Source organism: Prionailurus bengalensis, chromosome X, assembly GCF_016509475.1.
Source record: "Prionailurus bengalensis isolate Pbe53 chromosome X, Fcat_Pben_1.1_paternal_pri, whole genome shotgun sequence".
NCBI classification, from domain to species: domain Eukaryota; kingdom Metazoa; phylum Chordata; class Mammalia; order Carnivora; family Felidae; genus Prionailurus; species Prionailurus bengalensis.
This window is the reverse complement of record NC_057361.1, coordinates 53204245-53329907: the sequence shown is the minus strand read 5'-3', so window position 1 is coordinate 53329907 and position 125663 is coordinate 53204245. Positions and strand designations below refer to the sequence as shown.

Genomic DNA, 125663 nt, shown 5'->3' with positions numbered 1-125663 from the left:
TGTTGGTATGTTTTGCATCTGATAATCTACTGCTGATTCCTTCTAGTGTATTTTTCATTTCAGTTATTGTATTCTTCAACTCTCATTAATTGTGTTTTTTTTTATATTTTATATCTCTTGGTTGAAGGTCTCAGTGAATACTTCAACTCTTCTCTCCATCCTGATGAGTGTCTTTGTGATCATTACTTTAAATTCCTTATCAGGGATATTGCTTACCTTTATTTTATCTAGTCCTTTTTCTGAGGTTTTGTATTTTTCTTTCTTTTTGAACATATTCCTGTCTCCACACTTGCTTGACTTTCTGTGTTTGCTTCTATAGATTAGGCAGAAATGCTCTTTCTTCTAAATAAATGGTCTTATTTACAGTTGACCCCTATGTAGACTGTGTGTGTTGGTGACTTTTACTGTCTTACCGGAACTGTGGCTGGTGTGGGCTGGAAGTTGTACAGCAATCTAGGTTAGGCTGTCCCAGTGTAATGGCTAGAGCTGATGTGGGCCTGGGCCAGTGTGGTCCTAAGTCTCTACTCTCAGAAGGTGCCTTGGCAGGATTCCTGAACCTTAGTGGGTGCAAGCTGAGGAGTCCCGGTGCTCTCCACATAGTAGGTGCTCTGGAATGAAAAGATAAAACTACAGGGTATGCAAGCCAGTATGTTCAGAGGCTCTACATGCTCAGGGGATCTTCACAAAATACCTGAAGCTGAAGTGGGTGTAATCCAGGGTTTTTCTGGGCTCTGCATAGAGAGTGCCCTGGCAGGGCAGCAGAAGATCAGGCACATTGTGGGCCAGGATGGCCTGAGTTTCTTTACACAGAGGGTACTCTGGGAGACAACTGAAGCTGAAGTAGGTGCAATCTAGGGGGATCCCGGGGCTGTCCACACAGTAAGCACCCAGGCAGAGTCGCAAAAGCTGAAGTGGCTACAAGTCAGATAGTCCTGGGGTTCTATACACAGAGGGCACCCTAGCAGGAGAGTTGAAGCTGAAGTGGTTGCAATTCAGGGATCCCAGGACTATCCATGCAGCAGACACCCTGGTAGGTCAGCTAACATTTATATACGTGCAGATCAGGGGTTTTCTGGGGTTCTATGTGCTGAGGGCACCCTGGAAAGACCGCTGAAACTGATGCAAGTTCAAGTCAGGTGTCCATGGTGCTCTGCAGAGGGGGTGCCCTAGTGGATCAGGACCTGGGGAATTGGGTAAGCTGGGTGGTCCTGGTATTTTCCATGCAGAGAGTGCTCTGAAAGGATAGCTGAAGCTGAAATGGTTGCAAGCTAGGGAGGTTCCGAGGCTTTACACACAGAAAGCTCCTTGGCAAGATAGTTGAAGTTATAGAGGGTGTAAACCAGTGTGTTCCAGGACTCACGGCAGAGGATGGCCTGGAGGGGCAGTTGGAACAAAAGCAAGATTATGCTAAGTGTTCTTGGGTCAATCTACACAGGGGGATCCTTAGCAGGATAGTCAAAACTTCACTGGGCAAGAGTCAGTGTGGTCCCTGGGCTATATGCAAAGTGTCCCCTGTCAGGACATCTCAAGCTAAAGTGGAAGCAAGCTAGGGTGTCTCAGGACACTCCACACTAAGGGTGCCCTGGCAGAATACCTGAAACTGAAGTGGGTGCAAGATGGGATTTCCCAGGGCACATAGTACAGGAGATGCCTTGGCTGCATGATTAGAGCTTAGGCCTGCACAGGCAAGGGTGTTTTAAGGCATTATGTGCATGGGGTAACTTGGAAGTGTGGCTGGAACTGAGGTAGGCATGGGCTGGAGGTTCCTGTGGGGCTTTTCACAGGGAACACCCTCGTGGTGCAGCTAGATCCAAAGCAAAGGTCAGCTTGGAGGTCCTAGAGGTTTCTGCACCAGGGGTGCCCTAGCAAACTATCTGAAGCCAAGGTGGTGTGGACCTAGAGTGTTCTGGGATACTTTCTTCCTGTGTCAGGCCAGACTGGGGAGATAAGAGGATTTGCTTTTATCTGTTAAATATATTGGATGCAATATCAGGATGCATCACCTTAGCCCTCAGATATTCCTACGATCTCTCTCTCTCTCTCTCTCTCTCTCTCTCTCTTTAATGTTTATTTGTTTGAGAGAGTGAGAGAAAGAGAGAGAGAGAGAGAGAGAGAGAGAGAGAATCCAACAGAGCCCGACACAGGGCTCTAGCTAACGAACTGTGAGATCATGACTGCAGCCAAGGTTGGATGCTTACCTGACTGAGCCACCCAGGTGCCTCTCAGAAAACATTGAATCACTGGAGTACAGGGTACAAGGAGGTAAAGTACAAGAGGTAGATCAGTAATGGCAGTTTAGAGTCTAGTAAATGATTTTAGACTATCCTGTAGACAAAGGGGAGCCATCGAGTGCTTTTGAGCTGGAGAGTGACATGATCAGAACTGAAGATTAGACAGAAGATGAAAACACATCTAAAACTGTCAGCAATGTGGTCTGCAAGTGAGGTTCTCTGCAGTGTTTGTCTCACCAGTTCATGACTTTACAGATTTTTCCTCTCCTACTTCACCCCTCCTAGGACAAACTCTGGGAGGCTGGTTAGCCAGGTCTCTGGTGGGAGCTCTCCATGGGCCCAACTCCACCTTCCTCATGGAAAATGAGGCTCAAACTTAGCAATGGAACACAGATCCAGTTATGACACCTTATTTTCTACAATGATACTCTCATTGCCAAGCCTAAGTAGGACATCTCCACCCCTCAGTATGATGGGAATGGACAGGGATGGGGGAGACTGGAGCGGTTCCTTCTGCAAGAGGCTTTTGGAATAAGGCAAAGCTGCCTATACAAGTCTTGCTAAGGTTCATTATATATACAATTCCCTCTCTTTAATATGCCTAGAATAGAGACACCATTCTGTTTTATTTTAGGTAGGGAAGATACAGAAAGAAAGCTTAAAACTTTAGGCAAAAGAAGCACAGATTCCAGGCATTCATCAGAATTGGAGAGGGAAGTTATCCAGCAGAAAACCATCCTTTAGCTTGAGCACCCAAGGCCTGCCCCAGGCTTGGTCAGTAATGAAAAGCAAATTCTTTTGGGCAGACCCAAGTCTGAAACGCCATGGACATAAATCCTAGGCTTGTCAACAGCCTGAAACTTAAGAAGCATGTATGTCTGAGTAAGGTGTAAGTTACCTGCTGCCTGAACAAAATGACAATGAAGGAAACTTCTGCCACACTTCCTTCATGATTGATTGGGCTATGGCCAACACTATTGTCACTTTCTTGGAAGGCAGCTATGTGGGTGTCCCCTTTTCCTCTCTGTCACCCACACCTTCTTCATTCTTTATTTTTAAATTCTTAAAAAATATTTTTATTTACACAATTATGAAATATTACCTTATACAAAAATGTATAAATCATGTGTAATTTAATGAATAATTATAAAGTGAAAACCTATGGAACATTCTGACCCACCATGTCTAGCTTTTAGGAATTCCATGCATCAGAAAAGACAGGCTATTTGCAACGTCGTGGATGGAACTAGAGTGTATTATTCTAAGCAAAATAAGGCAGGCAGAGAAAGACAAATATGATTTCACACATATGTGGAACTTAAGTAACAAAACAGATGAACATAAGGGAAAGGAAGGAAAAAAGATAAAAACAGAGACAGAGGCAAACCATGAGACTCTTAAATACTGAGGGTTGCTGAAGGGGAAGTGGGTGGGAGATGGATTAAATAGGTGATGGGCATTAAGGAGGACACTTGTAGGGATGAGTACTGGGTGTTATATGTAAGTGATGAATCACTGGGTTCTATTCCTGAAACCAAGACTACACTGTATGTTAACTAACTTAAATTTAAATAATGTTTTTTTTAAAGAAAAGACAGGCTAAATAAGGAAAAGGAGAAAAAAATATGCACTAATAGTAGGTTTTTAAGGGCTACACAGATCTCCCCCCTCTCACACACCCACATTTGATTACTGAGTGCCCACCAAGGCAGTTTACATAGTGAATATTCAATGAATGCTTTTAGAAGGTTAAAAACCAAAACAGAGTCAAAGATAAAGTCTCAGACATGCATCTCACACAGGAACACAAAGACCTACTCTATATGCTGCTGCTTAACAATCTCATATAGCACAACCACTCCAATGCCTTCTCACACACATTTTCATGGCACATATATATATCTTTACATATGCTCTCACATGTACACATTTATGGATGTGCATACCTCTGTTCCTACACTTTTATCATTATATACTCACTTTCACTTATGCTTCTCCTTTATTCCCACAACATACCATTCTCACAACACACCACACACATGTGTGTGCATCAATATCCACATACATTTCCACCAACATGCACATGCAATCACACATAAAACCCTTATGCTCATATACACACCACACACCCCTCTACTTAAGCTCTCACACAGTCACATTTCATGCCCATATACAAGCTCAGGCACACACATATGTTCTCTCTCTCCCTCTCCCCCCCCCCTCTCTCTCTCTCTCTCTCTCTCTTTCTCTCACATACAAACACACACACTTCTATTCATAAGCACAGCTACATTCTAGCCCTTAGCTATATCCATGTACATGCACTCATATATGCCTCTTATCACATCACCTAAACCTAAACCTAAACCTAAACCTAAACCTACCTATGCTTATATACACACTCACATATGAGTTCTCTATCACATACATATTTCCATGAACATATGCACTCACACAGTTACTTCAACACACACACACACACACACACACACACACACACACTGCTTCCCAAATATTCCCTCCATGTCCTTGCTCATAAAGAAAGAATGAGCTCAAAAGAAATGAGTTACTCAAGACTATTTCCATTACCCCTTCCAAATAATCATTCTGGGTTATTGTTTCTTTGTTGTTTATTGTTTGTTTGTTTACTTGTTTGTTTGTTTTTGTTGATGTTATTTATTTTCCAGAAACCAAAGAGTACTGTTTTCTACTTCTGAGTTGGTAAGATGTTCCTTGTTCTCACTCTTCCCACCTCAGTTCCTCCCTCAAGTAGATCTTAGACTGAGATTGACCAGGCCAGTTGTCCTCTCATGAAGGCCTCTGAGTGGCACATTAATTATTTGAAATGGAATACTACTTGGCAATGATAAAGAATGAAGTCATGCCATTTGCAGCAACATGCATGGAACTGGAAGGTACTATTCTGAATGAAATAAGTCAGTCAGAGAATCACAGATATCATATATTTTCACTCATATGTGGATCTTGAGAAACTTAACAGAAGACTATGGGGGAAAGGAAGGGGAAATAATAGTAACAGAGAGGGAGGGAAGCAAACCATAAGAGACCTTAAATATATAGAACAAACTGAGGGTTGATGGGGTTTGGAGAGATGGTGAAATGGGTGATGGGCATTGAGGAGGGCACTTGGGATGAGTACTGGGTGTTGTATGTAAGCTATGAACCATGGGAATCTACCCCAAAAACCAAGATAACACATTACACACTGTATGTTAGCCAATTTGACAATAAATTATATTAAAAAATAAAAACTAAAATAAGTAAGTAAGTAAGTAAGTAAATAAATAGTTTCATAAGATCTTCAACTACAAAGCCAGAAAAGTCATTGCAATTTCTTACTCTGCTCGTTAGCCCTGGATACACTAAGAGAAGAGAAATGGATGATGGCCTTTTAGGGTCTCTGGAAAAGATGACGTCACAGCTTCCTGCAGAGTTTAGTATTCTTCACGTTCAGGATGTTTACCCTCAAGTCTGACTCAATGTATCATACTCTAGTCGAAGTTCATTTATTTTCCCTTTTTAAACATTTATTTATTTACTTTTATTTAAATTTTTATTTTTTGTGGGGGGAGAGAGAGATACAGAGTGCAAGCAGAGTAGGAGCAGAAAGAGAGGAAGACACAGAACCTGAAGCAGGCTCCAGTTTCTGAACTGTCACCACAGAGCCCAATGCAGGGCTAGAACCCATGAATCATGAGATTATGACCTGAGCTAAAGTCATACACTTAACTGACTGCGCCACTTAAGAGCCCCAAAAGTTTATTTATTTTTAGGAGGGGTGTAGGGACTGAGAGAGAGGAAGAGAGAGAATCCCAAGTAGGCTCTGCGCTGTCAGTGCAGTCCAACGTGGGGCTCCAACTTAGGATCTGTGAGATCATGACCTGAGCTGAAACCAAGAATCCAATGCTTAACCAACTGAACCACCCAGGTGACTCAAAGTTCATTTCTTTTCTAACAGTGTCTGTAGAAAAGAAAACTAGCTGCCACCCTCCTCTATGTAAAAAGAGTAGGTTAAAATAATGTTAATCTTTTAGAACTGGACTTCATTGAGTCAAAATTTGAAATATCAGATTCCAGGTGATTTATGGGATAAGATGCAAAGAGACCTCCCAGCCAGAGAACAGCCTCAATCCCATACCTTACATTCCTCTAGCTCTCAGCACCAACATGCATCCATTGTCTTTTGTGATAGAGATTTTGAAACATTTACTCTAAGTTTGAGAGATAAACCCTTTCTGTACATTTCCTCTAAAGATTTGCATTTTCTGAGAGGAGTCCACAGAGATTAGGGCATAAACCAATAACTAATATTCTGATGTGATGTGGATCACACATGTGATCAGATGTGGATCACATCTGATGTGATGTGAATTTGAGAGGCAACAAGTCTTTCTTGTCCTCCACAAAACCCCTTTGACCAGGCAGCCACATGTGACAATTGATCAGCATTGCTGGCTAAGTCCCTACTTTTTTATTGAAGTATAATTGTCATACAACTTGTATTAGCTTCAGGTTTACAAAATATTAACATGAAAATTCTATATATTACTCAATGCTCACCATAATAGTGCAGTCACCATACAACATTATTAAAATATTATTGACTATATTCTCTATGCTGTAATTTTCATCTCTGACTTATTTATAACTGTAAGTGTGTACCTGTTAATCCCCTTTTACTATTTCACCCATCTCTCCATCCACCTCCTCTCTGGAATCTACCAGTTCTCTATATTTGACTCTGCTTGTTTGTTTATTTGTTTTGATTTATATATTCCACATATAAGTGAAATTATATAGTATTTGTATTTCTTTGACTTATTTCACTTAGCATAATAACCTCTAGGTCCATCCATGCTGTTGCAAATAGCAAGATTTCATTCCTTTTGATGGCTGAATAATATTCCATTGTATATATATATGCCACATCTTCTTAGTCTTTTACATATGACACCCAGTGCTCATCTCAAAAGTGCCCTCAGTAACACCCATTAACCATTTAACACATCCCCCACACAGCTCCCCTCCAGCAACCCTGAGTTTGTTCTTTGTATTTAAGAGTTTCTTATGGTTTGCCTCCCTCTCTGTTTTTATCTTATTTTTCCTTCCATTCTCCTATGTTCTTCTGTTTTGTTTCTTAAATTCCACACATTAGTGAAATCATATTATATTTTATTTCTCTAGACTGACTTATTTCACTTAGCATAAATAATACCCTCTAGTTCCATCCACGTTGTTGCAGATGGCAATATTTCTTTCATTTTGATTGCCAAGTATTATATATATATATATGTGGTATATATATATATATATATATACCACATCTTCTTTATCTGTTCATCAGTTGATAGACATATAGACATTTTGGCTCTTTGCACTTTGGCTATTGTTGATAGTGCTGCTATAAACATTGGGGTGCATATGTCCCTTTGAATCAGCATTTTTGCATCCTTTGGATAAATGCTTAGTAGTGAAATTGCTGGGTCATAGGGTAGTTCTATTTTTATCTTTTTTATGAACCTCCATAATGTTTTCCATTTTGCATTCCCACCAATAGTGCAAAAAAGTTCCCCTTTCTCTGCATTCTCAGCAACAACTGGTTATTCCAGAGTTGTTAATTTTTTTGAGAAACCTCCATACTGTTTTCCAGAGTGGCTGTACCAATTTAAATTTTCACAAACAGTACAGGAGTGTTCCCTTTTTCTACACATCCTCACCAACACTTGTTAGTTCTTCTATTTTCAATAATAGTCATTCCAACACGTGTGAGGAGATATCTCATTGTGGTTTTGATTTGCATTCCCTGATGATTGATGCTGAGCATCTTTTCATGTATCAGTTGGCCATCTATATGTCTTTGGAAAAATATCTATTAAGGTCCTTTGCCCATTTTTAACTTCCAATTCTTTGGGGGTGTTTTGGTGTTGAGTTGTATAAGATCTTAATACATTTTGGATATTAATCTCTTATTAGATATGTCATTTGAAAATATCTTCTCCCATTCAGTAGGTTGCCATTTTGTTTTGTTGATGGTTTCTTTTGCTGTTCAAAAGCTTTTTATTTTGACATAGTCCATAGTTCCAATAGTTTATTTTTGCTTTCATTGTCCTTACCTGAGAAGATAAATGTAAAAACATATTTCTATGGCTGATGTCAAAGAAATTACTGCTTATGTTATCTTGTAGGATTGTTATGGTTTCAGGTATCACATTTATGTTGTTAATGAATTTTGAGTTTTATTTTGTGTACAATTTGAGAAAGTGCTCTGGTTTCATTCTTTTGAATGTAGCTATCCAGTTTTCCCAATACTATTTATTGAAGAGACTGTCTTTTCTCCATTGTATATCCCTTTTTCATAGATTAATTGACCATATAAATGTGGGTTTCTTTCTGGGCTCTCTATCCATTCCATGGGTCTAGGAGTCTATTTTTATACCAGTATAATACTGTTTTGATGTCTATATCTTTGTGTTATAACTCAAAATCTGGGATTTTGATACCACCTTTCTTCTTTCTTCTCAGGATTGCTTTAGCTATTTGAGGTCCTTTGTGGTTCCATATAAATTTTAGGATTGTGTGTTCTGCTTCTGTGAAAATTGCTATTGATATTTTGATACTCACTGCATTGAATCTGTATATCGCTCTCGGTTGTATGGACATTTTAGCAATATTAATTCTTCCAATCCATGGGCATAATATATTTATCCATTTGTTAGTGTCATCTTCAATTCCTTTCATCAATGCCTTATAGTTTCCAGAGGATAAGTCTTTCACCTCCTTGGTTAAATTTATTCTCAGGTATTTTACTCTGTTTTGTATAATTCTAAATGAAATTTTTTATTCTTAATTTATCTTTACGCTACTTTATTAGTACATAGAAACACAACAGACTTCTGTATATTAGTTTTATTTCTTTAAAATTTAATTAATTCATTTATTACTTCTAATACTTTTTTTTGGTGGAGTCTTTAAGGTTTTCTACATATAATATCATGTCTGCAAATAATGATAGTTTTACTTCTTTTCTAATTTGCATGTCTTTTATTTCTTTTTCTTGTCTGATTACTGCAGCTAGGATGGGTAGTACTATGTCGAATAAAAGTGGTGATGGTAGACATCCTAGTCTTGTTCCTGATCTTAGAAGAGAAGCTTTAAGTTTTTCACCATTGAGTATATTAGCTGTGGATGTTCCATACACGGCCTTTATTATGTTGAGGTATATTCCCTCTAAACCCACTTTGCTGAGAGTTTTTATCATGAATGGATATTGTATTTAGTCAATTGCTTTTTCTGCATCTGTTTATATGATTATATGATTTTTAATCTTCTTTTATTAATGTGATATATCACATTGATTCATTTCCAAATATTGAAGTATGCTTGAATCTTGAAATAAATTCAATTTGATTATGAATAAGGATCCTTTTATTGTACTATTGAATTATGTTTGCTAATATTTTGTTGTGAAATTTGCATTGATTTTCATCAGGGATATTGGCTTGTTTTGTTGTTGTTTGTTTATTTTTGGCAGTGTCTTTGTCTGATTTTGGTATCAGGGTATTTCTGATCTTGTAAAATAAATTTGGAAGTTTTTCTTCTCTTCTTTGGAATAGTATGAGAAGAATAGTGTATGGAGAAGCAATGTGCACAAAAGCCAGCTCCTCTGAACATACAGGTAGTTTCCTTGACAGCTTTTTCAGGCTTTCTACACCTTAGGGATATCTGTGTGTGTCTTGCAACCCCAAAAGGCAGCCACCCTTTCCCTTTTACCAGATCTCACTTGATCTTGGGGCAAATCTCATTAGACCTGAAGCCATATCTCACAAGACCATGAGAAAAATTTGCAGGAATTCTGCAGGAGAATGACCTCCCTAGCCTAATCTTCTTTGTGCAGTGTAAGTAGGTAGGGCTGGGAAATTCCTGGATTGGAGACACCTGGGAGTACCTGAACCCACAGACTCCCTGGGAGTTTTTTCGGGCTTTGGACACATCAGAGAAGTCTATATATCTCCTGTCCCCAAAGAAGCAGCCACATCTTTCCTACTGCCAAATCTCATGTGCTCCAGGGGCAAATCTCAAAACATCTAAGGCCAAATCTCATTGGAACTCAGCTCTAGCAGGAGCTGCCTCGCCTAGTCTCCTTTGTGCAAGGAAAGTAGGAAGGGCTGGGGAATTCCTGGATTGGGAACACCTAGGAATACCTGCTGCTCCACAAATGACAGCAGTCACCATGAACACAAAGACACAAAGGGTCTCGCTCATACTTCCTGCCTCTCTCATAATCCTGGGTAAAGTAGGAGTAACAACACACCACTGAAATATTGATGGATGGGCTGGGTAGCCTGTTATTCATCCTAATCTAGATGTGATAGAAACAGTAGGGCATGAAGTGTGGGAAGAAGCAAAATGTACAGATTCAGACTCCTTCAAACACACAGACTGACTCCCATTGATTCTTACAGCCCATGGAACCTTTAGGGCAGTCTATGTCCTGCCCCAAAAGAAAACATCAATTTCCTCCCTGTTGACAGACCTCGGGTGACATAAAGGCAAATCATTAGAGATCTAAGCCAAGTCTCATGAGAATGTGAGTCAAATCTCATGGGAACTTGGCAGGAATGGGAAATTCCTGGCCTAGTCTCTTTTTGGCAGGGTAAGTAGGTAGGGCTGTGATATTTCTGGATTGGAGACATCTTGGAAAATCTGTGATCCCACAGTAGCACCTTCCATGTCACCAGCACAAAGACACAAAGTGTCTCCTTTATACTTCCCATCTTTCTCAACATCCTGGGTGCAGTTTTTGAAACACCAGGCCACAGAGAGAGACTGATGGGCCAGACTGGCCTGTTGTTCACAGTAAACTATAGGTGCAAGAAACAGAAGGGCAGAAGGTGTGGAGATAAGCAATGTGCACAGGAATTGGCTCCTGTGAATACACAAGGAGACTCCCAGAGAGCTTTTCCAGATGTGGGACACTTCAGGGAAGTCTGTGTTTGTCCTGACCCCCTAAAATGGAGCCACATCTTCCCTGTTGACAAATCTCATGAGATCTAAGGCCATGTCTCATAACTCAGGTGGAATTTTACAGGAACTTGGCAGGTGCAGGAAGTCCTTAGCCTAGCCGCCTTTGTGAAGGGTAATTAGGCAGTGCTGGTACTATCCTGGATAGGGGACGGTGGGATAACTTAGGGTCCCACGAACTCCCACAGATGCTAACAACACTGAAAAATTGCATGTTCCTGTCATAATTTCTGCCTCCCTCAGCATCCTGGGTTCAGTGGGGTTAACAATGGAGAACTACAATAGGGACAAATGAACCTAGTGGCCAGTTATTCACCCTAACTGAGAGGTGATAGAAACAAGAGGTCATAAGGTGTGGCAAAAAGTCAAATTCACAGGAGCCAGATCCTCTGAACATACAGGCAGGCTCCCAATGATCCTTTCAGGCTTTGGGACCTCAGGGCAGTCTGTCTGACCTGCCCCTGAGGAAAACAGCCACCTCTACCCTGTTGACAGACCTTGCATGAAATGGGCCAAATCTGGAGATATCTAAAGCCAAATCTCATTGGAACTTGGCAGCAGTGGTAACTTCCTAGCTTAGACTCTTCTGTGCAGGGTAAATAGGCAGGCTGTGATATTTCTGGGCTGGAGACAACTGAAAAAAACGTGGGGTCCCACAAATGGTCCCAGATGCCACCATGAAAATGACACAAGTTGTCTCCCTCATACTTCCAGCCTTCTAGGCACAGTGAAGGTAAAAATGGACCACTGAAATAGGGATGAATTGGCTGGATGGTCCATCATGCATGGTTGAGTAGAGGTGACAGTAATCAGTGGTCAGGAGGTTTGGGGAGAAGAAATGTATACAAAATCCAGCTCCTCTGAACACACACACAGGCTCAAATTGATCCTTCCATGCTTTGGAACCTTCAGAACATTCTGTGTCTGTCCTGACCCCAAAGAAAACAGCAAACCTTTCCCTGATGACAGAACTCCAGTGATCTAGGAGCAAATATCCTGAGATCTAAGGTCAAATCTCCTGAGATCTCAGACCAAATTTCATGAGGACTCACAAGAGCAGGAACTCCCTAACCTAGCCTATTTTGTGTATGGCAAGTACATAGTGTGATATTTCTGGATTGAGGACACCAGGGAAAACCTACAGACCCGCGATAGCTCACTCTATATCACCAACGGAAAGACACAAGGCATCTCCTTCATACTTTCTGTCTCTCTCAACATCATAGGTGCAGTGGATATAACACCAAGTCATAGAAAGAGGGGCTGATGGGCCAGATTGGCCAGTTACTCACAGTAAACTAGAGGTGCAAGAAACAGGAGAACATGAGGTGTCACCAGAAGCAAAGTACAGAGGAACTGACTCCTGTAAACACACAAACGGTATAATTTACCTCTGAAACCATCTGATACTGAACTTTTGTTTTATGGGAATTTTTTGACTAGCAATTCAATTTTATTACTATGATTTATCTGTTCAAATGTTCTATTTTTTCCTTATTCAGTTTTAGAATATTGTATGTTTCTAGAAATTTCATTATCTCTTATAGGTCATCCAAATAACTGGAATACAGCTTTTCAAATTATTCTCTTAAAATATTTTGAATTTCTGTGCCATCAGTTGTTATTTTTCCTCTTTCATTTCTTATTTACTTAAACTCTCCTTTTTTAACTGAGTCTGTAAGAGGCTTTTCAATTTTGTTTACCTTTTCAAAGAATCAGCTCTTGGTTTCATTGATCTTTTCTATTTTTTTTTAACCTTTATTTAATTTATTTTCACCCTAATTTTATTATTGCCTTCTTCCTGCTAGGTTTGGGCCTTTTTTTGTTCTACTTTTCTAACATCCTTTCGGTGTAAGATTGGGCTGTTTCTTTGATGTTTTATTGTTTTTTTTAAAAGGTAGGCCTCTATATAAACTTCCCTCTTAGAACTGCTTTTGCTCAATCCCAAAGATTTTAGACCATTATACTTTTATTCCTATTTGTCTCCATGTATTTCTTTATTTTTTTCTTTGATTTCTTCATTAATCAATAGTTACTTAGGAGCTTGTTATTTAGCCTCCATGTGTTTTTTCAGTTTTTTTTTGTAATTGATTTCATATAGTTGTAACCAGAAAAATGCTTGATATGATTTCAGTCTTAAATTTATTGAGACATATTTTGTCACCTAATGTGTAATCTAGTCTAGAGAATGTTCCATGTGTGCTTGAAAGGAATGTGTATTCTGCTGGTTTTGGATAGAATTTTCTGTATATACCGATTAAGTGCATCTGATATAATGTAGCATCCAATTCCACTGTTTCCTTGTTGATTTTCTGTCTAGATGATCTACCCATTACTGTAATTTGGGTCTTAAAAGTCTTCATATTACCAGTGTATTACTGTCAATTTCTACTTTTATGCCTGTTAATATTTGCTTTTTTTAATATGAAATTTATTGTCAAATTGGTTTCCATACAACACCCAGTGCTCATCCCAACAGGTGCCCCCCTCAATGCCCATCACCCACTTTCTCCTCCCTCCCATCCCCCATCAACCCTCAGTTTATTCTCAGTTTTTAACAGTCTCTTATCATTTCCCTCTGTCTCCTTCTAACTTTTTTTCCCTTCCCCTCCCCCATGGTCTTCTGCTTAGTTTCTCAGGATCCACATAAGAGTGAAAACATATGGTATCTGTCTTTTTCTATATGACTTATTTCACTTAGCATAACACTCTCCGGTTCCATCCACGTTGTTAAAAAGGCCATATTTTATTCTTTCTCATTGCCAAGTAGTATTCCATTGTGTATATAAACCACAACTTCTTTACCCATTCATCAGTTGATGGACATTTAGGCTCTTTCCATAATTTGATTATTGTTGAAAGTGCTGCTATAAACATTGGGGTACAAGTGCCCCTATGCATCAGCACTCCTGTATCCTTTGGGTAAATTCCTAGCAGTGCTATTGTTGGGACATAGGGTATATTTATTTTTAATTATTTGAAGAACCTCCTCACTGTTTTCCAGAGTGGATGCACCAGTTTGCATTCTTACCAACAGTGCAAGAGGGTTCCTATTTCTCCACATCTTTGCCAGCATCTATAGTCTCCTGATTTGTTCATTTTACCACTCTGACTGGCATGAGGTGGTATCTGAATGTGGTTTTGATTTGTATTTCCCTGATGAGGAGCGACGTTGAGCATCTTTTCATGTGCCTGTTGACTATCTGGATGTCTTCTTTAGAGAAGTGTCTATTCATGTTTTCTGCCCATTTCTTCCCTGGATTATTTATTTTTCAGGTGTGGAGTTTGGTGAGTTCTTTATAGATTTTGGATACTAGCCCTTTGTCTGATATGTCATTTGCAAATATCTTTTCCCATTCCATCGGTTGCCTTCTATTTTTGTTAATTGTTTCCTTTATAATGCAGAAGCTTTTAATCTGCATGAGGTCCCAATAGTTCCTTTTTGCTTTTAATTCCATTGTCTTTGGAGATGTGTCAGGTAAGAAATTGCTGCGGCTGAGGTCTGAGAGGTTTTTTTTTTTCTGATTTACCCTCTGGGGTTTTGATGGTTTCCTGTCTCACATTCAGGTCCTTCATCCATCTTGAGTTTATTTTTGTGAATGGTGTAAGAAAGTGGTCTAGTTTCATCCTTCTGCATGTTGCTGTCCAGTTCTCCCAGAGCCACTTGTTAAAGAGACTGTCTTTTTTCCATTGGATATTCTTTCCTGCTTTTTCAAAGATTAGTTGGCCATACTTTTGTGGGTCCAATTATGGAGTTTCTATTTTATTCCATGCGTCTGTTTTTGTGCCAGTACCATGCTGTCTTGATGATTACAGCTTTGTAGTAGAGGCTAAAGTCTGGGATTGTGATGCCTCCCGCTTTAGTCTTCTTCTTCAAAATTACTTTGGCTATTCGGGGTCTTTTGTGGTTCCATACAAATTTTAGGATTGTTCTAGCGTTGAGAAGAATGCTGGTGCCATTTTCATTGGGACTGCATTGAATGTGTAGATGGCTTTGAGCAGTATTGACATTTTAACAATTTTTATTCTTCCAATCCATGAGCACGGAATGTTTTTCCATTTCTTTATATCTTCTTCAATTTCCTTCATAAGCTTTCTATAGTCTGCAGCATACAGATCTTTTACATCTTTGGTTAGGTTTATTCCTAGGTGTTTTATGCTCCTTGGTGCAATTGTGAATGGGATCAGTTTTTTTATTCGTCTTTCTGTTGCTTCATTATTAGTGTATAAGAATGCAACTGATTTCTGTACATTGATTTTGTACCCTGCGACTTTGCTGAATTCATGTATCAGTTCTAGCAGACTTTTGGTGGAGTCTGTCAGGTTTTCCATGTATAATATCATGTCATCTGCAAAAAGTGAAAGCTTGACTTCATCATTGCCAATTTTGATACCTTTGATTTCCTTTTGTTGTCTGATTGCTGATGCTACAACTTCCAAAACTATGGTAAACAACAGCGGTGGGAGTGGACATCCGTGTCGTGTTCCTCATCTCAGGGGGAAAGCTCTCAGTTTTTCCCCATTGAGGATGATGTTAGCTGTGGGCTTTTCATAAATGGCTGTTATGATGTTTAAGTATGTTCCTTCTATCCTGACTTTCTTGAGGGTTTTTATTAAGAAATATGCTGAATTTTTTTCAAATGCTTTTTCTACATCGATTGACAGGATCATATGGTTCTTATCTTTTCTCTTATTAATGTGATGTGTCACATTGGTTTGCGAATGTTGAACCAGCCCTGCAGCCCAGGAGTGAATCCCACTTGATCATGGTGAATAATTCTTTTTTTTTTATGCTGTTATGTATTTAGTTGCTCTTTGTTGGATAGATAGATATTTAAAATAGTTATATCCTCTTGATTGATTCATTTTTAATTATGTAGTGCCCTTATTTTTCTCTTGCTACAAGCTGTGTTTTATTTATTCTTTAAATTTGAGTATAGTTGGCACGCAATGTTACATTAGCTTCAAGTGTAAAACATATGGATTCAATTTCTCCATACGTTAAGCTATGCTCACCAGAAGTGTATTTACAATTTGTCATCATACAACACTATTACAGCATCATTTACTATATTCCTTACATTGTGCCTTTTATTCCTGTGTCTTACTCACTCAATAACTGGAAGCCTGTATCCACCACTCCCCTTTATGCATTTTGCCTATCCCCAAAATCCCCTTTTCTCTCAAAACCATAAGTTTCTTCTCTGTATTTATAGACTTCTGGCTCTCCCTTTTGTTCTTCTTCTTCTTGTTGTTGTTATAGTTTATTTATTTTTTAATATTTCACTTATATGTGAAATCATGTGGTATTTGCCTTTCTCTGGTGACTTATTTAACTTAGTATAATAAGTATAATATATATATTATATATATATATATATATATGTATATATATATATATATACCATGTCTTCCTTATCCATTCACCTACTGATGGGCACTTAGGTTGCTTTTCATATTCTGACTCTTGTAAATAGTGCTGCAAGAAGCAGAGGTGCATTTGTGTTTTCAAATTAGTATTTTCTCTTCTTTTGGTAAATACACAGTATTGGAATTATTGGATTATGTGGCATTTCTATTGTAAAATTTCTGAGTAACCTCCATGCTGTTTCCACAATTGCTGAAACAATTTCTATCCCCACCAACAATGCACAGGAGTTCCTTTTTCTGCACATCCTCTCCATCACTTGTTATTTGTCTTTTTTATTATAGTCATTCAGAAAGGTATAAAGTGATATCTCATTATTGTTTTGATTTGTATTTCCCTGATGATTAGTAATCTTGAACATGTTTTCATATGTCTGTTTCCCCCCAAACCTTGGGGCGGTGGATGGCAGATTACTCCAGATTCCTGAATCAGAGAAAGGAGAGGGCAAGGGTCCAACTGCTCTAGTGGTGATGGCCCAGAGCAAAGCTCTTCCACAGTTTTTATTGAGAATCTTATTAGTACATTTCAAGGGGATGCAGAGGAAAAGAGTGTGTGGTTTCAAAAGCAGGAACAAAGCATACTCATAGATTATGGGAGGAACAGTACAATCAGGGTAGTGATGTGCAGGCATATGTCACAGGGATAGTGTATACGTCACAGGAATGAGGTTATTTTACTACTTTTAGCTTAAGCGTTTACAGAGTGGGAATACATGTTGATCCACAATCAAGGTAAGGTTGTCTTCTGCCTTGACATTTAAAAGGAGACGTGGTTTTCCTGGTCTGCTTTGCTGCTTCTCAACCAGCTGTTTCCCAGGCTGCATTCTTTACTTAAATCTTAGCCAGCCAAGCTCTATGAACCTCCACATCTGTTGACTGTCTGTATGTCTTCTTCTAAAAAAAAAAAAAGTCTATTCAAAGCACCTGGATGTCTCAGTCAGTTAAGCATCGGACTCTTGATTTCAGCTCAGTTCATGTTCTCATGGTTTGTGAGTTCAAGCCCATGTTGGGCTCCGTGTTGACAGCACAGAGCCTGCCTGGGATTTTCTTTCTCTCCCTCTCTTAATGCACTTCCCCTGCTTGTGTTCTCTCTCTTTCTCGAAAATAAATAAACTTAAAAAATAATAAAGTAAAATTTAAAAAAAATGTCTATTCAAGTTATCCACCCATCATTTAATTGGGTTGTTTGATTATTTTGGTGTTGAGTTGTATAGATTATTTATATACTTTGGATATTAACCCCTTATTGGATGTATCACTTACAAATATTTTCTCCCATTCAGTAGGTTGTCTTTTTATTTTGTTCATGGTTTCTTTAGCTGTGCAAAGTGTTTTAATTGATGTAGTCTCAGTAGTTTATTTTTGTGCTTTGTTTCCCATATGTAGGAGACATATCTAGAAAAATGTTGCTATGGTTGATGTCAGAGATATTACTGCCTGTTCTCCTCTAGGATTTTTATGGTTTCAGGTTTCACATTTAGGTCTTTAATTTATTTTGAGTTTATTTTTGTTTATGGTGTTATAAAGTGATCTAGTCTCATTCTTTCATTTTAGCTATTCAGCTTTCCCAACATCAATTATTAGACAGTCTTTTGGCAACCATTGTATATTCTTACCTTCTTTGTCATAAATTGAGTATATAAGGATGGGTTTGTTTCTGGGCTATCTATTCTGTTCCATTGATCTGTGTGTCTACTTTTGTGCCAGTACCATACTATTTTGATTACTAGCTTTGTAGTATATCCTGAAATCTGGAGTTGTGATACTTCCAGGTTTGTTCTTCTTTCTCAACCTAAGACTTCTTTGGCTATTCGGGGTCTTTTATTGTTCAATACACACTTCAGTATTATTTGTTCTAGTTCTGTAAAAAAAATGCTGTTGACATTATGATAGGGATTACATTAAATCTGTAGATTGCTTTGGGTAGTATGGACATTTTAACAATATTAATTTTTCCAAACCATTACTATAGAATATCTTTCCATTTGTTTGGGTCATCTTCAATTTCTTTCAACAGCTTCTTATACTTTTAAGAGTTCAGAGGACTTTCACTTCCTCAAATACGTTTATTCCTAGGTATTTTATTCTTTTGGTGCAAGAGTGATTGTAATTGTTTTCTTAATTTCTCTTTCTGCTACTTCATTATTAGTGTGCAAAAATGCTACTGATTTTTGAGCATTAATTTTGTGCCCTAAAACTTTACTGAATTCATTTATTACTTCTAGTAGTTTTTTTTTGGGGGGGGGGCGGGTAAAGTGTTTAGAATTTTCCAAGGATAGTGTCATGTAATCTGCAAATAATGGCTATTTAACATTTTTACCAATATGGATGCCTCATTTTCCCCATGATTTCTGTGGCTAAAACTTCCACTAATATGTCTAATAAAAGGAGTACGAGTGGACATTCTTGTCTTGTTCTTGGTTTTAGAGGAAACAAATTTCATTTTTCACCATTGATTGTGATGTTAACTGTGTGTTTTCATATATGGTCTTTATTTTGTTGAGGTATGTTCCTTACAAGCCCACTTTGTTGAGAAGTTTTATCATGAATGAATGTCGGAATTTTATAAAATACTTTTTCTGCATCTGTTGAAGTGATCATATGATTTTTTCATTTTATTATAGTGTATCACATTAATCAATTTGTGAATATTAAACCACCCTTGCAGTTCCAGAATTAATTCCACTGGATGATGGTGAATAATCCTTTTAATGTATTGTTGAATTCTGTTTGCTAATATTCTATTAAGAATTTTTGCATCTATGGTTATTAGGGATATGAGCCTATAGTTTTGTTTTTTTTTCTTTGTAGTGTCATTGTCTGGCTTGGGTGGTATAATGTTGACCTAATAGAATGTATTCGGAAGCTTTTATTTCTCTTCTATATTTTGGAAAAGTTTGAGGAGAACAGTTACTAACTCTTCTCTAAGTGTTTGGAAGAATCCACCTGTGAATCCATCTAGTCCTGGATTTTTTTTTTTTTGGTAGTTTTTTTGATTGCAGATTCAATTTCATTACTAGTAATTGCTTCGTTTAGATTTTCTATTTTTTCTTAATTCACTTTTGTAAGATTGTTTCTAGGAATTTTTTGGTTTCTTCAAGGTTGTTTGATTTGTTGCCATAAAAAAATCATTCACAGCTATCTTTTATAATCCTCTGTATTTCTGTGGTTTCGGTTGTTACTTCTCCCCTGTTGTTTGTGATTATACTTATTTGGGTTCTATGTCTCTGCCTGTCTCTCCTCTCTCTGTCTCTGTCTCTTTGTCTCTCTCATAGTTAAGGGTTTATGAATTTTATTTATCTTTTCAAAGAACCAGCTCTTATTTACATTATTTTTTAAAATATTATTTAGTCTTTATTTCTGTTCTGATCTTTATTATTTCTTTACTTCTATTCACCTTGGGCTTCTTCTTTTTCTATTTTGTTTAAGAGTAAGGTTAGATTGTTTACTTGATTGTTTTTCTTATTTCTTGAAGTAGACCTGTATCCCTCCTTGAGCTGCTTTTGTTGTGTCCTAAAGATTTTATACTGTTGGATTCTCACTTTCATTTGTTTACATGTATTTTTAAAAACTTCTTATTTGATTACTTTACTGACCCATTGGTTGTTTAGTATCATGTTGTTTAGCCTCCATGTGTTTGTGTTGTTTCCAGTTTTTTTCTTCTGATTGATTTCTAGTTTCATACTCTTGTGGTAGGAAAGAAGCATGTTATTATTTCAATATTCCTAAATTTATTGCAGGTTGTTTTTTTTTTTACTAACATGTCATCTATTCTGGATAATATTCCATGTGCACTTGAAAACAATGTATATTCTGCTGGTATAGGATGGAATGTTCTGTATATATGTGCTTTGTCAATCTTCTCTAAGGTGTCATCATAAAACACTGGTTTTTTTAATTGATTTTCTGCCTGGATGATCATCCATACATGTAAGGTGTTAAAGCCCCCCAAATATTATTGTGTTATCATCTACTTTTCTTTGTATCTCCTTTATTATTTGCTTTATGTGTATGAGTGTACTGCTGCTGGGTGCTGTATCCTCTTGTTTGATTGATTGATCCTTTTATCATTATGGAATGTATTTCTTTATCTCTTGTTATAGTCTCTTTTCTTAAAGTCTGTTTTGTCTGGTATAAATATTATTACCTTGGCTGCTGTTTTTCACTTCTATTTGCATGGTAAATGTTTTTCTGTCCCTTCACTTTAAGTCTGGATGTGTCTTTAGGTCTGAGATGAGTCTCTTGTAGTTAGAACATAAATAAGTCTTGGTTTTTATCCATTCTACCACCGTATGTCTTTTAAATGCAGTACTCAGGCCATTTACATTTAAACTAATTATTGATATGTATGTACTTATTAATATTTTGTTATTTATATTGTTTCTTTTTATAGTTTTTCCTTGTTCTTTTCTTCTCCTTTTTTGTTATTGATGAGTTTATGCAGTATTATTTTTGGCTTTCTTTCCTTTTATTATTTGTGTATCTATCATGGGTTTTGGGTTTATGGTTACCATGAGGTTCATATATGATATCCAAATTATATACCTGTTTATATTAACTTGCTGGTCAATGAAGTTCAAACACATTCTAAACAAAAATCATTTCTTCTTCTTTACTCCCTCATCAACATTTTATTCATATGTTGTCATATTTGACATAGTTTTATTTATAATTTTCTTATATCTAAGTATGGCCATGGTTTTCTACCTAAAAAAAGTCCCTTTAACATTTCTTGTAAGGCTTGGTTGGTGGTAATTTCATTTAACTGTTGTTTGTTTGGGAAACTCTTCATCTCTCCTTCTATATAAATGATATCCTTGACAGCTAGAGTATTTGTTGTTGTTGTTGTTGTTGTTGTTGTTTTCCTTTCAGAACCTTGAGTATATCATGTCTCTCCCTTCTGCCATGCAAAGTTTCTTCTGAAGAATCAGCTGATTGTCTTATAGGGTTTTCCTTGTAGTTAACCTTTTGTAGTTAAATTTTCCCTCTTACTGCTTTTAATACATTCTCTTTAACCTTTGGCATTTTAATTATTTTGTGTCATGCTGTGGATATCTTTGTATTTATCTTATTTGGAACTCTCTGTGCTTCTTGAACCTGGATATATGTTTCCTTCCCTAGGTTTGGGAGGCTTCAGCTAATATTTCCTTAAATAACTTTTCTGCCCCTTTGTCTGCCTCTTCTTTTTTTTTTTTTTCTGGTACATCTACAATGTGAATGTTTGACTGATGCTTTCCAAGTGATCCCTTAATTTATCCTTTTTTGAAGCTTTTTTTTTCTCTTTTGGTCATTCAGCTTGGGTGCTTTCCATTACCTTGTCTTCTTGATTTCTGATACATTCTTTGCCATCTGCTAATATTGTTGATATTCTCTAGTGCTTTTTTTTTAATTTTAATTATTGTATTCTTCAGCTCCGATTAGTTCTTTTTCATGTTTGCTATCTCTTTATTGAAGGTCTTATTGAGTTTTTTCACTCTTCTCTCCAACCTGGTGAATATTTTTATGATCACTACTTTAAATCCTCTCTCAAGCATATTGTTTATCTGTTTCATTTAGTCCCTTTTCTGAGTTTTTTTTCTTATTCTTACTTTTTGAGCATATACCTCTGTCTCCACATTTTGCTTGACTTTCTGTGCTTGTTTCTAAGGATTAGGTGAAACAACTTCACTTAGGTGAGAAAACTTCACTTTTTTTTTAAACAGCTACTCCTTTTAAGCTTGAAGTAGTGGTCTTGTGTATTACCACCCTCTATATAGACTGTGTTCTTGCTTACTTTTGTTGTCTGATAATAGCAGTGGCTGGCATGAGCTGTGGGTTCTGGGGCCCTCCACACAGTGTCCCTGTAAGGACAGCTAAAGCTTAAGTGGGTGAATATCCATGTGGTTTCTGGGTTCTTCACACAGCTGATGCCCTGGCAGGACAACCAAGGATAAAATGGTGGCAAGTCAGGATGTCCCAAGACTCTACACAGAGAAGATACCTTGCCAAGGTAGCTGAAGCTGAAGGGTATTATCCAGGGTGTCCCCACAGAGGATACCCTGTGCTCTCCACAGAGAAGGTGCCCTGGGACAGCTTCTGGGCTTGAGGTGTAATGCAAGCTGAGAGGTTATGGGGCTTTTTTAAAGTTTTATATAAATTCCAGTTAGTTCATATAGTGTAATATTAGTTTCAGGTGTATAATATAATGATTCAACACTTCCATAAATCAACTGGTGCTCATCACAAGTGCACTCCTTAAACCAATCACCTAATTAACTGGTTCTCCCACCCATTCCCCTCTGGTAATCATCAGTTTGTTCTCCACAGTTAATACTCTGTTTCCTGGTCCCCCCCACCCCGCTTCTTTTCATGTTGTGATTTTTTTGTTTTGTTCCTAAATTCCACATATTAAGTGAAATTATATGGTTTTTGTCTTGCTCTGACTGACTTATTTCACTTAGCATAATATTCTCTAGCTCCATCCACATCATTGCAAATGACAAGATTTCATTCTTTTTTTGTGGCTGAGGAATACTCTGTGTGTGTGTGTGTGTGTGTGTGTGTACCAACTTTCTTTATCCATTCATAAGTCGATGGACACTTGGACTGCTTCCATAATTTGACTATTATTGATAATGCTGCTATAAACATTGAGGTGCATGTATCCCTTCAAATCAGCATTTTTATTCTTTGGTAAATACCTAGTAATACAGTTGCTGGATCGGAGGACAGTTTTATTTTTAAATTTTAGAGAACTCTCCATACTGTTTTCCAGAGTGGCTGCACCAGTCTGCATTCCCAGCAACAATGTAAAAGGGTTCCCCTTCCCCACATTCTCGACAAGACCTGTTCTTTCTTATGTGGTTTATTTTAGCCATTCTGACGATTGTGAGGTGGTAGCTCATTGTAGTTTTGATGTGTATATCCTTGATGATCAATGATGTTGATAATCTTTTTGTGTGCCTGTTGCCCACGTTTATGTCTTCTTGAAAAATATTTATTCATGTCTACTGTCCATTTATTAATTGGATTATTAAATATTGGGGTGTTGAGTTTTTTAAGTTCTTTATATATTTTAGATACTAACCCTTTATCAGATATGTTATTGCAAATATCTTCTCACATTTCAAAAGCTGCCTTTTAGTTTTGTTGATTATTTCCTTTGTTGTGCAAAAGGTTTTGATTTTGATGAAGTCCCAATACTTTGCATTTGCTTTTATTTCCCTTGCCTCAAGAGACATATGTAGAAAAAAGTCTATGACTAATGTCAAAGAGGTTATGGCCTTTGTTCTCTGCTAGGATTTTATGGTTTCCTGTCTCACATTTAGGTATTTAACCTATTTTGAATTTATTTTTGAGTATGGTGTAAGCAAGTGGTCCAGTTTCAGTCTTTTGCATGTTGCTGCCCAGTTTTCCCAATAACATTTGTTGAAGACACTGTTATTTTTCTATCGGATATTGTTTCCTTCTTTGTCAAAGATTAATTGACCATACAGTTGTTGGTTAACTTCTGGGTTTTCTATTCTGTTCAATTTACTTATGTGTCTATGTTTGTGCCAGTACCATAATGTTTTGATGACTACAGATTTGTACTATAACATGAAGTCTGGAACTGTGATGCCTGCAGGTTTTTTTTTCTTTTTCAATGATGCTTTGGCTATATGTTGTAATTTGTGGTGCCATACAAATTTAAGGATTGTTCTAGTTCTGTGAAAAATGCTATTGCTATTTTGATAAGGATTGCATTAGATGTGAAGATTGTTTGGTTAGTATACACGTATTAACAATATTTGTTATATTTGTTCTTCCAATTCATGAGCATGGAATGTTTTTCCATTTCATTGCATCATCTTCAATTTCTGTAATCAGTGTTTTACAGTTTTCAGAATCCAGGTCTTTCACCTCTTTGGGTAGGTTTTTTCCTAGGTATATTATTGTTCTTAATGTAATTGTAATGAGATTGAATCCTATATTTCCCTTTGTGCTGCTTCATTGTTGGTGTACAGAAACGCAACAGGTTTCTGTACGTTGATTTTGTATCCTGCGACTTTACTGAATTTATGTATCAGGTCTACCATGTTTTTGGTGGAGCCTTTCAGGATTTCTATATAGAGTATCATGTCAACTGCAAATAGTGAAGTTTGACTTCTTTGCTGATTTGGATGCCTTTTGTTTATTTTTGTTGTCTGGTTGCTGAGGGTAGGCCTTCCGGTACTATGTTAAATAAAAAATGGCAAGGGTGGTCATCCCTGTCTTATTCCTGAGGATGATATTAGCTGGTTTTTTTTTGTATATTAGTTTTATTATGTTGAAGTATGTTCCCTCTATCTCTACTTTGTGGAGGGTTTTTATAATGAATAGATGTTGTATTTTGTCAAAGGCTCTTTCTGCATCCCATTGAGAGGATCATGTGGTTCTTATATGTTATTTTATTAATATGTATCACATTAATTGATCTGTGAATATTGAACCACTTGCATCCCAGGAATAAATCTTCTACTTGATCATGGTGAATTATTCCTTTAATTTACTTTGGGGTTTCGTTTGCTAATATTTTGTTGAGATTTTTTGCATCCATGTTCATCAGGAATATTAGGCTGTGATTTCTTTTTTAGTGGACTTTTTTCTCTGGTTTTGGAATCAGTGCAATGCTGGCCTCATAAAAAGAATTTGGGAGTTTTCCCTACATTTTTTTATTTTTTGGAATAGTTTGGGAAGAATAGGTGTTAACTCTTCTTTAAATGTTTGGTAGAATTTGGCTGTGAAACCATCTGTCCCTGGAATTTTGTTTGTTGGAAGACTTTTTATTACTTATTCTATTTCTTTACTCATGCTCAGTCTGTTCATGTTTTATATTTCTTCCTGTTTCAGTTTTGGTAGTTTATATATTTCTAAGAATTTATCCATTTCTTCCAGGTTGTCCAATTTGTTGGCATATGGTTTTTCATAAAATTCTCTTTTTTTAATTTTTAAATGTGTATTTACCTTTGAGAGAGAGAGAGAGAGATAGAGGAGAGAGAGAGAGAGTGGAGGGGGGCAGAGAGAAAGGGAGACAGAATCCAAAGCAGGCTTCAGGCTCTGAGCTGTCAACACAGATCCCAATGGGGCTGGAACTTGTGGACCATGAGATCATGACCTGAGCCAAAGTCAGATGCCCAGTCAACTGAGCCACCCAGGTCCTCTCCCCTCCCCCCTGTTTTCTCTCTTCTTCCAATGGGAGTCCTGTAATACAAATGCTATGTTTGATGGAGTCGCTGAGTTCCCTAAGTCTATTCTTATGTTGCCTAATTCTTCTATCTCTCTTTTGTTCAGCTTCATTTTTTTTCCCATTATTTTGTCTTCTAGGTCACTAAGTCATCTTTATGCTTCTTCTAGCCTATTACTGATTGCATTGAGTCTGTTTCTAAACTCATTTATTGTGTTCTTCATTTCCAATTGATTCTTTTTTAGCTCTTTTATCACTGTGGTAAAAGTCTACCTGATGTGTTCTTTTCTTTTCTCAAGCCTAGTGATTATTTTATGATTTTTATTATTTTTCCTTTATATTCTTCCTTGAGTATGTTATTTATAACTATTCCCCTTAGATCTCTCACTGTAGCCTCATCTTGTTCTTTAATTTGGAATAAATTTCTCCATATTGGCATTTTGTTTAAGTCTCAGCTTTCTTCTCTGCATTATAAAGTCCAGTTATGTGTCCTGGTTCTGAACATAATGGCTTTATGAAGAAAAGGTCGTGTAGTGTCCAGTGCCTGGTGCTTCAGGGAGTGTCTCTGGTGTGTGCTGTTTGTACTCACACGTTGTATTGTGGCTGCTCTATCCTTCAGACCAGTCGTCTGCAGTTGTCTCCTTGCCTGTTGTGGGCAATGTGTGGTTCATGGCCTTAATGTGGTATGTTTTAACTAAGTGTACTCTTATCTGCTTGTGAAATGAGACCTGACATCAACTCCAACAGAACTGAGGCTTTGTGGAACACTCTGTTCTGGAGATGTGGTGTGGGGAAAAGTTTGTGCTAGTCTTCTGAGGCAAGGGCCTAATGTGCTGTGACTGAGGCAAGCTTGACTGAGAAGGGTAGTCCCACAGAACACAGGGCTATGTGGTTTCATGTAAGCAAGTTAGGCAGCCTATGTCTGCACTGAGCTGCTTCTCCCAGGTGACTCTGTGTTTATCTTAGGGATGGGGGAGGGAAATGTTGCTAGCCAGTTCCTTTGTTCCTAGAGAGGTGTCTTTTGAAGGCTGTCTTTCAGGGAAGTGTTTCTGGAATAAAGAATAGTCTCCTGCGGTCCCCAGGTGTTCTTCAAATTGCAGTTTGCACCCTATCTGTCTCAGGGCTTTTTGCCTGCCTTCTCTCCAGGAACAGTGCAGTGCTTTCCTGGCTCTATCCCAGTCAAGCTTGTTGACCTTTACAACTCCAGGATTTAGAGAGGTGGTGTAGGATGCGGTTTGTGCTGGTCTTCTGGGGGAAGAGCCTGCCATGCTGGGACTAAGGCAACTTTGACTGAGAAAGGCAGTTTCATCAGAGCCACAGGGACATGCGGTTTTGTGTAAGCAAGTTAGTCAGCCAGTGTCAACAAGTCAAGTGACTGTGTTTATGCTGATGGGTGTGGGAGGTAAATGGCTCCAGCCAACTCCTTTGTTCCCAGTGAGGTATCCCTGTGAATGCTGTCTCTCAGGGATTTTCTCCAAGAAGAGTGAATAATCTCCCCACTCTGCCCCAAGCATTTTTTCAGATCACTGTTTCCATGCTGTCTGCTCCCCCTTTCCTGCTTGTTTGCCTGCCTTCTATCTAGTATTGCAGTGCTTTTCAGGTGGCATCCCAGCCAAGCTCACTGACTTTAAAACTGTCTTCAAGCCCTGCTGGTTGTAAGAACTTATGAAATTCAGCCCTTCTCATTTTCCAAGCCAATGGCTTTGGGGAAATATTCTCCTTGTGCATTCTCCTATATACTCCTCCCTCTCTCCATCCCTTCTCCATCACCATAGCTCCCTCCCCTCCACAGCACCCGTGATCCATTTCTTCCCTAAACCATGTCTCCACACTTCCTACCTTCTTGAATGTGGCCTCTTCTTTCCCTTTAGTTGTGGAGTTTGTTCTGTCAGTCTTCATGTCAATTTCTATGGTATTTAGGATGATTTGATAGTTATTGAGTTGTGTTCGTGAGACAAGATGGGCCTAGGGTCCTCCTACTCTGTCACCATCTTCCCTAGACATCCCTGGTCATGGGCCTTTCTGTGTAGCAGGCATTCTATCAGGACAACTAAAGCTGAAGTGGGTGTAGGCCGAGGTGTCCTTACTGTCCAGAACTTGGAGGAGAGTTAAAGCTCTAATGGGTGAAAGCCTGTGTGTCCTAGGATGCTCTGTGCAGGGGTTGCTTTGGCAGGGTGGCTGGAGCTAAGGCAGTGTGTAGGACTGGACTCATTTTGCAGAAGGTGCCCCCAATGTAGGTACAAGCCAGGGTTTTCTAAGATTCTTCATGCAGGGTGAAGTATGGCTGGAGGGGTGACAGAAGCTGAGGTGGGATACAAGTTACAGGGTTCTGGGGCATTCCATGAATGGGGTGCCTAAAGTTAATATGGAATGCACTGGTGTTGTTCCCTGGGTTCTCCATGCAAAACGTGTTCTAGCAGGACAATGGATGCTAAAGTGGTTGCAAGCTGTCTTGTTCTGGGACTCTCCACATTGAGGGTGACAGGGAAGGAAAGCTGAAGCTGAACTGTATGCAAGCCTCGGTGTCCCGGGATCCTCAGCACTTAGGTTGCCCTGGTCAGGTGACTGGAGCAAGTGTTGGTGCAGACAAGGATGTCTGGGGTGCTCCATGCAAGGTGTGCCTTTTTAGGGTTATTGGATATGAGGCAGATATCACCTGGAAGGTTCTGGAATACTACATACTAGGTATATACTAGGGGTGCCCCAGCAAAACACCTGAAGCAAAAGTGGTGTGAGCCTGGCATGTTCAAGGGTGCTTCATGCTGGTGTCACCTTAGTGCAAAGGCTGGAGCTGTAGTGGGCACTAAACAGTGGTGTCTCATTGTGCACCACTTTGTGGCCATTTTGGTAAGATGGATGGAGATAGTATAGGCTATGGGCCCAGGGCTCACTGAGGCTAGTTAGGCACTCAAAATATGCACTGGTCTGTGTTTTTTTTAAGTAGAGGAGGAGTATAGACTGTGTTTCTCAGTTTCTTCCATCAGGAGAGATTTCTAGCAGCCTCCTGGTAATTTGGTGGAGTTGTGGTACTGACTTTTTTATATGCTAGTTTTTCTTTTTTTAAATATAATTTATTGTCAAATTGGCTTACATACAATACCCAGTGCTCATCCCAAATGCCCTCCTCAAAAAATTAAAAATAGAACTACCCTATGACCCAGCAATAGCACTACTAGGAATTTACCCAAGGGATACAGGAGTGCTGATGCATAGTTTTTCTTTTAATCCATGCTTTTTTTTTTTTATGTGACAGGGTGTCCAAGACTGGTGTGGGTTAAGGGACCATGTGTTTGCTGAGGTGGCATGCAATTTTGGAATCTGGACCCTGTTCTGGTCTGCACTTCTGAGGTGGAGGGGAGGATATAAACCATGTCATTCTCTGGTCTCTGTGACCAAAAGAGAGTTCCAGCAGCCCTCCCACTGTTTCGCAGAATTCTAGGGCTGGCTCCTTTATATGCTGGTTGCTTTTAAATTGCCACCTTTTTCTGTGCCCAAGGACAGAGGAATCTGCTCCTGGTCCTTCAGTATTATCCCTCCCCACTGAAGATTGTAGCATCAGGGATAGGAACTTCCTTCATTACTGTGTCTTTGTCTCACTTAACTGTTTTCTTTCACCATTCTTTCCTACCTTTTCTTGTGAATAAGCAGTTCAGTCAGCCCTCAGATCTTCTTCAGGAGGAATTGCTTTATAAATAGGTGTAATTTGATGTGCTCCATGGAAGAAGAGTTCAGGGTCTTTCTACATCACCATTTTACTTCATAATCTTCAATCTTTGTTTTAAAGTCTATTTTGTCTAATGAGTATTGCTATCTTGACTGTTTTTTTTTTCACTTTTATTTGCATGGTACATCTTTTTCTGTCCCTCCACTTACAGTCTAAATGTGTCTTTAGGTCTGAGGCAACACTTGTAGGTAGTATATGGATAGATCTCATTTGTTATTGCTGTTGGTGGTGGTGTTTATCCATTCAGTTATCCTTTCTCTTTTGATTGCAGCATTTAGTTCATTTACATTTAAAGCAATTATTGATAGGAATGCATTTATTGTCGTTCTGTTAATTGCTTTCTTATTGTTTTTTTAAAGTTTTTATGTTATTTCCAGTTAGTTAACATATAGTGTTACTTTAGTGCCAGGTGTACAATATACTGATTCAACAATTCCGTGCATCACCCAGTGCTCAACATGGCCAAGTGTCCTCCTTAATCCCACCACCTATTTAACCCATTTTTCCCACCCGGCTCCCCTCTGGTAACCCTTAGTTTTTTCTCTACAGTTAAGAATTTTTTTTCTTGGTTTGACTCTCCCTCTTTTTTTCCCATTTGCTTATTTTGTTTCTTAAATTGCCAGATGAGTGAAAGAAATCATATGGTATTTGTTCTCTGACTTATTTCACTTAGCATTATAGTCCCTATCTCCATTCACGTCATTGTAAATGGTAATATTTCATTGTTTTTGATGGCTGAACAATATTCTTTTGTGTGTGTGTGTGTGTGTGTGTACCAGTTCTTTATCTACTCATCTAATTCATCTATTGATGGACACTTGGACTGCTTCCATAGTTCGGCTATTGTGATTAATGCTGTTGTAAACATAGACGTGCTAATATCCCTTTGAATTAGTGTTTTGTATTTGTTGGGTATATACCCAATAGTGCAATTCCTGGATCATAGGGTAGTTCTATTTTTAATTTCTTGAGGAACTTCCTTACTGCTTTCCACGGTGACTGTACCGGTTTACATTCCCATCAACAATGCACGAATGTTCCTTTTTCTCCACATCCTTGCCAACACCCACGGTTTCTTGTATTTTTGATTTTAGTCATTTTGACAAGTATGAGGTGATATCTCATTGTAATTGTGATCATAAGAGATAATGAACATCTTTTCATGTGTCTGTGAGCCATCTGGATGTCTTTGGAGAAATGTCTGTTCATGTCCTTTGCCCATTTTTTTAAAATTTTTTTTCAACATTTATTTATTTTTGGGACAGAGAGAGACAGAGCATGAACGGGGGAGGGGCAGAGAGAGAGGGAGACACAGAATCGGAAACAGGCTCCAGACTCTGAGCCATCAGCCCAGAGCCTGACGCGGGGCTCAAACTCACGGGCCGCGAGATCCTGACCTGGCTGAAGTCGGACGCTTAACCAACTGCGCCACCCAGGCGCCCCCCTTTGCCCATTTTTTAATTGGACTGTTTGTCTTTTGGATGTTGATTTGTATATGTTATTTAATATTTTGGATACTAACCCTTTATCAGATATGTCATTTGCAAATATCTTCTCACATTCTGAAGATTGATTTTTAGTTTGTTGATTGTTTCCTTTGTTGTGCAGAAGCTTTTTATTTTGATGTAGTCTCAATACTTTATTTTTGCTTTTGTTTTCCTTGCCTTAGGAGACATATATAGAAAAAAGTTGCTACATACAATCAATGTCAAAGAAGTTACTGCCTTTGTTCTTTTTTTTTTTAGTACATGAAATTTATTGTCAAATTGGTTTCCATACAACACCCAGTGCTCATCCCAAAAGGTGCCCTCCTCAATACCCATCACCCACCCTCTCCTCCCTCCCACCCCCCATCAACCCTCAGTTTGTTCTCAGTTTTTAACAGTCTCTTATGCTTTGGCTCTCTCCCACTCTAACCTCTTTTTTTTTTCCTTCCCCTCCCCCATGGGTTCTTGTTAAGTTTCTCAGGATCCACATAAGAGTGAAACCATATGGTATCTTTCTCTGTATGGCTTATTTCACTTAGCATCACACTCTCCAGTTCCATCCACGTGGCTACAAAAGGCCATATTTCATTTTTTCTCATTGCCACGTAGTACTCCATTGTGTATATAAACCACAATTTCTTTATCCATTCATCAGTTGATGGACATTTAGGCTCTTTCCATAATTTGGCTATTGTTGAGAGTGCTGCTATGAACATTGGGGTACAAGTGGCCCTATGCATCAGTACTCCTGTATCCCTTGGGCAAATTCCTAGCAGTGCTACTGCTGGGTCATAGGGTAGGTCTATTTTTAATTTTCTGAGGAACCTCCACACTGCTTTCCAGAGCGGCTGCACCAGTTTGCATTCCCACCAACAGTGCAAGAGGGTTCCCGTTTCTCCACATCCTCGCCAGCATCTATAGTCTCCTGATTTGTTCATTTTGGCCACTCTGACTGGCGTGAGGTGATACCTGAGTGTGGTTTTCATTTGTATTTCCCTGATAAGGAGCGACGCTGAACATCTTTTCATGTGCCTGTTGGCCATCCGGATGTCTTCTTTAGAGAAGTGTCTATTCATGTTTTCTGCCCATTTCTTCACTGGGTTATTTGTTTTTCGGGTGTGGAGTTTGGTGAGCTCTTTATAGATTTTGGATACTAGCCTTTTGTCTCATATGTCATTTGCAAATATCTTTTCCCATTCCGTTGGTTGCCTTTTAGTTTTGTTGGTTGTTTCCTTTGCTGTGCAGAAGCTTTTGATCTTCATAAGGTCCCAGTAATTCACTTTTGCTTTTAATTCCCTTGCCTTTGGGGATGTGTCGAGTAAGAGATTGCTACGGCTGAGGTCAGAGAGGTCTTTTCCTGCTTTCTCCTCTAAGGTTTTGATGGTTTCCTGTCTCACATTTAGGTCCTTTATCCATTTTGAGTTTATTTTTGTGAATGGTGTGAGAAAGTGGTCTAGTTTCAACCTTCTGCATGTTGCTGTCCAGTTCTCCCAGCACCATTTGTTAAAGAGGCTGTCTTTTTTCCATTGGATGTTCTTTCCTGCTTTGTCAAAGATGAGTTGGCCATACGTTTGTGGGTCTAGTTCTGGGGTTTCTATTCTATTCCATTGGTCTATGTGTCTGTTTTTGTGCCAATACCATGCTGTCTTGATGATGACAGCTTTGTAGTAGAGGCTAAAGTCTGGGATTGTGATGCCTCCTGCTTTGGTCTTCTTCTTCAAAATTCCTTTGGCTATTCAGGGCCTTTTGTGGTTCCATATGAATTTTAGGATTGCTTGTTCTAGTTTCGAGAAGAATGCTGGTGCAATTTTGATTGGGATTGCATTGAATGTGTAGATAGCTTTGGGTAGTATTGACATTTTGACAATATTTATTCTACCAAACCATGAGCAGGGAATGTCTTTCCATTTCTTTAAATCTTCTTCAATTACCTTCATAAGCTTTCTATAGTTTTCAGCATACAGATCCTTTACATCTTTGGTTAGATTTATTCCTAGGTATTTTATGCTTCTTGGTGCAATTGTGAATGGGATCAGTTTCTTTATTTGTCTTTCTGTTGCTTCATTGTTAGTGTATAAGAATGCAACTGATTTCTGTACATTGATTTTGTATCCTGCAACTTTGCTGAATTCATGTATCAGTTCTAGCAGACTTTTGGTGGAGTCTATCGGGTTTTCCATGTATAATATCATGTCATCTGCAAAAAGCGAAAGCTTGACTTCATCTTTGCCAATTTTGATGCCTTTGATTTCCTTTTGTTGTCTGATTGCTGATGCTAGAACTTCCAGCACTATGTTAAACAGCAGCGGTGAGAGTGGGCATCCTTGTCGTGTTCCTGATCTCAGGGAAAAAGCTCTCAGTTTTTCCCCGTTGAGGATGATGTTAGCTGTGGGCTTTTCATAAATGGCTTTGATGATCTTTAAGTATGTTCCTTCTATCCCGACTTTCTCAAGGGTTTTTATTAAGAAACGGTGCTGGATTTTGTCGAAGGCCTTTTCTGCATCGATTGACAGGATCATATGGTTCTTCTCTCTTTTTTTGTTAATGTGATGTATCACGTTGATTGATTTGCGAATGTTGAACCAGCCCTGCATCCCAGGAATGAATCCCACTTGATCATGGTGAATAATTCTTTTTATATGCCGTTGAATTCGATTTGCTAGTATCTTATTGAGAATTTTTGCATCCATATTCATCAGGGATATTGGCCTGTAGTTCTCTTTTTTTACTGGGTCTCTGTCTGGTTTAGGAATCAAAGTAATACTGGCTTCATAGAATGAGTCTGGAAGTTTTCTTTCCCTTTCTATTTCTTGGAATAGCTTGAGAAGGATAGGTATTATCTCTGCTTTAAACGTCTGGTAGAACTCCCCTGGGAAGCCATCTGGTCCTGGACTCTTATTTTTTGGGAGATTTTTGATAACCGATTCAATTTCTTCGCTGGTTATGGGTCTGTTCAAGCTTTCTATTTCCTCCTGATTGAGTTTTGGAAGAGTGTGGGTGTTCAGGAATTTGTCCATTTCTTCCAGGTTTTCCAGTTTGTTGGCATATAATTTTTCATAGTATTCCCTGATAATTGTTTGTATCTCTGAGGGATTGGTTGTAATAATTCCATTTTCATTCATGATTTTATCTGTTTGGGTCATCTCCCTCTTCTTTTGGAGAAGCCTGGCTAGAGGTTTGTCAATTTTGTTTATTTTTTCAAAAAACCAACTCTTGGTTTCGTTGATCTGCTCTACAGTTTTTTTAGATTCTATATTGTTTATTTCTGCTCTGATCTTTATTATTTCTCTTCTTCTGCTGGGCTTAGGCTGCCTTTGCTGTTCTGCTTCTATTTCCTTTAGGTGTGCTGTTAGATTTTGTATTTGGGATTTTTCTTGTTTCTTGAGATAGGCCTGGATTGCAATGTATTTTCCTCTCAGGACTGCCTTTGCTGCGTCCCAAAGTGTTTGGATTGTTGTATTTTCATTTTCGTTTGTTTCCATATATTTTTTAATTTCTTCTCTAATTGCCTGGTTGACCCACTCATTCGTTAGTAGGGTGTTCTTTAACCTCCATGCTTTTGGAGGTTTTCCAGACTTTTTCCTGTGGTTGATTTCAAGCTTCATAGCATTGTGGTCTGAAAGTAAGCATGGTATAATTTCAATTCTTGTAAACTTATGAAGGGCTGTTTTGTGACCCAGTATATGATCTATCTTGGAGAATGTTCCATGTGCACTCGAGAAGAAAGTATATTCTGTTGCTTTGGGATGCAGAGTTCTAAATAGATCTGTCAAGTCCATCTGATCCAATGTCTCATTCAGGGCCCTTGTTTCTTTATTGACCATGTGTCTAGATGATCTATCCATTTCTGTAAGTGGGGTGTTAAAGTCCCCTGCAATTACCACATTCTTATCAATAAGGTTGCTTATGTTTATGAGTAATTGTTTTATATATTTGGGGGCTCCGGTATTCGGCACATAGACATTTATAATTGTTAGCTCTTCCTGATGGATAGACCCTGTAACTATTATATAATGTCCTTCTTCATCTCTTGTTACAGCCTTTAATTTAAAGTCTAGTTTGTCTGATATAAGTATGGCTACTCCAGCTTTCTTTTGGCTTCCAGTCGCATGATAAATAGTTCTCCATCCCCTCACTCTCAATCTAAAGGTGTCCTCAGGTCTAAAATGAGTCTCTTGTAGACAGCAAATAGATGGGTCTTGTTTTTTTATCCATTCTGATACCCTATGTCTTTTGGTTGGCACATTTAATCCATTTACATTCAGTGTTATTATAGAAAGATATGGGTTTAGAGTCATTGTGATGTCTGTATGTTTTATGCTTGTAGTGATGTCTCTGGTACTTTGTCTCACAGGATTCCCCTTAGGATCTCTTGTAGGGCTGGTTTAGTGGTGACAAATTCCTTCAGTTTTTGTTTGTTTGGGAAGACCTTTATCTCTCCTTCTATTCTAAATGACAGACTTGCTGGATAAAGGATTCTTGGCTGCATATTTTTTCTGTCTAGCACCCTGAAAATCTCGTGCCAATTCTTTCTGGCCTGCCAAGTTTCAAAAGAGAGATCAGTCACGAGTCTTATAGGTCTCCCTTTATGTGTGAGGGCACGTTTACTCCTTGCTGCTTTCAGAATTTTCTCTTTATCCTTGTATTTTGCCAGTTTCACTATGATATGTCGTGCAGAAGATCGATTCAAGTTACGTCTGAAGGGAGTTCTCTGTGCCTCTTGGATTTCAATGCCTTTTTCCTTCCCCAGTTCAGGGAAGTTCTCAGCTATGATTTATTCAAGTACCCCTTCAGCACCTTTCCCTCTCTCTTCCTCCTCTGGGATACCAATTATGCGTATATTATTTATTTTTAGTGTATCACTTAGTTCTCTAATTTTCCCCTCATACTCCTGGATTTTTTTATCTCTCTTTTTCTCAGCTTCCTTTTTTCCATAACTTTATCTTCTAGTTCACCTATTCTCTCCTCTGCCTCTTCAGTCCGAGCCGTGGTGGTTTCCATTTTGTTATGCATTTCATTTAAAGCGTTTTTCAGCTCCTCGTGACTGTTCCTTAGTCCCTTGATCTCTGTAGCAAGAGATTCTCTGCTGTCCTCTATACTGTTTTCAAGCCCAGCGATTAATTTTATGACTATTATTCTAAATTCACTTTCTGTTATATTATTTAAATCCTTTTTGATCAGCTCATTAGCTGTTGTTATTTCCTGGAGATTCTTCTGAGGGGAATTCTTCCGCTTGGTCATTTTGGATAGTCCCTGGCATGGTGAGGACCTGCAGGGCACTTCTCCTGTGCTGTGGTGTATACCTGGACTTGGTGGGCGGGGCTGCAGTCAGACATGATGTCTGCCCCCAGCCCACCGCTGGGGCCACAGTCAGACTGGTGTGTGCCTTCTCTTCCCCTCTCCTAGGGGCGGGATTCACTGTGGGGTGGCGTGGCCTGTCTGGGCTACTTGCACACTGCCAGGCTTGTGATGCTGGGGATCTGGCGTATTAGCTGGGGTGGTTAGGCAAGGTGCACAGGGGCAGGAGGGGTAGGCTTAGCTTGCTTCTCCTTAGGTGATCCACTTCAGGAGGTGCCCTGTGGCAGCGGGAGGGAGTCAGATCCCCTGCCGGAGGTTTGGCTCTGTAGAAGCGAAGAGTTGGGTGTTTGCGTGGAGTGAGCAAGTTCCCTAGCAGGAACTGGTTCTCTTTGGGATTTTGGCTGGGGGATGGGCGGGGGAGATGGCGCTGGCGAGCGCCTTTGTTCCCCACCAAACTGAGCTCTGTTGTCCAGGGGCTCAGCAGCTCTCCCTCCCTTTGTCCTCCAGCTTTCCCTCTTTCAAAGCACAGCTGTTAACTTATGACCTCCCAGAGGCTAAGTCGCGCTTGCTGTCGGAACACAGTCCGTCAGGCCCCTCCTCTTTTGCAAGCCAGACTCGGGGGCTCTGCTTGGCCGGTGAGCCGCCCCTCTGCCCCGGCTCCCTCCCGCCAGTCCGTGGAGGGCGCACAGCTGCCCTTCCTACCCTCTTCTGTGGGCCTCTCGTCTGAGCTTGGCTCCGGCGACTCCATTCTGCTAATCCTCTGGCGGTTTTCTGGTTTATTTAGGCAGATGTAGGTGGAATCTAAGTGATCAGCAGGACGCGCGGTGAGCCCAGCGTCCTCCTATGCCGCCATCTTTCTCTTCTCCTAAATTTTCGCCTTTGTTCTTTTCTAAGATTTTTATGGTTTTATGTATTACTTTAAGTCTTGAGTCCACTTAGAGTTTATTTTTGTGTATGGTGTAAGTTTATTTCATTCTTTTGCATGTTGCTGTCCAGTTTTCCCAACCCCATTTATTGAAAAGACTGTTTTTTTCCTATTGGATATTCTTTCCTGTTTTGTTGAAGATTAATTGACCATATACTTGTGAGTTTATTTCTGGGTTTTCTATTCTGTTCCTTTGGATCTATGTGTCTATTTTTGTGCCAGTACCAAAGCGTTTTGATCACTAGAGCTTTGCAATATAACTTGAAGTTGGAATTGGATTATGTCCATCATTTTTTTTCTTTTTCAAGATTGCTTAGTCTACTCAGGTTCTTTTGTGGTTGATTACAAATTTAGAATTTTTCTAGCTCTGTGAAAAATACTGTTAGTATTTTGATAAAAATTGCATTAAATGTGTATATTGTTTTGGATAGTATAGACATTTTAACAATATTTGTTCTTCCAATCCATAAGCAAGAAGTATGCTTCAATCTTTGTGTCATTTTTAATATCCTTCATCAGTGTTTTATACTTTTAAGAGTACACGTCTTCCACTTATTTGGTTAGGTTTATTCCTAGGTATTTTACCACTTTTGGTGCAATTTTAAATGTGATTGCTTCCCTAATTTCTCTTCCTGTGCTTCATTGTTGGCGAATAGAAATGTAACAGATTACTGTGCATTGATTTTGTATCCTGAAATATTACTGAATTTGCTTATCAGTTCTAGTAGTGTTTTGGTGGAGTCTTTTGCGTTTTCTATAAAGAGTATCAAGTCATCTGCAATAGTAACAGTTTTACTTCTTCCTTACCAATTTGGATGCCTTTATTTCTTTTTGTTTCTGACTGCTGTGGCTGGGACTTCCAGTACTATGTTCACTAAAGGTGGTGAGAGTGGATATCCATGTCTTTTTTCTGAAATTAGGGAAAAATCTCACAGCTTTTCTACACTAAGAATGATGTTAACTGTGTTTTTAATATATGGACTTTATTATATTGAGGTGAATTCCCTCTAAACCTACTTTGTTGAAGGTTTTCATTATGAATGTATGTTGTGCTTTGTCAAATGCTTTTATTGTGTCTATTGAAATGATCATATGTTTTTTAATCCTTTCTGATTCTTGATGTGCTGTATCATGTTGATTAATTTGTGAATACTGAACAACACTTGCAACCCAGGAGTAAATATCATTTGCTCGTGATTCATGATTTTTTAATATGTATTGTTGGAATTGGTTTGCTAGTAATTTGTTGAGGATTTTTGCATCAATGTTCATCAAGAATATTGGTCTATAGTTCTTGTTTTTAGTGGTGCTTTGATTTGCTTTTGTATCAGGGTAATGCCGGCCTCATAGAATGAATTTGGAAGTTTTTCTTCCCTTTCCAGTTTCTGGAATAATTTGAGCAGAATAGGTATCAACTCTTCTTTAAAGGTTTGCTAGATTCTGCCTGTGAAGCCATCTGGCACTGGGCTTTTGTTTGTTGGGCGTTTTTTTTTTTTTTATTACTGATTCAGTTTATTTGCTGGCTATTGGCCTGTTCACATTTTTAATTTCCTCCTGTTTCAGTTTTTGTAATTTATTTGTTTCTAGGAATTTATCCATTTTTACCTGGTTGTCCAATTTGTTGGCATACAGTTTTTCATCATATTCTCTAATAATTTGTTGTGTTTCCTTGGTGTTGGTTTTTATTTCTCCTCTCTCATTTATGATTTTCTTTATTTGAGTCTTTTCTCTTTTATCTTGATGTCTGGTGAGAGGTTTATCAATTTTACTGATTTGGGGGGAACTTGGGTTGTTCAATTGGTTAATCATCCAACTTCATCTCAGGTCATGATCTCATAGTTCGTGAGCTCAGATACCCACATTGGGTTCTCTGTTGTCAGCCTGCTTCAGATCCTCTGTATCCCTCTCTCTCTGCCCATACCCCACTCACACACAAACTCTCTCAAAAATAACATTTTCAAAAAATTTTATTGATGTTTTCAAAGAACCACCTCCTGGTTTCATTGATCCCATCTATTGTATTTTTACTTTCTATATCACTTATTTATGTTTCAAAATTTATTATTTCCTTAATTCTACTGTTTATACCTTTTGTTTGTTGTTCTTTCTCTAGCTCCTTTAGGTCTAAGTTTAGGTAAGTTATTTGAGATTTTTCTTTCTTCTTGAGGTTTGCCTGTATTACTATAAACTTCCATATTAGACCACACTTGCTGCATTCCAATAGTTTTGGATGATTTTGTTTTAATTTTCATTTGTTTCTATGTAATTTTTATATCATTTCCTGGTTAACCCATTCATTGTTTAGCAGCGTGTTATTTAACCTCCATGTATTTGTGGGATTTCCTGATGTTTTCTTGTGGTTGACTTTTAGTTTCGTAGTGTTTTGATCAGAAAAGGTGTATGGTATGACTACAATTTTCTTGAGTTTGTTGAAGCTTGTTTTGTGGCCTAATATGTGATCTAGTCTGGAAAATGTTCTGTGTGCACTTGAAAAGAATGTGTATTCTGCTGTTTTCAGATGAACTGTTTTGGATATATGTTAAGTCCACCTGGTCCAGTGAGTCATTCAAATCCACTGTTTTCTTGTTTATATTCTGTTTAGAGGCTCTATTGATGTAATTGGGATGTTAAAGTCCCCTACTATTATGGTGTCATTATCAATTCATTCTTTTATGTTTGTTATTAACTGTTTTATGTATTTGGGTGCCTCCATGTTGGGTGCATAAGTATTTACATTTGTTATATCTGCTTGATCAATTGTCCTAATAATTATGACATAGTGCCCTTCTTTATCTGTTACTTTGTTTTAAAATCTACTATGTTCAGGGGCACCTGGGTGGCTCAGTCGGTTAAGCGTCTGACTTCAGCTCAGGTCATGATCTCACAGTTTGTGGGTTTGAGCCCCATGTCAGGCTCTGTGCTGATAGCTCAGAGCCTGGAGCCTGTTTCAGATTCTGTGTTTCCCTCTCTGTCTGCCCCTCTCTTGTTCACAGTCTCAAAAACAAATAAACGTTAATTTTTTTTTAATCTAAGTTCAATATAAGTATTGTTACTCCAGCTTTTATTCACCTCCGTTAGCAAGATGTTTCTCAACCCCCTCACTTTGAATCTTCAGGTGTTTTTTGATGTAAAATGAGTCTTTTCTGGGTGGCATATAGATAGAGCTTGTTTTATATATATATATATATATTCTGTCATCCTATATCTTTTTATTGGAGCATTTAGTCCACTTGCTTTCAACATTATTGATACATATGTATTTATTATTATATTATTTCTTTTGTGGTTGAAGATTTTCTCTGATTATTTCTTGTCTTTCTCTTCAGTCTCCTGGTTTTCTTTGGTAATATATTTGGATTTCATTCTCTTTATTCTTTCCATTTTTGATATATGGTTACCGTTAGGTTTGTGTGTAAACTCTTCTGCATATAGCAGTCTATATTAAGTTGATGGTTGTTTAAGTTTGAACCCATTCTTTATTCCTCTCCTCCTTACATTTTGGGTATATACTGTCATATTTTATATTCTTTTATTTTGTGAGATCATTGATTTTTTGGATAAATATTCATTTTTGCTGCTTTTGTGTTTCCTACCATATAATTGAATATTATTCAGCAATAAAAAGGAATGAAATTTTTCCATTTGCAATAACATTGCAAAGGGGAGATGGGTGAAATTGGTGATGTTGATAAAGAGTGCACTTGCTGTGATGACTACTGGGTTATGTATGGAATTGTTGAATCACTGTATGGTACACCTGAAACTAATATAACTGTATGTTAACTACACTGGAATTAAAATAAAATTTAAAAATAAAAAAAAGTTAAAAAATAGTATGCCCTCAGAGCAGTGGTTCCCAAGTCTGGCTACTCATTGGAATCATCAAATATACTGATGGCTGTATCCCACTACTAGAGATTGTAATTTGATCTGAGGATGAGGTCTGGTCTTTTAAAACAACTTTTACAATTCCAATGTGCAGACCAATTTAGGCACCACTGGCTGAAAGTTTTCTTGTGAAGGATTTAAAGCTCACATAATACATGGTTTACTTTTCTGTGCAAGTGTGGTTCACCAAGAAGGAGACTGGTAAATGAGACAATGTGCTAGGTTCAAGGCAGCCTGGAAGTCTTACCTGGGTCTGTTTCCTCATCTGTAAAACTAGCATAAGTATATTTAGGTTATAAAATTGACATGTTTCATAAGCAACAAAGTACTTCCCAACAGCTTTTGTACGTATATACACTCCATCTTCACTTCACACTCCACTCCTCACTGCCTTTTGCAACAGGGTTCAAGGTTATTTCTCTGACCTTTATTGGAACTGCAATAAGTAGTAGGAAATTGGCAAGCCTGGAGTACTTCCCAATAAGGAAGCAGGACAGGGCCTGACTATCCCAGGAGGAGTCTAGAGACCCTTCACAAAAAATTCTAAAGCCCCAAGTCCAAGTGAGCCCAGGAGCATCCCATGATCAATTCAGGGCCCACCTACACTGGAAAAGTTGACCTGTAGTCCTGGAAACTGTGTAGGCAATTAAGTCAGACAGTCTTGTCCCTTGGGTAGTGTTTTCTCAAGTCCATTGCGTCCCTCCTAAAATGAGGATGGTAATATCCACTCTCCATAGGACTGAAATGAGTATGAAATAAGACCAGGATTGGAAGGTGGTCTACAGAATGTAAATTACAGTGAAGTAACTTACAACCACCCACTCATACATACTACAACAAAATATCAAGTCACAGAGAAGTCTTCCTTTAATTGGCACTGAAACAGAACATGAGTTGAGCATAAACCCCTCCAAAAAATTTTTTAAAACCCCCCAAAATACACATGCACACAAAAACCTAAATACAAAATCTAACCTTTCTTCCCAGCCTCCCTGTGAATGGGTTATTGCCCTTAAGGCAGCTAAACTGCCCTACAATTTCAGGTTTGAATTTAGCGAGTATAGGGCATATCACCAAGAGAGTGTCAATATAATTCACAGCAATGCACATGACTCCCCAAAGTCAGAATGAAGTCAGGGAGGGATCAAAGCCAAGGGCTCTGGGCTAGGGGCATTGCATGGAAGGACAGTATAACCCCTTGGGAACTAAACTCTTGGGAGAAGGCAAAATAAAAACAATGAAACAAATACCAAGTATTTTAAGAAGGGGCTGTAGGACCTATAGTGACAGGTGACATCACTAATACTGAAAGCTTCTTGCAATAATGTTTCTGGCAAAATATTCTTTAATAATATAGTATATGCTTCCCAGGTGTGGGGATGGTAAGGGAATGAGGCCAAAATGATCCTGCCTCAAGACTAATATCTTCTAAGAGTGCATTAGCAAGAAACACAGAAATCAATATTGAATTAGATGCCACTAGAATATATAATACTTGTAAAAAAAAAAAGAGCACACATGAAATAGAGGAAGGGGAGGTTAATCCTGGATTGAAAGAAAGAGGTTGGAGTGTAGAAGGGACCAGACCAGAGCCCCCAACATCTCTCTGGTTTACAACTTCAAGGGGCAGCACAGCTGGGGCAAGACTTGGGTAGAGGTTTGTTAAACAGAAGCAGGGCCCATTCATCACCTTGGAGGGGGTGAGGGAAAGGAGCTATTAAGGATCTCAGGGGGTCAAGTAAACAGTGGGATCCAGGCTGAAGGCTTTTCTCACCACACTCAGCATCTTCTACCACTCACCAATTGAACCAACTGGCATCAAGCTCCAGAGCTCACCATACTAAGGCAGGGATGTCCCTGAAGCAGGAATGGTGGCACACATAGCTCTGATGGAAGCTCTGATGAAAGAAGTGACCTTAGAACCCTGGCAGAAAAAATACTGAAGCCCAGTGTGAACATTTCCTCCCTTTGGCAAGAGTGCTGGATGGGACTGGCTAGTTTTTTGGGTAACCATCCCTACCATTCTAGCTGGAGGGAATTTGGGGGTTGGAGTGGGGAGGGGCAGATCCCACGAAGGAAGGAACTCAGAATAATACATTTTCCGCCCATAAAGCTCACTTGAAACAAGCCTAGTCTCCTATAAAACATTAGGGTAGGCTCTCCTATCCAGCCTTGCCTGAAGTGAATGGCCAACAGCCTTCTAAGACGTTGGTGAAGTCTCTTGAAGGTACTGTCTCCTGCCATCTCACCATGGGGAGAAACTGAATTCCTAAACTCAGGGATAAAACTTATTAGAACTGAGTTTGTAGCAGGCCCCATCTGGGAGGTATAGAGAAGAACGACTGAACATCTTTTTAGCTTCCAATCATTATAAAGCCTAAATAACTCTAGAAGAAATGGGAATTGGAAGGGCTAATCCTAGGTCATTTGACATCCTAAAGCATATACTCAGGGCCGTGCCTCCTTTCCTAAACCATGTGATTTTCTGCAAATCACAGGACCCTGAAAAGGAAGGCAGTCTGTGGCAGGGGTGTGGGGGTTATTTTTCAACCAATACCACACTTCACCCCTACAGAACAACAGTAAATGAGGGGGTATTTCCCAAATCAAGTGCGAAGTGCCTCTAAGCTAGGGAAGTGGTCTTTTCCTGTAAGCTATATTAAATGGGACAGAGGGAAAGAGGGTCCAATTGGCACCATTGTGGGCCATGTACTTGTCCAAGGTAGTGAGTGGGAGCTGAGGGGCTAAGTTTGGTCCCATGGCTACACTGAATGCTTGGCATGACTCCAGGGCTGTTCTAGTTAGTGGCTTCAGCACAGTGTGAGTTAGGCAGGAGTAAAAGAGTGTGGGGGCAAGGAAGAAGGGAGGAGGGGTCCCTACAGTTGGGGTGACCATTACATCGACTCAAATTCATCGATGCGCTGCTTGGTATTGCCCTGCCGGATCTGACGCAAGGTCTTGTATTTGTCTCGGCCAAGTCGCATGTTCTCAGCATGTATCATGTCATTGGCAGTCTTCTTGGACTCATCACGGGCATTGGCCAGTTCTGAAGTGAGGGCCTGTGCAGGTGTAAGGGGATGAGGGGTTAATGGCTTGATCTAACTTTACCTTCCCTTAAGCAGATTCTCTCTCTCTACCCCCTCCACACATATTCACCCCTCTTTTTCTATATACACTAACACATACACACACACACACACACACACATTTGTTGAGGACCATTTTCAGCCCTGTTGGGACTGCAGTGGAGCAAAAATAAAACAAACCCCCCACAAACTTAGGGGACCAATTGATTGATGGCAGGTATTCTCTAAGAGTAGAATAATGGTAGAAATCAGGTCAGGGTATTTTCTGAATACAAAAGTTAAATGGAGTATGGGGCAAAAAGAAAAAAACAAGGAATAGGGGGCCAGGTCTGATGAGTAAGTGATGGGTGCCTACCCTTAAAGCTCTTGTCATAGAAAGGCTCAGCCTCCCACACTCCACTGAGACAGGCTCCTCTACCTAACTCCCATGATGATCTAGAGAATGTACATGGTATCTTTGACCCTTTGGCCCTGCCTAGATACCTTCAGATGCTTCTGCACACGCTCATTCTTCTCTGCCTCAGTGGTACGTTCCTCCTCACTGCGGTCCTTGGCCATGGCATCAGCCCGCAGGTCAGCACTGGCCTCTGCCCCATTCTCATCCTGCTCATCCTGCTCATTCTCAGCAGGCTCGGCTACATGAGGTGTACTCATAGCAGTCTTCAACTCAGCACGGGTCTTCTCCAAATCTTCTTGTACCATCTGAGCCTGTCCAGTAACAGAGGGAAAGAAAGACCAGCAGTCAGACGAGGCTAACTTGTGGCATCCTACATGTGCATAGAATAGCCCAGAACGAGGCAGGCATCAGGTAGTCCAAGTCACTTTGTCTGTCTTTAGTTTCTGCAGCTGTATAATAGGAGTATTTGAGAAAGCCTCGAGCTTTCTCTCATGATGCCTGCTGTCAAGGAGGGATGGAAGGGGTAAGGAGCCCAAATCTGAGGAATCTAAGGAACTGAAACTTATTCATATAGTACTCTTTCCCATAATGCTTTGCTCTGGGCACTGTGTCTCACCTTCTGCTGCCATTCCACAGCTTCACTTTCCTTCTTCTGTCGGGCCATCTCCAGCTGGGAGATTCGAGCTGTCAACTCTGCCATTTCCAAGGCCTATGGATAAATTGGAAGGTTGTGAGAGCTGAGCCTTCTGGTCCTCAGGCCCCAGGTATCTTCAACACCAGTTCCCCTGGGGAACAAATAGGGAACCTGCTGTTCCACTTGCTTGCTGTTCTGGAGACTCTTTTTACCACACCTCCTCCAGGAAGCCTGGAAGACCACTCCTATTCTCAGATCTACTATTCTTTAACTCCAAATCATTTCCATATAAGTCAGAGATCCCCATCTAGACTATAGACCTCCTAAAGACAAACATGTCATTTCTCTCTTCCTCATCTATCTCTTTCTCTCTCTCTTTCCTCTCTCCCCCTCTCCCTCCTTCCCTTTATCCTTCTCCCTCTCAATTTCTCTTACATACACTACTGCCCACTGCATAGTTAGGGCCTCCATAAAGCTTTGGAGATCACTGTGTCACTACCTAAAGTACCAGAACCTTTCCTGTTTTCCTAGAATGCTCAGGGTTTCCACTAAGACTCCTCCCAGGACAAGTATAGGAAAGACACTGTAGTGTCACAAGACGATCTGAACAAGGGAAAAAGCTTATGCACACCCTCATACCTTGGACAGGTATCCTAGAGGAAACTTCCCTCTGCTAACTAGGTCTTAGTTCCTGCACTCTCACTCCAAACAGTACAAGGGAAAAACATATATCAAGGAATTTGGGCCACAGGTTCTTAATTTCTGAGTCACAGAACCCTTGGAAACATGATAAAAGTAAGGATGCTAACCCTCCTCCCTGATAAATGCATAGACACATAGTCTTACATATGATTTAGAGAGCAAACCCTTCAAAGAGAGGCAAAAATGGGTTCTCATCCTTATTCAGTGACATTGTGTGACCTTTGACAAGTCTCTTAAACCTCCTTGAGCCCTAATTTCCTTATCTGGGCATAGTATCCGTATGGGTTAACCTCATAGGGTTATTGGAGAGGAAATAAGAAAATAAGGGGAAAGGAAAAGTCACGAGCATAGCTTGTAACACACAGGCAGTCAATTAAGTGTAAATCCCTTTGCTTCTTTCCTCCCTCCCTTTCCTTTGTCAGGTCATCAGCTCAGATACCCAAGGGCTAAGAAGAAAGTAGAATAAAAGTAAGGGTTACGGAAGATAGTTTGCAAAGATTTCTGGGCCACACCAATGACTTTGCATCTTGCTTCTGAATAAGCCATCTGCTGGGGGCCCATAGACTGGCACCCTGCTGGAAGAAGCCAGCCCTGCAGGCAAGGGTAACTGTGAATAGGTAGGCAGACAGAGAAGAAAATTCAGGTACCACAATCCTAGCCCATTTGGTAGCTTTACCAGCTGTTCCTGGGTCTTCTTCTGATCCTGAGAGGCCTGCAACAGGGCTTCCTTGGCTTCTTCAGCTTCTTGACGCTCTTTGGCTAGTTTTTCAGCCTCACTCTGGGCACGCTTCCGCTCCTGCTCAAGCTCCAGAGCCCTGCGGGTCTGTTCTTCCAGTTCTGGAAAGAGAAGAAGGGGGAAAAGTGGTGAAGAGTGCAGATATGAAGAAGAAATACCTAGTTTCCCTTCTGGAGATGCTTCACCCTAGAGCACAGCTGGCAGAAAGTTCTAGGCACTCTTCCTCTTGCCCAATCTTTCATCTATCTGTAGCCATATATGGATGATACAGCCTGAGTCTGCAGCTCAGGCAGAAGGGTATCCAGCTCATAAAGTCAGGCTCTAGGAAAACCCAGTCTCAAAAATGACTCTAAGCCTCACCATGCTGAGCCTTCTTAGTCTGTTCCTCAATCTGCTTCAGTCTCTCCATCAGTTCCTCCTTTTCCCGTTCGATCTTCTCCTTCTCCTTTTCTGCCATCTCACGCTTCTTCTTCTCATTTTCCAGCAGAGCACTAAGAACAGAGAAAGGATGGAATAGTATATCAAGGTTACATGGAAAGGCCCGAAGTCTCCCTTGCTCTTGACCCTCAGCCCCTACCACACTTAGAGCTTGTGAGTTGGGAACACATTGCCTTATCTCCACATTTTTGTCTTCACATCATAGCCCCATGTGGGCCAGTATACTCAGTACCCTGTCAGTTTGTCCCTGAGTCAGGAGATCCAACCTGGACTCCCAGCTCTACTAGTAACCAATGGGTAACCAGTGGGTAACCTTAGCTATGTCACTTCTTTTTTCTTGTTCTCAGTATCCCATCTGTAAAATGGCCTATTTGTCCTTCCTTGTCTACCTCATAGTTATAGGGAGTCAAGTTTTGACTCTGCTAGGATACTGTGCTTCAAGTCCAATAATCTCTATGGCTAGGGTATCAGTCCTTAGGCCTAATTCTGCTTGCCCTCTGAAGCCCAGTTTTAGGCTCTTTTTTTCCCCAGAATGTGTTGCAAATCTAGAACAAGTATTCACTTTTTCTTGTCCCAATACCTCTTTAAAGAGGTTGCCTTCTCACTCTAGCCTAGATGTCTTTTCTTTTTCTGGGCCTCAGAATACTTGTCCTATCCTTCTCCCCATCTTTCCCCTTTATTATTTTTCTCCACAGCACTTCTTACCATCTCACATACTGTTTAATTTGCTTATTTGTTCTGCCTCTTGCCACTAGAATATCAGCTTCCTGAGAGCAGAGATTTTTGGTTTTTTTCACTGCTTAATAATTATTGAGTGAAAAGATGACCCAGCCTTTGTACCTTCAACAGTTATGTACATACTGTTTTTTTTTTTCTCTTTATCCTACAAGACTATATATAAGGTCCTTGAGGGAAGGTTACTGTCAGATCCAGCTCTGTGAACTGCTCCCAACCTCAGTAAAATTTTTTGAATAAGAACCATGGTGTCTAACGTCTCAGACATGAACTCATTTATATTAGAAGCTTCTTGAGGATCCAAACTCTTTATGACAGAGTACCTACTAGAGCAGTGCTCTCAAACCTTGAAATGTATAGCAATCACCTGGGATCTCATTTTTTAAATAAACCTATTGAGGTGAAATTCATATAATAGTAACCATTATAAAGCAAACAATTTGGTGGCATTTAGTACATTCACAATGTTGTATATTTGCCACTTATATCTAGTTCAAAAACATTTTCATCACTCCAAAACAAAAGCCTATATCCATTAAGCAAGTCTCTTCCTATCTCTCCTCCCCATAGCCCCTAATAACCACCAACTTGCATTCTGCCTCTACAGATTTATCTATTCTAGATATTTCATATAAATGGGATCATACAGTATGTGAACTTTGTGTCTGGTTTCTTTCACTTAGCATAATGTTACAGAGGTTCATAAACATTGCAATATGTATCAGTACTTCATTCCTTTTTACAGCTGAATAATATTCCATTGTATAGTTGTATGATTTGTGTATCCATTCATCGGTTGGGCATTTGGACTGTTTCTACCTGTTGGATATGAACACTTGTGTACATGTACTCTTTAAGTTTATTTACTTTTGAGGGAGAGAGAGAGAAAGTGTGAGTAGGGGAGGGGCAGAGAGAGAGGGAGAGAGGGAGAGAGGGAGAATCCCAAGGAGGCTCCACACTCTTAGTGTAGAGTCAGATGCTTACCTGACTGAGCCACCCTGGCAACCCACATGTACTCTTTTCAACACTTTTGAGTATATACCTAGTAGTGGAGTTGTGGGATCATATGATAATTCTGCTTATTTTTTAATTTTTTAAAATATTTATTTTTGAGAGGGAGAGAGACATATTGTTAGCATGGGAGGGGTAGAGAGAGAGAGAGGGAGATACAGAATCTGAGGCAGGATCCAGGCTCTGAACTGTCAGCACAGAGTCCAATGCAGGGCTTGAAACCATGAACCGCAAGATCATGACCTGAGCAGAGGTCAGAGAGTCAACCGACTGAGCGACCCAGGTGCCCCTCATGTGGTAATTCTATGTTACACTTTTTGAGAAATCACCAAACTATTTTCCACAGTAGCTGAAACATTTTACGTTTCTACCAGTAATTTACATGAGTTTCAATTTCTCCACATGCTTGACAATGCTATTATTTTCTGTATTGATTTATTTACTTATTCTATATTAGTGAGTTATCAAGTGCTACCTCATTGTAGTTTTGATTTGCATTTCCCTAATAGACTAAGGATGTTTTCATGTGCCTGGTGGCTTCTTTGGAGAACTGATCACCTAGGATCTTAAGATGCAGATTCTGAGTCAGTAGATCTGGGGTAGGGTCTCAGATTCTGACTTTCTAATAAGTTCCCAAGTAGATGTTGATGTTGCTGAGCTTTGCTACACTTTCAATAACAAAGGGGTTACAGAGAGAGTACAGGGGCTTCATAAGGAAAATTCTGGTGGCTCTTCCTAATTCCACTCAAAAATCCCTACAGAATCCATGTTTAAATGTGCATGAAAGTTTCTGCTAATGCCACCACATTGGTCAGATAATCTGGAGCAACCCAGAGTCTGCATAGAAGAGCAACGACATTAAGGTCAAAGACAATGTGGAACTATGTCTTCATGAGCCTCTGAAATCCTAGGCTTCTAATGCCTGCTTCCTGGGTAAAGGGATGCCTGAGACTTGAGAAAGTGTCAGCCCTGTACAGCTCCCTCTCTACCTATCCAAGGATGGCTTCATATCTTTGTTTTTTGTTTTTGTTTTTATTTTTTATAATTTGACACCTTTGAGAAGTTTCTTTTCCCCAGCCCCAGCCTCCACTCCACTCCAGTTCCACAGAACCTACCGTTCCATCTGTTTCTGGTGCTTTTCCTCCCGGGCCTGTGCCTTCATCTGCTGCACCTCAATGGTGTCAGGCTTGCGGCGGCGCATGTATAGTTCATGGTTCCCCATGCACAGGGCCAAGATACGCTTGTTAATCCGCAGCCGGGGAGCATAAAAGACAAAGTCCTGATGGGAAACCAATAATAAAAATGAATTTTAAGGGACAGATGAAGGTAAGCTTTTGCTTTTTGAAAAGCTAAGTCCAAAAGCATAAGAAAGGTTTTTTAGCCCAATTTTCTCATGTTATAAATAGGAAAATTAATTATCAGAGTGGTGAAGTGACATAGCAAGCTAGCAACAGACCCAGGACTAGAACCCAGGTTTTTTGTCTCTGAAAACTACCAAACTACAATTTCTTGCAACTTGTGCTTATGAAAGCATCCTAAAATACCCTCAGTCTAACTGAAAGATAGGAACTGACTACATCTGCTAATCAGGGATCCTGCTGAATCTCAGGGGCCTCTTTTAGAGACCCAATAACCCCCACATAACACACTGGTGAGTACAGTATGGGTGGCTGGACTGTTTCTGTAATCTCCTAAAAGCACATCCCAGACACAGCCCCTTAAATTATTTTTGGAATAAGGCAAGTTGTAAATACATACATGAATACCTAAATCTCCTTAACATTGAGTGTCCTAGCTGTTCTTTTTTTAAAAGAAGCCCTTGATCTCAGCTGGCTTTATTACTTACCTTTTTCTTATGAAAGTTGAACACAGCAGCGGTTTCAATAAACACACACACACACACACACACACAAATTGTGTGAGTCTGTTATTACAGATACCACTGGACCAAGATTATCAGATAATGGATTAACTACTAGCTCCTCTGCCACTGAACCCAAACTACTACTGTATAAGGTACTATATAGCTTAGTGTGCAGTGGAAGGAGCACAGGCTCTAGAAGTCAAATAACTTAGGTATAAATCCCAGATTTACCATTTTTAGTTGTGTGATCTTGGGCAAATCACTCCATCTCTCTGAAACTCAGTTTAATCAGTTATAAAATTGGTATGCTACTACCTGACAATGCTGTTGAGGGTTAAATGAGATTATATATATATATATATATATACACATATATATATACACTATATACACTATATATACTATATATACTATATATACATATACACATACGTATATACATATACATATATAGTATATATATATAGTATATATATACATGTATATATATATATATATACACACATGTGTGTATATATATATATATATATATATAGTGCCTAGCAGCAGAAGTTCAGAGACCTCAAGGCTGGAGAAGAATGATTGAGGCCTCATGAGAATGGTCTGGCTGGGCATGGCCATTGACCCTTGTTGCACATGAAGTACACCAAAAGAGGAGACTCTTTTTGTTTTTTTTTGTTTTCTATCTTACTCCCAATCACCAGCTTTCCAGTCTTATTAGCCACAGGCAACTGAAAGGGTGAAAAGTATAATGAGGATATTAAAGGAATGAATGGACCCAAAGCCCTTTCTTGTTCTTGGGTTATTGTGGAGATAAGTCTTGAGAGGACAGCAGCAAAGTAACACCAAAAAACAAGTTTGGAGGATCATCTTTGGATCTGAACTTCCGACTCTATTCTTTCTTTAAAATTAAAAATAGGCCAGGGGCACCTGGGTGGCTTGGTTGGTTAAGCGTCCGACTTCGGCTCAGGTCATGATCTCACGGTCCATGGGTTTGGGCCCTGCGTCGGGCTCTGTGCTGACAGCTCGGAGCCTGGAGCCTGTTTCAGATTCTGTGTTTCCCTCTTTCTGTGACCCTCCCCCATTAATGCTCTCTCTCTGTCTCAAAAATAAATAAATGTTAAAAAAATTTAAAAAAATTAAAAAAAAATAAAATTAAAAATAGGCCAAAGTACATGAACAGTTTAACTTTCTGGAGCCTAGATGCTTTAAAAAACAGATACACTCTCTGTTTCCACCACTAGAGCATTAAGGCAGCAGAAGACAGTGGCTAAGAGGCAGCATTTAGACTGTCTATGGCTCTCCCTCATCCATGCTTCTCCTGAGACACAGGTAGCAGGGCGGCACCAGCTACAGGATGCCTGTTAGCCATGTCTTGGCATCAAAATCCCCTTCCAGTGCCAATCTCCTTTTGTGCCTCCTCCCCCCTACAAAAAAAAAAAAAAAGCCAGAAAAATGAGAGCAAGATGGTATGATTGCTCCTAGCATTATCAAGGTCTTAGTAAGTACCTGTCTTGGCCAGTAGGAGGAATCACTTACCGGGGCTTTTTTGTCAATGGGCTTGATGACAAATTTCTTGTCATTGAAAGAAATGTTTCTGATTTCACTCCAGGGAAAGCCTATCTTGGGAGTCAGTCTGTAGAGAACAAGAACATCAGGACAAGGGAAAGATAAGAAGGACATAGAGGGTTGGTGGTTTGCCCTCCACGCCTCCAACTTCTTCCTTAAGGAGGTAGATCCAGTGTTATCCTATGCCATGAGGACAGATGCCAGTATTGAGGGTGCACAAAAGACCTCCTGATACTACAACCAACATATTATTCCTTGTCCCAATCTTTGAGGTTTTTTTTTTTTTTTTTGTATTTTTTGTTGAGGCATGGACCTTATAAAAATCTCTCACAAGAATCTCCAGCCCTATTTTATTGGGACTCTTCCTCTCGAGGTTGTAACAGCTGGGATAATGTAAACAATGAGCTCTAAGATTCAGAAATTACATGGAACAATAATTTATTATATCCATCCTCACCAAGGGCAGACAAAAGGGAAAAAATAAGCAAGTGAGATATGTCAGTAGCAAGAGGGATTATAGGCCAAAAGGTATTTAATCATCATATGGGAATGGGATTAATTATAAACCCTCACAAGGTAGGTTCTACGTTAGTGCTGTCCAATGGAAATATAATGAGAACCACACATGTAATTTTAAATTTTCTAATAGCTATATGAAAATAAGTAAAAAGAAATATGGTGGAATTAAATATAATAACAGTTCATTTAACCCAGTATATCCAAAATACTATCATTTGAACATGTAGATTAATATTAAAAAATATTGAGACATTCTACATTCTGTATTTCACACTAAGTCTCTAAAGTCTGGTGTATAGTTTATACTTATAACATATCTTAATTCAAGAGTAGCCACATTTCAAAGTGCTTAATAGCCACATGTGGCCAGTGACTACTGTAGTAGACACTGCAAATCTAGTCAATGCAAGATCTAGAGGCCTGGGAGGTTGTGCAAACATTTGGGCTGATCTAAACTAGGTAGAAAAAGGTGGGACCCAGGTGGGACCCAGGAAGTACAGTCCTACTTCATCATGAGCCCTAGGTGTCAGAATGGCCCAAATAAACTAAGAGACATCTGAGCTATACCTGTCATTCTGCTCATAGATGTTGAGACCTAGAGCATCCACCCCCAGCCACAGCTCTGAGCCTTTCTTGTTCTTGATGCTGAAGTAGTTCACACCATACATCTCCAGGTCCTGGGCAATCTTCAGATACTCTAGGACAGCATCTTCCCTAAATGACAGATATGGAGGTGTTACAGAGGGGAGCCTATGAATTAGACCCAGGAAGACAGCATCCCTGTTCTGCACTTATGACAAGAATGTTCTTAGCAGAGCCCAGATAGTGTGGTGATGGTAAAATGAGAAGATTTATTCCTGAACTAGACAACACCTAAATGATTTACTATGTTTAGAGAGCTCCTTCCCCATTTCTTTGTTGGGAAGAAGCCCTTGGTACCCCAGAAGTTCTCTAGGGATACTGAGGTCCCTTTCATTTCTTTACAGTCAAAACTGTTTTGGCTAACAGTTGCCATCATTCACAAAAATAATCCTGATTTGCCTTCTATCTCTACTTTCCCCTATAAATTGCATTCCTGTCCCTTTATCTCCAACATCTCCAGTGTCTTTAGTCTTTTGTCTCTTTTCCCCCACAACCTACTCTCATTCTCCCTAAAAAAAAGCAGTAGAACCCATAGTTTCCAGGGCAGGCTTACCTAAGCATGCCCCGGTGCTCCTCATGCCACACCTGGATCCGCTCCTCCCACTGGTCCTTGTTGAGTTTATGCTGCTCCAGGACCCTGGAAACACAACAGATAGTAGTTTCAAGCACAAAACACAAATGAAGGAGTAAAAGGGAGCTCACTTAGCTCTCTGAAGGGTTGATGCAAAGAAAATATGGAAGTCAGCCCACTGAAGTCATATTGGAAGTAGATGGAAATTACAGCAGGAGGTATTAATTAGACATAGGGAACTGCCTGAGATGTAGGAGGGTTACAATAATGGGTGGAAAAGAAAGACAATGGAAACACCTTCTTTTGTAGTTTTAACCAAAAAATCCAATACCTGGGTGGCTCAGTTGGTTAAGTGTCCAACTCTTGATTTCGGCTCAGGCCATAAACTCACATTGTGAGATTGAGGCCTGTGTCAGGCTCCATGCTGGGAGTGGAGCCTGCTTAAGATCCTCTCTCTCCATCCCCCTCTGCCTGCTTCTCTCTATCTCCCTCCCTCTCCCTCTCTCTCTCTCTCTCTCTCTAACACACACACACACACACACACACACACACACACACACACAATAATATGTTGTGGTCTCCAAGTAGGGCAGTAATGTATCAAGAGTCTGTGCTGAATTGAGAGGCTAAGAGTCAGGACACTCTCTCCTAGATCCCTGTGGGACCAATAGTTTGTGTTGATGAGAAAATTGCTCAGGGATGAGATCACAGCCCGTGTGATCAGAGAACTGAGCCCAAATAGCTTTGGAAGAAACTAACAGGCTCAACCTCCCAGATGTACTACATCATAAACAAGACTTGTATTAACTTTTTTATGTTTATTTATTTGAGAGAGAGAGAGAGAGGCAGAGAGAGAGGGAGACACACAGAATCAGAAGCAGGCTCCAGGTTCTGAGCTGTCAGCACAGAGCCTGATGCAACAACAAACCAACAAACTGCAAGATCATAACCTGAGCTGAAGTCAGATGCTTAAACCGACTGAGCCACCCCGGTCCCCCAAGACTTGTTTTAAATATGCCATCTCAGACATCAAAGCAGTGATCAGGTAGAGTTCCAGGGAACAACCACTATCCCTAACACTTTCAGGTAAGTTGTGCACATGCCACAGCTCCAATGGGACTGAGGATCCCAGAATCAAGAACTTTCCCTTCTATCCGAAAGCTTATGAAAATGGCCATTGGATGCAGTAGAGAAAAAAACAGGGTTAAAAATTCAAAAGACTAGGGCTCCAGGTCTGATTCTGTTTCAAATGAGCTGTGAGAGATCTGGCAATTCATAGTGAGTGCCCCTGCTCTATTTCCTTAGCCAGGAAATAAGTATAATGCCTGCCTTATTCATTTTATGTGTTGTCGCGATGCTAAAACAAAAATAATGAATGTTTGAGAGCATTCAGCTTTGACGTTTATAAAATCAGAAATCTCTATACACTGGCTGTCAATATTAAAAGACTGTTGGAACTCCCCCACATCCTGGCTTGGGTATTTCTCTCTCTCCTCTGTGAACCTCTGATACAAGAGGTCTAAATCAGTGAAAAGGATTGAGAAAATGGAACCAGGATAGGATATGTCAAGCCGTCTCTGGTAATCCATACAAGCACCTGTTTCCAGAGTAAATAAGTTCTGTAACCAGGCAGAGAGGGAAAAAAAAAAACTTTTTATTTTGAGAGTCAGAGAGACAATAGGGTATGGCGCCATATGCAAATATGTCTCTCTGAGCAGCATAAGATGGTCCTCAGACAGACCCTAGTGGAAAGGAACAGATCTGGCAGTCCCTGTGTAATAGAGATTGGTCAGCCATGGACTGCAGCCTCCTCCCGCCAAAGGCACCACCTTACCTCTGTGGCAGCAACTTGTCCCCAGCCAAGTAGCCAGACTTGTGGACTTCCTTATTGAAGTCACCATATTTAGACTGGACAGCATAGGAGGCCAGCAGCACAGCAGTCTCAGGTGGGCAGTAAATATCATCATTGAGAATGCCCTCCTTCACTTGCAGGAAGAACAGGCGCTGGGTGATGTCCTGGATCAATTCCTCAGATACATCCTCAGGGTAGAACTTAGCTCGGAACTTGAAGAGTAGAGGGCTTTCCTTCCGCACATCCTGGGCAATCACCTGGGAATAAGAGGTTATGGGCTCTCAAAAAAATATTTTGGCTGTAGGATGGGTAGAAACACTGAAAGGTCATCAATTTGGGTAATCCCAAAGAGCCAGGGGACAATTGTTTTGGTAATTCAGAAAGGAGACACATTGCTTTCACTTGGGGACCCAATCCCATGTCCGTAATTGCTTCCCTTCAGAGATTCCTTCCTGAAATGACCTAAGACCCACTAATGATCATAAGCCTTTAAGATCCCACCATCTGACAATATATCCAACTGCCCCCAAATTTTGAGGTTAGGCTTAAGAAAGCTCCTCTTTTAAGTCTCCCACAACACTGTAAGTTAACAAAGTAAAAACCAGTATGTATCATTGAGCCCTAGGAATTGGCTAGGGAAGATAACAAACTAGAATGCTTTTTAAAACCTGAAGTTGGTTCTTGAGAGCTCCACATTTGCCCAGAAAATGTCTCCACTCCTCTGGAAAAGAAGACTTTGCCAGCAGAGGGTGGGGCACCTATCCCCTAGACACAATCAGAAACACAAGCCACAGGACATTGGAAATCCCCAAGGACAAAGTTGGGAAGTTTGAGGATACTGAGATGGAGGACTACCATGTTCCTGCAGAGATACTGCATGGAGGTGATGAGCTTGAATGGACATATACTCAAATCATCTCATTTGGAGTTCGACTGAGATAGAAAATGAAGAAATAATGGGTTAAATAGATGATGGGTATTATGGAGGGTACTTGTTATGAGCACCAGGTGTTGTATGTAAATAATGAATCACTAAATTCTTCACCTGAAAATAATATTACACTGTATGTTAACTAGCTGCAATTTATGAACTTGGAGGAAAAAATATGTGCTAATAAACTTATGTGTAGATGCCTATAGAGGAAAAATAGAAAATCAAGAAAGAGGGAAGCATCTGTATGGAAGTTAGGTATGAGTCGACAGGTGGAGCAGGGACAAAATAAGATTAGGAGACCCTCAAGATTCTTTCCAGTTCAAGAGTCAGTGATTCTCTTTTAAACAATCCTCCTAGAGCCCTTGAGTTTGGCAAGAAAAAATAGGATGCTAATCCCCTCTTGAAAAGGCATTAGTGGCTGTGGTCTAAAACAAGTCAAAGTTTAAGACAGAGCTCCCAGGAAAAAAGAAAGGGTCTCTCCATCCTTGGACGTTGGCCATTCTCACTGTTAGAAGTCTAAGTGGAGACAGAGCAAGAGCTCTGCCTTGGCTGAGGTCCTCTGCCTTTATTCTAATCTAGTGGTCAATGGACCACCCAGTGAAAAACACAGCCCAGAATTTTCCAGCTAGCACATATTACCTCATGAATAAGATGTAATGGAGAAATGAATTCCAAACCCAACAATGGGGTAAACAGTTACCTTTTTATTGAGTTTCAGCCAAGTAGAGAAACTTTTAGTGTCCTGGTACTGCAGACCAAAGAACCAAACTTCCCTCAGGCCAATAGTTTTTACCACCTAGAAAAGAAAATAAAAAGCAACAACTGATTGAATACATACTTTGTGCCAGGGACAGAGGATACAAAAGTCCAACATGGTCCCTGAATTTATTTTTTTTCCAAGTTTTTATTTAAATTCAAGTTAGTTAACATACAGTGTAATATTGGTTTCAGGAGTAGAGTTTAGTGATTTATCACTTACACAGTAACACCCAGGGCTCATCACAAGTGCCTCCTAATGCCCATCACGCATTTAACCCATCCCCCCACCCACCTCCCCCCTAGAAACCCTCAGTTTGTTCTCTATAGTTAAGAGTCTCTTATGGTTTGCCTCTCTCTCTGTTTTTCTCTTATTTTATTTTTCCTTCCCTTCCCGCATGTTCATCTGTTTGTTTCTTAAATTCCACATATGAGTGAAATCATATGGTATTTGTCTTTTTGTGACTGACTTATTTCGCTTAGCATAATACATTCTAGTTCCATCCACATCACTGCAAATGGCAAGATTTCATTTTTCATGGCTGAGTAATATTCCACTACATATATAAATATATATATATTTTTATATATATTTATATATATATTTATATATATATTTATGTTCCACTATATATATTTATATATATATTTATGTTCCACTATATATGATATATATATATACATATATATATATATATATATATATATATATCTTCTTTATCCATTCATCAGTTGATTGGTCCCTGACTTTATTTTTTTAATTAAAAAAAATGTTTATTTATTTGAGAGAGACAGTACAAGTGGGGGAGGGGCAGAAAGAGAGCAAGACAGAGAATCACAAGCAGGCTCTGCACTGTCAACACAGAGCCCGACATGGGGCTCGAACTCATGAATCCGTGAGATCATGTCCTGAGCAGAAACAAAGTGTCAGACACTTAACCAACTGAGCCACCCAGGCGCCCCTGGTCCCTGATTTTAAAGTACATAAGGTGTCCAGGGTCTGGCAAGGAAATACACTTGGGCAGCAGTCAAGAAATGATGTCAGCATCTCTTTTGCACAAGATACTTCCGCTGAGGTAGGGAACAGGTTTATTACTTATAACCACTACCACACATCAAAAACGTTATATCCATTATCTTCTTTGATTTTCACAAGCCCTGTGATATATTTATAATTAGCCTAATTTTATAGTGAAAATAAGGTTGCAAGAAGTGAAAGTTCAGTTAGTGAGTAGCAGAATCAGGTCTGTTTGACTCCAAACACATTCAAATCCAGTGCTTTCTGCCACTTCTTCCCTCTATGATGTCATGTGCCTTTCCACTCCCAGAATGAATTAAAGGCTGGAAGTAGAAATTGTTGGTTTAACTCCTATATCTTGTTCTTCTGGATTGTTCCTTTATCTTTAGCAAGTAGGAATATTCCCACACTCTTTTAACTGAGTCCCATTTACAGTGCCCAAGAAATAATGTTTGGGGAGACATAACAGGCATTGTGGTATCTATATATTCCAAAGATGTGCTGTGTCTGGGTGCTGAGATGCTTCTTTCCAGCCCTGATTTGAGGCTATTCATGATTCCCCTTACCACTCACACAGGTTGAGAGTGGGAAAGAGGGTAGAAACATGGTGAGTACCTCAGTATGTGTAGTGGCTAAGGGGCCCCTTGTGTCGTGGGCCTTGTGGCTGAGAAATGGGTAGGAAAGGGAGAGCAGCCAGGAGATGGGGTTTGTTTTCCAGTCCCTGACATTAGCATATTAATGGTTCTAGCTGGCAGCTGAACCCAGAATGCCCATCACTGGAGATGGAGGCAATAAAGTTGAGCCACACCCTAATTGGTTATGCTGACTACCTTGAGGCATGGGCAGGGGAGATAGGAGAGTGAGGTGAAGAAATGTACCTGGAGATAGAAACAGGGAAGAAAAAACCAATATTTCTAATATCCTTCCTTGTGAACAAATCATATATTCCCTCAAAACACACACACACACACACACACACACACGTACACACCTCCACTATATCCACAAAGTTTCTACTAGGCACCCAAAGCCAGGCCCCATAGTCACTCCCAAAGCTTATAATCTAGAACTTCAGAGGCCCCAAGGAAAAAGGATCTCATATCTATTAAGTAACTATTATGTACCAGGCACTGAACACTGAAAAACCCTGAGATAGCTATTATCTCCATTTTATAAATGAAGAAACAAAAGCTTACGGGGCAACCTGCCTACAACCATAAAGCCTAGACTAGAATCCTGATGTGCATGACTCTAAAACCCTTTCTTTTCTAGCATGCTCTCTTTTAATTACAAGAAATAATAGGGGCTTAGGAGCCCTGGGGTTCCCAAACGACTAACTGCCTTGTCTCTCTTTTGCCCACATATCCAAGCAAGGTAATGAGCTTTGACCATCTCTGCAGCTAGATATGGTTCCTGGCTTTCCCACTAGGTTCAGTCAGCAACCACTTTGGAGAGAAGCCATATATATCCCCCCAGTCATCAAACTTCATTGCTCACTGAGGCATGCATGGTGATCAACCTTCCCTTTCACAGCTTGAATAAGGCATGAATAAACCTGAGTGAAAGTCTCACCTGTCTCTGATTTGGTGTGTGATCTTTATGCAGCACATTTTCCTCTCTGGGACTTAGCTTCTTCATCTATCAAGCTTTTCCATCTACTACAACTCATATGGCTTGACTAGTCTCTTTCTTACCTCAATTTCAGTCTACTAATTAGGTTTATTTTTAAATGACTAAGAAATACTGTCCCATTTCCCACCTACCTCTTGCTGACTTGGGCAACTAGGAACATGTTTAGAAAAGATAAGTTGTGGGGGGCATGGGATGAGAAAAGATCAAAAGACTTCCAGGATTCAAAGGCAAGGTGAGTCCCTGAGTCTAAGTTAACAATCAAAAGGAATTGCCTATAGGTTTTAGATGTAGAATATAAAATGCTCATGTTGAAATGTGATATTGGCATCTTTTGTGGAGGATAGAGGCAGGGCATGGACAGAAAAGATTATTTAAAGCACTATTATCTAATCCTAGTTCTAAGATAGAGCCCAATTAACAGTTCTGATGATTTTCACGGGGTTGCAGAATGATAGTGGGTCCAGATGCAATTGGTGGGAAGAAGTAGGTCAGCCCCAGGAGAGAGAGAGACACACTGAAGATGCAGAAGATTAGGGCCAGGATGCTAGGTCATGGAGTGGCAGACTGGGACAGAATTGGTAGGGCAGCAAGTTGCATCTACCAACTGTAGAGGTTCAGAGACACCAGAATTAAAAGGGAATAAGGCAGGTACAGAAAACATAGCCAGTTGTAGAGGTCCCAGAAGTGAACTCCCTAGCCTTGTTTTGTACCACATTGTTCGTTTTACTAGAAGGATGGGTAGGAGTGTAATAAAAGGAAGACCACAGGACTCAAAATAGTTCTAGGATCTGGGATATCTCTGAGGAGAAGTTGGACAAATAACAGCTAAGGTGATGTCAAAAAACAAAAACAAAAACAAAAAATATTTCAGGATCAGTAAGGAATTTTAATCTCTCTGAGCTCTGCTTTTTCCTTTTCAAACACAGAGAAATCAGATGCATATAAATTTTCCATTTCCTTAGGCTCCAAGGCTTTGGAGAAATAAGCAATATCTCTCGGCTTCCAATGAAGTCCAAAGTGAGGAAATGAGGGTGTGGAGGGAAGGAAATGTGATCTAAGGTCAGAATTGAGACTGAAAAAGAACAAAGGATAAAACAGATGACCCCTAGACTACAGGCTATAAGGAAGTCTCCAGTTAAGGTCCACAGGGTACTGGGAATCATTTGTTCAGGCAACTCTTGTCTCCAAATGAGGCCAAGCTTCCCTTGCTTCCAGCTTTGCTTCCAGCTGATACTTCCAGTCCAGACAAAATGGAAACCCCATCTTCTAGTGGGAAAGAGTATCTAGGTTATGGTTCCAGGAACAACATCTGCTGCTGCAGTGACTAGGGTTCTTACCATTCCACTCTGAGAAATGGTTCCATTTCTGATAAAAAGATTCTTTCTTGGTTCCCTTTGACCCAGACTGCCAACTTACCTGGCCTGAGCTAACATTTCTCAAATCTGCCATGTAATAAATCCATAAACAGCAGAAAATAATAAATACATATACTCAGAGGACACAAAAGGGTAGTATATCCCAGGGGATGTAAGTGATGGCTTCAAGCCAGAATTTCTTTGTAGCCTCAGGTTTAATCTTAATCACATGTGCACATTTTACATCTACTCCTTAAATGTTTTAATAATGATATAGATAACATCTACAAGTAAAATTGATGCTCCAAGATACTAAATCAAATTCATCCCACAGCTCTGTGTACCTCCTAAGACCAGTTATATACACTTATATATACACTGACTGTGAATTCTATTGAGCCACACAACACAAACTCCCACAACAGACTGTGCAGCATTATAGAGTCCAAGCATCATAAACTAGAAAACTGAGGTCCAGTGAGGAGAAGAGATTTGCCTCTGAGAAAATCCTCACTAATTTCTAGGAGCATCTGAATGTAAGAAAGAACCTTCTTTTGTCACTCCTCTGCATGTGAATGCTGCTTACATCTGAGATCTATGGATGGAAGGGGAGATCAGGTAAATTCTGGAGCCCAGAACCCTCTTTTCCATAACCCCCATGCATCTATCTGAGAAAACCAACAAGTGATGTAATCAGCCACTTCAGAATCCCAGATCAGGATTGGGAAGCAAGACTGGAGCTTCAAAAGGAAAACTGCATGAAAAATGATGTGCGAAATTCTGTCAATGCCCAAACACCTGAGGCCCACTGAGATCCCATTATAGGCTTGGCAGAAGCTCTATCAACCACCCATCTGAAAGCAAATCAACACACAAACGGAAAAGTTCTAGTAGGGGTTGCTACCAATGCTGTTTCTGCTGCCCTACACTGCCTGTGTTCAAGAGGTAGTTCAAGTAGATAGACCACACTCAGCTAGGATTCTAAGTTTAGGGACAAATTTCCTCCACTTAGAATAGGAACAGGTAAAGAAAGGGGAGGTCTCAGAGGATATAGCTGACAAAAGGCACTGGGAAAACTGGAAAAGATATATGCCTTGATTCAAGCCACTATATCACTTCCTAGCTATCTGACCTTAAATAGGTCTTCCCCCCTGCTCTAAGCCTCTGCCCCTCATCTATAAGTTGGAGATATTAGTATTATAATAATAAATGTTAGTTATTTTATAAAATAAAAATGGAAGGAAGAGAAGAAAATGTTGTTGACTTCAATGCAGAGTCCACAAACCCTAAGGAATTTACTGAGCCAGAAAATCTTCCTGATTTAATGGCTCTTTATTTGAACTCCCAGGGCAATTTCTACTACTTATTTAGCCTTTAATAAGAACAACCAACACTCAAATGTCTGCTGTATGCCAGACACTTTACTTATTTGAGGATTAAATCAGACCACAAAATTTGTGAAATTAGTTTGATTACAACTTTACTGAAAAGAGTAAAGTCCTAAGAGGCTAAATGAGCCATTCAAGCAGGACAGAATTTGAACCCAAGGCTGACACCAAATCCCATGCTTTATACACTGTGCACCACCTCTATACACAACCTTAACCTCAAGGGTGTTTTGTTTTATCTGGGAAGAAAGTTGCATTTACTTTTCTCTGTTTCTATAGGCAAAGAACTCCAAGTTCCTTAAAGACAGAGATGGTGTTTGATAGGTTTAGAGATTTTTCTTGAGATACAGTAGACTTTCAGTCAATAGTAAATCAGTCAATTAAAAATTAATGCTCTGAGATTTCACCTTTATTGTAGAGGTCAAAATCTTAAAGAGAAAGGGCTGGTTAAGCTAGAGGCCCTGGCTGGGGTGGAGCCGGCAAAGGGTTCTCAAAGTGGAACTCATGGTCGCAACACTGCCCCTTAGTGGCACCTACATAATCAAGAGCCTTTTTGGATGTGCACCAGGATGGATCAGTCAGTTGAGCATCCATCTCTTGATCTTGGCTCAGGTCATGATCTCATAGTTCATGGTTTTGAGCCCCACATCTGTGCTGACAGTGCGAAGCCTGCTTGAGATTCTCTCTCCCTCTCTCTCTGCCTCTCCCCTGCTCATGCTCCCTCTCTCTGCCTTTCTCTGTCTCTCTAAACAAACAAACAAACAAACAAACAAACAAACTTTAAAAAAGAACCCTTGGAAGAATCTCAGGCTTTAGAAGTGGTGGTAGGTGACAGAATTGCTCACACTCTTGTGCACACTCACAAGAAGAAACAAAAGTAAACGGAGGAACTAGGGGCTACACTTCCCTTTCCAATCAGGTCTTCTGTCTCCTCAAGCTATGACTTCCCATTGTTGCATGTTATGTATTACTGGTGCCAAAGAGGGTGCTTCCTCTCTAATTAGCTTCCTCTCTAGTCACTGGCCAGACAACTTCTGGGTTCCAAGATGGCCCCAGAGCTTTGGTAAATTCCTCCCAAGAAATTCCTCCCAGCTCCTTCCTCTTAGGCCCCAATTCCACCAGGAGGGCATCCTTGAATAATGGGTCTCAAAGCCCAGATGGAATGGACTCCTTCCCTTATGACTCATCAAGTTAGAAGGAAAAGATCATATCCCCCAATAGCCTGTGGAAACATACCTCTGTGGATCCCCATCCAGACCTGCACTAACCCCAAGAGTTCCAGATGTTCAACTTCTTGTCTGAGTTCAAATATTTTTCCCCTTTTCACCCATGGGGCCCCAGCTCTTCCCCATCTGACCTCACAGAACATTACTGTTTCCTCCTTCCTATGACAGTCCTTCAGAGATCTCAAAGCAGAAAACACATCTTCTCTTGAGTCTTCTCAACCCAAACAGCCTCACTCACCCTGCAGAATATTGCAGTGGGAAAACTATAGTTTTTTAGTCAGATTTGTATTTGAAACTCCATGTTATAACTTACTAAACTGCATAATCTAGAGTATATTATATCTCTCATAGGCAGGATCATTGTAAGGATTAAAGCACCTAGCCAAGGCTAGTCCATAGTAAGTGCTCAATAAATGATATTTCTCAAAACAACACTGATTTTCCCAATGAGAAGTCATGAACTTCCTGGTTTTCTCCCTTTACTCTCCCCAGCCAGTATGAAAGATTAAAGTCTGTCAAAGGTTTTGTTTGGGAAGTAGTAGCTTTCACAACTATCATACCATCTGGCTAGGGTTCCCCACCATCTGGGCTTCCTACAGAACAACACCCACAGTACACAAATCAAACCAACACTAACAAAGAATTACCATGCCTTTTGGCTTTCTGAAGTTAATAAGTTAATAAGTTAATTCTTTGTTCAAGAATTTTTTCTGCCTTAGGGTCTAAATTATGCCTTCTTCACCCTCCCTCTACAGTTATACCCCTCCAAAGCAAATGAACAAAGCCCCCAATGTTGACATCAGGAGATGGCATCATTTGGCTTGAAAAGGGTGATGAGTAGATCCAGGGATCTGGGAAGAAGTCTGAGAAAAGGCCAAAGGAGACTTTCTTCCTTTCCCTCCCCAGCTCTGGGGAAGTTCTTAGACAATAGAGGAACTCAGAGGGAAAAAGAGAAATGGAAGCAAGAGGGCCTAGAAAATCCATCAAGGATGTGGTGCCAACATCCTGGACAATATCAGACCCCACCTCACCAGAAAGTGGAGGAGAAATGGGGTAATGGCCCATCTAAAGGGATCTCAGCCTCTGGAAATGGGAATACAATTTCACTCCTGGAAGTCTGGTCACAGATGGCACATTCCTTGGCCCTTGGAGAGTCTTTGAATGCTGAAAGATTCTATGGTCCCCACCTGGCTTTTACATTATATAGCACATCCCTTTATGATAATAGTGAAGGGACACCCCTTGAGTTAGAGACGGGAATGAGACTTCAACATTAACTCCAAGGCATGACTGCAGGTTATGAAGTACCCTCATAATGTATTCATCACTCCCAGTGGTATCCTAAGTTCAAATATTCTTTTGAGGGCATACTACCTCAGGGAGAATAACTTGGTTCCTTCTACTAGGAAGCAAAACAAAAACAAAAACATGTGACAGGGGCCATGGGGTGCAGTGACTAGAATGTAGCATTCAAATCCCAGCCAAATACCAGCTAGATACAAAAAGCTACTTAATTTCTGAGTCTTGTCATTAAAATGGGGGAAGAGATCACTTATATCTTTCCAACTTGAGAGGAAGGCTCCATGTGTTAACATTTTTAGAGCATCTAGCAGAGTCAGACCCTGCTTGCTTCTCTTTTCTTCCATGTTCAGGACCAAGGATAGGATTAATCGTGGACATCCAAGGAGCAGGCTGCTGAAGTTAAACTTTGCCTTTATTATTAAGTCATGGGTCAGCCTTTCTTTTGACCTAGCTTGGAGGAGCATGTAGGAGAAGAGATTCCCAAGAAGTGGGCATTGTGGTGGGAATTATTAGGAGAAGTGGAAAAGGGTAAGAAACAAATAGCCCCTTTCTTACTTGATCAAACAGCTGTTTCCCAGTGGTGTTGGGCTGGATAGCAAACTCCAGCTCTGCATCCATGGTGGTCACACGCACATTGATCTAGAATGAGATCAAAGGAGGCAAGTTAGTTGTCTGGGTCTGTGCTTAGCAGAGCCTGGGACAAGTGTATCTGTTCAACAAGAGAAGAGGGAACTAGTAGTATGCTAAGAATCTGAGCAACTTAGATATTGGTGGGAAGGAAAGGAGAATATTTAGACAAACAAACAATAACTCAGCCTTGGCTCCCAACCAGCTTACTGAAGACAAAAAACATAGCCACAGAGCAATGCTTAACAAGGGGCAAACAGATAAATGCAAATCAGCCTACTATCAAGAGGAAGCAACTGTTGATTGTACTTCTTCCAGGAAGCCTTCCCCACCTATATCAGCCAGCTGTAAACCCACACCATTCTCCTCCCACCTCTGATCCACAGCCTGAATTATCTATAGCACTGGTCTTTGCAGACGCAAGTTAAGGGCAAGATAAAGAACACTGGGTTCCAAGCCTAGCACTGTACCTGGCTCAATATACTGGCTTATTTCCTTCCTGGGCCTTATTTCACCTCATCTGTACAACAGTAGTAATGCAAGGAAAGAAGTCAATTACACTAGGTGATGACCATTTCAGTTCTACTGTCTATGGTTCTATATACTGACTTGCATTGTTAGTACCTCCTGAATTATTGGTCTCCCTAAGAACAAAAGTGGAAAGGGGCCTCAGCAAAGGTAGTTGTTCATTGCACAGAAGTGTTACCAAAGCCAAGTCAGCAGAGGGATAAGGGACAGGAACAGGCACTGATGAAAACAACAGGTAGTTACATACATGATTTTATAGGCACTGGAATAAAGTACCTTCCACTTTTATGAGTAGATCCCCCATCTCAGGTCAATGATAGCTGAAGTTTCATCAGTAGAGATTTTTTACTTTGGCTGAAAATTTGGTAGTAATGGTAATATTAGTAGCAATATGCAATAGTTTTCATGTATGGAAACTTGGTACTCACAAGGCGATTCGTGGCACTAGCCCATTTAATATAAACAATCACTTTGTGAAGTAGATAATGTTATCTCCATATTGAATAAATAATGAAGATAAAGAAATAAATGTTATCTAAAGTCATATCACTAGGATGTAGGGAAGACAGGGTTTGAATTCTGATCTAAATCCAAACCTCATAATTTAAACTGATACACTAAGCCCTTCATACATCAAAGTACAAAATATCTCCCATGAAAATAAATGATGGATTAATTCTTTAAATTATAGGACATTTTGCTTAAGTAATCTATATGGTACAGCCACAAGATGGTTTGTTATAAGGTCATATAAAATATTCTGAAAACTATTTCATTCCCAAGTAAAATAGTTCAGTAATATTAAGTAAGGAAGGGAAAGCAACAAGAGTGCATGAGCTCAATGCCATAAAAAGTATGCACAGAGAGATAATAATTGGAATCATGCCTAAGTGTTAGTCAGGCTTGGTTTTAGGGTGGTGATGAGTGTGTTCCCTCTTCTTTAAATTAAAAATAAAAAGACCCACTAATCCACATTTTCTAAGATGCTTACATACTACTTGTACTATTGGGTGGGAGACTAAAAATAGAATTATCAAAAATGCAAATCCCCATGGAGTGGGTAAGACATTAAGTCTTATCAGTCTTTGACACCTCTGGGTCTTTCCTGACCATAGGGGTCAGTTAGCGGGGAAGAGGGGGTCAAACAGCCATTTTGCCAGCTAAACAATTCTGATGAGGACCAGGCCTGGGGAAGTCAGGGAGTCAGGGAGGAAATCTATTTCAAGATTGACAATGGGACAGGAAAGGCCCTGAAGGCAGGAACAAGTAAGGCAAGTTACCCCAGTAGAAGACAACAGGCAAGATTAGCCACCTTGACTTGGTGTTATCCTAGGCTTCCTGCCAATCCAGTGACCTCTGTAGAATGGGCCCTCATAAGATAGGGATAATGAAGCCCAATGGGCTAGAATATGGCTTCAACATCTAGCCTCAAATCACCCTTGAAGTGGGTCAAGGGAGACTTCAAATCACCAATGACTTGAGGAGATAGGACAGGATGAAAAAGAGACAGTGGGCCTTTTAGTAAACTGGACTTCATTATCACCTCAAGGTTTCTGTCTTACTTAGATTTACTTCCCAATACCAAAGACTCAGTAGGTACTCAAAGGATGTTGGTTAAATGAGCACTTCTAAGCATGGGGATATAAGGTCACCTTTTTACTGTGCCATGGACCCTTCTGGCAGTCTGGTAAAGTCTATGGACCCCTTTTTGGAATTTTTATAAATACGTGAAATAAAGTGATATAAGTAAACCAATTATATTGAAATAGTTATAAAAATATGTGCTTTTTATGATATTAAGTAAATGTCTAGCACTGTATCTTATTAGTTATTTCTACTGTAATTTCAACATTGTGTTGAGCATAGTGATACTTTGAGAAATCTACAATAACTAGAGAATTGAGTAATGTATAGAGCTGTCAATTTTCAGTACACCTGAAACTAACATAACATTGTATATCAACTATACTTCAATAATAAATTTTTAAATAAATAAAATAAAAAGTAAACATCACCAAAAAATTGTGATATAAAACATTAGTAGATTTCTACTAGTGACAAAGTCACAGGTACTGCCATTATTACCACTTCTTTTTTTTTTTTTTTTTGGCCTATATTCATAATTGAAGGAGGAGCTAAATCTCAATGAGAGATCAGTAAAAACAAATATATAATTTTTCCCAATCCAAGTTCATGGATCGTTCTCACTTCAGATTATATCCATGGACCCTCATGGAAGCCTAAGGATTCCGGGTCAAAGAGCTTCCTATAATTTATTTCAATTCACCCAATATCAATGGAACACAATATTTAAGGAACTATAGTTAGAGTAGAGCTATCGGACCAGTCCCTGATCCCAAGGCACTTATTGAATAATAAGAAAACTATAATATACAAGGAATACAAAGAAGACCATGAGAAATGCCATAGCAGAACAAAAGAAACCTTTTGTGGAAATAAGGAACCACAGTTCAAAGTTATATCTGCACTGGTCCCTGAGAATAAACTTCATTTTAAAAGAAGGGATACTGCAGGAGTTGGGGGTAAGAACACCCAAATGTCTCAGGTATAGAAATCAATATGTGCAATGGCCCAGAATGAGGGAGGGATGGAGATGGTTCATTAAGACCTCCAAACATGCAGGTCTACTCCAGTGTGAATGAGGCCTGCATAGTGAAAAACAGGCAGGGAGGCCTAAAAGGTAGGTGGAGGGCCTTGAAGGCTATGCTAGAAAGCTGGGCCTTATCCTGTTAGCAGTAGCCAGAGAGCCTTGAAATTCTGAGCAGAGTGGGGCAGAATCAGAATAGGGCTTTTTGGAAGAAAGTGCCCAGGGAGGAAACTGACAAAAGAGGTGGGACTCCAGGGAAACATTCCACAGCCTAAGATTTCCCTTTAATTTCCACTATTGGGAAGGACTTCAGAAGAAATAAGCCAGTGGCAATCACAGATCATGTCAATCACAGGCCATGTCAATGTAGTATCTTCAGGGCCTAGCTCATAGGCCCAAATATTTAAGTCAAATATTTGTTAAATAAATGTTTCTTGAATAAAATCAACTAGTAGATGGTAATGCAAGCTGGTGCAGCCACTCTGGAAAACAGTATGGAGGTTCGTCAAAAAAGTAAAAATAGAACTACCCTACGACCCAGCAATTGCACTACTAGGCATTTATCCATGGGATACAGGTGTGCTGTTTCAAAGGGACACATGCACTCCCATGTTTATAGCATCACTATCAACAATAGCCAAAGTATGGAAAGAGCCCAAATGTCCATCGATGGATGAATGGATAAAGAAGAAGTGGTATATATATATATATATATATATATATATATATATATATGATGAAGTATTAGTTGGCAATCAAAAAGAATGAAATCTTGCCATTTGCAATTATGTGGATGGAACTGGAGGGTATTATGCTAAGTGAAATTAGTCAGTCAGAGAAAGACAAAAATCATATGACTTCACTCATATGAGGACTTTAAGAGACAAAACAGATGAACATAAGGGAAGGGAAACAAAAATAACATAAAAACAAGGAGGGGGACAAAACTTCTGTTTTGAGACTCATAAATATGGAGAACAAACTGAGGGTTACTGGAAGGGTTGTGGAAGGGGGGCGGGGCTAAATGGGTAAGGGGCATTAAGGAATCTACCCCTGAAATCATTGTTGCACTATATGCTAACTAATTTGGATGTAAATTTTAAAAAATTAAAATTAAAATAAAAAAAAAAGAAGTAAGGCAAGCTAAAAAAAATCAACTAGTAGAAAAGGCTGGGTTAAGAATACGCATGTCACACAGACTAGTGTTGTCCATGCTTCCTTCCTCCTAAATAGACCATCACCCCAGAACAAGGGCTCTCCTAAAATACAAAGATGTCCAGCTGAAACCAAACTGGAACCTACTTCTCCAGAAACCCTGCTCATAGTTTCTGCCATTTCCACAGTGGCTGTTTCTTCAGGGAATATAGCCTGATGTCTCTTGAACTTCACTGTGAAGACAAATACTCTTAGGTTTAAAATAATTAGAAAGGAAAGCAAACAAAAGGGAACTTCTATTCTTGCCACCACTTAACTCAGAAGAAAATGTGAGTCATGATGACAAGGGTCATAGGTCTGGTACTCTCCTATTTTCTGCATGTTGGAGTTAGGGGCAAATAAGGATAAAAATATAGCTGAGGCCTTAAGGTTATAGGTAGAGTAGGATTCTTGATCAAAGAAGATCCCTTGTTCTCTGGAACCCTAGGGTGTAAGATGAACTGCAGGATCAGACCCACTTCCACACAGTGGATGCTCACAGGGCCCACTGGATGCTCACCCTAGCTTCACTGAAGGCTCACCCACTGCCTTCCTTTTAGGCATGACATCTGCAATTTCAATGACAAGAGGGTGGTCTAGTTTGGGAGGCAAGAACCTGAAAATAAAACCTCCAAAGTCAGCAGAAAGTTCCCAGGAAGCCCCTCAGCTTGGCAAGAGTGGAGGAACTGGCCTATGTAGGGTAGCATTTCATACTTAGAGAATTAAATCCCTTCCAAACCCTGTCCCTGCAGATCTAGGCACAGGCTGAGGTCAAAGATTGGGTCTCTAGAGACCACTAAGGCTTTAGGGAACAAAAAAAGTCTGAGTGTGGTAGGAATGGTATCACCCTCTCATATACACTAACCCTCCCACCTCTAGCCCAAGAACAATAAATACACTGTTATTTATTGAACAACAACTGAACACGGACACTTCCCACACCAATGCTCTTCATTGGACACTAACAAACTTATCTCAGTGGTCTGCCAACCAAAGTCCTCAACAAACTGGGATCTCCAGTTGGCTGGCCTAGAAAACAAAAATAACCAGGCCAGATGCTACCTTGGCTGTAGCAGCTGGGGTACTTTGGACTCTGGGACTGGTCAGCTTCAAAGAAGGGACTGGCCCTCTCTTTTCCTAGAGCTAAGAACATACAGGTGAGCAATAGCCAGACCACAGCAAGGAGATCAGGACAATGTTTCCCATCACTTGCCCCATATCACTGAGCTACAAGATGGCCCTTCCTGGAGAGAAGTTTGGAGGAGACAGGGGAGAAAGCAGAGAAAGAGTCATATAACAACAAATAATTTCCCTGAAGCATGGACATGTAAGCCAGAAAGAATTAAAATTACTGGTCCTACTTCATGGATGACAAAACTGAAGTACATAGAAGCACATGACAGACAGATGGAAATGAATGCTTACTGAATACCAAATATGTGCCAAGCCATTTCACCCATAGTCTCACTTAACATCACTGAAACCAAATTTAGTCAGCTCTAAGTGGGGGGAGACTGGTCTTCTAGACATTCCCGGAGCTCCTATCATGACTCCACCTACCTCTCTGGTCATGCTGATTTAACTGTTGCCTTCAGACACTGCCTTGACAACTATTTTGGCCAAGGCCCAAACACTCTGGCATTGAAATCCTGAGCACATCTGGGAAACAGTCCTTGGGAAGTACCCCTTGCAGGGGCAGAGCTTGCAAGTCAGCCCAGTTGGGTCTGAGCTCAATGACCTCACCCCCACCTGCCACCTCCCCATTCTCCTCAAAAGTCCACATGCTCCATCCTTCCAGTGGAACTGCTGGTATGAAGAAGACAAAGGCAAGTCAGGGAGGGGGACAAAGGCAGGACAAGCCTTACCAGGGCAACTCCAAAACTTTAGTCTCTCCCCTAGACAAAGAACAGTCACCAGAGTGTTACTTAAACTACCTAATCTCCATTATTTAGGCTCCAGCACCCACCATTTCCTGCTGCCAGAACTGAGGCAAGGGCAGGGCAGGGCAGGGCAGGGCAAAGCCTGGTCTGTCTTGCCTCTTGGGATGACAGCACTGCCTCAAGCAGCTGTTTTCCATAAGGGGAAAAACAAGGGTTGCTTTGAATCTCCAGCCTAGGAGGCATTCTCCATCTCCCCCTCCTCCTCCTCCACTGACTCACTCACTTCCCAGCAACTCAGCCATTTCCCTATTGACTTAGACATTGTACCTGGAACAGTTAGTTATCTGTTCTGACCTCTTCCTCCCCATCTCCATACCCTTAACACATCCAGAAAGACCTGCCTGGGGTTAACCCTTCCTATGCCTGTGTCTTTTTTTCCAGTAGTTTCTAGAAGGGAGAGCCACGTCCAACCCCACGGACACCCATATCTTAATGGGTCAGCAGTAGTTCTTCAATAACTCCAATTGCTTCAAATGCCATGGGAGACAAGGCTCCCCTTTTACTTGCTTTGGCCCAGTCCTGCCCTCCAAAAGTTCCCCAAGAAGCATTGGGAGACAAGGGCATGTTGGAAATGGGGTGTTATTCCCCCAGTCACCATATATTTGGAGAAGTAACCTCCACATGTAACTAATCTCTCTTAGCAATGAGAACATAGCTAACTTGTCACTATGGGAATGAGAGTTCAGAGCAGAGGCTAAAGCTGAAAAGGTCAGGAACTGTAAGACTACCTTACCAAGCTGTAGCTTCCCCATTAACCCAGACTTAATTACATCAACCTCAGGCTGAGGCAGGGTCCCCCCCCGACCCAACACATGAAAGTCAGGAAGGAAACTAGCTCCTCCCTATTTGCACTTATCTCCAGGAGTTACTCGCAAATTCAGCTCAGCCAAACCATATTCCAGAATAAAACAACACATACTTCTCTACCCCCACCCCAGTTCATCTCTCCTTAGCTACAGGGGCTGCCCACTAGCTCCTTACCATAGCCTCTTTACAATTCCTCAAGATTTCAATCCTAGAATCTCATCTGGCTCCTCCAGAATAACATCCTTATGAACTTCTCATCCCTCTTCTTCAAGAGAATAAACAGTTCAGAATCCTAAACTGTCAGAGCTGAAAGGAACCTTAGAGACAATTTGATTCAAATTCTGCAACATACAGCTGGGGAAGCTGAGGTCCAGGAAAGGAGAGACACTGTCCCGGAGTCATGCAGCTGTTAGGCAGAATGAGATCAGGGATTGAAAACCTGGCTCTTGATCCACTGGCTATTTAATAAACTATAGAACCACCCTGACTCTTAGAAACAGTAGACACCTCAAGTGAACCACTGCTGAAAGACTATGTAGAGGAGGCTGGACCACCTTGCCTCCGTGAAAAACTCCAAGCTGGCATGGCTTGGAAGTCTAGGTTTCAACAGAAGGCAGGCCTAACTTTCAGGCTCTGAGACATTCATTAACACTCATTCTAGGGAGACTAAACCTTTCATAACACATCATACAAGAAAATTCAAAGATCCCTTGTTTCTAAGATAGCTTCTTTTGCACAAACTTGGATAGCAATTCATTGGGAAGTTCCATGATAAAAGACACAGGCAAGAACCAAGCTGGAGGTTGGTGGGGAGAGGGTGAGATACAGTAGGGAAAGAGGCAGGGAATTTGAGGAACAGATTTATATCTAAGTAGCCAAGAAGAACAGATTCTTTAATTCTCATAAAACTTTGATGCTACTGAAACAAAAGGGGACAGGATCCATCATTAATAAAGTAAGTCTCATAAATGGGCAAAGCCCCTCTCTGGGGCTACACCCAGCTGGACTTCATTCTCTCACATCAGTTTCCTGCTTCACCCAGTTTCCTGCCTACAAGTTTCACAAGAATGTAGACTGGAAACACAGACCAAAATTTGCAGCTGCCTGGAGATGCCAGGCACCAGAGCACCAGATAAGGGCTTTACTTTCTCTGCTCAGAAACACACCCCAGCAACCTCCAGCATCACAGCTCTGAAGCACACTGGAGATGATCCAAGCCTCAGCTTGAGTTCTATCCAATGCTCATGGGATTTCTGTCCTGTCTTGTACTTCTGGGTGTTAAAAATTGCTGAAGCTAGGATCAGTTAACTCTGCAGCTGCAGGAGGGGGCTTCCATGCCAAGTCAAAAAGTTGTTTTTAACCCCAGAGCTAGGCTAGGGTCAGCTTCCTGCCTGCCAACCTTACTGGTAAGTCAACAGCTAAACCCATATCTAGGTAACCCACAAAATTGGAGTCCTCATCCCAGAAATAATTATCTCAGCTTTAGAGGAGTGGAGCATGGTATAATAGAAAAAAGCTCTGGAGCTTTTTTGACCTTCCTTTTTGTGAAACTCACTTTCCTAATCTAAAAAAAATAGGTCTAATAATATCAACTTCACAACAGGGTTATTGGGAGCTTTAAGTTAAAATAATAGACATGGAAATACATAGCACATCATAAGTAGAATGTGAGGACTCCTAACCCCCCCTTTTTTAGTCATAGTATTACAAATACCCTACCTCTCAGGAATGATTTAAAATGAAAATGTGTTCAACTGTAGAGATCTTGGGGCTACCCAAGAAGATCTCTAGAGAGCCCTTCTAGCATAAAGGACTATCACTTTGGGAACAAACTCTAAAATGTGATTAGATTTCTAGTTGGTTATACAATATGAAGCCATGTACATCAGGTAGACATACACATATCCTTACATGCATTATTATAAATGCTTTCTCTCTTGGAAGGATGGGGATTTTCCCCAAGAGACAGTGCTCTGAAGGGAGGTAGAACACAACAGAGCACGTATGCTACTTTGTCCTTTTCAGAGACTGCCTGATCTTTCCTAATCTTGGCTCTGCCTTGCCATTTTCTCCAATCATATTTCACCATAATACACAAACCTCCACCCCATAAACAAAACTTGCTGGGACCTCCAAATCACAAACTGGGCTGAAAACTGGCTCATCAGAATCACCTGGGGAAACATTTTTTTTTTAAATACAGAGTCCCTAAACCCACTCACAGATTTACTATATAAGAGGAAGAACCTGGATATCTGAAGTTAGGAGCTTAGATAATTCTAAGGCCCAGCCATATTTGGGAACTTCTGGCATGGAATACGGTTCCCTGAACCAACCAGCCTCTCATGGGCTGGTGTATTATGGCTAGAGTGATGCTTGAAGGAAGGGAAACACAACAAGTAAAAAAAAAAACAAAAAACAAAAAACAAACAAAAAACTATGGAGACATTTAGGCTGGGCCTGGTGAACGGCTCTCCAGAGTTGAATGCAGCCCACCTACACTAAAGATGAGAGATGCAATCAGTCCTGCCACTGCCTCCAAACCCCTCTGCAACCTGGTCTCCCTATTTGTAAAATAGAGCAGGGATTATCCTTGGCCCTCGCTACCTAGTATCATCACTCCCCACCACCACAAACATTATTGTGCACTAAAACAATGTCTCTGTTGTAGAAAGAACATAACTTTGTATTCTGAAAACCTAAGTGCAAGATCCAACTCTACCAATAATCCACGAGCTCTTGATCTTTCCACCTGTAAAATGGGCATAATTATGCCAACCTGGCAGAATGTTATGCAGTACTAATGTGGTGTTTCTCAAACTTAATTGATCATAAGAATCATTTGAAGCACTAATTTAAAAACTCAGATTTCTAGACCCCACTCCAAACTTACTGAAATAGACTCTCCAGAGGAGGATCTTGGGAATTAGTCGTTTTGGCCCCAGCTGATTCTTTTCCCTAGGAAATTTAAAGAACCATCACCTGGCACAGACACTGTTGAGAGGAGATTGAGGATTAGATCAGAGAGGTCTGGTCTTCCAAACTGCTGTCTGGCTCAAATATCCTCATGACAGGGACCTTGAGGTTAGGACCCAGCAGAGCAGGCTCTGCAGGCAGTAGAGGGAGGAGACTTTGGAATTCCAAACAGAAAGCTAAATGCTTTCTGGAATGAACAAATATTCAGGTCATTGTCCAGAGCTTTCCACCATCCTACCATCTAGTTAAGAATCAGACAGTGGGAGGAAACAGTCAATGCAGATACCTCACCAGCCAAAACACATGGATCAAAATGTTCTAACTACAGTCCTAATCAAAGCCTTCTTGAGTTCTCTGTCCCTTAAACACTCTATATTCACTCTTCCCCAGGAGAGCTTTCAGGCAAGGAGCAGACCTTAAATAATATTTTCCCGTTCTTAGATAATTCTGAGAACTTGTAAGAACAGAAGAGATATGGTGAGGGGGTCCTACATTTGCATAGAGATGTGAGAAGGTGGGGGACATGAGAATGAGAGTCTAAGATAGATGCCATTAATAATGGTGCACTGGAACCAGCTTACACTAGACCTGATCATGTGCATCTCTTTACAATTCCTCCCTCAAGGACCTCATATTGGTACCTTGGAATCAGCCATGGTGAGAGTATTTACACCACAGGGATCACTAAACAGTATAAATCTTGACTTCACCAGGAAATTTGATTTTAAATATTTACCAGTACATTATACACATGTGAAGTAAGCATATTTAGCCCCATTTTACAAATGAAGAAACAAAGTCCCAATGAAGGGAAACAACTACTGTCTTCAAGCTGCATCACCATAGCCAAGAACTAGTCTGTCTGACTAGCAACAAATTCCTGGCTCTACCTACCAGCACCCTAAGGAAGCAGGAAAGCCTTCTTGTCAGCAAAAAGGTGGCTGACCCAAAAGGCTCCTCCATCATCTAAAGGCCAAACAAGGACACCTAAATATGCCTGGTGCCAAGGAAAGCTGTGGGTAAAGACCCAAGACTGAGATGTGAAAGCAACAAGAAACAGTCCCATCACTACCAGAGGAGAGAGACTGGAATAAGGCAGGAAATGGGTTAGAAAGCCCCAGTGGAAACTGCAGCACATTCTAAGAGTCTCTTCACAAATATCCAACAGCGTGGTCTCTGGCAGGGGGCCCTGGGACACTGCAACTTTCTAGACTTCTTGAATCCTCAGTTTCCCTACAAGTAAAATGGGAATAATAATGCCTACTTCACAGGATTGTTGTGAGGACAACCATCATCTCCTTTACTTATAGGAAAGAACCTGGCTTGACATTTAGCATGTATTAAATGTATGTATTAAATTAAATTTGATAAATTTTAATTCTTTTTCTCCTGCAACCTCATTACTCAATCCAGATTCTTCCAGGGTGCCTGGTTCACCTTAACAATAATCATCCCATCCCACATACACAGTGACTTACAGCTTAAAAGATACTTGTTCATATGCATTCTTTCACTGAATTCAACTCTAAATGAAAGGCAGGGCATAGACAAGCCCCATTTTACAGCAGGGAGAAATGGAAGCTCAGTGAAGTAAACAGCAATTTGCTCAAGTGTGAAGGAGAGAGGACTAGAACCCAGGTGTCCCCAGCTACTAGTACACTGTTCTTTACCCTTATAAGTTTATCTTATTCAAGGTTACAAGAGAGTCCAATGGCTTACTTATTGCCATTTAATTCATCCAAGAAATCTAGTGGCCTCTGGCCTCTGGCCTCTGGCCTCTGGCTCTGTCTCAGATTGCTACAAGAGGAACTGTCCATGAGATGGGAGAAAATCAAGACAGCAATGGAGTAGGAACAGTCTTCTTGTGGTAAAGGATACTACACCATTATCTAGGAGAAACCAGCTAAGAACAGTGGGCCAGAAATTGGTTCTGGGTCTGTCCCAGTAACCTTGGGATAATCCCTTACCCCTCTAGGTAGAGTGTCCCAAACTGTACTGCATAAGTCTTGCTCAGTGGTTTTCAATTTTATTTTATTTTTAGCAGCTTCTTGCCTCTTCACACTTCCAGATAGAAAACCACATGAGACTTCAAAATTTGAAGTACATAAAAGTAGAACTTTTCTAGCTAAAGGGGGACTGCAGCTTCCCAGGCAGTTCAACCAAATACAAACCACTGGACTACCACCTTAGGGAAAGTGAGAGAGCTCCAGGTATAACTTTCTAGAATTTTACTCAACTCTGCCACTATTCTTTATAGGACTTCAAAGACTCTTTTGGCCTCAGTTTCCCCATCTAAGGTAGCTGGACCAATTGGCCTCTAAAGGCCCTTTCAGCATTCGGATTCAGGAAAAGAAAGCCCATCAATCCCCATGGTGACGAACTGTGAAGAGAGACCAACAAAAGCAAAGCCCCATCCCTTTGCCCTGGAAAGCCCCTCAGCCTCTGGTGACTGTGAACTCTTCAATTAGTTCCTCAAGCACTGGGTAAATGGCAACAGGGCGGGTGGACAGACAGGCAGGAAGGCATGCACCCCACCCTCCCTTGCACAGGAAGCTAGCTACATCCTCTTTTCCCCACCCCAGGCAGCACATCTCCAAAGGTCCCCAAAAGAAGTAGTGGGGGCAGGGAGAAGAAGAGGATGAGGTTTGAAAGGAAACTGAACATGCAAATCCCCACAGTGTGCTAGGGAGCCATCTGGGGGTAGAGGAGTGACTAGGGCCCCGGGAAAGAGCAACAAAGCAGGCCCATTCTCTACTGGGGCCCAGCTTCCCCAACAAAACTATGCCAAAATGGTATATGGCTGCAAGAGTTACAAGGCAAGCGTAGGCCCACCCACTCCTTACCAACTGAGTTTCTCCAGCCTGAAGAGTTGGGCCTCATTCATAGGCTATTACAGTTATTTCTTATAGTAAGAACACAGATGTGTATGCATAACTATACACATAAGTACACATAAGTGAACCCTTAAGAATACAGGGGCTCTTCCTGCCTCTCAGAGCCAAGGAGGCAGGTACCAACCCGCATGGCCACACCACCAGCCCACTTTCCTGTGCCCTCCCCAAACCCTGTAACTGGGGCCCAGCCTTCCCCACATCCTGTTCTCAGAGAACACGTGGCTGCCTGGGGAAAGATAATGTCATTACCACACTTCCCCTCCCTGGAGGAGGCTTTGGTTGACTGGGGAGGGAACTGGAGTTCTTTGCCTGATCAGGCTGAGTAATCTGCAGTAAATCTCCCAGTTTTACAGACAGGGACTGGAAGGGTGACAAGTTAACACTGAAAGCACCTTCCACATTACAGGATCCATGCTAGAGACAGATGGTGATGATCCAAAGTACTTCTGGAAAAATGAATTTTCTGGAAAAACACAAATTGGCAACTTTTCCTACATTTGGAAACTAGAATACAACATGCTAATGCTATTCCTTGATTAATGAACTAGGAGATGCAAAAATACAATAAACTTATTTTTCAAAAAGTCTCCCAAACATTACTCAAGTCACTATACCTGGGTTTTAGATGTATCAACATTTCTGCTAAAGCAGCTTGATCTGCTGGCAGTCTTAATGGGCCTAGAGTGGCTTTGGCCACTAGGAAAAAGAAAATGACTGCAGACCCATAAGAAAGAGCTCCCCAAACACACTCAAAGGAAGGGATGGAAAGAGGGTACCAGAGCCCGAACCCACTAATTGTTCAATTTTCCTTCACTCCTCTCTGATCAGCTGACTCCCTGGCTCGCCCTTGTCTTCACTTCCCAGACTATAAGTAGCAAAGAATGTGGCTGAACATTCCATCTGAATATTCAGGGAGAACCTCCTTATTCATCAGCATGAAGTCAGGAGGCTTCACCATTAACAGAACTGCCTTAGTAAGTGCAGACCTTCAGTGCAACATGATCCTTGTCCAGGCTTGTATGAGGGACCTTGGCTGACCGCCCCTAAGCAGGATGTCCTCAGTCCCACCCAGCCTGCTACTTACCCACACCTAATCTCACAGCCCAATCTGACTCTTGTCCCTATCAAGGAACAAGGTTTATCACAGACCTTAAGAAAATACCGACTTCTCAGAACCTGCCTCCAGTGGATGTGCTGAAGGCTGAAGAGTAGTGTCATACCTGCCCTAGGTATCTCTGTTTGTTGCCATAGCTTATAGTCTTCATTTTTGTCATGGTCATCTTCCTGGAAGCAGAGATATAAAGAGCCCAAATAATGCCCTTAAGCTCTATGGATCTGATTGTTTTGGAAAAGTTGCAGAGCAGGGTGGTCAGTAAGAGAACAGGGACGTGACATCCATCTTATTAGTTTTGGTCCCTATGTAGATTGATATAACTTCTCTAAAAGCTGGGTTTGTATTTTTTTTCAGTTAATAAAGCCACATCTTGCCTTTCGAACTACAAGCTCAGCTATCAAATTACTGAGACTGGTAAAAACTGTTTAACCTATTTGGCCAACACTAGGGTTTTTAGCACCCCTTCCACCACAAACATGCAACCTTTGTAGCCCCTAATGCTGAAGTGAGCGGGCACGAAACCACTCACCCTACACAGACACACACACACACACACACACACACACACACACGAGTTCTTTGGGTAGAGTAAGAAGTCCCCTTCCCCACTACCCTAATTTTGGTCTAGTTTGTTCAGATAGCAGCAGCAGGAAAGAGGCCTACCAGAACCTATACAGTAATTACCCAGCAGCCCCCCTAATGGCCCAGGTAATAGACCTTATTCCATAATCCAAAGTAAACCTTAAAATTGTACCTACAATGCTAGTAAGTGTTAGAAAAGCAAATAAGGCCACCTCTTACCTACCTTAGGTGTTTTAGAAAGGATCTGCACTCCTGATACAGTCACATAGACATACATGCTGGTTCCATATACCAACTTATTAGATGCCCAATATGGACCAGGTCTTGAGATTATTTTAATGTTTGCACATGTGTGTGTGAAAGTGAGTGAATGAACATGTGAGAGATTTGGGGTGGAGGTAGGCAGTGATCTGCAGAAAAGTGAGTGGATAATTACCATTCTGTACACAGCAAGAACAGTAATTGAGGTAATCAAAGGGAACTGTGGAAACATAAAGGGGCACTCAGGCCATAATGGAGAAAGTAGGAAAGCAGAAGGTTTTTAGAGGAAGGGCTGACATGTCCTGAGATATAGAAGACTGTCACAGGAAAAAGATGTTAAATGGAAAGGAAAGCTCATGGTGTTCTGGATAGAGAAATAGTATGTATGAGGACACAGAGGCAAGAATCACAATGTATGCCCTCCAAATGCTGCAGTGAAATATCCAACATGTGAAAACTATCCCTAAGATACAAAGGATCAAGCCTTCCTATCCCAGTTCCAGGACTCTTCTCCCAGAATCTATCAGAAGAGAATAAATTACAGACCATTTCACCACCACAGAATTAGGCACTAGATCACCAGATCTGGGGGAGAGGTGTTCCACTGGCAGAGAGAGAAATTCCTGAAGAGAAAGCCAGACAAGATGGCTTAATATACAAGATATAGATAGGAATCTGGCTCTGTTCCACAGAGCCCCACTGAGGCACCAGCTTAGCCTAATGAATAGTCTCTACCCTAGCTCCCACAAACCTGGGAGGAACCACTCCCCAGACCTCAAGGGAGCCTACCACAACCCACTTTCAGTCCATATGGAAAACTTGTCTACCTACAAATAGACCTGGAAAGGCAACTAGAATGAGATTTCCACTGTACTCACACCCTACCACACACACACACACACACACACTCACAAAGAGGAAGTGAAAGCTACCAGCACAGCAAGGGCTTGGGACGGGCCTCAGCCACAGCTGCCTGGCTTCTGCAAAGAGGTGGCGATGCACTGGTTTCACAAACTGTTGTGCCCTCTTGAGTAAGGGTTCCTCTCATCATTTTCTTCTCTGCACATCCTATCTTCTTCCCACCCCATACCCATCAAGTATAACCTGGGTCTCTTTTCCCTCACTCCCTCATTCTGGGATTTTCAAGGCTCCCCAGAGCTGGGATTCCTCTTCACAAAGCAAGATACACCCACACAGATTCTCACCATGCCCTCAATATGCTGCAGTGGAAGGCACAGCGTGGTTCACCACAAAGTAGGCCAGTAATTGTTTCAAATTAGGCATCATTGTTTCAAATATCAGTTTCCTTATTTAAAAAAAAATCATACAGATATAGTGCTATTACACTATCATAGGGAGCACACTTACAAATTACAGGCAAAGCCTAACTAGGGTCCTAAAATTACTATTTAAAGAGAGTAAAATACCATGAAAGAAATTAGAGAAAAGGGCATTTATCAAGCACTTTCAATGTGTCAGGTCCCCTTCTAGATGTACTTTTACACGTGTGAGCTATTTTCTCTCTCATAAATCTGAAGGAAGTGGGTATCATTTATCCACATTTCAAAAATTGAAAACTAAGGTTCAGAAAGGTTAAATGCCTTACCTAAGGTCATACAACTATATAAATAGTAGCTGATAATGATGCCACATAATTGACCTACTTTATTTACCTTCTGGCTGAGACCCATCCTTTCTCTCAAGTTACCTTGAACAATGCTGATGAGACCCCCACCCAAAAAAAGTCATGGGAAAACCTGAGGCAACTCTACTTGGAATGTTCACTATTAATCGTCACATTAAAACCATTTAAGCTAATCTTACTCGCTGACTATTCACAAATATGGTTCAGCCATTAAAGGCAGAAACATCTTTGCATATTCCACAAAGTCTTCTACATTGTTGGGTTAGAGGCAAGGCATTAAGGACACTAGGGAAGGGGATAATAAGAGCAGCTTTGGTGAGTGCTGTTTAACTCCTTGTACCCTGGTCACCTCTGGTCAGGAAGGTCAGTGATTGAGTCTCCCAAGTAGTCTGGAATTGGGTGTGTATCTGCAAGCCTAGGTGTGTTTGGGGAAGGGCAGTCACAGCAGAAGGGAGAAGTCCCTAGAAAATCTGATACCACTCCTCTTAGAACTCTGACCTTTCCAGGAGAGTGACTCAGTCTTGACACCACACTCTCTCCATTCCAGGATTCCCAAAGACTTATCATGAATGGGAATAGGTGCCTGAATAGGCATGTACCCAGAAAAACACACAACAGCTAACATAGTAGAAACCCTCAGAACACTGGATGTAAGCGCTACAGATAGAGCTGGAATGTTTCCCTGTCTGGGTAAGCCTATCACTAGAGCTACATTGGAGTACCATCCCATAACTCCAGTTATGGTGTTCTACTCCAAAAGTACCAAGATCCTCTCTGTTTAGGCATGGTCTCGCAAGAACACAAAGGAGTTACCTTCTCAAAAAGTCAGGCTTGATTTTAGGAGACTCAGCAAAGCCAAGGATAAAGTGTGGGGGGAGGAAGAGGAAGAAGGAAGAACCCCAGCTCTGGAATCCCCTATTGAATGTAGCTTTGGACTTTTGTGTTTTCATTTTCAAATCTCCTTAATTATGATCAACAGCAGCTGTGTACTTACAAGATTTGGGGCCATATGAGATGAAAAGTTAAGTCTTATATAGGAACAGTGAGCTGGAAGAAAATCATCATCTACCAGGTTCTTTTTACTCCAAGAAGGATACAATTTTAATTTTAACCCCAGTGACTGAGACCCCAAGTGTACCCCAGAGGGAGACAGAGAGGTTTGGTTAGTTAGTAACTAACATGGAAAGGGCTGGCTACAAACAGCCTTATCACAAATCAGAATTCAGAGGTGTCCCATGTGTATAGCTCAGGAAAGAGGTGTCATGAGTTTATAAGAAATTGGTATATAATAAATTGGTAGTATAGAGAATAGACTATTAAAGATTGGGAATCTGTTTCTGTTAGGCCCATAAGGTCTCTGTTGCATATTCTCCCATTTTTCTTTTAACAATGTTTTTTGAAATGTGAAATCAGGTGCACCTGAGTGGCTCAGTCAGTTGAGTGTCTGACTTCAGTTCAGGTCATGATCTCATGGTTCATGGGTTCGACCCCATATCAGGCTTTCTGCTGTCAGCACAGAGCCTGCTTCGGATTCTCTGTTCCCCTCTCTCTCTGCCCCTCCCCTGCTTCTGCTCTCTCTGTCTCTCTCAAAATAAATAAACTTAAAAAAAATTAATGTGAAATCTATTTTTACTAACATAGGACTCAGAAACAAGTTTATCAACTGCCAGACTAGGCCAAATATTGTCAAGTTAGTCACTCCACTATCAACAAGGCCTCAAATCTGGTCTAACACCTCTCTTCACATTCTAATTTCCATTGAAGATGGACAGCAAGGGTCTGATCCAAAAGTTAGCTAAAGATAATTGGCCTAAACAGGAGGCTACTCCTTTCCTGAGTAAAAGCACTGGGAAAAAATAAGCAATAAGTTTACAGCACTTGCCATCTTCCCAAAGGCTCATTCACATACCAGAAAGGCCCTGGGTAATGCTGATCCCCCTCAGTAGTATGCTCCAGTCCAGGAGCTAAGCCATGGAGTGCCTAGCGCCTAGGCTTCTGGCTCAAACCCCAGGCCTTGAAGAACAAGAGGCATGTATGAAGAAGAAAAAAGAACAGGACCTTCCCAGCTGGCCTATGAAGGGCTCAAGAAACAAAGGGGCATCTATAGCTTACTTCTCTCCTTATGTATTTAGAAAAGGTGTGGATAATAAAAAGAAATAAAGTCAGAGATGCCAAACTCAGTGGGAAGGAGAGTTAAGAATGAAATTAGTGCCAACCACAAAGCTCCAACACTAAAGATCTCCATTAGTGGTCAACACTCCTCTGGACTAGGTCTAGGATCCTCAGAGTCCAGTTAGCACTTCTCTCATAAAGAAGTGGTGAGAGGGGTGCCTGGGTGGCTCAGTCGGTTAAGCATCTGACTTCAGCTCAGGTCACGATCTCATGGTCCGTGAGTTCGAGCCCCGCGTCAGGCTCTGGGCTGATGGCTCAGAGCCTGGAGCCTGCTTCCGATTTTGTGTCTCCCTCCCTCCCCATTCATGCTCTGTCTCTCTCTGTCTCAAAAATAAATAAAAACGTTAAAAATTTAAAAAAAAAAGAAGTGGTGAGAAAAAAAAAAAAAAAACAACCATTCAGGAGTGCCTACCTTCTAACCTCCCACTCCATGCCCTAACTCCTCACATTTACCTCTCTTGTAGAAAAAAATAATAATAATAAAAGAAAAGAAAGAAAGAAAACTATGTATGTGTGAAAGCATGTGTACCCTAAAATTCAACTACTGTTAAGAACTGTGGACTTCTAGAAACAGGGATACCACTGATGGCCAATGCTCAGATGTGGCCCTTTTCTCCCAGTTAGCTTCCAGATTCTTCCCTCAGGAAGGGAAGAATCTAGTCTGACTCAAAGGAGGAAGCAAGAGAAGAAAATTCAGCACCTATTGAGTACCTGAAAAGTGTGGGACAGGGTATTGGGCACTAAAAATACAAAGATTATCATAAGCCTTTACTTCAAAGGGTTTCCCATCTAGTAGTGAAAAGATGTAATTATTGGCTCCCACAGAATGCAGTATGTGCTATATCTACCCTAAATCTCCCAGTCACCTTTCTCTCCAAATAAAAAGTTTCTTTGGAGGCTGATGGCTGAAAAGAAATCAAGATATCCTCCTGGAATTGCCTCGTTCTCCACATCAAACACTCTCTTGTGCCCCAGGGAAGTCTTAGACTAAAAACCCCTTTCCTACCATAGAAGAAGCTTATGCTAAAGCTCAATTAAAATTGGGATGCCACATATAAAACTGTTAAAACATAATTAAAAAGCACACTGTGATATGGTACCAGGCCTTGTGGGAGAACTTCATGTACTCTAAAAGTATAGAAGCAGCAGAGGCTGGGGCCTAGTCGGGTGTAAAGGCCATGTAGCTGAAGCAGGAAACAGACAACAAGCAGTCTCCAGTTCCCAAGCACCTTTCTGTGGACACAGGGCAGGGTCCCAGCCCAGCACTTCTATAATGGCACTGAAAAATGAATTCACAGGGTCCTTGGGCTCTTACACACCAACTCCCTATGATGTTCCCACTAACTGAATGCCTTAGAGCCCACAGCATTATCCACCCTGTCCTGTCCTTTCTCCCCTACCACAACTGGTCTGCACATTCCTGCTCTAAAGAGAGTTGTTTACTTCCCTTGGGCCCAGTTAGTTGCTTTGTGTGGTTTTGTTTGTTTTGTTTTTTGTTTTTGTTTTTGTTTAGAGAGAGAGTGGGGCAGAGAGAGAGAGAGAGAGAGAGAGAGAGAGAGAGAGAGAATCCCAAGCAGGCTCCATGCTCAGCACGGAGCCCAATGCTGGGCTCAATCCCATGACCCTGGGATTATGACCTGAGACAAAATCAAGGGTATGACACTTAACTGACTGCATCACCAATGTACCCCCACTTAGTTACTTTGAATCCCACTCTTTCCTCCAGCACTTGGGGGTCACATAATTTCCATCTCATCCAGGCCCAGGGACCAAGTTTAAGGACTGCCTAATTGAGCTATCGGGGCCACCTTTTACCTCCAGCTACAAGAGTGAAGTGAAAAGAGCCCTGGACAAATCACAACTCAGCTCAGCTCTATTCACGCTGTATGGGCATAGGCCTCCCCTTTGTCAGAATCCTTTTTTATGGATGTAACATGAAGAGGCTTTGATTAGGTATGAGTTATCAACCCTAGCCCAACATTAAAATAGAAGAACTCTTAAAAAATACTGATGCCTGGGGCATCTAGGTGGCCCAGTCAGTTAAGTGTCCAACTTCAGCTCCATTCATTATCTCACTGTTCATGGGTTTGAGTCTCATATCGGGTTCTGTGCTGACAGCTCAGATCCTGGAGCCTGCTTTGGGTTCTATGTCTCCCTCTCTCTCTGCCTTTCCCCTGCTCATGCTCTGTCTCTCTCTGTCAAAAATAAATAAATATTTAAAAATTACAAAAAAATACTGACACCCAAAGCCCTAAGCCAGAACAATAAATCAGTCTACATGTGCTTCCTCAAGCTGGCCAAGACCAACCGCACAGGCAAGCTAGACTTTCCCAGTGGATCAGAAGGTAAGGAACCTAGCTGGCCCCATGTAAAACTCAGTCCCCCAACTATAAGAACAGCAGCTCTAACAGTTAAACTCCACCTTCATTCTGGCCCCTAGAGCTACTGGAGTCAGGAGTTCAAATTTCCCCCTTTTCCCAACTCTGCTTCAGATCTGTAAAGAAAAAAATAAAAATAAATAAATAAATAAATAAATAAATAAATACATACATACATACATACAAATGTATTAGAACTGATAAATTCAATGTCACATGCTTCGAAATCAAGCAAACATTATGACTTTTCCTTCTAAAGGACCAGGCCTATCTGCCATTATCACCTAGGTTTTTCCATTTGCCACATCTGGTCTCTATGGCCCATCTTTAAGGAGCTCACACCCTACATAGAGGGGATGGTGACAAGGGAGATCTGCTCTTCTTGCTTCCACAGGCTTTGGCTGCTCTAGTGACACATTCCCATGTGATAGTGTCACATTCCTGAGGGCTTACCAACTACTTGTGACCAGGGACTATCTGGCCAGGGATTATACTAAACCATCTACCTCATGATATCATTCTATAACCTGTTTCTGGTGGGCTCCCTGTGAATTACCCTTTCAAAGCACCTCTTCCCTCTGCACCCATATCAGGCCTAGACTGACTCTTGCCACCCTTCCTGCCTTTCTCTCCACCCAGTTATGTTACTGAACATTCCCAAGACTTTCTATGAAGTCCTCCCATCCAAAAACTAGATAGTTGACCACTTCCAACGTGGCTTAACCATGACTAGGGCTTAAGTCTAAGCCTTTGTGAAACAACATTCATCTCCCCTTCCAATACTCCAGAGTCTAAAACTGAAGTCACATTTGTTTTCCATTCAACTCCTGTCTCCCTTATTCATTCACTGAGTAATTTTTGTAGAGTCTCTTAACCTCTTTGAGCCTCAGTTTCCCCATATGCAAATATGGGGATAATAATTCCTAACCTGCCAACTGGAGAGAGCTAATGAATATTAAATGACATCATAATAGTGTTTGAAAGGGCTCTGACAGCTAGGATGCATATCACAAACATATCGAATTTTTAGTATTTGTGTTGGAGACTTTTTTGTTTGGTTTGGTTTTTTGTCCAGCCAAGGGATAAGGAAAGCTAGGAACACTGGAAAATGACTGCAAGACAATGCCAGCCAACCTGTAAAGGGATTCCTTAAATTCACATATCTCAAGGTTGTTTTAAACAGGGAACTACTTGGAAAGCAGGCAGCTATCCCCTAAATTTATAACTCCCTCCCAGCTTCCCAACCCTAGCATTCCATTTTCTGGGCTTCTCAACAGCTTAGAAGCTCCAGGGGAAATTGCCTAGAGGGGTCTCTAAAAGCTCTTTTAGTATTTCTTTAGTTTTGGCTCTTCCTAACAAAGGCTAAATCCCAGTACATTGGGGGAGGGATAACTTGTCAAACCCTCCGTTAGAATAACAGTCTATGTAGGATGATCTCATATGTGGTCTCTCCTCCCACCACTCTTTGAAGGCTTGACTCCCTTTCAATCCCAGTCTCATAAATTTGTCACCACTACCTGAGTTCACAGCTTGAGAAGATGGTACTGACCATCTTTTCTGACCAGGGAAGTAGAAGCCTATTTCTTTCCTTGCTCCAAAAGCCAAAGTTCACTGTTTTCCTTGTAGTTAAGGTCAGTCATCCACATCAACATAAGAGTAATACCTTATGGATAACTCAGCAGTAGCACTCTAACCACTTTATGTCCGGGAATTTTTTTAGAAAATATCTCCCTAATTATTCTTGTTTGGGCTGTCAGAAGAGCCAAGATAATTTGCATTCCCTGGGCTCACATGGCTTAGGAAAGGCAGTACACAGGTAACTGGAAGAAGAAACTGTTGTTATGGATAGTTGAGAGCTAACTATATGGCAATGCATCACTGATCCCAAATGGTCTATAAATGAGCTATTCCACAGAAGTGAACTTTTCCTAATAACTGAGGCTTATCATTTTAAAAAATTATTACATTTATTTATTTTTGAGAGACAGAGTGAGACAAAGTGATAGTGGGGGAGGGGCAGAGAGAGAGGGAGACACAGAACCCGAAGCAGGCTCCAGGCTCTGAGCTGTCAGCACAGAGCCCAATACGGGGCTCAAACCCACACACCATGAGATCATGACCTGAACTGAAGTCGGACGCCTAACCAACTGAGCCACCCAGGCACCCCTGAGGCTTATCCTTTTAAGGAACATAACCATTCTTTTTTTTAAGTTCATTTGTTTATTCTTAAGAGAAAGAGAGAGAAAGCACACACGAGGGGCAGAGAGAGAGGGAGAGAGAGAGAATCCCGAGCAGGCTTCACACCAGCATTGTGGAGCCCGATGTGGGGCTAGAATTCACAAACTGTGAAATCATGACCCAAGCTGAAACCACAAGTCAGACACTCAACAGACTGAGCCACCCAGGTGCCCAGGATCATAACCATTCTTAATGATGAAGTGAAAGTCTTTTATCCACTGGCACATTCCACTGCCTTTGTTGACAGAGGCTGTTAAAACATGACTTAAGCTTCTCTGAGCACCTGAAGCCTGTATGTTCATTTTCTACAGAACTGACATTTGAGGATTTTTCAGTGTTATCTTATCCAAGTTTCCCACCAACTCAGGCTAGCGTTATCATCTTCATTTTACCAGTGAAGAATGGGAGGCTCAGGGAAGTTAAAGGACTTCCCATAAGGTCACACAGCCAATATGCTAAAACACAGTTCTTCCTGAAAACTTGGCCTAAATAAGTGCCTGGAGATACTTTGGATCCAAGCAGCCCAAAGACTAAAGTATCCCAAAATGTAATTCCCCTTCCTTTTTTGGAGTCTGATCTCAGAGCCTTGCTCTCCTTGCCCTATAAGATTCAGAAAGCTCCAATTACTTATAATCTGCAGGCAGTTTCCTGTTTGTCTAAAGAGGAAGGCAATAATGCCTGCAGTGGCCTATAGGCCTGGCCCAATCAAGGTCAATCTCTGGTGGCAGAGGCTCCATGATTAAAGACTGAGTAAGCAGAAGCTGTGTTCCATCCACTGTGAAAGTCTGGGAACTAAGAGACACAAGAAGAGTGGGGCATGCCATGAGTGGGCAGAAGAGATCCTCCAATTCTGGTAATTCTACTTGTCTTCATTGGACCTGGTTCCTTTCAACATGATCAATATCTTCAATATCTTCTAAGACCAGGAGAAGCCACTAAGATATTTTTTTTCAAAATATATTGTATACTTGTTTGTATTTCACAAATCACTATCCTCCTCAACTCTTCAACTGGATGGCTTAATTACAGCTGAGTAGTCTACAAAATTCCACTTTCCTGTCACCTGGACAAGATCCCTGATATGTATGGATAGTGGATGAGGATTCTAATCCAGCTTCACTGCTCGTCTCTGGAGAAGACTGGAAAAGCATATGCCCATGACTACCACCAACACACACACACACACACACACACACACACACACACGCATGCACCAGCTTCTTTCCTTAACCTCAAACAGCTATGGTAGCAGAGGTCTTCTGGTGAACAGGGCTCTCAGTTTGGAATCAAGCTACCCCAAACTGGCAAAACCACAGGAGAGAGAAGTGTTCATATTAAGCAAAGGAAAGTGGTTTACCTACTGCCAATCATTCCACTGACATCATTTAGACACTGGTGAAATAATAGCAATCTCTAGATGTGAGACTTGAAAAGGGAAATAGTTTTCATCATCCCATCCTTCATGCTAACAAAAGGGTCCACAATTCCCACCTTCTCCATAAAGCCTTTCTCTCTCAGGAAGGCAAACACTTACAATGTCTTCTTTATTTTCCACTCAAAAAAGAATATTGGCCCTTTTCATTTGTATAGATTTTAAGTGTTCCACCCATTTGATAACTTGCTTATTAATGAGCCTATACAGACATTAAAATCTGATTTGACATGAGAAGATGGTCATCACAAAATAAGTAAAAAAAAAAGTTGCAGAATGGATTTGTTTTATGTGTGTGTTTAAAATTATATGTGTAGGGGCACCTGGGTGGCTCAGACAGTTAAGCGTCCGACTTCAGCTTAGGTCATGACCTCACAGTTCATGACTTCCAGACCCACATCAGGCTCTGTGCTGACAGCTGGGAACCTGGAGCCTGCTTTGGATTCTCTGTCTCCCTCTCTCTCTGCCCCCCCCCACCCACACTCTGTCTCCCTCTCTCTGTCTCAAAAATAAACATTAAATGTTTTTTAGAGAATTAAAAAAAATTATATGTGTATAAATGTACTTATAAAAGAGTCTAAGTTAATATAACTGGTAAATGGTGGTTCTCTCTGAAGAATAGTCAAGGGCAGAAGACAGAAAATTTTATATTTTTCAGTACTGTTTCATTTCTTACAGAAAATATGTCTTAGTTTCATAATGAAAAAAAACTAATCACAAATTGTAAAATAAATTAATCTTTCTTTAAGCCTGCCCTACCAAACAGCACAGACTGTTAATATACCCTATATGTTGTCTAGCTCAGCAGTATAGAAACAGATAGAGAAGGCATTTAAAGACATGATGACCTTCAGAGGTGCTTAACTATTTTGGAGCACCCAACTCTATCTAGTAGGCTTCAATCTATACTTCCAAAATACTGGTCACACACCATTCTTGGGAATGTGTAGAAAAAAGACCTTCTCTTGTTTCCCAACATAGCTTACCTTGATTAACACTTGCCCAAATCTGCAAAGATATGCATCTCTGGGCCCTAAAGCAGCTTGGATGATGGTGGTGGCGGTGGTGGCAACAGTGGCAAAAGCAGAAGAACACAGCTGCTGAGTTCCCAAACATGATTCCCTGCTGTCCTCCCTGATCTGTGCCTGGCCATGCCCATCCCTGAGCATAGGAGTCAACTCAATTCCTAAACCTCAGGAGCACATACCTCTCAGGATTAGATTGCACAATGTAGCCCTACCTGTGTTACCAGCACACATAAAAAAATAAATTTAAAAACTGGGTAATGCTTCAAATATGTACTCTATGGCCAAAGTGTGAGTTGCTTCACAAAGGCAGATAGAAATGCCTGTTATAATTCACTAAAAATTTTGATTCAAATATTCTCCCTTTGTGTGAATGCTACTACATTGTGTGAAGACATGGAAAAAGAGAGTGGAAATTGGCTGTGAACAAGCTGGCCACTCACAGGTAAACAAACTCTCCAAGGTACACAAGAGGGACAACTCCTCCCCATTCCTTGGCACTACACAGCTCCATTCTGCCAGGGTCCAGCTGGGTCTACATTAGCTAATTTACAGTGGGCCACTGGAATTTTGTTTGGCTTTCCAGTAGACTTAGCTAAAGAAGTCTATGAAAGACAATCTGACTTGACAACAGTAGCTATTACTGTATCTATTCAACATATATTTGTTAAGTACCTCCTCTATGTTAGACACTGTGCTAGGTACTGGAGATACAATGGGTAGTGGGAAACTTTCCCTGTTCTCATGAAGTTTACATTCCTAGTGGGATAGGCTGATAGGATGGAAAGAACATACTCCTGAGAGTCATGGCTTTAAGACTTGATTCTGTCCCTGACTCATTATGGGATCTTGAGCAAGTCCATTCTCCTTGTTGTGTTTTATAGTTAATGGATATTCCATAGATTCATACCATTTGCTTCCCTTATAAAACATAAAATCCCGGGGTGACTTAGGGGTTTTCAAATGGCCAGGACAGCATCAAGAAGCCATTGTGGTATGGGCAGAAAACAAAAAGCACACTAGATGAAGGAGAATATCCATCCAAAGACTGTAATTTGGCCATGGTTCATGGTTCCCCATGAGCTAATTGCCCAAGACAGGTGGGATGGGCAAGTCTCTAAGGAACATATAGTCAGTGACAGACACAGAGACCTGTCCTTCTAACCATGGCAGGCTTGTCCTTCTAACCACAAGGCCTGAAAGATACCCAGTTTCACTGCAGCTTATATAAATACTTCCACCTCCCAAGGTGCCTGGGTGGCTGAGTCGGCCAAATGTCCTACTCTTGATTTCAGCTCAGGTTATGATCTCCCTCAGGTCATGGTCTCATGGTTCATGAGTTTGAGCCCTCTGACAGACTTCCTCACTAACAGCACAGAGCCTGTTTGGGATTCTCTCTCCACCTCTCCCCTACTTGTGCTCTCTCTCTCTCTCAAAAATAAATGCATAAACTTTTAAATAAATAAATAAATAAATACTTCTGCTTCTAGCTGAGGGGTTGTTAGGAAACCCTCTACTGTAGTACCATTCATTTGATGCTAAATAGCTGGGAGGGGAAGGTGCCACCTCCCTTTCTAGCCATTTGGGGCCATTCTTGAGTAAGGCTGTAAGAAGGCTACCTGGAGCGATGCTGCTCAGGTGAGTAGGGAGATGAGACTTACCTGCATACCTTCCACTAAAACACCAAGCTGTGGGACTTGCTCAGGGAAACTATAGCATCTTGCATTCTGGGCTTACAGGCTTAATAGGAAACACACATAGGAAAGAACTTTAATAGAACAACTAGAAAAATTCTGGAGACTGCTGGGCCTACCCTCCCTCTCTTGTGCTCCATACCTCTCAGAGGACTTCCAGATGCATTAGTGCCTAAATGTTTACCATAACCCTAAGAAGTAGGGTGTTATCATTCTTTCCATACTACAGATAGGAAACTGATATCTGAAATGATTTAAGAAGTTTACACTCGGGGCGCCTGGGTGGCGCAGTCGGTTAAGCGTCCGACTTCAGCCAGGTCACGATCTCGCGGTCCGTGAGTTCGAGCCCCACGTCAGGCTCTGGGCTGATGGCTCAGAGCCTGGAGCCTGTTTCCGATTCTGTGTCTCCCTCTCTCTCTGCCCCTCCCCCATTCATGCTCTGTCTCTCTCTGTCCCAAAAAAAAATAAATAAACGTTGAAAAAAAAATTAAAAAAAAAAAAAAAAGAAGTTTACACTGGTGGGCCAAGACCAACAAGACTCTCTCTCAGGGGCCTGTTATCCCTACAGGTGCTAATGCCCCTTTTCCTACTCCAAAGTATATTTTCTCTATTACTAGCACCTAGTATATCCCACCAGGTGCTAATCCAACACTGTTGAATCCCTTGCATACATTACTGCTGCTTCTCCCCCTCCATGTCTGTCACTGACTACGCATTCTTCAAAGACCTACCCATCCCTAACCACGTCTGCCTGAACAAGAGACCCTTCTTGAAGCAAAGGGGATTATAAACTTTCAAGACAACAAGTCCAATGAAGGAGAAAGTCTTGGAGCCGAGACAGTTGCAACATCACGTGGTAAGTATCATAACAGAAATTCCTATGAGAGAAGTACAGTCAGCACATAGAAGATGGTGCAACTAATACTACCTAGGAGTATTAAAGAAAGTTTCCAGTGGAGGTAACATGGAGTGGGGAGAGGTGAAAAAGACACCCTTGACATTTCAAACTGAAAGAAAAGACATGCTAGAGCTGAAAGATATAAAAGGTATGGTTTACTTGGAAAACTTTGATCCCACAAAGCCACAGTATAGCATACATGTGGGGAGCTAAGTCTGGAAAGTGAGCTAGAATGAAGCCAGGTATCAAAGGGTTCTCTCTATATAACATGCTAAGGAGTTTAGATTTTCTCCTCTTCACATTTACTGCAGTGTTATAAATACTGGCAAATGCTGGGAGTAATCTAAATGACTCTCAAAAGGTTAATGGTAAATTATGGCACAGCCATTGGATGGAATTTTATAAAGCCATTAAAGTGTTCATTTTAAAAACTAAAAAGCATCTACCTAAGCTTTTAGTGATATATTAAGTAAAGATAAAGAAGTAGGACTTTTTTGGGGGCACCTGGGTGGCTCAGTCAGTTAAGTGTCTGACTCTTGGTTTTGGCTCAGGTCATGATCTCATGGTTTGTGAGTTCGAGCCCCACATCAGGCTCCGTGCTGACAGTGCAGAGCCTGCTTGAGATTCTCTCTCTCCCTCTCTCTCCTTGCCCCTCCCACTTACTCTCTCTCTCTCTCTCTCTCAAAAATAAATACACATTATTTTTTTAAAAAAGAAGTAGTACACTATTACTATGTAGTACACTATGTACACTATGCACAATGGAAAATTATAATACACATATGAGCTATGACAAGAAATATACATAAATAATAATTGTTCTATTAAAATGGTGGATTTATGAAAGATTTCTCCCTCTACTTACTAAACTTTGCCATATGATGCCATGTTGGGTTTTATAAAAAGGGGAAAGGGGCGCCTGGGTGGCACAGTCGGTTAAGCGTCCGACTTCAGCCAGGTCACGATCTCGCGGCCCGTGAGTTCGAGCCCCGCGTCGGGCTCTGGGCTGATGGCTCAGAGCCTGGAGCCTGTTTCCGATTCTGTGTCTCCCTCTCTCTCTGCCCCTCCCCCGTTCATGCTCTGTCTCTCTCTGTCCCCAAAATAAATAAACGTTGAAAAAAAAAATTAAAAAAAAAAAGGGGAAATACAAAAATAACTACTACTCTTCTGTTTGACTCTTCTTTCCTTCTCCCCTTTTCACTCATCCACTTGCTTACTTACCCTCCCTCACCAACAGTCATTCTAATATACCACCTTCAGCTGGAATCCTTAACAACACATGCAAGGCCCATAGGAGGGAAATACTGCCAGCAAGGTGTCTGCACCCAGCAGCAAGTTCTTACATGGCCCAGAGGCTATTCTAGCCCAATGTTGGGGAAGAATCTTCTACCCAAAAGCACTGCCCAGCTCTACCCAACTAAGCCTTCTCTGGTTAAACTGCCATAAGAACTTGTTTCCAAAGGAAGGAAGACAGATAGTATCAGTACTTATATCATGCCCTCCCTCAAGAGGGCTCAGGGCAGTTGAAGATCAAACTCATGGCCAACTCCTAGGTGGCTGAAATACAGCCTGGGATCCTTGATTCACAAGTAGAACTACAAAATGTCAGTAAAGAGGAAGAAGAAGATGCGTGAAAACAGATCCAGCCAAGAGCACATCATTTCTAGAAACCTGCTTATGCCCTCATCACCTTATTAGGCCTTGACAGGAAATTCAGAAATCACTCTCCTTTGATCTGCAGGTCTAACACCAAAGGAAGCCATATTCACAAAATGCAAAATCAGTTGAAGGCTTAACACTAGGCATGTGGCAATCTCTCTCACTGGAAATTCCTCCCCTTTATTCCAAGCCCACATCACCTAGCTCTCCCCATCCAAGAGCAACATAGACATCAGTGACTCAAACAGAGGAAGAGGAAGGGGATATTAGCAATTTAAGACTTGGCCAAAAGCAACTTCATAGGCTTAAGGTAGCTAAGTTGTGGAGGAAGGTGGTAAAGGAAGTCAAATCTCATTAGCATTCAGTTTTGGTTTATTTCTTAGTCTTCCCCTTCCCTGCTGGGACAATGACCAATTCAGGGTCTTCTATTCTTCCTGTAGTCACCAATGACCCAAAATAACCAGCAATTGCGGTTTGCAGGCTGGACTCCAAGGCCCCACCCAAGGCACTCAGTCAACAGTTGTCTCTCCAAGCCAGGATGCCCACAGTGATCTCTGTGTTAGGTGGATCCAATATCTCTAAGAAGAACTCACTGAAATAAAGAGGGCTAATTATACATGGATAGCTGGGGGGAGAAACAATGTTCCCAATGCTGTTGCAAAGAAAGGGTAACTTCTCCAAATAGTTGCTACTCTCTGTTCTGTTACACTCTTTCTAAGAAGCCCTTACTATCTTCTTAAAGAATAGGAATAAAAAAATCATAATAACAGAAAAATCCTATGTTCTCATTTTATAGATATTAAAGTTAAGGCCCATAGAAATTACTTGCCCAAGGTGACACAGGCAGAGACTAAATAACCAGATATCCTGATTAAGTACATTATTCTTTTCATTGTATCATTTCTATTAAAATGCATTAGGAAAAAAAAAAAACATCCAGACAGGTGCTTCAAGCTTTAAATGTCAAAAAGCTCAGCTCTTCTAACCTAGGGCTAGACAGCTCAGGACTGAGGATTGGAAGCAGACAGACAGTGGACCAATTCCATTCAGGAAAGCCAAGTGAGAAGTTTAGGCATACAAAAGGCACACACAAAGAATTTACCAACTGGAGTGTTTTACTTACTCCAAAGGAATAGTTTAAGATGCTGAAAGCCCCAGCACCACCTTGCCCACCCCCACACTCTGAGCCTTTTTAGGTCAAGCAAGACTACCCCTAGGTTATCAGAGATCTAAGTAAGAAGCTAGAGGGGGTGGCCAGGCTGAGTCAAGAGGGCAAGGAGAGATAAGAGAGAAAGGGGACAGTGGGGCGCCTGGGTGGCTCAGTCGGCTGAGCATCCGACTTCGGCTCAGGTCATGATCTCATAGCTCCACATCGGGCTCTGTGCTGACAGCTCGGAGCCTGGAGCCTGCTTCAGATTCTGGTCTTCCTCTCTCTTTGTCCCTAACCCACTTGCATTCTGTCTCTGTATCTCTCAAAAATAAATAAATAAACATTTACAAATTTTAAAAAAAAGAAAGAAGGGGGAGAAATGAAAGAAGGATGGAGAAATTGTGGTAATTCCAGAGCATTTGCATCTTTCTCTCTCCTCTCCCACTTCTCCCCCACCTCTATCAAAGAGCCTCACCACCTGTTCTAAGCAAGCCCTATACTAGGAAAAAAGAAAAGTTTGCAGGTAGCACTATATAAACTTGAGAAATGTGTTCCCTGTACCAAAAAAAAAACAAAAAACAGGGAACTAGTTGAGGTGGTAAAGGGCATTTGAGGGGGGAGAAAATAGCCAAATAAGGCATACTTGACTGGTAGGGAATCATCAGGAAAGGTTCCCAAAGCTGATGTCAGAGGGAGGAAGCTTTTAGTCATTGGTTTCCTCTGGCAACTGGCCTAAGGCCAGGACACAAACTCCCAACCTTAGGAAAATGCCCAGGCTATGGCAGACAGAAAGACAACCAAAAGACATTTTCCCCAGGCCCAACGCAGGCTCTGCTGGAACAGCTCTCCAAGTACCAGCAGAGAGGTATAGTGTAATTCTGAAGAAAAATGCCAGATGTTCTCACTAAGCATATGCTAGACATACCATCGCCCAGGTTCCAGAAGGAGTAAGAAACCTGGGGAAGACAGATTCGATCTACTCTGGTTACATATTTCTGATATTGCTGATAGTTTCATGTTAGAAGAAAGAAAATTTCAAAGGCAAAAGGCTAAGTGGTTTTTGTTCTCAGCAAGGGAATTTCTGAGTTATTAATCTCCCAAGAGATCAGCAAGGATGTCTGGAGAGGAGTTTTGCTCATTTAAAAACCCTTGAAGACAGCAAAGATTTGTACAACTTAACTGATGACACTCAAATTGGCTATTACCTTGACCCCTACCCTACACCTTCATTCCACAGTATAGTCAACCACAGTCAAAGATTACAACAGGTAAGAACATCTTGGTGTACTTCATCCAACCTGCAGGTGAGATGTCTGAAAAAGGACAAGGAGTTTGGGAATGTGGCAGGGAGTGGTAGGGGGCAGATTAGACCAAGACAGCAAAATCAGGAATCTTATCTAAACACACTACACTGGAGAAAAATAAAGCCTGATCTTTCCCAGTTATTTAAGGGAGTCCCAGACTAAAAGAGAGGGAAGGAAATGCTGACCAAGCCTGATAGGTATGCATTGTTCCCCCTACTAGGCCCTGACCTCTGTCACCTCCCAAATACATATCCAAGAAAGGATTTCTTTGGATTATTCCTTGTTTTATGAGACCAAATGCCCACACCTCAACTTTTCTCTACCATTAGGCCCTGCTTGATACTCTGCCACACAAAATACCAAATTCTCACAAAGTAGAAGGGTCACTAGACACAGAAAGAATATTTGGCCTTTAAAGTCACCAGTTATAGGGGCGCCTGGGTGGTTCAGTCGGTTGAGCGTCCGGCTTCAGCTCAGGTCATGATCTCACAGTTCATGGTTTTGAGCCCCAAGTCAGGCTCTGTGCTGACAGCTCAAAGCCTGGAGCCTACTTCAGATTCTGTGTCTCCCTCACTCTCTTCCCCTCCCCCCACTCATGCTCTGTCTCTCTATGTCCCTCAAAAATGAATAAATGTTAAAAAAATTAAAGTCACCAATTATAGGACCTACCTGACAAAACACTACTACTAAGCGTGCTCAGTGGTAAATGACCATATCTGTGGCCTAGGAGTTATGTTAACACAACAAGTCCACTGAAAGGAACATCAGATCTGGTTTTGTCATCAGGCACAAAGAACTGTGCTTTAAAAGTCACCCAAAAAGTCTTTCCTTGAAGTTTAAGGCCCAGATGCTGCAGCTGGGACCTGGCCAGAAAATAACATGCTCCTTAACCTATTCCAATCACACACTAAAAAATTATCCCCTCATTTCCATCTTTCCCAAATACCTATCTCATAGTAAACCCATTGGGAAAACTGAAAGCTGTTTGTAGGCTGCTGGCCTAAAAAGTAATTACTAAGCTCCATTCCTTGATTTAGTTCATATGGAAATGTGAAGGAAGAAATCTCTTACATACCTACATGGGCAACAAAGACAGTAAAATTTATTTCAGTAACTAACCCAATTCTATAAAATCCAAGGTTCAGTTCTTCCCCAACAAACCCCTTCAGAACATTTGGCATTTGAGACAGGACTATTGGCTGTCACCGACCCTAGAAAGAGTAACTTGGTCTATGTCACATGTACTTTGTGGCTCCCCTTGAAACAATTAGCACCTCAAGGCTTCCTTCATTTTAGACAAACTCACTTTCAAGAGAGCACTGGCCTAGGGTTTATGCCCATGTACCAAAAGCATGTCACTCACCCACCGAGAACAGCTACTGCTCCCACCTTCAAAGTTCTGTTCATTAAACCCCCTTCTTCTGAAAATCTATAGAGAATGTAATGTAAAGTATTTATTTTTCTTAAAATGTTTTTAAGTGAGTTAGCTCTAAATCTCCAATTAAATGGGACATCTATAAATGCAGGAACTATATACTCAGTTCACTTATTTCTATCCCTTATAGTAAAGAGTACTTAGTAACCACTCAATAAATGGTGAGAATGTAACTGCCTGCCTTCTTTCTTACCATTTTACCTAGCACAGGGTTGGGCATATAGTAGTTCAGTTCCATAAGTAGTTATAATAACTGACATTTGCATCTAACTTATTAGATGCTAGGCACAGTTCTAAGCACTTTACACAAATTGGCCCATTCAGTCCTCAAACAACCCTGTGAGATAGGTACTATTATTGTCTTCACTTTACAGTTGAAGAAAATGAGACACAGAAGTTAAGTAACTTGCCCAAGGGTATACAAATAATTGGTCACAGAGCTAGGATTTGAGCCCAAGCAGTCTGGTTCCAGAGTCTGTGCTTTTCCCCACTGCTCTATGTTAGCTTTCTATGAAGGCCTTAAAAGTCTTTTGGTTTGGTTTGGTTTTGTTTCGGTTATCCACCTGCCCCAGGTTTGGCCTGCAACAATTAGAAATGAGTAGTGAGGGTTGAGGCCAAGAGACTATTCTGAATTCAAATGGTTGTGACAAAAGCAAATACTTCCACCAAAATACTAATGAAAATACCATAACGTTCCCCTATCTCAAGGAACGGGTCAAGCTTGAGGACTGAGTCAGATACAGAAAGGGAAGAACTCAAAATTTATTATTTTTTTAAAATTTAGTACACTGTAGTTTTTTTATATTAAATATAATTTATTGTTAAACCGGTTTCCATATAACACCCGGTGCTCATCCCAACAGGTGCCTTTCAATGCCCATCACCCACTTTACCCTCTCCCCCACCCCCATCAACCCTCAGTTTGTTCTCAGTATTTAAGAGTCTCTTATGGCTTGTCTCCCTCCCTCTCTGTAACTATTTTCCCCCTTCCCCTCCCCCATGGCCTTCTGTTAAGATTCTCAGGATCCTCATATGAGTAAAAACATATGGTATCTTTCTCTGCCTGACTTATTTCACTTAGCATCACACTCTCCAGTTCCATCCACGTTGCTGCAAATGGCCAGATTTCATTCTTTCTCATTGCCAAGTAGTATTCCATTGTGTATATAAACCACATCTTCTTTATCCCTTCGTCAGTTGATGGACATTTAGTCTCTTGCCATAATTTGACTATGTTGAAAGTGCTGCTATAAACATTGGGGTACAAGTGCTCCTGTGCATCAGCACTCTTGTATCCCTTGGGTAAATTCCTAGCAGTGCTATTGCTAGGTCATAAATCTAAAAAGGCAAAGTGAAAGCAGGGATTTGGGTGAAGGGGGGCAGGAAGAGAGAAATGTCATTCTGGGACCCCAGAAGAACTGAGTCACCCACTGACTGAAATCTGCTAGAGCAGAAGCTATTTAGGGGAACTCCACTGCAGCCATCTTGTTAACGTAATCACCACAGAGCCAATTCTCTGGAAGTCTGTGTCCCTTGGTGAAAAGAGTCATTCTTCCAAGATAGGCAAATCCAGTGAGAGACCACTAACTTGGTAATCAAGAAAGCCAAGTTCTCCATTCAATACTATTACCAACTTTATGTGATCCTGAGCAAGCTGGATAACTCCTCTAGTTATTAGTACAGAAAAGAATTCTGGTCCATAAAAACTCTTAGTACAGTTGAGGCCCAATCTCAAGCAGGAAAATGTGACTAGTTTCCTTTCTTTACCTCCCTTCAACACACATGCATCTGTTTTCTACAACCCTTTGCAGACAAAGCAAAAAACATTTACCTTCCTGGGAAGTGCTACAGAGTCCCAAAGGCACTGTCAGAGCCTTAATCATCTCCATATAAAGTAACCTCTGAGGTCAGTTCTACACATTCAGAAGGACTTGCTCTTCCCATGACCATAATAACACTATGGTCAAGTCACCCCAGCACAGAGGGAGAAAACACTGAGTACCCTGCACCAAGTGCCATTTAGAAGGCAGACAAAACTTCCTCCTCTACACTGGGGCTAGGCAATTTTGGTTTAGTCCCAGCCTTATTATCAGTTCACTCATATCACTTCCCTTTTCTGGACTTTGCTATCCTCATCCAAAACGTAAAGGTAGAACTAAAAAGTTTAAGATGAGGTCATTTGCTCTGTGGTTTAAAACACTCCTGTGAGAAACCCAGACAATCCATAACAATCAGCTGAAGTGAAGGTTAAGGATGAGGAAGCTCTGGGTCATCCTAAATAAAGATGCATTTGAAATGCTGTACCCCACAACAGCTAGCCCTCAGCTCACTGGTGGTAGTTATCTTGACAGGTTAGTTTATGCCCACCAGTTCCTCAAAGTTTACCAATATCTAACTACCACACTCATAAGGTTAAAAGTACATTTGAAACATAACCTAAAAGCTTCCTGGAATTTCAGCAGAACTACAGGGAGTATATGCTACTGGCAGCCAGTGAGAAGGAATTTCAGTGTTTGTCTGAGGCTCTTCAGTCAACTCATAGCCTTCACAATATAGTGTCATTTGGTTTCTTGTTCCTCCGTAAGGAAAGACATAGTCCTTTTCCCTCCATAGACTTAAGAAGAAGCAGCCAAGAACACTCATACCAGTGTTCTTGTCAGAGCTACTAATGAAACAAACCAACTCCCAAGCTAAAAATTCTCCATTCTGAACTCAGTACCCAGGAAAACACAGTCCTCCAGAGGTGTAAGGGGACAAAAAAGTACATTTTAGCAAGTGCTGCTGAACTTTTTACATCCAGAAAATTCTAGCACACTGCCTGGTACATAGAAGGCACTCAAATTTTGAGGGAAAAAAATGTCTTAAGGAAAAAAAAACGTATAAATGGGAGGCTTGAAGCTGTATCATCAAGGCTCTCAAGGACATTAAGATCCCTAGAGTGTATTTATTACTAATGCAGTACCCTCATGACAAATTGGAGAGACTGAAGAGACTGAATAAAGGACTTGCCTAACTATTCACTTCATTTGGATCACTTAATTAAGGACAGGGAAGATGTTTTTCTTACATGAAAAGAGAAGAAAAATTCTCCGGTTAGTGTTCCTTGCCACTTTCCAAACCAATGAAGTCCTGAGCTACCCTTCAAGTGACTGCTCCTATGACACAAATCAGAACATGTAATTGAAAAGTTTTTCAGCTCTACCAAGCATGAGATGGGAAAGATGAACAGCAAAGCCAGCCAATCATGATAAGACCACCTCTCTACTTGACCACTAAACTGTCCCAAAGGAGACCATCTTTGTACTCTGTTTTTGTTTTTTGTTTTTTGTTTTTTTCTTTTGGGGCAGAAGAGTGGGTATGGTAGCAGCAAGAAAAAATTGTGAATTAGGAAAGATGTACATTATAAATTCAATTCTATCTCTAAAAAATCAGAAACACACTGTTCCCAACCTGTAATAATGCCAATTTACAGCAACTTCTAGCCAGAAAGGCCCAACCCTGGTCATGTTGGTAACCAGATATTCTCCCCTCGGGGGATCTTGACTCTGAAAATTCAAGTAAGGGGGACTCCCAAGAAGACACAAAGGAACCTAGACAGACAATTGCCAAGCAACACTATTAGAACAGAGTTCAGAATAAATGTAAGGGTCATCTTATCTCATCCATAGAATTGGATGTGGAGCTAGAGAGATAGACCAGATGACCTCTAAATATCCATTCAACATCCAGTAAAGCATTCTCTTGAGAGCAGAAAGAGAGAAAAGTAAAAATAACACCCTTAAAACAAGCTACTGTTATGGGAAGCTAGAGAATAATGGAGAGTTAGCAGACTAGTGGTCAATACCACCTCTGTCAGCTCACTCACAGAACAACCTTCCCCGCTCCAAGCCTAAGTATAGATTATTTGTTGCCTTCAAGGATCCTCTTGCCTAACCAGTCCCACTCTGTCCAGAAAGCTATTCAAGGAGAAGCCTAAAGGAAATCCCCAAGATAGTTCCTGCTCTATCATCTACACTTTCACAAATGGTAGAGTAAACTGGGGAAATAAAGAAGTGGAGAGATGCAGGATCCAAAGAATCACCTTCTCTCATGTATAACTTCCATTCCTGATCCCTTTCCTTTCCCTAAAGTCTGTATGCAGGGCTGGTTCAATGGTTGAAAAACTGATATTCTGCCTCCTATTCATGAAGTACCATTTTAGTGCCACTCCAGTGGCTCAAGCAATGCTAGGAATGGCAGAAGAATAAATAGTCCACACAGTCCCTGTTAAAGTTTAGCTGAATGCAGATCCAGAAGCCTTCAAATACTTCAAGAAGCTGGACTCTATATCTGCTCACATGGATGGTCACATTAATGACCACTTGATCACCTTTCCCCTGACCTATTGAGCTAGGGCTAAAAATTCAGCAAAATAAAAAGGTTTTACCAAGACTAATTCAAGACCTAGATTCAAGTCCTGGCTTTACTACTGACATGCTACATCATTCTAGGTCAGCCCCTCCCTATCTGTGGGTCTCAGTTTTCCCATATATACAATGAGAAGGGTTAGACTTGATAGTTGTGAAGAGCCTTTTCAACTCTAACAAACCAAAAACTCAAGAAAACCTTGAAAATTAAAAACAATCTCTTTTTAGGGAGTCCTAAAGACTTTGTGACCAAAAAAAAAAAAAAATTAAAGAGGGCAGGGAAGGAGAAAGACTTTGTTTTTACAACTGTCTTATCAGCAGAAAGTGTAGATAGCAAGTTAATAAGCTTCTTCATTCTGGCTGCTAAAGCAGACTTAGGAAACTGGCAACTAGAAGCATAATCCAAGAACTGGAAGAAAGAGGATACAGAGGAGCATGTTTTAATATATTTAATGGAAGTTGGGCTAAGGGAGACAATTGGCTGTAAAAGTGAAACCCAGCCTTGACAGACTGCAGACATGGTTCATATGAATGAACAGATTTGATTTTTCCATTACCCTTCCCTATCTGTCATACTCCAGAAATAGCCTAATAGCTTAACTAGTAAAGAAGAAGCAGAAAACAGAGAATTTTCTCCGTTCACTAAAGTTACTAGCTGGCATGCAGTGAACTAGTGTAAGCCCCTGGATGCCTCAGAATTGTGATGAGGAATGAGAAAAATAACAAGAGGCACCTTGTGAAACCCTCAACTCTCACCAGGAGAACACACAAATTCCAGTGTTACTTTGCCTAAATTATCCACTTTCTTTTATCTGAGGACCAGGAAGTCCTAAGAACAGAGGGCAGTTTGCTTTGGGCAGGAGAGGGGATTCAATTTCAAGAACCCAATTACTGAGTCAGAACAGAGGGTCAATGGGATAAGCATCAAAAACCTTGGACCCCAATCTTGGTTTTGTCACCATGTGCCCTTAGGTAGGTTCCTTTCTGTTAGCCTAATATCCTCATTAGTTAAAAAAAGAAATATTTGGGTGAGGAGGGGGAGAAAGTTGTACTAGACAGTCTCAGAGGTCCCTTTCAGGTCAAGATTCTATGGTCTTAATAAGCATGATATAGTTGTTTCTCCTAAATTTGACCATTACTTGAACAGAACAACATGGAAAATTCTCCAAAGTTTTCAGGCTATCAAAATTCAGCCCTCTTCTTCCAATCTGATTCAAGTTTCTGTCAATCTGCATAAAAATACCTTCAGTATTCAGGTAACTTCAGTACCCTAGCCTGGACCTCAAACAGCTCATTCTCGTCTCTCTCCATGCCCAGGAAAAGGATCACCACGCTCTTCTTTGCCATTTCTGACTGAGATGGGATGGTTAAGGCAACTCTGAGGCAATTTCTAGGCCCATAGAGTTACATTTAAAGGTGAGCTACCTTAGAACTGACCATGAAATATGCCACTAGTGAAGAGAGGTCATAGGGTAAAGTCTGTTCCCAGAGATCCACCCATCTATTTAGGTAAAAACACCCACAGAGAGCTAAACTCAAGAAGAGGCTCCTGAAAGGATCTTTATAATCCTCTGTGTTGGCAGAGACAGTGGGCTTTTTTTCCATCTTTTTTCTTTTCAAAACCATTCCCTCTCACTTTATGTGTGTTGGGGAAGGGGAGCCAAGTGTGGGAAAACCCCGTGTCATAAAACCACCACAGCAATTTAAAGGAGAGAAGGTAAAAGGACATACTTGTTGAAAACTTGGTGGTTTTGATGGAAAGGGTTCTGGAAAGGCAAGAATGACTTGACAGAAAGGCTGGAATACAGCAACGTGGCAACCAAATTCAGCATACACCCGAAGAACCAGGCACCCCACTCCTCTCCTCCAGGGACCCTTGGCCCTTCTCAAGGCTACTAGTCACTATCTCAGCTCTACAAGGCTCAGGTAGTCCTCTAGGGAGAGGGGTCTGTAAGCACAACAAGCTGCTTGCCAGTGTGGTCACCAGGCCTTCCCGAACAAGAAAAGGGCCCTAGTAGCTTTTTGGCATGACTTGCACAAAAGCAAGCAGGACTCATTATTCAGGCACACCCCTCCCCTACCCCTCCCTTCTGGGCATCCGGCCTCCCTAGGCCCCACTCCCAGGACGCTTCTGCTCTTCTCATAACAGCCAGCGGGGTGGAGACCAAATCCTAGAAGCTACCACCATTTTAGAAAGGTGCAGCCCCACAAGGGAGAATCCACACCTCACAGAAAAGTCTGGAGGGGATAGGGGGAGATAGAGACCCATTAAGCAATGGGAAGGGCAAGGATCTGTCGGTGGAGAGGAGGAAGAAACCAGTCTTCTACCCTAGAAGTAAAGCAGACCGCTCCTCAGACTGGTGCGCAGTTAAGTATTAGTGATCCTGGGTAAAAGCAAACAGCTTCTGATGTGTCCCTGCACAACTCTCTCCTCCACCAACTCTTTCTTCCCCTATTAGTGAGAAACAGCTGGAGCTGCCAGGGGAAGCTATGAGAAAGGTGAGTGGGGGTGGGGGATCAGCCCATTGCAGCTTCCTACCCCCTCCTTCCTTCTCAGTTCCCCTGGCCCCTCCTGGACCATGGCAGCTTTGCCCCTCAGAAAGGCACCAATTCATGAACTGGAGAAAGTGTTCCTTTCCCCTGCCCCCATAGCACATCAGGGGTAAGAAGAGACCTCGGGCTCCCAAGGAACCCTACTTACTGCCTCATCCCACACGGAGGAAACTGTAATCTGAGAAAGAGGCAGGTCCCACCTAGTCCACACTTCTAGCCCAGCACCCACTCACACCCGAGGACGCACCAGACCAGAGGACTCCATTCTCGCCCCTCCCTAACCCAGGTCTTGGCGGAGGGCTCGGCGTTCTGAGTGGGCGGTTTGCTGGCTAAGCTCCTAGCCACCAGCAAGGGGCTACGAGAGTCAGCTAGAGCCCCCAAGGCGGCAGCGTACATCCTCAGAACTCACCGTCTTAGGCATGGTGGCTGCAAAAGTGGCAGAGTTGATGGAAGTTCGGCTAGGAGCTGTCGGGCAGCGCTGAGCACACAGTACACACAGCACGGACTCGGGACTGGGGTTTCGGATTGGGTCCCTCGCTAGCGTCAGGGCAACTGCTCGGCTTCCTGCTAACGGGCCACGACTTCAGAAACCCCACCCAGGAAAGAGCCGCCCCTGTCGCGTCGCCCGCTTCTTTCTGTGGCCGGGCTTCCGTGCGGCTCCCCGCCCTCGCGCCCGCCTTCTTGCCCGCCGCCGGCCCCGCCCAGCCCAGCCCAACCCAGCCTGGTCACAGCAGCCACGTGGGGCTCAGGCTGGGCCTGGGAGCTCCAACGGGGATTCCTACCCCTGACCCAGCCCCACTCTTTCTCCCGTCCCTTTCATAGCCCCTACCTCTTTGAATCCAGGCCATCTGGCCCCACCCCAAAGCAGAGACTGGCCCTGGGCTGAATCTTGGCAGAGGCTTAGAGCCCTTGACAGTAAGTGTCCACTAATGGGGAGCTTACTACCTACCAAAACTGTCTGTGCCCTCTCAAGACAGCTCTGATTCTCAGAAAGTCCTTGTGTGTAGCCGAACTCCTTTTCTCCTGTGGATCTCAGCTTTGTTCCCTGTGGCCACACAAATCATCTACTGTCCTTAATAATTCCTTAGAGGTCTGAAGATTACATGCCACCCCCCCTCCCCAAACTTCTCTTCTCTTGGCTACACTACCTCAGCTCTTCCTACACTTCATTCATTCTCTTCTGTAGGTTTCTATATCCCTTTTCCCATCATATTTCCTCCCCATTCTTGCTCAATCCTCATTTTCAACAGAATTGGGCTTCTTTTCTATATCTGCCCTCTACTCATTTTCCTTCCTTCAAATCCCAGCCTTCATCTTCTTCAAATCAATGCCTTGATGCTTCATCCTCTCCCCCAACATATTCATGATTTATGTGTTTACTTTCTAATAAGGCTATCATTGCCCAAGTTGGATGCACCCCCAGTCCACTCCTTTGAGATGTGTCTGTCTGCCAGCACTCATTCTACTTCATAAGGCCACAGAATCCCAGGACAACAGAGTTCAAGACTACAGCTGTTATCTGGATAAGTTTGAGTTTTACTTTGAAAGTGACTGATCATAATTATTTTTTCTCCTATCCACAAGCAACCATGTGAAAGTATAGTCTGAGTATCCTTTACAAAGTAAGGCATCACATACCTCAAGGATGATGAGCCAACTTGGAGCAGTGGAATGGATATTTGAGAGGGGTAGTCAGGACACTTGGCCTCTAGTTGTAGTTTTGCCACTAATTCACTCTGTGACCACTATATGGCCTTGTGTAACTCCCTTCCCCATCTGAGCGTGAGTTTTCTCTTCTGGAGCAAGAAATGACTGCATTCTGGGCTTCCAAGTTCCTTTCCCACTCTGACATTATAAAAGGATGAGAAAAGAAGTAGATTCCCTAGGACAATAGATGAATCTAGCAGGGTTGTATAAAGACTGGCTTTGCATTTTCATTCAGGAATCAGCAGTCCTATTCCCTGCTCCTCTGCTTTCCCAACTCACCAATGTTAATGAATCAATGTGCCTCAGTTTCTCTCACTGCTGTCAAGATTCATTGATGTGTGCTAGGATACACAAAGTTCCCTGCCCAACTCATCATCAGGGAAGTGCAAATCAAAACTGCAAGGAGATATCACCTCACACCTGTCAGAAATTGGCTAAAATGAAAAGCACAAGAAACAACAAGTGTTGGTGAAGATGTGGAGAAAAAGGAAACTTCTTGCACTGGGGGTAGGAATGCAAACGTGCAGCTACTCTTGAAAACAGTATGAAGGTTCCTCAAAAAGTTAAAAATACAACTACCCTATGATCCAGTAATTGCACTACTGTATGTTTGCCAAAAAAAAAAAAAATACAAAAACACTAATTCGAAGGGATACATGCACCCTTATATTTATAGCAGCATTATTTACAATAGCCAAATTATGGAAGCAGCCCATGTCCATCAATAGATGAATGGTTAAAAAGGATGTGATATGTATATACACAAGGGAACATTATTTATTCATAAAAGGGAATTAAATTTTGCCATTTGCAATGACATGGATGGAGCTAGAAAGTATAATGCTAAGTGAAATAAGTCAGTCAGAGAAAGTCAAATGCCATATAATCTCATGCATATGTGGAATTTAAGAAACAAACAAATGATCATATGTGAAAAAAATAGTCATACCATGAAACAGACTCATAACTATAGAGAACACACTGATAGTTACCAGAGAGAAGGGGGATGGAGGAGATGGGTTAAACAAGTGATGGGGATTAAGGAGTGCACTTGTGAGAAGCACTGGGTGATGTATGGAATTGTTGAATCACTATATTGTATACCTGAAAGTAATATAACACTGTGCATTAACTATACTGGAATTTAAAATAAAATTTAAAAAATAAAAGTATTTTAGATGTATTAAAGAATTGAAAAAAAAAAGTTATCTACCGAAACTATTTCCTTGAGCTGAGCAGTTGACCCTCCAAGGAAGAGCAGCACTTCCCAGAAAGCCTTAGTAGCAGGGATAGCAATAATGGCCAATCACATTCCTTGACATTACCATGCCTCTTTTCCCCCAGAAGTTCAAGGAACTCACTGACTCACTCATTTATGTTCTCTTAAAGCCCACTAGGGCCTTGAACTAGGCTAAGTGCCAAAAGGAGGGGAAGTTGATTGGAGACTTCAACTTTCATTATCCATTCTGGAGAGTGGAAACCCCCTGTGTGTCATTCCCCATGTCCCATGTCAACACTCCCTGTAATACACAAGAGAAATCTGGTTGGAGAATGCCAAGCAGCTGAACACACTATTAAAAGAGAAAAGGGGCACAAGAGTCTAAATGGAAAAAGGGAGGTCAGAGGGTGGGGAAACTAAGGAGGAGAAGGATGGGAAAGGGAGGAAAGCATAGATGATCAGAAACTGTTTAGTTCAGCCCCCATGCATGTTGAGGAAACTGAGGATCAAAAAGAGGAAAGAACTTACCCAAGATTGGGCAACAAGCATAGAGGACAGATTCAGGGATAATAGGGAGGACAAAGAGCTCAGTTAAGCTGTTGTGATAATACAAGCAAGAAATTTTGAAAGCTAGAACAAGGGAAGTAGTCCCAACCACACCCCTCCACCTTCACCAGACAGAAGCTGGGTATGGCGATTATGGTCAAGCATCTGGACATACTTGAAGGTTACATTCAAAACCCTATGTCTAGAAGGAACCCATCTCAGCTATCCCCCCATCTCCAAAGCAAAGTAGAGGCAGCTGAGGTGCTCTCTTGTTCTTCAAGATGGTCAGAGAAATACACCTTTGTTTCTTACCTCTTTGTAAAACACTTTTTACCTATATGGTCAGAACTTCTGATCTCCCCCACCCCATTCCCTGTAAAGATCCCATGTGAATTAAGAGTTAGTTCAATCTTCCTGGGATCAGAGTGATCTCCACACTTAGGTTTAGATATGATGAGATATATGCCACTGTTTGCAGAGAGAAGACATGTAAATAAGGGCTAACATATTGGTTACCCTGGGTGAGGAAAGTAAAAGGTATAAAGACACTTGAATTTTCAGAAAAGCTGAATTCAAAAGGTTCAATGAGGAATAGGGAAGTATTTTTCAAACAGTAAAGGTAGGTAAGGGCTAGTATGAACAGAAGGTGGCACAGAAAATTTCTGGAGCTGGAGTCCAAGGAAACTGGGAGCATCTGAATCAAGGGATAAAAGATGCAAAGGGAAAAATTTGACTGAGGCTTAGGGCCAGAAAGGGGTCCAGGTGGAAAGGCTCAGCATTCCTGAGAGGCCAAGACCATTCTGGAGCAGCGGCAAGTCTGGATACTAAAGTCAAGGAAACTGAAAGCAGGAATTGCGTAATGCATATTTGTGTGAAAGCCTATGCCAAGCTAAAGAGAAAAATGAGATTGGACTTTTAATCACCTCCTACCTAAGACTTAAACTCACTTCAATAAAGAAGCCTACACTCTATGGTATTTCTCCTTTAGAGGACACAATAGTGCAGGAGAGACAATACCAGAGAGGAACTGGGTAGGGCAGAGTCCTGAATCCAGTGATATTTTGAATAAAGAAGCAACCCCCCTCCCATTTATTGGATAGTTGAAAGATCCCCATCACTTAGAACATTCTGAGGGCTGCTTTTCATTTTCATCACTGTTGGAAAGTCCTTCTTTACATCTAAATTAGATCTTTTCTGCTTCTCTCAGCACAATTGCTCTTGGCTGATGGTTAGGAAAGAATTAACTAAGCCTCTGAAGCTGATCTTCTCCCCTATTCATAGAAGAGAAATATGACAGAGACAACAGCAAACATTAGCTTGAGGCCACAAACTCTGAAGCCTTCTCTCTCTCTCTCTTCCTTCTGCTGGTTCAGTAGCCCAAGCACTAGGCTAGCTGTACCCTTTAAACAAATACAGAATAACCAAAAGAATATACTCCTGTCTCCCCAAAGAAAATAGGTCCTTCTGGTACAATATGGTTGAGAATACAAACTTCCACAGTCGAGAAATACTGCTTTTAATCATCCTTAATCTTCTACCCACTTGTTGGAAGCAAAAGCTAGGATTTGGATGAAAGGGGACACAATAACATTAATGAGGCCCCTAGGTGAAAGGGGACATGATAACATTAATGAGGTACCTATCAAGTGCTGAGCAGTGGGGAGGACACTTCAATATCTAGTAAGGAACTTTAGAAGTACAAATGAAGAGTTTGAAGCTTTGAGAAGTGAAGCAACTTATCCAAAAGTCACAGTTTGTTGATCATGGGACAAGGATCTGGGCACATGTTTTGTGAGTCCAAAGTCCACATTCTTCCCACAACCTTTCCACAAGCTGACCTGTGACCAGGCAAACTTGAGGAGGGAGATGTATTTTAAGATTCATCTCACCCCTGCACTTCAGTGGACAGACTAGACAGCTTGAGATAGCAGGTGGGCAATAATAAACAGTGATGATACAGCATCTTGCCAAGATCAAGTGCCTGGGAATATGTATTATTAACCATATCAAAGGACCACAGCAAGTTTTTCTCTGGCCTTTGCCCCCAAAAGCCTGGAAACTTTTTAAGAGCTGCTCCCAGCCAGCTAATATCAGTTCAGTTTGAGCCAGTGTCCTCTTGGAATACGAAATTAGCCCTGCAGAAAGGGTCTCCCAGTAGAGTCACTAGCTCCCAGTCCTACCCCCAGTGACCAGAGACCATATGTGGTCAAATAGCCTGTTGAACATATGACAACCTCCATGAACGACCCACAGTTCACAAACTAAATACCCCTAGAAGGAAACTATTTGTCCACTCCATCCATGCCTTCAGCAGTGACCAGGTGCCTGGTTCTATATGAGGCTCTACAAGGGATATTGATCCTCTTCCTCCCCAGGAGCTCTCCTTCCTGTTGGCTCTGTGTCTGTTGGTAGTTCTGCTGTTTGCACTGTCCTTTATGTGCACACTGTCATCATCTTTAACTCCCGTCTGCCCAGCTCCTACCATCCAGCTACCAGACCCTGATTTTTGTCTGTCTTTCATGGCTTCTCTCCCTGTCATCTTCACATTCAGTGCCCTAGGTTAACCTTCAGTGGCTCCCTGGTCTCCCTGCCCTCAAGATGCCCCACCTACGCTATCTTCCACATGGCCATCTAGGATCTGTGGATCACAGGCATCATGGTGATCTTCAGAAGTGAAGCCATCACCTGTGCATAGAGTCGTCAGGTGACCTCCTGTGCCCAACATGAACACTTAACCTTTGTAGCCTTCTCTTTCTCCCACAGCTCCCCAGCACAGCCCTTCCCCTGGAGCCAGGCTATTCCCACTACATGTACACAGTACAGCATGCTCACTCTTATCTGTGTACAAGTCCCTCCTTTGATCTCTCCTGCCCTCCTTGTGCTCTCTGCTTATCCCCAGCTCCTGCAGTGCCCAAGGTCTGCAGTGCTCATGTATCCCCCCACCACACACACATCTTGCTTTGTCTTGTCAACTGCTGCCTTTTTTTTTCTTTTCCTCCATTCCAGGCTGGCTGTAGTTGTTCCTGAAAAGTGATAAAATTTTGTGATCCATGCAGAAGGAGCTCAGCACATTTTCAGGCATATCTTTGGAGCTCAGGACAAATTGCTCAGCTAAGCCAGAGGAAGAGAGGGATCTACCATTCTCCTGTCCAGCACTGTTGGCCTATCAAGTTGTATTATGTCCAGATTTGGAAGGTCCTAAGTTTCCACTTACACTGTCTCAAATTTTCCTGTTAGGAAACAAAACTAATGGAACACAGTCTCCTATTCCTACCTCATTACTCCTTCCCCCACTTACAACACACTCTCTTTTCCTTTTGTGTGTGAGATGTGTGTGTGTGTGCCAGCTCTGCTACTAGTCTACCTTAGGGAAACACTCTACTGTGCATGAGGAGGAATTAACAGGAACTGTGATACTATGATAATTAAAGGAAACAACCTTAATATCTCTCACTAGGGGACTAATCATATATATATATATATATATATATATATATATATATATATGTATATATATATATATATAGTGGTATATTCATTTAACAGGATGCTGTTCAGCATTTTAAAACCATAAACTAGCATGGAAAGAACTACTATGACTATACTGTGAGGTTAAATAACAATATGAATAATATGATACTATTCATGAATTAAAATATCCATGTGTTTGTAAGTCCCCAGAAAAGGAGAAATATGCATAGAAAACTCATATCAGTTGTTATCTCCAGAAAGAGAACTGAGATTAGAGAAGAAAGAGACAATTCTTTAAGAATGTATATATTTCTATATTATTTAATTTTTTAGTGAGCCTGAATTACTTTTTTAATCATATAAAATGGTTTAAAAAAAGAGAAACATGACTAGAAGGAGGAAGAAAAGGGGAAGAAGAGAACAAAAAAGAATGAAAAGAAGAATCTAGGAGAGAATGTAAGTAATAGAATTAGAATCCAAAGGTTTATGATGAGAAAAAATAATGGTAAAGCTTAAAAGTAGAACAAATGTAAGATTTGTGGTAGAGTCCAAATAGTCAACCTCAGGAGGAAAAGATGAGGAAATGTGACTTAGCAGAAGCATGGCTAAAAAGACCTCTGAAGCAATGTATGGAATTGTTGAATCACTATATTACACACCTGAAACTAATATAACACTGTATATAAAATAAAATAAAATAAAATAAAATAAAATAAAATAAAATAAAATATTGGAAAAAAAGACCTCTGAGGTTTTACTTGATAATGAACTTCATAAATGTTAGCAGTGAGCTGTGGTTTCCAGGAGAGTTAATTCAAACCTAAAAGACTAAGGTCCAGAAGGAAAGAGAGTTCTGCCTTTTTCTTCCCTGGTCAGATCCCATTTGAAGAAGTGTATACTGCTGTGGTCCTCCCACTCTAAGGGGAGGCACACACATGTGTCTAAGGGGAGACACATACATTGGGATATATCCATAAGAGAGTGAGCTAGCTCTCAACGGCCTGGGACCCAGGATTCATGAGAAACAGTTGGAGGACCTGAGGTTGTTTGACTCTGAAAAGATTCAGGGGGATGTTGTCTATGTATTTGGACTTCAAAGTGGTCACCCTAAGAAAAGGGAATAGATGATCTCTATATGGCCCCAAAGAGAAGAGCTGGGAAAAAGATATAAAGACATTCAAGGTGTTATCATATCTGTCTAAAACTGAAGACTGTCACTGAATAAGTACTGAAGTCATAATAGGAGATAAGTGAGCAAAGGTTGGAAGAGCTCACATTCTGGGAGGTTGAAGAAGAGATTCTTATACTCTGAGAGTCTATAAAAACAATATGTTAAAGGGGCGCCTGGGTGGCGCAGTCGGTTAAGCGTCCGACTTCAGCCAGGTCACGATCTCGCGGTCCGTGAGTTCGAGCCCCGCATCGGGCCCTGGGCTGATGGCTCAGAGCCTGGAGCTTGCTTCCGATTCTGTGTCTCCCTCTCTCTCTGCCCCTCCCCCATTCATGCTCTGTCTCAAAAATAAATAAACATTAAAAAAATTTTAAAAAAAACCAATATGTTAAAAACCCTCAGGTCAAAACATAGTCTCTTTCTTTTTTTTTGTTATTTCCCATTTTTCTTGTGTTTTCTTTTTCTTACCCATTTGAAAAAATGGAAAAGATGGTGGCGCAACAGAGTCACTTTCAAATCATTATCTCATTTACTCCTAAGAACATCTTAGGTAGAAAGTTAGGTATTAATCTTTATTTGACAGATAAGGTAACTGAGGTTCAAAAACGTGATGTCACTTGGTCATGATCACACTACAAGTAAGAACCTGAAATTAAACCATCTGACTTTATTAATTATCCAGCCACTCATTTTATTCATTCAGAAAATGTGTATGTATATTCTTACTATGCACAATGCACTCTACTAAGCTCTAGGAATATAGACATGAAAAGACAGAAGTCCCTACTCTCACAGAGCTCCCTGCCTGGTGGAAGAGACAGGCAAGAAACATTATGGAAATATTGTGTTCTTTTTACCATTCCTCACATCCTAAATGTTGACATATGGGGATCAAAGTCTTCATTTCAGCAAAGCCAATTGAAACCATTTCCAATGCTCTGAAAAAGTGTAGGTAAATGGACAAGGAACAGAGGAAGAATGGCTCAAGGGTTTGGGCAGACTCCTCCCCCCATTACTGAAGGCCTCCTTAATAATACTTCCCAATACCCTCTGCTGATGGCTAGAATTGTAGACGGTTTATTCATATGCATATATGTATATGCAGCAAGATATCTGCATGATTTTTTTTTGTATGTGCATAAGAGAGGGAAAGAAAGTGCCACTTGGACAAGACACCATAAAGAACACTGCATTTGGAACCAGGAGACCTATTTTTAGCCTCTGTTGTGTCATTTACTGGTTCAAAAAATTTAGGCAAAATCAATTGATTAATCCCAACCCCCAGTTTTCTCATGTGTAAAAACTGAGGTAATAATAATTGATACTTCCCAGGATTGTTGTCAAAGGAGATATAAAGTTGAACATGAGCAGCATTTTTGCAAAACATGAAGTGCTTACATATGGTAAATGGATGATCATAGCTATGTGGATAGAAATGTAAATTCCAAGGTCTTTGGGGTTTTAAATGTGCCTCTGTTTGTCCATATGGGTGTTGTCTATAGCTCCCATACTTGTTTATGTGTCCTTTTGAGTGTATGTGTGTTGATGGGCCTAAATTGTATTTTCCAGTTGCTGATATGTAAATTCACGTCAGAAACACATTTTCTCATTCCTTAACCTGCAGTCTCAGATCAAAAAACATTCTAATATCTTTTATCTGAGAAACACAGGTTTTTTTTTCAATATATGAAGTTTATTGTCAAATTGGTTTCCATACAACACCCAGTGCTCATCCCAAAAGGTGCCCTCCTCAATACCCATCACTCACCCTCCCCTCCCTCCCACCCCCCATCAACCCTCAGTTTGTGAGAAACACAGGTTTCAAACTATTTTTTAGAGCCCTTCTTCATCTTCCCATCCCCCCAAAGGCACTTTGCTTATGATCAACTCAGCCATGTGTATACATGCAGATGAGAGGTCATATCCAGATTTGTCTCAGTGAGGAAAATGCAGGGCCTTCCGCCAAGTTTGACATGCCCCTCAGAACCAGCCACATCATGTGTCCCTGGACCTCCTCAGTGGCTCCAGAGGATGTGTTGCTGGCAGGTGTAATGCCTCAGGGGAAGAGGAAGAACTGTTCTCTACTTCCTCTCACACGCATATCCCTACCTAACCCCCTCAGCCTCCTCTTCTCCAAAGCTTTGGGATTAGAGGCTGAGAGGTCTGGCTGTACTTTACTCAGATCAACAAAACCTCAAATGTGATGCCAGATTACTTGGCTCAAAGATATCCAGCCAATTTTTCTGTGTCAGAATTTTTAGGAGAAGAAAGAGAGCCTGGAGACAGCACTCTGTGTTTAACTCATAGAAACACTGAATCTTCGAGCTAGCCTCATCTTTCATCATTGCCTAACCCCACCTCTTCCATATCCTTGTGAAATGATGAAAACAGAAATCAGAATCCTAGAATATCACACCTTTAGCTAGGCTACATGCCCCATTTTATAAAGAACACTAAGTCCAAGAGGAGCCAATGAACTTGTTCAGGGAAAACCTAGCTCTCATGATTCCCCTGTGAATGTTCTTCTGCTGGGTCTCCAGATTCAAGAGCAGTAAGGATGAATCCAGTTAGTTAAAAAACAAAAGTTCCTATACTTCTGTTGCTGTGGAGACATCTCCTAAAAACAGAAGCTGAATAATTCTAAGGGAGGAAAATAAAAATAGAGACTGTTAAGTGTCTCTGCTGAGAGCAAACCTGGACAGAGTATCTACAATGACTCAGGGCAGGATCTGAGACCCAGGAAAAATACTTCTAGCAACTGATCTGAAAACCGGGGAGGTCTTATTCCCCTTGCAAAATGAGTTACAGATCTCCAACAAAATGTCCTAAAATCAAAGGTTGTGGCTTTCATTCTCTTCTCATCTCCCAGAAACTTGCACAGCTCCAGGCTTTCCTGATTGATAATGTTTGTCATAGAAATGAAATAATCCTGGCTTCTTTAGCAAAGGGACCTCTGTCTGGATCCACCCACTTACTGGCTATGTCCCAGAGCTGTAAGTGTACCAGTTCTCTGGTGCTCCACACTCTGGTTGTTTCCATTTTCTATGAAGCTGGATCAGCACAGTATACCCTAGAGATCATAGGGTTGCCTGATGGTCTAGGGGGGTTGCTTCTCATCCCTAAAGGCTCTGGTATCATAGATTATATGGAAAATGGAGATGGAAGTAATGAAATCACTTTACCTCATCATATTTACCCATTTATCATCTCATTTACCTCTTGAAGGTATTCTGATCCTACCTGAGTTCTCCCACTCCCTAGGCAAGGCTGGACTAGGGATACTTCCACTTCTTGTTCGGTATCATACTTTTCCCACTTTAGGGTATCTGCAGATACTGTTCCTTCTGACTGGTACACTTTTTTTGGGACACTCTTCCTCTGGCTATTTGCATGACTGGCTCTTTCTCTTCATTTAGATCTCAGCTTAAATATAACTCCTTTCTTTAACCATTCTTTCTAAAATAGAATGCCCTCTACCCCACTTCAAGAAAAGAAAAACACTTCATTCTCAATCCCAGATGTTTGTCTCCTTCACAGCAGTTACTATCGTTTCCAATAATGTATTTTATCTATGTGTTTACTTAATATCTAGCTTCCTACAGTAGGCAGAATAACAGAATAATGGTCCCAACAAAGATGTCCACATCCTAATCCCCAGGACCTGGATATGTGTTATATTATATAATAAAGAGGAATTAAGATTGCAGATGGAATTAAGGTTACTAATTAGCTGACCTTGATATGGAGAGATTATTCACAACCAAGAAACTGGAAAAGACAGGGAAATGGATTCTCCTCTAGTCTACAGAAGCAATGCAGCCTTGCTAAACCGTTTTAGGCATCTGACCTCAAGAACTGTAAGAGAATAAATTAGTGTTGCTTTAAGCTACTAAGTTCATAGTGATTTATTACAATAGTCATAGAAAACTATTACACTCCCCATTAGACTATAATGACAGATATTCTTTTTTATACTTTCATATATACAGATGATGATTTTCAACCAAGAACATTTTCTAGAGCACCTTCTCTGTGCCATGTACAAGGGTGGAAGCTTGCTCATATGTTATTTGCAGTGGTGGTGGTATGTTTGTCACGTGTTATATCTTATTGTATCATTTACTCCTTGCCGTGGCAAGGTAGATTACTAGCCCTACCATAGTAGGGCTTTTCATAAAAAGGCTCAAAGAATGTATGAGCCCTCCTGAAGGCCACAAATCCAGTGAGTATAAAAGCTAGATTAGAATCCAGTTCTCCAGACACTAAATCCAATAATAATTTTATATTTTTAACTACAACCTACTGCCACCACTCCATTAAACACAACCTCTCATATACTGAACCTATCTTATCTCTTCCCTTAGACCACATTCTGAGCATTCCAACCTTCTCCTTGCGGAAGTAATACACCCTGCATTTTAGCAACTACTTTTTCTCCATTTTCTCCTGGTGAAAGATATCACTGAGTAGAAAGATCACAGGGTTTGGCCTCCCAGCCTAGGTTTGGTGCTCACTTGATGACAGTGATATTTGGCACTCTCTCCTCATCCACAGCCAAGACCCACCTTTCACTTACAACTGCATTTCTCTTTTTAAGTGCAGCTGAATTTCTCTAGTCAGGCTGATGTCTTCATTGTTCAGATCAGTTCCCCACCACACACCCACACAAACACTCAACAACAGTCAATATTTACTGAGTGCTTATTATATGTCAAGCCCTTTGCTAAGGACTTGATATGCATTATTATCTCATTTAATCCTCACAACCTCAAATCATAAGTATTATTACCAGCATGTTATAGATGAGGATGCTGAAGCTGAGAGAGATTAAGTAACTTGCTCAAGGCCATTGGCACCTGAAGATGACAGGATATCAGCCCAGATGATCTATGCAGGACCCACACTTTGAGCTACTATACTCATTCTACACACACACACACACACACACGCACACACCCTGCACAGTCACACCTTAAAGACTTTCCTGTAGCTCCTCCTTCCTCCTGGAAAGTGGGAATGGAGGGGAGGGGTAAGGAAAGTGTTGCATCAAATAGAAGGAACAGAATCTACAAAGTCAAGGAAGCAAAAGAGATCACAGAAATTTAGAAATCTACAAGTTGGATCTGGATGAGGCTGTAGCATTAGATCATATGACAAACAGGTTCCACCTCACAGATGCCTCCAATTCAACATTTCCAAAAACCCTTCCTATCTTCCCTATCAAACCTGTTCTCCTTCAGAAACCTAAGAGTCATCCTTAACACCTCCTTCTTCCTTACCCCATGCCAGTTAAGTCTACTGCCAAGTCCTATCAAATGGCCTCCTAACTAGTTTTCAAATCTGTCCACTTCTTTCCATCTCCACTGTTGCTACTTTGGTCCCAGCCAAGTTGAATGGATAGCTGTAGCAGGTTCCTAACTGATCTCCTCACATCCTTTCTGGCTTTCCCCTAATCTATTCTCCACAAATCAGTCATAGTAATCTTTTCAATATTAAAATCTTATCATGTCACTCTCCACCTTAAAAGCCTTCAATGGTTTCTTCTCTTTGCTCCTATGATAAAAAACAGAATCTTTGTCATGGTCTTTAAAAGCTCTTTGTGGTCTGGTTCCTGCCTACCTCTTTAACCTCTCAATCAATTCTCCCTGTTGTTGCACCAGGAAGCATAAAATACCTAGGAATAAATCTAACCAAAGATGTAAAAGATCTGTATGCTGAAAACTATAGAAAGCTTATGAAGGTAATTGAAGAAGATATAAAGAAATGGAAAGACATTCCCTGCTCATGGATTGGAACAATATTGTCAAAATGTCAATATTACACAAAGCTATCTACACATTCAATGCAATCCCAATCAAAATTGCACCAGCATTCTTCTCAAAACTAGAATAAGCAATCCTAAAATTGATATGGAACCACAAAAGACCCCGAATAGCCAAAGTAATTTTGAAGAAGACCAAAGCAGGAGGCATCACAATCCCAGACTTTAGCCTCTACTACAAAGCTGTCATCATCAAGACAGCATGGGATTGGAACAAAAACAGACACATAGACCAATGGAATAGAATACAAACCCCAGAACTAGACCCACAAACGTATGGCCAAATCATCTTTGACAAAGCAGGAAAGAACATCCAATGGAAAATAGGCAGTCTCTTTAACAAATGGTGCTGGGAGAACTGGACAGCAACATGCAGAAGGTTGAAACTAGACCACTTTCTCACACCATTCACAAAAATAAACTCAAAATGGATAAAGGACCTGAATGTGAGACAGGAAACCATCAAAACCCTAGAGGACAAAGCAGGAAAAGACCTCTCTGACCTCAGCCGTAGCAATCTCTTACTTGACACATCCCCAAAGGCAAGGCAATTAAAAGCAAAAATGAACTACTGGGACCTCATGAAGATAAAAAGCTTCTGCACAGCAAAGGAAACAACCAACAAAACTAAAAGGCAACCAACGGAATGGGAAAAGATATTTGCAAATGACATATGGGACAAAGGGCTAGTATCCAAAATCTATAAAGAGCTCACCAAACTCCACACCTGAAAAACAAATAACCCAGTGAAGAAATGGGCAGAAAACATGAATAGACACTTCTCTAAAGAAGACATCCAGATGGCCAACAGGCACATGAAAAGATGCTCAACGTCGGTCCTTATCAGGGAATACAAATCAAAACCACACTCAGATATCACCTCATGCCAGTCAGAGTGGCCAAAGTGAACAAATCAGGAGACTATAGATGCTGGCGAGGATGTGGAGAAATGGGAACCCTCTTGCACTGTTGGTGGGAATGCAAATTGGTGCAGCCACTCTGGAAAACAGTGTGGAGGTTCCTCAGAAAATTAAAAGTAGACCTACCCTATGACCCAGCAATAGCACTGCTAGGAATTTACCCAAGGGATACAGGAGTACTGATGCATAGGGGCACTTGTACCCCAATATTTATAGCAGCACTCTCAACAATAGCCAAATTATGGAAAGAGCCTAAATGTCCATCAACTGATGAATAGATAAAGAAATTGTGGTTTATATACACAATGGAGTACTACGTGGCAATGAGAAAGAATGAAATATGGCCCTTTGTAGCCACATGGATGGAACTGGAGAGTGTTATGCTAAGTGAAATATGCCATACAGAGAAAGACAGATACCATATGTTTTCACTCTTATGTGGATCCTGAGAAACTTAACAGAAACCCATGGGGGAGGGGAAGGAAAAAAAAAGAGGTTAGAGTGGAAGAGAGCCAAAGCATAAGAGACTCTTAAAAACTGAGAACAAACTGAGGGTTGATGGGGGGTGGGAGGGAGGGGAGGGTGAGTGATGGGTATTGAGGAGGGCACCTTTTGAGATGAGCACTGAGTGTTGTATGGAAACCAATTTGACAATAAACTTCATATATTGAAAAAAAAATTCTCCCTGTTGCTATTTGGCTCCCAGCCACACTGGCCTTCTTTCTGTTTCTAAAATGTATCATCCTTCCTCTAATCCATCCCCTACAAAAATCTTTTCATGCTATTTATTCTGCAGGGGGCACATGCTTCTCCACTCTCACAACTCACCTAGTTAGCACCAACCCAACCCTTTCTTTAGATAAAATATTACTTCTTGTGGAACTTTCTAAAACTTAGTAAGGGTCCCTGCCATATGTCCTCAGAGAAGTAGCCAGTCTTCCTCCAGATAACTTAACCACAGTTTTTAAGTATACATTTATTTGAGTGTTGAGTAATATCTGCCTCCCCCAAGAAATGTATAAATTCTATGAGAACAGGAACAGTGTCTATTTTTTAATCACTATTGAATACCAGTGCCTAACACAGTGTTTGGCACATGGTATAGTTGGTACTTGGTAAGTATAAATAAATGAGAGGTGGTAAGGTTGCGAAGGGCCTTGAACCTCGTGATAAGGGTTTATAATGCTATTCTCAGGATGAGAAACTGCTAATATTTTCAAAACCCATGAGTGACAATAAAGTTTTGCTTTTAGAAAGGATAACATTGCTTTCTAAAGTAATGTTAGAAAGCAATACTAACTTTGTCTTCCTTCCAAGACAGGAAGACAGATAAGAGGGGATGAGATAGAGTGTGGGGTATAGAACTCAGTTTGGAAGCCACTGTAATAATTTAGACAAAAATTATGAGGATCTGAGCTATTTTATCTCCTGTAGGCCAACCATCTCTCAATTTATCCATCTCTGCACTCATTACACAAATGATCTGAGTCAACTTACCTCAGAAAAGCAACACAATTATAAAAATAAATAACAATTTGGGGCGCCTGGGTGGCTCAGTCGGTTGAACGTCCAACTTTGGCTCAGGTCATGATCTCACGGACTGTAAGTTTGAGCCCTGCGTTGGGCTCTGTGCTGACAGCTCAGAGCCCGAAGGCTGCTTCGGATTCTGTGTCTCCCTCTCTCTCTGTCCTTCCCCCGCTCATGTTCTGTCTCTCTCTGTCAAAAATAAATAAACATTAAAATAATAATAGTAAAAATAAATAAAAATTTTAAATAAAAATGAAAAATGTAAGAATCAGGAAGTCAAAATTGAGGAACCCTATTGATGAAGGTAAAAGAGAAGAAGAAATTAGTAAGATATGGAAGATATGGAAGCCACTAGAGCTCACACAGTTGACCTATGAATTTATCCCTGAGCTTTCTGGAATCCACGTGGAAAGGGAGATGTGATCAGCCACATACTTTTTCTTATAGAAAAAGAAAGGCATTCAAATTATGGAAAGAGCCTAAATGTCCATCAACTGATGAATGGATAAAGAAATTGTGGTTTATATACACAATGGAATACTACGTGGCAATGAGAAAGAATGAAATATGGTCTTTTGTAGCAACGTGGATGGAACTGGAGAGTGTGATGCTAAGTGAAATAAGCCATTCAGAGAACGACAGATATCATATGGTTTCACTCTTATGTGGATCCTAAGAAACTTAACAGAAACCCATGGGGGAAGGGAAGGAAAAAAAAAAAGAGGTTAGAGTGGGAGAGAGCCCAAACATAAGAGACTGTTAAAAACTGAGAACAAGCTGAGGGTTGATGGGGGGTGGGAGGGAGGGGAGGGTGGGTGATGGGTATTGAGGAGGGCACCTTTTGGGATGAGCACTGGGTGTTGTATGGAAACCAATTTGACAATAAATTTCATATATTAAAAAAAAAAGAAAAAAGAAAAAGAAAGGCATTATTCTTCAGTTCTGACTAGGGAGGTAGTATTAAGAATGGAGAGAAGAGGATAAATTAGAGAGAGATTAAAGAGGTAGAACTGGTAGGACTAGGTAATTAGAAACCCTAGAAGAGAACCAGTTTGTGGGGTAAGGAAAAGATGATAAAGTTTTTGGGTATGGTGAGCTTGAGGTATCCATGAACATCCAGGTGAAGAGGCCCAACAGTAGTTGAGTTGTCTTATCTCAACATTTCCTCCCCCATTCCCTACCCTCCCTTGCTCTACCATTCATTTCCTCTCTGTTGGAACCACACCTAATCATCCTTGGGTAGGTCTCAGCTCTGTTCCTTTGAGCCTATTCCCTCAGTTTTATAATCCTTCTCTCCCTGGCCAACTCCTACTCGCCCTTGCTAACCCAAGGCAAAAGTCATTTTCACTGGGAAGCTGCCCCACGACCCACAGAAACTCCCTTCCTGCTTCTGTGCTCCCATTATGCTTTGGACACCAAACTTGCCCACTGTCCTCTAATTACAATTGTCTGTAATTGTACATTAGACTTCCCTGTTAGACTGTCATTCCCCATTAGACTGTCAACTAAATGAACATGCTTTAGGGAAACTCCAAATAGAAGAAAAAAAGAGAACCTCATGCTATGGTGACCTGAGAGTAGGAGGGGTCATTACATAAAGCCCAGAAGACAGATGGGGAAAATTCCCCCAGTGCAGATGAGACCAGGACCAGAGAAGAGATCCATGAGGACACATTGCCAGGGAGCAGTATCTGCCAAGGGTAGAGGGGCCAGGTGCTCTGGGCCCTTGCCCCCAGAGCATACTCTGGGAGAGACAACCTGAAGGTCAGCCAGCCTGGGCTCAGACTCTTCCTGGCTCTGTCCACATAGGGGAGGATGGGGCTAAACCTTCACACAGGAGCTGGTTTCCTCCAAGCCCAGTATCGCAGAAATGAGTCAGTCATGGCTTAGTTTCAGCTCCATTACTGGTAGCTTGGGCCAGGAAAGTGTTAGTGCTGTTCTGAGATTCAGGATAACTAACTTTTGCATTATTTTTGTTAATCCTTCTCTATTTGCCCTGGAGTTAAAACTGGGTTCAAGAGAGTTAAATATCTGACTCAAAAAAAAAAAAAACTTTCAGTGGTGTTCTGACACCTACAAGCTAAAGCCCAAACTCCTTAGTAAGACATATATGACTAGCCTAATCTGTCCACTTAACCATCATCCTGCCCTCCAGTCATAAAAAACTGAGACTGAACTGAAAAGCCATATT

At 41.0% G+C, this 125663-nt stretch overlaps 1 protein-coding gene across 1 annotated transcript; it reads right to left on the bottom strand.

Annotated features, from left to right (window-relative positions):
• Positions 1-42050: 42050 nt before the first annotated feature.
• Positions 42051-107801, bottom strand: MSN (moesin). Its single transcript, XM_043570330.1, has 13 exons — positions 107503-107801; positions 66129-66212; positions 57597-57692; positions 55945-56219; positions 54093-54176; positions 53465-53611; positions 52349-52445; positions 50061-50224; positions 47122-47252; positions 46702-46862; positions 45306-45398; positions 44776-45000; positions 42051-44265 (listed from the first exon to the last, which is right to left on the bottom strand). The coding sequence occupies exons 1-13, from the start codon at positions 107512-107514 to the stop codon at positions 44101-44103; spliced, it is 1734 nt and encodes a 577-aa protein (XP_043426265.1). The 5' UTR covers positions 107515-107801; the 3' UTR covers positions 42051-44100.
• Between the last annotated feature and the right edge of the window lie 17862 nt (positions 107802-125663).

Coding starts and splice junctions, on each gene's coding strand:
- MSN (XM_043570330.1), bottom strand. Junction 46,863..47,121: donor GACTAAGAAGGCTCAGCATG/GTGAGGCTTAGA, acceptor TTCTCTTTCCAG/AACTGGAAGAACAGACCCGC. Junction 45,001..45,305: donor CTGTGGAATGGCAGCAGAAG/GTGAGACACAGT, acceptor GTTACTGGACAG/GCTCAGATGGTACAAGAAGA.